Here is a 144179-nt window from a genome sequence, read left to right on the forward strand (position 1 = left end):
TCTGGTGAATTGGCTTGTGAAAACAAATGGAAGGAATATTTTTCACATTGTTAAACACATACTGAGTCTATTTATCATCATGACAAGGACGTGCCTCTGTTCACATGAGTGCCAAGAAAACCACGTGCAGGGCTAAGCAACAACACAATACATGCTTAGCAAAAGAGCTGTTTAACATAATTTATTTTGTATTTTCAACACTAAACCTGGCATTAATGAAGACGGATTCAGAAAGCATTTAAATAGCAGCATTAAGTTTGCATTAAGCTGCCTCTTCATGTGTCAGCTTTTTGAGTAAAAATAGCAGCAAAAACGGCCCTGTCCACAGCCTGTAATTTTACATCTGATTGTTTACCAGGGGATGTTACATTGAGAGCCATGTATTTTGAAAATGATTGCTCTCTTCCCACAATCACTGATATCTTTCATTGAAGCATCATGAGTATTGACTTTAATTTTCTTTCAAGAGCTTAGTATCGATCACAGAGAATATGTGCCTACTTTTCCAATGATTCACTTCTTATAGAACTGTCCTTACTCAGCCCATAACATTTGCAGATTCAAGGCAAATCTAAAGTTCTTATTGGATTTAGAGATGAACATTTAATCTCATAAATTCAGACGTCCACAGGGCAATTGTTTATAATTATTAGATATTTTTTTTAAAGAAAGTATTTTCAATTAGATGCATTTTTTTGCTTCAAGTCTTTAGAGTGCTTACTGTGGGGATATGTCCATGCCTAAATCCACATTGAGCCCAGACAGTGATTATAATAATATTAAGTATATTTTTGTATATAATGCTGGCAGTTGTGCATCTGCTCTACTTGCAGCCAAATCCCTTTTCATGAGAACTCATAAGGGGTGCTGACTCATAAGGGGTGCTGACGGGTATGTTTTGAAGATGTTTATATACAGTACCAGTCAAAAGTTTGGACACACCTACTCATTCAAGGGTTTTTCTTTATTTTGACTATTTTCTACATTGTAGAATAATAGTGAAGACTTCAAAACTATTAAATAACACATATGGAGTAACCAAAAAAGTGTTAGAAAAATGTGCCTTGATGACAGCATTGCACACTCTTGGCATTCTCTCAACCAGCTTCATGAGGAATGCTTTTCCAACATATGCTGAGCACTTGTTGGCTGCTTTTCCATCACTCTGCGGTCCAACTCATCCCAAAACCATCTTAATTGGGTTGAGGTCGGGTGACTGTGGAGGCCAGGTCATCTGATGCAGGACTCCATCACACTCCTTCTTGGTCAAATATCCCTTACACAGCCTGGAGCTGTGTTTTGGGTCATTTTCCTATTGAAAAACAAATTATTGTCCCAATATGCGCAACCAAGATAGGATGGCCTATCACTGCAGAATGCTGTGGTAGCCATGCTGGTTAAATGTGCCTTGAATTCTAAGTAAATCACAGACAGTGTCACCACCAAAGCACCCACACACCATCACACCTCCTCCTCCATGCTTTACAGTGGGAAGCACACAAATGCAGAGATCATCCGTTCACCTACTCTACGTCTCACAAAGACACAGCGGTTGAAACCAAAAATCTAAAATATGGACTCATCAAAGGACATATTTCCACAGGTCTAATGTCCATTGCTCATGTTTATTGGCCTAAGCAAGTCTCTTCTTATTATTGGTGTCCTTTAGTAGTGGTTTCTTTGCAGCAATTAGACCATGAAGGCGTGATTCACGCAATCTCCTCCGAACAGTTGATGTTGAGATGCGTCTGTTACGTGAACTCTGTGAAGTATTTATTTGGGCTGCAATTTCTGAGGCTGGTAACTCTAATAAACTCCTCCTCTGCATCAGATGTATCTCTGGGTCTTCCTTTCCTGTGGCGGTTCTCATGAGAGCCAGTTTCTTCGTAGAGCTTGATGGTTTTGAAGAAACTTTCAAAGTTCTTGAAATGTTCCGCATGGACTGACCTCTGTCATCATGAAGTGCTTTGAGACTACAGTAGTCAATGATCATATCACCTCTACCTTACCTGCCACCCTAGACCCACTCCAATTTCCTTACCGCCCCAATAGATCCACAGACGATGCAATTGCCATCACTCCGCACACTGCCCTATCCCATCTGGACAAGAGGAATACCTATGTAAGAATGCTGTTTATTGACTATAGCTCAGCATTCAACACCATAGTACCCTCCAAGCTCATCATTAAGCTTGAGGCCTTTAGTCTGAACCCCGCCCTGTGCAACAGGGTCCTGGACTTCCTGACGTGCCACCCCCAGGTGGTGAAGGTAGGAAACAACACCTCCACTTTGCTGATCCTCAACACTGGGGCCCTACAAGGATGCGTGTTCAGCCCCCTCCTGTACTCCCTGTTCACCCATGAATGCGTTTCCAGGCACACCCCCAACTCAATCATCAAATTTGCAGATGACACAACAGTTGTAGGCCTGATTACCAACAATGACGAGATAGTCTACAGGGAGGAGGTGAAGGCCCTGGGAGTGTGGTTCCAGGGAAAAAAACTCAACCAACATCAACAAAACAAAGGAACTGATCGGAAACAGCAGAGGGAGCACCCCCTATCCAAAATTGACGGGACTGGAGTGGAGAAGTTTGAAAGCTTCGAGTTCCTCGGCGTACACATCACTGATGGTGGTGAAGACAGCGCCTCTTTAAACTCCGGAGGCTGAAGCAATTTGCTTGGCACCTAAAACCCTCACAAACATTTACAGATGCACAATTCTCCAGATGGTGGTGCGGTCTGCCCAACGCATCACCGGGGGCAAACTACCTGCCCTCCAGGAAACCTACTGTACCCGATGTCACAGGAAGGCCAAACAGATCATCAAGGACAACAACCACTTGAGCCACTGCCTGTTCACCCCGCTAACATCCAGAAGGCGAGGCCAGTACAGGTGCATCAAAGCTGGAACCGAGAGACAGCTTCTATCTCAAGGCCATCAGACTGTTAAATAGCCATCACTTGCCGGCTTCCACCCTGCACTTTAGAGGCTGCTGCCCTTTATACATAGACTTGGAATCACTGGCCAATTTAATAATGGAACACTAGTCACCTTAATAATGCTTAACATTATTAACATACTGCTTTACTCATCTCATATATATATATATTGCGTTTTTCCTATTTTGTTGCATATATATACAGTGCCTTGCGAAAGTATTCACCCCATTTGCGTTTTTCCTATTTTGTTGCAATACAACCGGGAATTTAAATAGATTTTTATTTGGATTTCATGTAATGGACTTACACAAAAGTCCAAATTGGTGAAGTGAAATGAAAAAAAAGAACTAAATGAAGCTCTTAATAAAATCTGGTGCAACCAATTACCTTCAGAAGTCACATAGTTAGTTTAATAAAGTCCATCTGTGTGCAATCTAAGTGTCACATGATCTGTCACATGATCTCAGTTCTGAAAAGCCCCAAGGTCTGCAACACCACTAAGCAAGGGGCACCACCAAGCAAGTAGCACTATTAAGACCAAGGAGCTCTCCAAATAGGTCAGGGACAAAGTTGTGGAGAAGTACAGATCAGGGTTGGGTTATAAAAAAATATCAGAAACTTTGAACATCCCACGGAGCACCATTAAATCCATTATTAAAAATGGAAAGAATATGGCAACACAACAAACCTGCCAAGAGAGGGCCACCCATCAAAAGTCACAGACCAGGCAAGGAGGGTATTAATCAGAGAGGCAACAAAGAGACCAAAGATAACCCTGAAGGAGCTGCAAAGCTCCACAGCGGAGAATGGAGTATCTGTCCATAGTATCTGTCCACCACCTGTACACTCCACAGAGCTGGGCTTTACGGAAGAGTGTCCAGAAAAAAATAAGCAAACATGTTTGGTGTTCACTCAAAGGCATGTGGGAGATGAGACATGTGGGAGATGAGACTAAAAATGGTTGGCCATCAAGGAAAACAATATGTCTTGCACAGACTCTACACCTCCCATCACCCCGAGAACACCATCCCCACAGTGAAGCATGGTGGTGGCAGCATCATGCTGTGAGGATATTTTTCCATTGGCAGGCACTGGGAAACTGGTCAGAATTGAAGGAATGATGGATGGCACTAAATACAGGGAAATTCTTGAGGGAAACCTGTTTCAGTCTTCCAGAAATTTGAGACTGGGATGGAGGTTCACCTTCCAGCATACTGCTAAAGCAACATTTGAGTGGTTTAAGGGGAAACATTTAAATGTCTTGGACTGTCTTATACTGTATCTTCAACGTGGTACTTCCACAAGCCACTGTATTACCTTCATTTAACTAGGCAATTCAGTTAAGAACAAATTCTTAATTTACAATGACGGCATACCATGACCAAACCCTACCCTAACCCGAACGACGCTGGGCCAATTGTCACCCACCCTATGGGACTCCTGATCAACACCGGTTGTGATACAGCCCGGGATCGAGTCTATGGTGATGCCTCTAGCACTGAGATGCAGTGCCTTAGACCGCTGTGCACTCGGGAGCCCAAAAGTATATACTGTATTCTATTCAACTGTATTTATTATTTTACTTTTAGATTTGTGTGTATTGTTGTGAATTGTTAGATACTACTGCACGAGCTAGGAACACAAGGATTTCGCTACACCCACAATAACATCTGCTAAATATGTGTATGTGACCAATACGATTTGATTTGTACTTTGCTCCGTTCATCTTTCCCTCGATCCTGACTAGTTTCCCAGTCCCTGCCGCTGAAAAACATCCCCACAGCATGATGTTGCCACTACCATGTTTCACCATAGGGATGGTGCCAGGTTTCCTCCAGATGTGACGCTTGGCATTCATCAGACCAGAGCATCTTGTTTCTCATGGTCTGAGTCCTTTAGGTGCCTTTTGGCAAACTCCAAGTGGGCTGTCATGTGCATTTTACCGAGGAGTGACTTCCGTCTGGCGAATCTACCATTAAGGCCTAATTGGTGGAGTGCTGCAGAGATGGTTGTCCTTCTGGAAGTTCCTCCCATCTCCACAGAGGAACTCTGGAGCTCTGTCAGGGTGACCATCAGGTTCTTGGTCATCTCCCTGACCAAGGCCAATCTCCCCTGATTGCCCAGTTTGGCCAGGGAGCCGAGTCTAGGAAGAGTCTTGGTGGTTCCAAACTTCTTCCATTTAAGAATGATGGAGGCCACTGTGTTCTTGGGGACCATCAATGCTGCAGAAATGTTTTGGTACCCTTCCCCAGATCTGTGCCTCAACACAATCATGCCTCAGAGCTCTACGGACAATTCCTTCCACATCATGGCTTGGTTATTGCTCTGACATGAATTAGAATCATAAAACACGGGACGAGATGTTAAAAACTGTCCATTGTGCCAATAGATGGAATGCACTCACATGAGATTTGCCGTGATGTTGATAGAGTGGCATGGGAGGTTTATTTCTTAGACTGGGTTAAGATGTCAATTTTGGGACACATCCTCAGTAGTGTGCCTTCAAATCAGTGGGTGTTTCGGCCTTTAATCACTAAACACCCTCATCAAAGGTGGCCAGCTAAAGGGTGATCAAGCCTTAGCTTGTGTCCCATGCCCAATTAAGATGTCCCACGGGACTATGCAAGGCAGGGGCGTCCTCTTCCCTGAGCCAGCCCTACAGCTGACCGCATACCTCATATGCCCTCCTCAAGTTGGAGGGATCTGAATTGGGTTCTCAGGTGGGGGTGGGGGGTCATGAAGTTATAGCCCAGCAAGGGTCCTTCCGTTTGATCCAGATCCACTGGCTGCCTCTTTCAGCTGCTTGAGAAACTGCTCTGACGGTCTGCCGCAGAGCCTGTCCATGGATTCCAAGTTCTTTCAGCAACCTGATGGTGGAAGAAGCCACAAATCCTCTGCATCCCACTTCAACTGGCCAGACTTTTGCATTCCAGCCACGCTGAGTTGCGTCTGCTGCCAACTCTGTGTAACGCAGTTTCTTACGCTCGTAGGCCTCTTCAACAGAGTTTTCCCACGGGACTGTGAGCTCTATGATGTACACAACCTTTCGTGAAGGGGACCAGAGTACCATGTCTGGCCTAAGGTTGGTATGCTCTGACATGTACAGTACTTTCAACTGTTGGACCTTATATAGACAGGTATCTTTCCAAATCATGTCCAATCAATTGAATTTATCACAGGTGGACTCAAATCAAGTTGTTGTAGAAACATCTTAATGATGATCAATGGAACCAGGATGACCCTGAGCTCAATTTCAGGTCTCATAGCAAAGGGTCTGATAAGTTATAAGGTGTTTCTGTTTTATAATTTTAATAAATTTGCTAAAATTTCTAAAAATCTGTTTTTGCTTTGTCATTATGAGGTATTATTTTTGTTTTGTTTTAATCCATTTGATAAGGCTGTAGTGTAGCACAATATGGAAAAAGGATGTGTTCTCTTTTGAGAAAGACTGCAGCTCTATGTTTCCTCAGCCTTCAGCAAGGGCAATGAGGCGGGATCTGCGCCATACTTTACATAGGCATTATACGCCACTCCTGACACATACATTTCATCAGTCAGCTTTGCTAATTTCACATAGATCATGCTACAGTTCATTTACAGTACAAATCTCAAATTATGAAATAGTGTGGCTTTTTGGGGGCAGTTCTATGACCTGACAACATGTCCTGTTTATATCCCCTTATTTTATCGTCCAAACTGCCCATGAGTGTGTGGTGAGGCAACTCTGAGGACGTGAGGCTGTAATTCAGAATAAGAACTCTGTCGTGGGCTTGCCTTGAGCTGCTACTCTTTTAATGGTGCAGAAAAAAACTAATTTAGAACCTCCAGTCTTGCTGAGCACACAATCTAACTTAGAGTTGCCTAAGGAGGATGCTTGTCGTCAACAGAGGTACAAAAAAACTAATTTAGGTACAAAATAACTAATTTAGAACCTCCAGTCTTGCTGAGCACACAATCTAACTTACAATTGCCTAAGGAGGATGCTTGTCATCAACAGAGGAACAATATCCAATACCTGCTAAAAAAGCGTTTGATTAAACAATCTCTTCCCCCCCCCCTAAGTTTGAATCCTTCAATTTATTTTGCTTTTTTTTAACCTTCATTTAACTAGGTGTAGTAACTTGACAAGGAATGCCCACAATCATTTCTATATTACTTTCCTTCTTTTTTTAGTTAAACCTAAGAAATGAAAGGTGTACAACCATGTACAAACAGTACCAATACAGAAAAACAATACAGTCCACTCAACATGTGATAGTTGCCTTGTACAGATCCGACTCTGGGTGATAACCTCATCAAAGGGGAAAGGTCACCGTCAATGAGAATGCCAATAATAACCATGCACACATGAATAGCAATAATACTATACTACAGGTAAGTACAATACATATTCAATGTGTTAGGTTCTTATTTTTTCTGAGTAAATAACCCACCGACACTAGAGAACTTTAACCAAGTTTATTCTTCCCAAAGGTTCTGTACAGCTGAAAACAGAGATTTCAGACTTCACAGTTTATATGCATCCTACTTAAGACACTCCCCTTTCTCTCCAATCCTTACATTTTATGGCTCTACAGGAAGCTAATAAAGAGGGTAACAGGATTCCAAACATTTATTACTCTCTTAAAAGAATCTGTCTTTCATCTAATACACAGATGTCCATCTGTCTCCCCTGTATCAACACATCATTCTCCTCTCCTCCATCAAACACATTCCAAAGCCGCCTTCTTTCGTCTGAGAACCATTAACTTCGAACATAACCCAGTCTCTTTCATTTCCTATCATTCATTTAATATCTCAATGTTCAAAGTTTAGCACATTCCAACAAATGTAATTATTTAAATAGTGTCCACACTATGACACTTCTCCCCCTTAATTTCAATCCCCCATGTAAGGAAAGAACACACGGTTAACCAGTCAACCACATCAGTGTTTTCTTTTCTCTTCTTCACAACACTTGAGAACTTCTGCTATTGTTACTGTAAATGTAAACAAAAACAAAAAATATGACAATCCTTATTTCTATTCAACTAGGTCTGCTGCTCCAAACAAACACTAACACCACAAGACTCTCAGTCTCAACGGCAGAGCTAGTCTTTCAGGAGGCTTGTGACTAGACTAATCTGCGCAGTACTCCTCATGTGCCACAAGACACAGGTAAGGCGTGTCCCGGTGGAGCTGCGTCTGAGGGCATAGGAGCGAGAAATTCCATAACCCTTTGCAGGAACCACTGAATGCCCCTGTTCCTCAGATACTGTTTCCTGTGGGGTTTCAACTTGTATACTAACCACACGCAGCTGTTCCGTCTGAAAACATGCTATTTTCTTCGTCATAGCACAGGCAAATGTGGTCCTGGTGTCTGCGCATGACTCGACCATCAGTCAGTTTGACCATAAAGGAGGCCACTCTGACTCAGAATGTTACCTGGCAACCAGCGCTGGCTGCTTGTGAAGTTGCGGATGTAGACGGCGTCATTGGGTTTTAACTGACTCTCCCTCACGTGGTGGTCATGTCTCTCTTATTGTTTCTCCTGCTTCCGTTCCACTAGTGCTTTGATGTCCGGACGCAGTAGATCCATGTGAGATCCATGTGAGCTTTAGGCTTTCTGCCCATCAACATCTCAACTGGAAAAAGAACCGAGAGAGCTTATTTGTGATGGTTCCCCAGTCATCCTTTTGAGCTCCTCATTCATTGTCTGCACAGCCCGCTCCGCTAAACGTTTGAGGCCGGGTTAAACGGCACACTGCGGACATAGCGAATCACGTTTCTCCGCATTAATTCTTGGAACAAGTCACAGGTAAAGGTTGTTGCGTTGTCAGACACAACATAGTTAGGCAGACCATGGGTTGCAAACACCTACCGAAGCTTTTTGATGGTTGTGGTCGCTGTGATGTTGCTCATGATGTGAGCCTCCACCATGTGGGCGTCCACCATGACAAGGAACATGTGGCCCACAAAAGGGCCAGCAAAGTCTATGTGCAGCCTGGCCCATGGGCGGTCAGGCCACTCCCACAGATGTAGTGGTGTGGGTGGCGCCATCTTCTGTTTGATCTGGCACTCAGAACATGATTTCACTTTGTTTTCTACATCCTGATCCATGTTAACCCAACATATGTAAGATCTGGCTAAACTCTTCATCTGGGAGGCACCCGGGTGAGCCTCATGGTCCTCATCCATGACTTGTGAACGGCCAGGGGACGGAACAACCACTCTGGACCCCTAGAGTATGCAGCCATCCTGAACACTCAGCTCAGATTTGCACTTTGCATAAGGTCTCAGTCCATCATCCTCTATGACAGGAGGCCAACCCTGCATGAGGAATCTTTTCACTTGGGCCAGGATAGGATCCCGGTCTGTCCACTGTTTGATCTGTTTGGCATTCACAGGTGAGTTTAACAATCTCTCCATTAGGAAAATTGTCTTGGGAGGCATTGTGGCGGGGATCTCTGGTAGCGGGAGACGGCTGAGTGTGTCTGAATTTGCATTGTCCTTCCCCTCTCTGTACACAATAGTTTACTGGTAAGCTGACAGTGTGAGGGACCAGCACTGTATCCTTGCTTAAGCCATGGGAGGAATGCATCTTCATTCACTGAAAAGGCTCATCAGTGGTTTGTGGTCAGTGCATATGGTGAATGATGACCGTAGAGGTGCTTGGAATGTGCACTTCCTACGCTTCAGGCGCAGCCCTGCCTCAGAGAATCTCTTTTACATCCGGTACAAATGGTGGAGGTGCTCCTCCTCCGTCTCCCTTGTAACCAGGCTGTCGTCCAAGTACACTGCTACATAAGGCTGGACTGAATGCCACTCCAAAAACCAAGCGGTTGTACCTGAACAAGACTTTGTGCGTGTTGACTGGGACATACTCTTTTGAGTCTTCGTCCAGGAGGAGCTGTTGCTAGACGTGACTCAAGTCAAGCTTTGAGAACATCTTGCCCCCTGCAAGCATCGCAAACCGGTCCTGCGCGTCCAGCTTAGAGGCTCTGTTGATGGTGAGTTTGTAGTCCCCGCATGTACACACAGTTCTGTCACTTTTCATAACAAGAATGATTTGAGCTGTCCAGCGGGAGATCTGAATGGGAGTAATGATGTTACTTGCAGCCGCTCCAACTCATCCTCCACTTTCTTTTTCATGCCGTAAGGCACTCTCCTGGGCTTGAAAAAGCAAGGCTCGGCCTGAGGATCCACAAACAGCTTAACTGCAGTGCCCTGCAGTGTTCCCAGTTCATCTTTGAAAATCTCAGGGTACTTTTGAATGGCATCCTCAGTCACTCGTGTGTGTGATTTATCTCACCCCAGTTCAGTTGTATTTTGGTGAGCCAATCATGCCCTAGTAAACTAGGCCCATTCATTTTCACCACCAGGAGCCATGTTGTATGCAATGTCCACCTCTAGAGCACCCAGCAATGGTATGCTCTCCCTGCTGTATGTACCCAGTCTGATCCCTGCCGGTGTGAAGGCGGAAGCCTGTTTTGAGCCTCACATTTGTTTGTAGGTCTCCTCACTGATAACAGAGTCAGAAGCCCCGTGTCCATCTCCATCCTCAACTTTTTTCCACCTACCTCCACTGTAGCATAGATAGGCTCTGCGTGGGGCTCACTCATATTAAACATGTTGTAGGAACAATGCTCTTCCTCCTCTTCTGTGCTCTCTAGGTAATGTGCTGCTGACAGTGACTTCTTTGCTGTGAACTTTCCCTGTCCAGTCTGCCCACCCTCTGGCTTGCTCCCAGGACCCCTGCATTTTTTAGCTGTGTCCCTTTTTCTTGCAATTGTGACAGACCGTATCCGGGTACTTGCAGTTTGCGTAATGTGTTCCCCCACATCTGAAACATTCCACTGCTTTTCCACTGCCCCCTCTTTTGTCACCTGATGCACTGTACCACTTCCACTGTTGGGGTTATGTCCTCTAACATAGCCCCAAACTCACAATGTTTCGAGAGTTCACGTAATTCAGCAACAACGTTAGCAACAGACTGACCTGTTTTCCAAAAATGGCAGTTAAACTTGAACCTCTGGACAATCACTGAAGGCTTTGGATTGTGGCGAGTCTGAACGAGAGCAACTAGATCCACAAAAGGAATTTCTCTCCGTCTCCGTGGTGTAGCCAAATTCCTCATTAGATTTGAGGTTTTAGCCCCACACACACTCAAAAGAATAGAGCCCTGCTTAGACTCATCTGTAATTCCATTTGCCAAAGAAAAATGTCCCAACCTTTCCACATATCCTGTCCAGTCCTCGTTCTCTTCCACAAAGTCAGTGATAGTCCCAAACATTGCCATTATAACGTCAACTTGTTCTTGGTCCTCGTTAGTGATTTTCACTTGCTGCTGATTGTCACTGTCAGCGTTTCCCTCCAGCGGTGGCTGCTCTCAGTTGCTCATTAAGCCAGCTAGCTAACTGACTACCTCCGTTTCTTAGCTAGCGAGTGCATCGCCATGTAGATTTATACGTTTTATCCTCATTGCCAAAAAGATGTAGTAACTTGACAAGGAATGCCCACAAGCATTTTTATATTACTTTCCTTTATTTTCAACCTAAAAAATAAAAGGTGTACAACCATGTACAAACGGTACCAATACAGCAAAACGATACAGCCCACTCAACATATGATAAGAGTCGCCTTGTACAGATCCAACTCTGGATGATGACCTCATCAAAGGGGAAGGTCACCGTCAATGCCAATAATTACCATGCACACATGAATAGCAATCATACTATACTTCAGGTAAGTACAATACATATTCAATGTAATTATGTATATAGTGTCCACGCTATAACACTAGGCAGGTCAGCTAAGAACAAATTATTATGTACAATGACGGCCTACCAAAAGGCAAAAGACCTGCGGGGATGTGGGCTGGGATTTTTTTTTATTAATAAAATATAGGACAAAACGCACATCATGACAAGAGAGACACCACAACACTACATATAAAGAGAGGCCGAAGACAACAAAGACATCACCCAAACAGTCAACAAATAGACATGCTCCATCATTAGAAATGAGTCAGTGCCACGGTACACATGATATTTCCACTGTGTGAAAATTGAACAATATGGGGGGAAACAAGGGACAGGCAGTAAAAAATAGAATCAATGATCTTATCTGCTCTTTCATTGTTACACGTCTTCTCATACTGCTATTTTGCTTTGCTTTGAGATTCCATCATTTACAGTTCTTCATTGAACACTGATTCGGTGTATGATATGAGGAATCACCTCATTCTTAGCCTTTGTAGAGAATAAGATTGAATATATAAAACCATGGGATGATGTAGCTTACCCTTGACCCTGCAAACCAAGGCCAAGGCAGAGGACTGCTTTAGAGAAAAAAACACCACCTGCTGAGAGGATAGAGGAGTTTAAAAATAAACTGGGTGCAGGACAGACGCCATACTGGGTTTGCTCTGTCTGGAATGGCAAAGGTAATCTGAAAGTGTTGGCATAGCAGTCCCAAAACATCCCAAGGGAAATCAGGAGCTTTCACAGCTGCCCTGCCAGCCTGCTTGAAGTCTTAACACAACTCCAAGATGACAATACCCAGTACACAGGAACAAAGAAAGGGCAAAGAAAAACTGAAGACCACTGTACTGAAGCACTACTTCATCTGTTACTGCTACGTCATCTAATCTCTTTATTTCTAAGATGTTAGTTATGTCATTTGCATGATACAAAGGACAAACAAGATAAAGGGGATTAAAAATCACAGATGCCACAACTGTAATTCTAAGAAGCACAAGATAAGTAGGCTACTGCAGAGATATACTGGATGGGAATGTGTGTCTTATAATGTAGGCCATGCAACTAAATGTACCTTCTGTTCTGAGAAAAAAATATTTATTCAAAAATTGTGTAGGATTTTAAATTGCTTAAGAGGAAACAGAGTGTTGGCCTAGATTTCAGATTCTATGTACATTCATGCTGACATGTTTCTAAAATGTTAAACACTTCCACAGGCCTTGTACAAATCTGATCATCTGTGCAAGCCTGCACAAAATGTGTCTATGAATGCATCCTTAATATTATGCTTTGAATCACCTGTATTGGAGGTCACTCTTGGTTAGTGCACCATTTAAATGTAAAACCTTTTTGTCCCTTTTTCAAAAGGTTCAAGGCCTATTCTTCACCATCAGGAGACAGGGTTCTCAGAGATGCCTCTCACACCACTGGACAATTTTCCCGAAGCAGAAACAGAAGAAAAGGACGTAAGTCCAAATGATAAAAAGCGCTGTGTGGCCTGGCTTACTTTTAATAGCTCTTAGGAGGAAGTAAAAAAAAACAACCTTCCAAGAAGATAAAAAATCAGGGTGAAGAATCTGCCTGGTCTCATAGACTAGACGTAACATAGTAAATATAAATCCAGGACACTCAAATTAGTATGATATGTTACATTTGGTATGGTTACATAATACAGAAGGTTACTTAAAGCAAGAAAGAAAATAGGGTGGTTGGTCGAGGTGGATGGTCAGAAGTATAACACGAACGTCTAGCAACCCAAAGATTGCGACTTCAAATCTCATCATCGACAACTTTAGAAATTGACCTAATTAGCAACTACTTAGCATGTCAGCTAACCCTTCCCCAAGCTCTTTAACCTAGCTCCTAAACTTAACCCTATCCTTAACACTAACCCGTAGTCTAGCCACCTAGCTAACATTAGGATTTCATACATTTAGCAAATTTGTAACATATTGTATGAATTGCAGTTAGTAAAATATTGTACAAATTGTAATTCATAGCATATCATATGAATTGTAATTTGTAACATACATTCGAAATGGATGATGGACATCCAAAAATGGATACATACCATAAGAAACGTAACATATCATACTAATTGGAGTGTCATGATTTTACGGTTACTAAGTTACTGTAAGTCTACCCTTGAGTCCAGGTAGGAAAAATAACCAACTTTTCTTGCTATTGCAGCAAACTTTTCACTTCTAAAAATTAGGTCCACAGTCAGAAAATAGAGCAAATTGAAAATGATTAAGTCTCAGAAAGAAGACAAAGACTGTTATTCTTGCATAGTCGAGAACAAAGACAAACCAGGATGTGGCAGCCTTGAAGAAAGTATTTCAGCCGAATTTAAGACTGAGAGAATCTCATTCTTCTCTCTTGATGATAGCGGTTATGCACTGTCAATGAATATTTCACTGGGATGGGAATAACTCAGAGGGTGAAGAATAATTGGGAAATAAATGTTCTATGTATGCTATCCTGAGCATGCCACCGGATTGAGCTCAATCAGTGTATTTGATTGCTTTATAAAGTCAATAAATCCTCTTCAATACACTTTGCTTTTCATTATCTGAGTTTGAGTATGATGTGGAAAGTAGTCTCCTTCCTCACCATGCACACGAAAATCTCACAATTTACAAAAGCAAACGATACTGTTTAAAGATGTGACAATTAGGTAAATGGTGTTGCATCAGTTAATAATGACTTTACTTTGTTTAAATTATTCATACATTTTTCAGATCAGTGATGCTTTGATGCAGAACATAAAAATTTAAAAAAGTTATCATTCAGCACTGTATTACTTGTGGTCAAGATTATCCCAAAACACCACACTCTCAGACATGATAAGCAGTGTAATTTCATGGTATGAAAATAAAAATTAAATCTCAGTAAATACATGTTAAAAGTAATTTTAATGTTCACAGGAATTTTTTCTTCAATGAGCATAAAAAACATTTGGTCAGAAAATCTATTGAAATATAATTTTATCGTGTGACGACAGTTCAAGCTGATATTTTATATGGTTTAATTAACAGAAATCAGGATAACATCTTCTTCAAACAGCAAGCCAATATTGCAAGTCCTCGACTTCACAAAATGTCAGTCACACTCTCATACCCAGCCTGCAAACCCAAATCAGGGCATGTTCATCTGAACTTCAGATAAGGCTCCTCCTCTTCATGGGCAAATGGCCGTGTTCATGAAGCAGCCGAGACACTTTATTTGATACCTATTCATAGTATTGAACAAGTTCATTGGGTTTTTGTTATTACATATGTCCTTGAAGTGGAGTATGAGTATGAGCTCCTTGATGAAAACTGTAACAGTCACAGTAGACATTGGGGAAAAGGGATACAAAGATCGAATGCGTCACAGCTGGGGAGAGCAGACAGGCATCAATATTAGACAGTCTGGGTTAAGCTGTTACAACAGTTATCTCCACTATGAGTGAATTCACTGCTGATCTCTAGGTGAATGTCATTATCTGAGGTCACAAAGTCAATTAATGGTCACACTAAAATGCTTCCCTTTAAGTAACTACACATGGTATGTGAGAGACAATCCTACAATTAGATTGACGATTGACGTGACATAAATATAAAATAAATTGTCATTACATTAATCATGAAAATGCAATGATGATCATGATGAACAAATCCATATCAACACAATAACAAATATGTATTTCTGACAAGATATGTCAGCTGTAGGCTACACTTCACATGAAAACAATTAGTCTATTACGCATCAACGTTTTACTTTTCATCTTGGAAACAAAAATAATAATAATAATTGCATTATAGTAAAATTAACATAAAAATCACCAAAATAATAAAAATATTCATTAATGTACTTCTGGAAAAGAAATGTAATCTGTACACTTGACATGAAAACGGTGTGCCCATCACTTACCAAGTTTGCCCTTGTCGTTGTGGGTCATTTCATTTGAGTGGCTCACTTCTTGAAATGAAATAGCTACGGAGACTGGAAAATCTGTAAGGCCTCTGACTGGCAGCATTATTAGAAAAAGCAGCATAAAACCTTTCAGCTCTGTTAGTCTTTAATTTGTTCTGCTATTCCATTGCTCACCCTACTGTTTCCCCAGATCTATTATTGCATTTTGTAGATAATTACTTACCTAAAACAGTGAAGGTGCCGAAACTGTGAGCAGCAGAGTCAATAAGTTCAATAAGAGTAATGAATCATGTCATTTTTTATATTTCTCCCCATGATGCTGGAGAACATTTTAGAAGCAGAAGGAATGTGATACTGCAACTGGACTATATTCAATTATAATGGACATCAAAGGGGCAGCTATCATGTAATATACTGTAACAGTACACTGCAATTTCCATTAATGAATATTTTCATTTTCATTAGTCAAGGTATATTCAGTGTTAGATAAATGTATTCTCTCCATTAATAACAGATTCTCCAGTCAGAATGTTCTTCCTCAGTGCAGATTTGTATCTGTTTCACTCATTATCTGCTGCGGTATACAGTACTGTAACAACACCATGCTCAGTAGCCTAGATGGAGAGGGGAGCACTGGTCTGGTCTCCCCATCTGCACAGGTCACAAGTCACTGTTAGAGGGAATGGGGGTCCGTGCGTATGAGCAAGGTGGTGGGTGTAGAGGGGAGACCAGCTGTATGACCTGTACTGCAGCCCGGTGGCCTCAGACAGCCCTGTGCCTGGGAGGGGGGCTCAAAGCCCATGTTGAGGTGCAGCGCCCCTTGGGCCTGGCAGTAATCCACTACGGGCTGCTCATACCTGTTCAACGTCAGGGCACTCAACTGCTGTGGTACCTGAGAAAACAAAGGAAAAGTAGAGGGGGACGGAGAGAGAGTAAGATAAAAAAAAAGAGTGGTTTAAACATTTTCCCTCTCAACTAGAGGATTTCTTTTTACGTTAGGGTGCAAAGTGAAATAGGCTGAAGATTTACAGATATATTGCATGCAAAAATCTGGTCTCAATTTATTTGGATAGTCCATCTGTAGCAAGGATAAGGGTTAATGTTAGGGTTAGTAGATAGTTTGTTGACATGTTAGTCTAGATTTCTGAGGGATGTTAGTCTGTATTTGAGGGACAGGAATGGTTTTGCGCCAACATGTGTGAGAGGAACAGTATGCAGTGTGTGTCAGTTGTATCTTCTAGTGATTGAATTAGGGATGTTGAAATGAACATCTGGCTTTATAAATATGATCATTGCATGCAATAGTTGTGGTATAATGCATGAAATACATTTAGATCACTGAGCTCATTTGTGAAAGGTAATAACTGAATTATCTCAATCTAAACACCAAAATGACATATGTATGTGCCACATTGCATGCAGGACCAAAAACTTGCATCAATAGTAAGAGAGTACCCACTCAGCTTAACTCAATTATATACAAGATTAAAGCCTTAAGCAAGAGTGCATACATACTTGCTTTTACTCTTTTAAATGGAATCTTGACTCCATTAAGCAGAGGGCTCTTGTTACATTACAAGCGCTTGCTGATTCAAAGGCCTCTCTCTATGGTCTACAGTGCTTTGAACTATGTACAATTACACAACGGGTGGGTCTAATCCTGAATGCTGATTGGTTAAAACCGCACTCCAGCCGGTGTCTATTCCACAAACTACCACCGGCTAAATCTATAACGTTAAAATGCCTATTTACTCTGTTCCATCTGACTGCGCAATCCACTGTCTCATCAGCCCAGACAGGCAATTTATAAACTTGATCCACTATAAAAAGCATCTAGACATTATCTCACATATCTTTTACACTAACATTTCGTCTGGACAGACAGATAGGCAGGCAGTGTTTCTCAGTCTGTCGAAATCATGAATCAGGTGGTATCATTTTTACAAATATATACAAAGAAATTGAAATAAAGTCAAATTAAATGAAGTGCAGCTAGTTTGCAGTCTTTCCAGCTTCAATTTAAAGCGATTGTGTTAGCTGTGTTGTTGGCTAGCTCCTCTGAACAACAGTGTCCTGACGTCAGAAAGAGTACATTTTCTCTGTCAGGTGAAATCGCGCATCATTAGCTCATTGTTATGGATGTATCCAAATAAATGTCAATAGAAAAAAGCTTAAACAAACAAAATGTAGCTACTGTTGTTATTTTGGCTGCACTGTTTTACGTGACTGTCAGTTAGCCGTAGTTGGCTAGCTAGCAAGCAAGGGATAATAACGTTGCCAGCCAGTATGGCAATAGAACATTTAGAACAAACGACTGGGTCGCTCACGTCCATAGATACAGAACAAAAAGTTTGAACAACTGGATCGCGTCTCTGGCAACCAAACCGAACGAACGACCAGCCGGCTTGGGTAGCAACCCTATATTTGTGTCCGGACTATATCTTGTCGAAGGATGAAATTGTATGAATTAATGAATGAATTAAATAACAAATGTCATGAAAATATGTCAACCATTATTGGAATATGTTGCTACCCCTTTGTATAAAAGTAATAATGCCCTCGAAGCAAGTGTATGGAGGATATATTGGCACGGTTTGCCGGGCCTCGACTTTGTCTCATGCCTAACAACACCTGTGCCAATATATTCTCCAAACACTAGCTTCTCGGGCATTATCACTTCATTAAAACAGATCAAATTATATTAATGTGACATTAAATATTGAAACTAATATCACAATATTTAACTGATTCTGTTAGTAGTACATACACACATGCATCAGCACGCATGCACACACAAATAGACACACACACTCAAATCAAACTTTATTTGTCACATGCGCCGAATACAAGTGTAGACCTTACCGTGAAATGCTTACTTACAAGCCCTTAACCAACAGTGCAGTTCAAGAAGAGTTAAGAAAATATTTAACAACTAAACTAAAGTAAAAAATTATAAAAAGTAACACAATAACATAACAATAATGAGGATATATACAGGGGGTACCGTTACCGAGTCTGCAGGGGTACAGGTTAGAGGTAATTTGTACATGTAGGTAGGGGTGAAGTGACTATTCACAGATAATAAACAGCAAATAGCTGCAGTGGACAAAAAAAATGAAGGGGGGAGGGGGGTCAATGTAATAGTCCGGTGGCCATTTGATTTCACACTGGAAGCACTAACAGGGACTAAACAAAATATGTTAATCATTCGAAGCAACTATTGTACACTGCTTTTTTTTCTTATTTTTACTTCGGAGGTGGTCAGCCTTCCTTTTTAAAGACGCAATCCAGTAGAACTGAGCAGTCTCACAAGGGCCCCACAACTGAATGAATCACATTATTATAGCATTGATTATCTCTTCTACAGCTAAGCTCTCAAAACCATTTCTTTAAAAATCATACACAATTGTAAATCTGGATGTCTGGGTACTGAATATAAATACAATATCGTCTCGATTTTGAATATTTCATTGGATTGAGATATCTGTACTCAGAATTAGGTTATGTTGATTAAGCCGCACCTTCTTCAACTAGAAATAAAAGGCCTAAGATATACAGATATACAGTTGAGGTCGGAAGTTTACATACACTTAGGTTGGAGTCATTAAAACCTGTTTTTCAACCACTCCACAAATTGCTTGTTAACAAACTACAGTTGTGGAAAGTCGGTTAGGACATCTACTTTGTGCATGACACAAGTCATTTTTCCAACAATTGTTTACAGACAGATTATTTCACTTATAATTCACTGTATCACAATTCCAGTGGGTCAGAGGTTTACATACCCTATGTTGACTGTGCCTTTGAAGAGCTTGGAAAATTCCAGAAAAGGATATCATAGCCTTATAAGCTTCTGATAGGCTAATTTACATAATTTGAGTCAATTGGAGGTGTACCTGTGGATGTATTTCAAGGCTTACCTTCAAACTCAGTGCCTCTTTGCTTGACATCATTGGAAAATCAAAAGAAATCAGCCAAGACCTCAGGAAAACAATTGTAGACCTCCACAAGTCTGGTTGATCCTTGGGAGCAATTTCCGACCGCCTGAAGGTACCACGTTCATCTGAACAAACAATAGTATGCAAGTATAAACACCATGGGTCCACGCAGCCGTCATACCGCTCAGGAAGGAGATACATTCTGTCTCCTAGAGATAAACATACTTTAGTGTGAAAAGTGCAAATCAATGTCAGAACAACAGCAAAGGACCTTGTGAAGATGCTGAAGGAAATGGGTACAAAAGTATTGATATCCACAGTAAAAATGAGTCCTATATCGACATAACCTGAAAGGACGCTCAACAAGGAAGAAGCTCCAAAATTGCTCCAAAATTGCTATAAAAAAGCCAGACTACGGTTTGCAACTGCACATTGGGACAAAGATTGTACTGTTTGGAGAAATGTCCTCTGATCTGATGAAACAAAAATAGAACTGTTTGGCCATAATGACCATCGTTATGTTTGGAGGAAAAAGGGGGAGGCTTGCAAGCCGAAGATCATCATCCCAACCGTGAAGCACGCAGGTGGCAGCATCATGTTGTGGGGGTGCTTTGCTGCAGGAGGGCGGGTGCACTTCACAAAATAGATGGCATCATGTGGAAGAAAAATGATGTGGATATTTTGAAGCAACATCTCAAGACATCAGTCAGGAAGTTAAAGCTTGGTCGCAAATGGGTCTTCCAAATGGACAATGACCCCAAGCATACTTCCAAAGTTGTGGCAAAATGGCTTAAGGACAACAAAGTTAAGGTATTGGAGTGACCATCACAAAGCCCTGACCTCAATCCTATAGAACATTTCTGGGCAGAACTGATAAAGTGTGTGCGAACAAGGAGGCCCACAAACCTGACTCAGTTACACCAGCTCTGTCAGCAGGAATGGGCCAAAATTCACCCAACTTATTGTGGGAAGCTTGTGGAAGGCTACCCGAAACGTTTGACCCAAGTGAAACAATTTAAAGGAAATGCCACCAAATACTAACTGAGTGTAAACTTCTGACCTACTATTATTCTGACATTTCACATTCTTAAAATAAAGTGGTGATCCTAACTGACCTAAGACAGGGAATTTTACTAGGATTAAATGTCAGGAATTGTGAAAAACTGAATTCAAATCTATTTGGCTAAGGTGTATGTAAACTTCCAACTTCAACTGTATACTTTACAATGTTGCTGTGGGTGTCAGGACATTTATTTATCATTTCATAGCCTCCTAAATCATGTGTTTACTTTGTTTCCAGTCTTCAAGTTCCTGAACCTAGCTTGATCTTTGGGGAACGTAATATTCAGAATACCCAGAATGATAATGTGTTCAGTAGGGGGTCTGTATCTATGACTTCACACAAATTGTCAGCAGAATGACTCGTTTTAGGACAAAGTTTCCTAATTAGTGAAATTGGAGGAGGCAAATGTCTATGTGGAAACCTTTAAATTAGCTTATGGCCCTATTGTATTGAGCAAATTGCCCCTTCTCTCTGTTAACAACAGCACTAAACAAAGTGGGGGCCATAGCTTAAAACAGCTCTTTGATGGTCTCCTGTTATTTTCTAGTTTCTAATACGATTGTATTCTAGCAAGTCAGCACCTGGGATTTCCCAACAGGACTGTGCACTTTTTAAGAGTGTTGAAAGACCTGCCAATGTTTGTGCTCCTTTGTGAGAATAGATACATTACTTCATACTGTAACAGTTTGGACGCAACTACCATGGAGGGCTAGTGAACATACTTTGCTATCAGTTTGGCGACAAGGGCTTAAACTTGTTGCGATTGACCTAACTGATCAGAAGTCCTACATGTGTTTTGTGTCAAACTCAGTTTACAACCATAATCTGCACTCTAATCTCTATGCAGTAATGGTAAAGAACATTTTGAAACAGCATTTAGCTAAATGGGATTTAAGTTAAACCACATGACTCCTGTCCTCAAACACAACAACATTGGGACCTCTGCTCTAGGATCTATTCGAGCAATAACCAAGACAACACTGACCAGACAGTCTTTTTTTTATTTTACTTTGTAATAGAGTGAGTGATTTGATGTTGTCTTATGAAAACATCATCCAGTGTACTCAGTTTGAATATCCCCTTCCCTGCACCCCTTTCTGAAATAGCATTAAATCCAGGTCTGAGTGACGAATATTTAACAAATAAAAGGCTTTTTGGCTTCCTGGTTTGATTGTCCATCCAGGTTTAATCGGGAATATTGTGAATAGCTGGCTATTATGGTGGGGGCTTTTAAAGGCATGACTCATAGGGTTAGCGTAGCCTGGGCAACAGCCAACACCGTGCATTAAAGGCTGAATGTTGCAGACAGAGGAGTTTGCTTCAGGCCTCCTTGACATCTTCCCTCAACAGAACGTGGTCTTCTCCTATTCACATTTTAACACTGCAAAAACATAAATAGGCCTACTCACTCTGGAAAACTCTAAATAGAACACCCTCGAAAATACTCTCTATCTCTATTAATAGCTTTGAATATCACAGCCTGCCTCTCCTTTTTATATATCAATTTAAGACATTTCATTTCAAAGTTATTTGAGCGGGGTACCGCACATTTGTCTCCTTACATTGGCCAATAGGCTACTCTAGTCCCCTAGTACACCGAATACTATTTACACTGGGCTTATTAATATCTGTCCTATGTTATCATTACAAACAATATCAAATATCTAAACCCAAACACTGGGGTGGCAGGTAGCCTAGAGGTTAGAGTGTTGGGCCAGTAACCGAAAGGTTGCTGGATCAAATCCCTGAGCTGACAAGGGAAAATATATGTTGTTCTCCCCCTGAACGAGGCAGTTAAACCACTGTTCCCTGGTAGGCTGTCATTGTAAGTAAGAATTTGTTCTTAACTGACTTGCCTAGTTAAAAATAATAATAACTACAAGTTGCATATTGTAGATAGGCTATAACAAGATTTGTTCACCAAAACTCAAACATTTTGCAAATAATCTGGAAGAAGAAAAGTTTGAAGACTTATATGGCCCATATCCACAAAGTATCTTGGAGTAGGAGTACTGATCTAGGATCAGGTCCCCACCTGTCCATATAATCTTATCCATTATCCTCAACTGATCCTAGATCAGCACTCCTACTGGGATCCTTTGAGGATTTGGACCTGGGATTTCTTCACAATTCAAAGTAATAACAGTTGATCATTATATAAGAAGGAAATCATATTTCTGTAGCTCCATCTTATATGGACTTATACAAAAACCTGTCACTCATTCCCCCTTTCCCTAGTTGAAATGACAGATGTTAGAAGACAAGTGCTGAGGATACCAAAGAGAACAGGCTATAAACACTTATGTCCCTGCGCACCGCAATTAATTCCATTTTCCAAGCTATTAGGTTTGGAATGCTTATCAAAGCATTCACTCAAGTCATTCCGTCTTTGCGCTGCTCTGAATTGGGGTCAGGCTGCAAAATAATGATTTCCCATTAGGAGACAGACAGCTGCAGCGTGCCAGCATGGCACAGCCTCAATCTCAGCCAGCCATGGGTAGCATGATCCCACATTGGCATATTAACAACATCCTCAGGCTGGGCTTCTCCCTATCAGCTGGATAATTCACTCAGTGGTGTATGTGGCCTGAACACTGCAGAGAGCATGGCCAGGCTGCTATTATCATCTCTGGCCATTACATGGGCACTTAATGGCATACTAATGACCCAAGGGCCTTTTCTCCACTGCTTGCTTTCCATAGAAAGAGAGTATAATGAAATTAAGGTGGTCTAATTAGAAAGATGATAAAGCTTGACTCGGCGTAGGACAAGAATGACCACAGAGGTTGGAACTTCACTAATTATCCCAGAATATCATGGGTCTGCTAACAATTCAGATTATAGTTGATAAGATGATAATCAGTAGGGCTGCATCCTATGAATCGAACTCAAATGATCTGCACTAATACATGCATTGACAACAATGCATGGTTTATATTCAAGTCTAAGATACACACAACCCATCTCAAGTAAGGATTATCAATTCACTACTTCAAAATTATTGATAAACATTCTATTATACATAAATATCTATAACTAAATACTATAATTGCTTTTGTCTGCCATCTATCCAGTAGTTAAACTGTTTTGCAAGGAAAAATAGAAGCAGAGACAAATCAGCACAGCAACTTTTACATTGCAATTTTTGGACTTGAAATTCACCATGTAATTACATTTTTTTTAAAGCGTTTTACGGTTGTCAAAAAAGCCATAATCCTTCAGATGTAGGGATGTATCTTCCCCTAATGCTGCTCATCCCATTTTCAGCTCATCAATGTTGGCAATGCATGCTCAGATGATCTGGAGCTGACCATCGATGCTATTTACTGGTTCATTATGGGAATTTTTCTGATGTCTGAAGCCAGACATGCCAAGAGAGATAAACAAGCTGATTTAATCCATGTATGTTGCATGCTTCTTGCATAGGTACATACAAATTATGCACACACCGACCACCGACCCCCTGAACATATGCAGGCACGCATGCACTCACAAATACCCACACACTCTCAATACATATACTGTCGTTTTATCAATTGGTAATTAAAATAGCCTTAATCCTCAAAACCCTGATAAATAATTTATTAAGCAAGTCATGGCAGCTATCATTGATAGTGTAAAAGGGTCCCAGTGAAATCATTCCAAATGGGGTTATGTGGGAATGAACGCTCCCTAACGCTGCTCATCCCATTTCCAGCTCATCAATGTTGAAGCTGACGATGGCTGGATGGATGTCTTGGCTACATTATGTATACTTTTCTGATGTCTGTCATCAATATACTGTATAGTAGGGGAGAGCGAGGTATGTTGTCACACTTTTCACGCTGTCTAACATTTACTGCGCACAATACATCACAATGGTATAAATGTCATACCAAATGAAAGAAGGAGGTCTTGGGCACATATTTTGCATTCATTACATCGTCATATCTTATTTCAGTACGGAGTTGTAGACCGTTAAATAGAGAGTGTGCACTTGGGACAATTTTCCCCATCAGCGGGTAAATTGTCACACTACATCGGGTAAGTTGTCACATAGGATTATCAACAAATATGAACACAACTAATTAATGGTGAATATTGATTTTAATTTCAAATTCAAAACCAAATTCAACTTCATTAAAGAACTCAAAATAAAAACAATCATGCCTAGTGTCATGACGTTGCCCTCTTTGGGTATAGCAAGCCCCACCCCCCTCTCCCTGCCTCCCCCTTGCCTCCTTCAACTAGGCTGCAGTGGTCAGAGAGAGGTCATAAATTCTTGAGGAGAAGACCCTGCCACATGGCCACACAGTATAAGAGGCAGAGTGAATTTTCATAGAGAACAAAGGAATTTCTTCCACCTCACAGAACTTGAAGTACGAACAAAGTTCATGTTCCGGAGAAAGTATAAAAGATCAGTGAAGAATCCAGCTACGAACTGGTCCGTTTGTTACAACTTGGGGAAGCTCATGGGAAACGGTGTGGCCACATTACCATAACGCTGTTTATATAATAGCCTCAGATATGAGGTTTTACATGTAATTGTTGTATAAGGATGAACGAGTGAGTATGATACTGTTTGTAAAATTGTGTAATATGATTTTGGACTGTTTAATGAAGGAAAATCCAATTCCCTTTTGATTTGAACTAAATCAGAGGACCGCCCCTGAGCCCAGTTAGGGTCAGGCATCCTGGGACAGCCCTTTTCTGCAATTCCGAATAAAACCCAACTTTGAGAAATTATCACCAGACCATGTTTCTCTCATTCACTGGAGTACAAAGGTTGTAGACCATTGCTGAATATTTTAACCATACCACGTGGTTAAACTCTTAGACTATCGATACCGACAGAATAATAACAAGTCTTTGATATGAATTACTAGTCTGCAGCTAGGAATTCGGTATCACTGAACGCGAAGAACGACAACCGCCGAAACATCCATTCTATCACAAATGAATGAATGTCACTCTGAACTATCCCTTCTAACCAAGACAGAGAGAGAGAGAGAGAGAGAGAGAGAGAGAGAGAGAGATAGAGAGAGAGAGAGAGAGAGAGAGAGAGAGAGAGGACAAAACTCTCCAACAGAAACAAACTTTTCAACAAAGATCCCGACGACACACTGAGCGTAAATATATATATTGATTGCAATTGTTCCCAAATGAGTGAGCATTCATGTGCAAAGGATTAGCATTTTAATTGTTATACTTATCAACTTTGTAGTGTCTCATCTCAGTTGACCCCCACTTCCCCTTTTGTATAACAAGCCGCGATGTCGGTTTAGCCCACTAGGGCACATTCTCCTATCATTTCTTGTAACCATGTTTACTGTTTGCTTATGCATTTCTGTGAATTACTTAGTTAGTAATAAATAAATGATTTAATACAATTGATGTATGGATGACTCATAGTGAAGACTGGGTTCGTGCAGATAACCAACAATTTACGACGTTTGGAATGAGACTAACGTGAGGTAAAGTAAATAATTCCTTAATCAGAAGACTATTGATCAGATATGAAAATATCTGAAAGGTTATATTGGGCAATTATAACCTTGTAATCTGAATATTTTTCCTTGGTGCCCCGACTTCCTAGTTAATTACAGTTACATGATTAATCAGTTGATCGCATAATACTAATTACAGAGAATCTTTGATAAAAACTATAAGTCTTCAGTTTAATGATAGTAAAGACACGACACTAGAGACTCTGGCAAATCATGCCTTTCAATCAAAACAATAATGATGGCAGAGCACACATGAATTAAGTGGCACAACCACTTTACTTTGAACTTTGAAATCGAACGTTCTCTGGCGTGTACATAGATCCACGGTAATTGTTGGAATCGGAATGGAATGTAATGCTGCAGATAACTTGCTTAAATGTTTAAAGTCTTAACAAAACAGACGTGGTGTTTAAACACACTAACGCACTAATGCTTTGTAACAGCCTTTACGACGTACATCCATATCTGGACTAATCAGACTCATCTTCAGAGTCACAGGTCTGGCACACATAAATTGCCTGGTCTGAGGTGCAAGCATCATGGGCCCATTTGTTGCATCTCACACACTTCACCCAAGTCTCCTTTGGAAGGCTGTTTGAAAATGGCTCCACACAGACGAGGAAGAAGCATTCCTCTTCATCTGATGAATACTCTTACATGATTTTTCTGTCTTTAGCTACCTTCTTGTTCTTTGCAGATCCAGATTTTGACTCCTCCCCCCTCCTTGCTTCCCTTTCTTCAGAAACAGCCTTTTGCTAGATTGTGCCTTATTAGTTTCAATTTCTAGTGCCTGCTTCACTGGTGTGTCAGTTAGAATTGCTGTTTTGCACCATTTCTCCTTTGCAAGCTGGTTTTTGGGGGCCAGCTTTTGGACATGGCCGGATATCGTCTGGAGTTGGTAGTCCACTGTCAGCAATGGCATTTCTGTGCAAGGGTGAGCTGGTGCAAGCATAAGATCTGGGCAGTGTCTGAGCTCGTGCTAGGCAAGGCTGGAATGGTGCTGGGGCCAAGCAGGTTGGTGCTGGGGCCTGGCAGGGCTGGAATAGTGCTGGGGCCTGGTAGGTTGGTGCTGGGACCTGGCTGGGCTGGAATGTTGCTGGTGCCTGGCAGGGCAGGGTTGGTGCTGGGGCCTGGTAGGTTTTGGTTCTGAATGGGGCGATCTGTAACGTAGGATGGCACAAACTCGGTTTCCAGAAATACATCCATGTTGTAAGGTTGTACCCCAGCCACCCTAAAGCCAGCCTGAATGTGCAAGGGGGTAGCAGCCAAAGGATGGGTGATTGCCACAATCCCAGGAATGTCATAAATTGACATTGTCTTCCCAGGATTATTCCTCATCCAGGCATCACATGCGGTGTTGATGTGCCTCTTTAACAGCCCGTAGACAGACCTGTCTAAGGGTTGAAGCCGATGAGTGCAATGGGGTGGGAATGACAGCATAATCATGCCATTTTGTTTGGCATAATTGAGTCCATCAATGGACAGATGAGACTCGTGGATGTCCAAAAGGAGTAAATGGGGCTTCTCCTTTGAGCACTTCGTATGCTCAACGAAATGTTTCAGGAAGTCAACAAAGTGCACATCTTTTATCCACACAGACGGATTTGCCCCTCCTTTGCTGCCAGGTGGCCCGTTAATCAGGAAATGATCACAGAAGTTTACATAGGGGAATATAAAATATGGATGTATACTATTCCCTGTGGCTGAGACAGCACAGGCCAGTCTGACAAGGGTTCCCCTTTCAGCGGAGGTCAGTGACCTTACTTGTTAGAATCCACGTCTGCCCACCACTTTGTCAGGTTTATGTACAGTGGTCACCCCAGTTTCATCTACATTCCATATGTCTCCTGGTCCAAATTGATATCTCTGTAGCACTTCTGCTACATTGTCGAAGAAAGCATTAACATTTTCTCTGTTGAAGCTACTTGCCCTGGCAAGGCTAGTTGCCTCTGGCTTTCTCAGCAACAGCGTTGGGTGCCGCTTTAAGAAGCCTAAAAACCACTCCGAGCTGGCCGTTTCTTTTTCTGCCCACATTGGTGCGAACTTCAGCTGGTGTGCCACAGCAAACTGGTAGGCAAGTCTTCTGACCTCACTTGGTTGACAGACTAAAATAAATGTCAGCCGACCTAGTAATATACTGAACAAGCTGCATCTCCAAATCAGGTGAAAAAAACGGCCGTAGCTTTGTATAGCTGTTGTTGGCATGGCTGTCTGACTTTCAACTTCTTCTCTGGTAATCTTTTGACAATACTGGGTCAGAGTACGGTAATTTATGTCAAAATCCTTTGCTGTACTCCTGATTGATTTGTTCTGCAACTTCACCTGCCTCACTGCCTTTAACATTACGCCAGGTGGTGTGCTGCCATTCTCTGTCTTTCTTTTATCATTTCTAACCATCTTTCCTTCCTTTCTTCTTTCCTTCAAAAACACATTTCCTCATTGCAATTGCATATTCATTACAGGCTTATTACACCCACCTCCCTGTCTACTATCCTTGTTGCCTCTGTATGAAGTAGTGTGTGTATATACTGTCTCATACAGTAGGCATGTAGTGTGTTAGTAGACACACACACACACACACACACACCAGAGCCTGTCTTGTGTTGTCCAGGGATATGTCTACACCTCTAAACTACATGTATATATAATAATACATTTACAATAACATTTAATACTATTATCAGAGCTGATTACACAATATCACAATGTTATTTGAATATGTTCTATGTGTCTATGTATACTGGTGTAACGGTTTTCTTGCGGTGAAGGAGAGTCGGACCAAAATGCAGCGTGGTATTCTTGATACATGTTTAATAACGAATAAACACGAACAATACAAAAACAACAAATGTAACGTTAAAACCTATACAGCCTATCTGGTGCAAACAAACACAGAGACAGGAACAATCACCCATGAAACACTCAAAGAATATGGCTGCCTAAATATGGTTCCCAATCAGAGACAACGATAAACACCTGCCTCTGATTGAGAACCACTTCAAGCAACCATAGACTTACCTAGAAAACCCCACTAAGCCACAATCCCAATACGTACGAAAAAACCCCAAGACAAAACACACCACATAAAAAACCCATGTCACACCCTGGCCTAACCAAAATAATAAAGAAAACACAGAATACTAAGACCAGGGCGTGACAACTGGGGCAAGTTGTCACATGTGAAGACTTGCCCCAAAGTCATTGAGACAACTTACCCCAGACTGACATGTGTGCTAATATTGGCTAAATCTCAAGGTTAACTCAACATAGGACAGTATAGTGATGCTGCGTTGGGTAGGTGTGGGCAGCGATCGGTTGAAGAGCATTAATTTAGTTTTGCTTGCATTTAAGAGCAGTTGGAGGCCACGGAAGGAGAGTTGTATGGCATTGAAGCTCGTTTGGAGGTTTGTTAACACAGTGTCCAAAGAAGGGCCAGAAGTATACAGAATGGTGTCGTCTGCGCAGAGGTGGATCAGAGAATCACCAACAGCAAGAGCGACATCATTGATGTGTACAGAGAAAAGAGTCGGCCTGAGAATTGTACCCTCTGGCACCCCCATAGAGACTGCCAGAGGTCCGGAAAACAGGCCCTCCGATTTGACACACTGAACTCTGTCAGAGAAGTAGTTGGTGAAGAAGTGAGGTGAGGAAGTCATTTGAGAAACCAAGGCTGTTGAGTCTGCCGATAAGAATGTGGTGATTGGCCAGGTCGATGAATACAGCTGCACAGTATTGTATCTTATTGATGGTGGTTATGATTTCGTTTAGGACCTTGAGCATGGCTGAGGTGTACCCGTGACCAGCTCGGAAACTAGATTTTATAGCGAAGAAGGTACGGAGGGATTCAAAATGGTCGGTGATCTGTTTGTTAACTTGGCTTTCAAAGACCTTAGAAAAGCGGAATAGGATAGATATATGTCTGTAGCAGTTTGGTTCTAGAGTGTCTCCTCCTTTCAAGAGGGGGATGACCGCGGCAGCTTTCCAATCTTTGGGGATCTCAGAAGATACGAAAGAGAGGTTGAACAAGCTAGTAATAGGGGTTGCAACAATTTCGGTGGATAATTTTAGGAAGGGTCCAGATTGTCTAGTCCTGCTGATTTGTGTGGGTCCAGATTTTCCAGCTCTTTCAGAACATCAGCTATCTGAATTTGGGTGGAGAAATGGTGGAGGCTTGGGCAAGTTGCAGTGAAGTGTGCTGGGCTGTTGACCGGGGTCGGGGTAGCCAGGTGGAAAGCATGGCCAGTAGTAGAAAAAGGCTTATTGAAATTCACAATTATCGCGGATTTATCGGTGGTGACAGTGTTTCCTAGCCTCAGCCCAGTGGGCAGCTGGGAGGAGGTGCTATTATTCTACATGGACTTTACAGTGTCCCAGAACCTTTTGGAGTTAGTGTTACAGGATGCTAATTTCTGTTTGAAAAAGCTAGCCTTGCTTTCCTAACTGACTGAGTATCTTGGTTCCTACCTTCCATGAAAATTTGCATATCGCGGGGGCTATTTGATGCTAATGTAGTACACCACAGGATGTTATTGTGCTGGTCAAGGGCAGTCAGGTCTGGAGTGAATCAAGGGCTATATCTGATCCTGGTTCTCATTTTTTTGAATGGGGCATGCTTATTTAAGATGGTGCGGTACGCACTTTTAAAGAACAACCAGGTGTCCTCTACTGACGGAATGAGGTCAATATCCTTCCAGGATACCCGGGCTAAGTCAATTAGAAAGGCCTGCTCGCTGAAGTGTTTTAGGGAGCGTTTGACAGTGATGAGGGGTGGTCGCTTGACCGCAGACCCATTACAGATGCAGGCAATGAGGCAGTGATCGCTGAGATCTTGGTTGAAGACAGCAAGGTTGTATTTGGAGGGCAGGTTGGTTAGGATGATATCTATAAGGGTGCCCATTTTTACAGATTTGGAGTTGTACCTGGTGGGTTTATTGATAATTTGTGTGAGATTGAGAGCATCAAGCTTAGATTGGCCGGGGTGTTAAGGATGGCCGGGGTGTTAAGCATGTCCCAGTTTAGGTCACCTAGAAGCACAAGCTCTGAAAATAAATGGGGGGCAATCAATTCGCCAATGGTGTCCAGGGCACAGCTGGGGGCAGAACGTGGTCTATAGCAAGCGGCAATGGTAAGAGACTTTTTTCTGGAGAGGTGGATTTTTAAAAGTAAAAGGCTAATGTTAACATGCATGAAACCAAGGCTTTTATGGTTACAGAAGTCAACAAATGAGAGCGCCTGTAGAATGGGAGCTATGCACTGCAGGGCCTGAATTAACCTCCACATCTCCAGAGGAACAGAGGAGGGGTAGGATAAGGGTACGACTAAAGGCTAAAAGAACTGGACGTCTAGTACGTTCAGAACAGAGAGTAAAAGGAGAAGATTTCTGGGCACGGTTTCTGGGCAAGGCATAATATACAGACAAGAGTATGGTAGGATGTGAATACAGTGGGGTTGAACCTGTGCATAGAGTGACGATGAAAGAGATATTGTCTCTAGAAATATAATTTAAACTAGGTGATGTCACCGCATGTGTGGGAGGTGGAACTAAAGTACTAAGGGGTATTGAGCAGCGCTAGAGGCTCTACAGTGAAATAAGGCAATAATTACAAACCAAAACAGCAATGGACAAGGCATATTGATGTCAGGGAGAGGCATGCGTAGCCGAGTGATCATAGGAGTCCAGCAAGTGGCTTCAGGCAGCTAGCGGGCCGGGGCTAGAAATCTAGCAGAAGGGCCTTTGAGGGACGTCGCGACAGAAGAAAGTCTGTTGTGGTCCCCTTGTGCAGTTACGTCGGCAGACGGATCAGCAGGGCTCTGTGTGGTAAACCAAGCCAGTTGGCAAAATAGGTATAGTGGCCAAAACATTTGTCCGATGGGCCTCTTAAGCTAACAGTTCGATGTGCTCTAGACAGCTAGTGGCCCGCGGCAAGCAGGCTAGCGGATGGGCATTCAGGTGACGTCGCGACGGAGGAGCCAGTTGAGACCCCCTAGGGCGAATCACGTCGGTAGTCCAGTCGTGATGGGTCGGTGGGGGTCCAGGCCAGTCGGCAAAACAGATATCAAATAATAAAGTCAGTATCTTCCAAAAAAGAGATTTGTGAGATTTGTGGAAGCTGTTACATTTCTAGATCCATTGGATATTTAAGGGTTGGGTTTTGATTCCGATCATACCCACTTGCCCACTAACACAGGATGGTAACACCTAGGGAGAATTGTTATGCATAGAGAAACAGCTGCGCTGATTGCGCTCTATCCAATCTTACGGCAGAACCTACAGATAGTGAGACAGACCACTGCGCCTCAGACTTGTTTACATAAGACAACACTTCGCCAATGTTATGTTGAAAGAACACTTGGCTCTTAAGCCCTTTATCGAGTGGACTCTTGCTGATGTGTTTCATAGTGATCACTCAAATCTGCCACTGTTTTGGGCAAAATGGGAATTGAGACGATGCACACTTGCATCCCAACTGACACTTGTCAATATAACATTTTCAAAATCCATTCGCAAGCACCGAGCGACCTGTTTTGTAATATGATTCTGTAATCGGTCTGGGTGTAGCTGGTGCGGAGGAGTCAGGCGCAGGACAACAGAGATGAGTAATACACATACATTTACTCAAAACTTTCAAATACAAGTCGATAATACCGAGCCCACATTACGGACCGTATATACAACAAACAAACACTCACAAAAACCATGGGGAAAACAGAGGGTTAAATAATGAACATGTAATTGGGGAATTGAAACCAGGTGTGTAAAACAAAGACAAAACAAATGGAAAATGAAAAGTGGATCGGCGATGGCTAGAAGGCCGGTGACGTCGACCGCTGAACGCCGCCCGAACAAGGAGAGGGACCGACTTCGGCGGAAGTTGTGACAGATTCGCTATGAAACACTGTAAGATAGACACACACTTCGATAATAGATAGTCAAAAAGTTGTAAAAACAAAACGGCACCGAAGCACTTTGCCACTCGCCAGTGACTTGATAAGCTGATTTAGCTAACGTGGCCTGCCTGCTCAATGTGCCTGCTAGCTTCTAGCTAGCTTAACTGACAAACACAGAGATGGAACTAGATAGTGATTTTGAGCAGTGATAAACACCGTGTTGCTTGTGCTTTATTTACAATAGTTTGACAGCTTGCTGATGATCTCTCTCTCTCTCTCTCTCTCTCTCTCTCTCTCTCTCTCTCTCTCTCTCTCTCTCTCTCTCTCTCTCTCTCTCTCTCTCTCTCTCTCTCTCTCTCTCTCTCTCTCTCTCTCTCTCTCTCTCTTGCACATGCTACTAGAAATCCAATGCAAGTTTATTTTTAGCAAATGGTAATTAAAATAGTTGTATTCCTCAAAACCCTGATAAATATGTTATTAAGCAGGTTGTGTTGGCAATTGTTATGGTGCAACAATAATTCAGAAGGGTGTCAATGAGTATTCTGGGAATTACATTTTGGAAGGATTGCAACTGGAAGGAAGATTGCCACTGATTAATATAGTGGAGAATGGGAACTAAAAACCAATTCAAACTAGGGCAATATATCAAGTAGACTAAGCTTTCAACAAGTGCATTTCACACCTTCCTAATCACCTTTCAGAAGTAGAATCTACATTTGAGACAGTTTGTTATAGCAGGAAAATGTGAATTATTATGTGGATTATAATTAATGGACATTTTTGTAGGGAAATCAAGCTTGAAATTTCAGAGTGGAAATTAAAAACTATTTTTAACTTCAAATACACAACAAATGTTTAATGTCTCCTGCAACAGGGTGATCAAATTAAGATTCTACATCTGTATGCATTATTAAAACTTACAACAAATATTCAATTAAGAAAGCTGGTAGATCCCTGTGGACAACAATTTCAGTACTATTTAGCCAATACAGTATAGCGAGTATAAAGCTATTTTCCATTATTCAAACATGATGCACCATGTGTTGTAGGATTAAATGTGTTGTAGGATTAAGCTGTGGACAGTGATGATAACAGAATATATACTCAGTAGTACTGTGAAGTGAATGCCCATAGAAGCGTTCTTACAAATTTACAAGCCTTGTTGCAATTCCAACAAGCGTTGACAAAATGAATTAAATTTCCACTCAAAGAATGTTTAATGTCCAAACATAGAACAGAGACCTTGTACAGCACCCTACATGCTATTCCTGCCCCTACCCTCTCACTGTCTGAAATTGAGAACTAACAGAGTACAAGAGAAATCACAGTGTGCCATAGAAAAAATTACGCAAGGACATGCTGTTAATTTCTTCTTGGCTTATTGCTGTAACAGCATGAGCCAATCTGTCTTTAGTTAAGTGTTTGTTTTCATATTACACAATGTTGAAAGACATTATTATTCATGTTATTAATTGTATTCATATGCTGAATAGACAGTGATATTTTAGTACATTATACCAAAGAGAAACACAATGACATGATACAAAAGATTTGAAATAAGTTCAAAGAGACAGTCATATTACAGTACATGGTTAGAGAACACCTTCGTTTTTCATTCTCTAGAAATTGTACTCCTCCCTCTCTCACTAAGAAATATAGCCAGTTTCAATACCTGTGTACATATGGATAGAGACCCACTGTGCATGGGACAGACCATTTAATTCCCTAATGTATTTATTTGGTTTATCAGGCTGGCTGTCTCTGGATGGGATATCAAGCTAATGTTGCAAAACAGAGATACTTTAGTAAGTGCAAAATGATAAGAAAATAACCAGTAGAAACATTAACTTCTAATGAAAATAATAATGCAATCACCCCAGATCTGACTGAAAGGGCACTGGTTGTGGTTGACTGTACAGTACTTGTTCACAGAAATAAGGCAATATCTCTCATATGATAAAACCTTCTCTAAAACAGTATACAGATATCAGCCAGATCTCCAGTTCCTCACTGATAAAAGACGTGCTGTTTAAACAGCACAGTCAAGCACCCTCTGGATAAACCTTAAAGGCTCTATGTTGGTCAGCAGGCAAGGTTTATGAACTTGTATAAACACATGGGTCAGATTATCTTGGGAAAATCCATGAACATCAATGTGTTCTGAAACAAAGGAAAGGCTGCTGATTGAAAATAGAGAAAGGTGAACAGATAAGATTGACTACAAATATAACAGTTCTTCCCTGCAGGCCAGACAAGCTGAACGTTGAGAGCTAGAAAATAGCAGCATTAAGAGCACAATATCTGTGGATCGGTGTGTAATTGAATGGTGGTACTGGAGATGTTCTATTTTGTCTCAATCATCACTTTCATTTAATTGGAATACACGTCTGGCCGCAGTTACCACGTCTAATCAAAATGTTTTCAAAAACAGTGGTGCCCACACACGCCTCCTTTGAAATAATTCCTTAAACAGAGTCACCAGCTCTTAACATACCAGTTAACAACGCTACACAACCAGTACTCTCACAGTGTGACACACTCAGACAATTCCTCAGCCTAGTAACAGGTATTATTTACAGAGCATAGGGGTACTGTATGCAAACTAAACTTTTATGCTCTGATTTATATAGGATAAGGCATGCACTCCCCCCAAAAATATCCACTACCAACTAATTATCATATTGTAGATACTGCGTGAAACCGATCTTGTTTCCATTTTCTTGCAAAGTGATATCTACATTATTTAATCATTGCAAACTTGTTTAACAGATTAAATAAAACAAACAATTTCAGGGGCCTCCTGAGTGGCGCAGTGGTCTAAGGCACTGCATCGCAGTGCCAGCTGTGCCACTAGAGAGCCTGGTTCGAGTCCAGGCTCTGTCGCAGCCGGCCGCAATCGGGAGACCCATGGAGCGGCGCACAATTGGCCCAGCGTCGTCTGGGTTGGGCGAGGGTTTGGCCGGCAGAGATGTTCTTGTTACATTACACTCTAGTGACTCCTGTGGCGGGCTGGGTGCAATACACAGTTGCCAGGTGTACAATGTTTCTGGGTCCTGGGGCCCACCCTGGGTGCACATTTTGTTTCCTGCCCTAGCACTACACAGCTGATTCAAAAACCAACTCTTAATCAAGCTTTAATTATTTGAGCCAGCTGTGTAGTGCTAGGGCAAAAGTCAAAATGTGCACCCAGGGGGGTCCCCAGGACCAATTTTAAGAAACCCTGCTCTAGTCGACTAGAGTCTAGTAGAGTACATACATCTAGCCTGCGTGTCACTATGTTGAAGGTCTAGAGTTCTCGTAGAGTGAGCAACACAACTGTAGAGAACAAATAATACAATATTTGGGGAGAGTTGGGAGAAAAGTTTGTGTTCAAGAAATCCCTCTTTCATCTACATGTGTCTTTGGTCTAAGCCCCAGCATGTTGTGATGCCATTGTCAGCTCCCCCACACCAGCAGGCCTTTCACTATGCTTCAGTTTCCATGGTGATAACAATACAGGACTAGTCTAACTCTGAGGCTATGGGCAATTATATTGTTGTGTGACAGGGGATGAGGGTAAAACATATTCGTAGATTCTCCTCAACTTTTAAACTCAGATGAACTGACCTTCACCTAAAAGATTCAGAAATTATTATGGTTCTTTGGGAAATTGCCATAATTTGCTGTGTAAAACATGCTGCTGGTTCACATTGTAGGATATTTTCTGTTATCTCATACATAATAACATTTGCAGCAGACAACGTAAAAATGAATCACTCAGTAAGATCAGATTTAGATGATCCTGAGGCGACTTTTTTGTGCAAGTGTCTTATAGAAGGAGCAGGAGGCTTACCAGCTGTGTAAGTGATATAAGATGGGCCCTGAACTTGAGCGCACTCTCTCAATATTGATGTGGTTGGAAATGTGAGCCGACAAGGAGATGAGGCAGCCAGATGTTGGCCTTATATGAACTTACCACAGAATACTGAGAAGAATGGTCTGACACTTTGAAATTAGTTACCAGCCATACTACTGTGGAAACTCAATTGAAAACAGTATAAGGACAACACCTAAATAATTGGCTACAAACCCGCAATAAGGTTTTGAAGTTTGCATCTGCTTGAAGAACTGTGGTTTCAGTGTAACTTCAAACACCTGACAAATCAGTATTCTGGCACACAGTGTGGGGGTTCAAAACATTTTATTTTTAGAGTGTAGAATAAGCTACGCTAGATGAAAACACAGCCAGCAGTTTGTCAACAGGTAGATCATCACACGGTTCAGTGTTGGTGTACTGCTGAGAACAGAGATCTCATATCATTGAATAAATCCCCATGGGCCTGCCATTATACAAACCTCCTGTGAAGGTGTGGCCTTTCACCTTCATCTCTTTGCATTGTTCTACTCCACTAACAACTCTGAACCACCACTACAGTTTTAGATGGAACCAGATTATTAAAATGAATGAACCTTGCCCGTGTGACTAGCCCCCGAGTAACGCTGTATGTCAGTGATCGACATGTCATTTCTGTGGAGAATTATCCCTTGTTCTTCAGGCATGAGCAGGAAGCCAACTGTCACCTAGCTAGGGTAGAGTTGAAAGGATCTCCCCAGAGGTTCTACAGGCACTGAGTTGACAAAGCCAACCGCTCCAGAGTGCTTGTAACAGTCCCTGCACTGTAAAAAAAAGTTTTGCTATTAAGTCAACTAAATATGCAGAATGTGTTGATTTGGCAAATCACGTTAAGTTAACTTCAACTCAACAAAAGCTGTAAACTTAAAACATCAAGTTCAGTTAGCAAAGAACAATTTGCTCAGTCAACTTTCAAATCAGAACTAATAAGTTAACTAAACTAAAACAAGATCCTAGTTGTGTTGACGAAAAATGTCAAGTTATAATAACGACAAGTCATTACATTGTCTTAACTTGTTGAATCAGCTATGAATTGTGTTCCCTCAACTTTCAAATTAGATCCAATAAGTCAAATGAACTAAACGAAGTCAACAGTTGTCTTGACTTTAAATGTCAAGTCAGGATAACTACAAATCTGTACATTAACTTAACTTACAAGTTAAATTGGTTTCGACCTATGTGTTCATTTAACATTCAAGTCAGAACCAAGAAGTCAAATCAGTGGTCTGTGCAACTGCCTCCGGTGCACATGTACTGTTGTGTGGGTTTGAACGTTTTAATTATTGCCCTAATAGTGTACCTATCATTGTTTAATTAATAGTGGAAACCATTTTTCTTTTTACATTTTTGAGTGTTTTTGCCTTTCCACATTGTCATTGATGAAAAATGCATATTCCGTGTGTGTTAACCTTATCTTTAGGCCCAGTTAAAGGGAGCAATGCAAGGCCACAATACAGTTCCTTTTTTCATAAGTAAGAATCCCTATGGGGTGCCAACAATTGTCACAATTGTCATTTTGTTGATCGGTTTGTTTTAAATGGAATTTGATTGGTGCAACTTTGCTGGAGTGACTTCCCCCATATTCCTTGCAGCCCAAAAAAAACATTTTTTGTCTGTGAGGGCAAAGGTCACATGCAATCTCTCTTTTTTCTCATTTGTGACACCAATGCATCACATGTTAAAGACTATGGAGCCACACAGCATGAACTGTGTCAATTTTATGGGCTATGGGTTCATATTGTGTTAGCTGAGGGTTACAGGTTTTTATGGCATGAAAGTCTACACATGTGTAACTAAGGCCAAGCTGCTTGCTTAGCAAGTAGGCCTATTGCTTATTCCTGTAAGACTAACTGTAAGTCGCTCTGGATAAGAGTGTCTGCTAACTGAGTAAACTGTAAGAGAATGATTTACAAATACTATTTCTCTATGCATGCACATATATTAGTGATCCTAATATTGGGCCGAAGCTAGCCATCTAACAATTTGTGTTTGGTGAGGCCAATGTAGTGAAATTAATATGTGTAATGTTACAATTGATTATAAAACAGATTAACTACAAAAAAAACGTGCACGTTTATCCTTGGTGGGATGACGTGTAGGCACTTCCTGTCTTGGGGTGCACCCAGGAAATTATGAAAGTGAAAAAAATGGCCGATGATTTCAAGACTTGCTGCTATCGAATACAGATCGCCCTGTGATCAATTTTATCGATTATTAACGTTTATTAATACCTAAAGTTGGTTTACAAAAGTAGTTTGAAGTGATTTGTAAAAGTTTATAGGCAACTTTGTTAATTTTAAAAAGTGACGTTGCGTCATGTAAAGGTGCATTTTCCTTGGATCAGACGGCCTTCATAAATGGCATACTTTGACGGATTTAATCGGGAAAAAGACCCAATTGTGATGTTTATGGGACATATAGGAGTGCCAACAAAGAAGCTCGTCAAAGGTAATGAATGTTTTATATTTTATTTCTGCGTTTTGTGTAGCGCCGGCTACCGCAAAATCTTTTGTTTAGGTCTCGTTCAGGTATTTTGGGGGGGTGCATGATATCAGATAATAGCTTCTCATGCTTTTGCCAAAAAGCATGTTACAAATCTGACATGTTGGCTAGATTCACAACGAGTGTAGCTTTAATTGAGTATCTTGCATGTGTGTTTTAATGAAAGTTTGAGATTTATCGAGTACTATACTATAGTACTATAGGTGGCGCTCTGAAATTTCCGCTGATGTGTTCCTGTGCAGGAACCACGTCCATAAGAAGATATCAGTTTAAATCGGATTACTTGTGCAATTCTGCTACGTGTACTGTAGTATAATTGTAGCTTAGCATGGCCACAGCAGTCATGGGTGAACAGGGAGTACAGGAGAGGGCTCAGAACGCACCCTTGTGGGGCTCCAGTACATGTGCCTAATCTTAGCCTAATCTTGCAAGTAGTAATGTTAGTATATATTTTGTTATTTTACAATTGTTAGTTTGGGTGTAATGAGATGTTATGTTAAAGAAACCATGCTATAAAAATGTATGTTGCACTGTCCCCAGGTGGTGAGGTTAGGTAACAACCTCTCCACCCCGCTGATCCTCAACACTGGGGCCCCACAAGGGAGCCCTCTCCTGTACTCCCTGTTCACCCATGACTGCTGTGGTCATGCACACCTCCAACTCAATCATCAAGTTTGCAGACGACACTACAGTGGTAGGCTTGATTACCAACAACGACGAGACGGCCTACAGGGAGGAGGTGAGGGCCCTCAGAGTGTGGTGTCAGGAAAATAACCTCACACTCAACGTCAACAAAACAAAGGAGATGATTGTGGACTTCAGGAAACAGCAGGGAGCACCCCCCTATCCACATCGACGGGACAGTTGTGGAGAGGGTAGAAAGTTTTAAGTTCCTCGGCGTACACATCACGGACAAACTGAATTGGTCCACCCCCACAGACAGCGTGGTGAAGAAGGCGCAGCAACACCTCTTCAACCTCAGGAGGCTGAAGAAATTTGGCTTGTCACCAAAAGCACTCACAAATTTTTACAGATGTACAATCGAGAGTATCCTGTCGGTCTGTATCACCGCCTGGTACAGCATCTGCTCCGTCCACAACCATAAGGCTCTCCAGAGGGTAGTGAGGTCTGCACAACGCATCACCGGGGGCAAACTACCTGCCCTCCAGGACACCTACACCACCCGATGTCACAGGAAGGCCATACAGATCATCAAGGACAACAACCACCCGAGCCACTGCCTGTTCACCCCGCTATCATCCAGAAGGCGAGGTCAGTACAGGTGCATCAAAGCAGGGACTGAGAAGCTGTTTTTCAGTTTCTATCTCAAGGCCATCAGACTGTTAAACAGCCACCCCTAACATTGAGTGGCTGTTGCCATACATGTAAAAAATGTATCACTAGCTACTTTAAACAATGCCACTTAATATGATGTTTGCATAACCTACATTACTCATCTCATATGTATATACTGTACTCTATACCATCTACTGCATCTTGCCATCTTTATGTAATACATGTATCACTAGCCACTTTAAACAATGTCACTTAATATAATGTTTACATACCCTACATTATTCATCTCATATGTATATACTGTACTCGATACCATCTACTGCATCTTGCCTATGCCGTTCTGTACCATCACTCATTCATATATCTTTATGTACATATTCTTCATCCCTTTACATTTGTGTGTGTATAAAGGTAGCTGTTGTGAAATTGTTAGGTTAGATTACTCGTTGGTTATTACTACATTGTTGAAACTAGAAACACAAGCATTTCGCTACACTCGCATTAACATCTGCTAACCATGTGTATGTGACAAATTAAATTTGATTTGATTTAGTAAACAGGATTACCTAGACAGCACTTATATCTTGAATTCCTAATCAATTTCAGAATAATTAGTTAATAATTAACATATTAACTAAAGTGAATACATTTTTTTTATTGAAACATCCTTTTTTAGATTCTTGGATCTCCAAAAGCATTATTCCTTCAATGGATGAAGTGCAACTGTAAGTATGTAAGTACTGCAGATTTGACACATCAAATCAACGCATCCTTATTAGACATTACAAATTCAAGAGATGCAAGAACATGTCCATTACCATGTATCTATCAAGAGTGTCCGTGCACCTTTCAAACAGAAATAGCACTCAAGAAGCATTTGACTCAACACCGAAGAAATGTTCATGAAACAGTTACTGCTTGTATAAAATGTGACCTCTAATTTTTCTGAGCCCGGTAATGTTAAGCAGTACTTTTCTCATTTGAGAAGTCATTTCAATAATAAGGAAACAGTCCGATGCCTTTTTCAAGATTGCAGCTTTAAATCTGTTGTGCACACCTCTTTCAAGTCACACAGAAGTAGGAAACATTGTTTCAGTACGCCAGAACATTGTCGACTTTAAAACAAATCACACTGCACATGTTTGTGCCAGTATTGAGGATACAGAAACTGAGGACATATTCGATCTTGACGTTTCCATATCAAACTGCGAGAATGGAGGTGATGAAGATTTAGAGGAGTCACTGAAACACAAACTAGCATCATTGTTTCTTCGAATGCAAACTATTTTGCATGTCTTCAAGGCAGCAACCCAGAAAATAGTTGAGGAACTTCATAGTATTGTCTCAGCTTCCAGCGAACTTACCAAAAAGGCAATTCAAACCGTATTAGTACAGAATAACTGTACTTTAGAGGACTCTCTCATTACAGCCATAACATTTCAGACTACAAATCCTTTGGCCACCCTATCAAAGGTGGGTCTTCTTAGTACCAACTACATTAGAAAATATTTTTACAATAATAATTTACCATAATTGCGCCAGTGGAGTATGTTCTTGATGAAGCTCTAAAGAGAACCTATACTTATGGCCCAGTTTTGAAACTTAACAGAGCTCTTGAATCGGAATGATGTCCTAGACAAAATCCTACAGACAGAGGAAGTTGAAACAAGAAGGCAAAATGGTCTGTTTGAAACATACAGAGATAGACAATATTATAAAGATAACCAATTACCATCTTCAGAAGAACTAAGCATTGCTCTTGGATTATACATAGACAATTTTGAAGTGTGCAACCCATTGGGTACGTCTAGGAAAAATCATAAAGTGTGTGCCATATACTGGGTCATCGCAAATTTACCTGTAAGATTTAGGTCATTTTTGCAATCCATCTATCTTGCTATTTCAAATCAAATCAAATCAAATCAAATTTTATTTGTCACATACACATGGTTAGCAGATGTTAATGCGAGTGTAGCGAAATGCTTGTGCTTCTAGTTCCGACAATGCAGTAATAACAAGTAATCTAACTAACAATTCCAAAACTACTGTCTTGTACACAGTGTAAGGGGATAAAGAATATGTACATAAGGATATATGAATGAGTGATGGTACAGAGCAGCATAGGCAAGATACAGTAGATGGTATCGAGTACAGTATGTACAAATGAGATGAGTATGTAAACAAAGTGGCATAGTTTAAAGTGGCTAGTGATACATGTATTACATAAGGATACAGTCGATGATATAGAGTACAGTATATGCATATGAGATGAATAATGTAGGGTAAGTAACATTATATAAGGTAGCATTGTTTAAAGTGGCTAGTGATATATTTACATCATTTCCCATCAATTCCCATTATTAAAGTGGCTGGAGTTGAGTCAGTGTCAGTGTGTTGGCAGCAGCCACTCAGTGTTAGTGGTGGCTGTTTAACAGTCTGATGGCCTTGAGATAGAAGCTGTTTTTCAGTCTCTCGGTCCCAGCTTTGATGCACCTGTACTGACCTCGCCTTCTGGATGATAGCGGGGTGAACAGGCAGTGGCTCGGGTGGTTGATGTCCTTGATGATCTTTATGGCCTTCCTGTGACATCGGGTGGTGTAGGTGTCCTGGAGGGCAGGTAGTTTGCCCCCGGTGATGCATTGTGCAGACCTCACTACCCTCTGGAGAGCCTTACGGTTGAGGGCGGTGCAGTTACCATACCAGGCGGTGATACAGCCCGCCAGGATGCTCTCGATTGTGCATCTGTAGAAGTTTGTGAGTGCTTTTGGTGACAAGCCGAATTTCTTCAGCCTCCTGCGGTTGAAGAGGCGCTGCTGCGCCTTCTTCACGATGCTGTCTGTGTGAGTGGACCAATTCAGTTTGTCTGTGATGTGTATGCCGAGGAACTTAAAACTTGCTACCCTCTCCACTACTGTTCCATCGATGTGGATAGGGGGGTGTTCCCTCTGCTGTTTCCTGAAGTCCACAATCATCTCCTTAGTTTTGTTGACGTTGAGTGTGAGGTTATTTTCCTGACAACACACTCCGAGGGCCCTCACCTCCTCCCTGTAGGCCGTCTCGTCGTTGTTGGTAATCAAGCCTACCACTGTTGTGTCGTCCGCAAACTTGATGATTGAGTTGGAGGCGTGCGTGGCCACGCAGTCGTGGGTGAACAGGGAGTACAGGAGAGGGCTCAGAACGCACCCTTGTGGGGCCCCAGTGTTGAGGATCAGCGGGGAGGAGATGTTGTTGCCTACCCTCACCACCTGGGGGCGGCCCGTCAGGAAGTCCAGTACCCAGTTGCACAGGGCGGGGTCGAGACCCAGGGTCTCGAGCTTGATGACGAGCTTGGAGGGTACTATGGTGTTGAATGCCGAGCTGTAGTCGATGAACAGCATTCTCACATAGGTATTCCTCTTGTCCAGATGGGTTAGGGCAGTGTGCAGTGTGGTTGAGATTGCATCGTCTGTGGACCTATTTGGGCGGTAAGCAAATTGGAGTGGGTCTAGGGTGTCAGGTAGGGTGGAGGTGATATGGTCCTTGACTAGTCTCTCAAAGCACTTCATGATGACGGAAGTGAGTGCTACGGGGCGGTAGTCGTTTAGCTCAGTTACCTTAGCTTTCTTGGGAACAGGAACAATGGTGGCTCTCTTGAAGCATGTGGGAACAGCAGACTGGTATAGGGATTGATTGAATATGTCCGTAAACACACCGGCCAGCTGGTCTGCGCATGCTCTGAGGGCGCGGCTGGGGATGCCGTCTGGGCCTGCAGCCTTGCGAGGGTTAACACGTTTAAATGTCTTACTCACCTCGGCTGCAGTGAAGGAGAGGCCGCATGTTTTCGTTGCAGGCCGTGTCAGTGGCACTGTATTGTCCTCAAAGCGGGCAAAAAAGTTATTTAGTCTGCCTGGGAGCAAGACATCCTGGTCCGTGACTGGGCTGGATTTCTTCCTGTAGTCCGTGATTGACTGTAGACCCTGCCACATGCCTCTTGTGTCTGAGCCGTTGAATTGAGATTCTACTTTGTCTCTGTACTGGCGCTTAGCTTGTTTGATAGCCTTGCGGAGGGAATAGCTGCACTGTTTGTATTCGGTCATGTTACCAGACACCTTGCCCTGATTAAAAGCAGTGGTTCGCGCTTTCAGTTTCACACGAATGCTGCCATCAATCCACGGTTTCTGGTTAGGGAATGTTTTAATCGTTGCTATGGGAACGACATCTTCAACGCACGTTCTAATGAACTCGCACACCGAATCAGCGTATTCGTCAATGTTGTTATCTGACGCAATACGAAACATCTCCCAGTCCACGTGATGGAAGCAGTCTTGGAGTGTGGAGTCAGCTTGGTCGGACCAGCGTTGGACAGACCTCAGCGTGGGAGCCTCTTGTTTAAGTTTCTGTCTGTAGGCAGGGATCAACAAAATGGAGTCGTGGTCAGCTTTTCCGAAAGGGGGGCGGGGCAGGGCCTTATATGCGTCGCGGAAGTTGGAGTAACAATGATCCAAGGTCTTTCCACCCCTGGTTGCGCAATCGATATGCTGATAAAATTTAGGGAGTCTTGTTTTCAGATTAGCCTTGTTAAAATCCCCAGCTACAATGAATGCAGCCTCCGGATAAATCGTTTCCAGTTTGCAGTGAGTTAAATAAAGTTTGTTCAGAGCCATCGATGTGTCTGCTTGGGGGGGGATATATACGGCTGTGATTATAATCGAAGAGAATTCTCTTGGTAGATAATGCGGTCTACATTTGATTGTGAGGAATTCTAAATCAGGTGAATAGAAGGATTTGAGTTCCTGTATGTTTCTTTCATCACACCATGTCACGTTGGACATGAGGCATACGCCCCCGCCCCTCTTCTTACCAGAAAGATGTTTGTTTCTGTCTGCGCGATGCGTGGAGAAACCCGTTGGCTGCACCGCTTCGGATAGAGTCTCTCCAGTGAGCCATGTTTCAGTGAAGCAAAGGACGTTACAGTCTCTGATGTCCCTCTGGAATGCTACCCTTGCTGGGATTTCATCAACCTTGTTGTCAAGAGACTGGACATTGGCAAGAAGAATGCTAGGGAGTGGTGCAAGGTGTGCCCGTCTCCGGAGTCTGACCAGAAGACCGCCTCGTTTCCCTCTCTTTCGGAGTCGTTTTTTTGGGTCGCTGCATGGAATCCACTCCGTTGTCCTGTTTGTAAGGCAGAACACAGGATCCGCGTCGCGAAAAACATATTCTTGGTCGTACTGATGGTGAGTTGACGCTGATCTTATATTCAGTAGTTCTTCTCGACTGTATGTAATGAAACCTAAGATGACCTGGGGTATTAATGTAAGAAATAACACGTAAAAAAACAAAAAAACTGCATAGTTTCCTAGGAACGCGAAGCGAGGCGGCCATCTCTGTCGGCGCCGGAAGTTTATTTTGTGTAAGAGCAATGATTTGAAAACATATGGTTATGATACAATTTTAAAACCACTACTAAAAGACATTGAAGTTCTTGAACAACAAGGGCTATTCGTGCAACAAATTGGGAGTAAGTGTTAAAGGGACTGTGCTATATGTGACGGCAGATCTTTTAGGTGCCCACTCCCTCTCTGGCTTTCAGGAAAGCTTTACTATTGACAAGTTCTGTAGGTTTTGTTTAGCAAGTTGGGTAGAGATACAAACTCGGGAAGTGAGAGAGGGACTCTTTCCACATCAAACAGTTGAGTCACATAAGAAAACCGTCTTCGAACTTCAGAGAAATTAAGATTTGCACACATTGAATGGAGTGAAGTGTGACTGTGTAATCGGGCTTGTACATTTTACCACCATTAAAGGAATTCCTCCTGATTCCCACCACAACCTTTTTGAAGGCATTGTACTAGTAGATATACGTTTGTGCCTAAGGAGATTGATATCGAAACATTCTTTTAGTTTTGAGGAGTTAAATGCTGCAATTCATTATTTTTTCATACACATTCTCAGATAAAACGAACAAACCAAAGGTAATTATAAAGTATTTTCAGTTAAAGGGGTCAATCGGAAGCGATAGTCATGAGAACTGGACTCTTTTGAGATTACTGCTCCTAAAAATTGGTGACAAGATTCCTGAAAATTAGAAATATTTGGAAATATTATTAGACTTGAAGGATATTGCTGATATTCTGGCTTCAACCCACTTTACTACTGAAACCTTGTTACCTCGAGTCAAAAAATATCTGACCATAGGAACGTGTTGAAAGAGGAATTCTCAGACTACAAACTTTGTCCCAAACACCATTTTCTTGAGCATTATGCTCAATTGATTCACAGCTTTGGCCCATTGATAGATTTTTGGACCATACGTTTTGAGGCAAAGCACAGTTTTTTAAAGAATGTTGGATGACCATGGGCCTTTGTGGCGCTATAGTGGACAATCAATAGTTTTTTTGCAAATAGGAAAAGAACAGACATGTTTTACCTCAACTAAGAAAGCATTCTATCCAGACCTGGGAGCAAACATGGTTGACTGACGTGCTTAAGGACCATGCTTGTTTACTGGTGCAACACTCTTGACCACTAGGCTACCTGCCACCCCACTTGCCTGCATCAATATGCAACAGTACATTTGCAGACAGCTTCACAGAAAGATTGTATTGGAGGATGTTTTGTAGGACAAATCTTTGCCTATTTTTGTTCTGTTTTTCAGAAGACAACTGATTCTGAGGAAGTGACATGCGGAGTGAAAATCGGTATCCTTGACATTGTGGATGGAGCTGTAGCAGATGGCCCAATTCCAGCTGACAATGTGGACGTTGCCCTTGTGATAGAAAAGCAGGTGATCATACATGAGCTTCACAATGTCCCAAATGCCTTTGCCACTTTGATTGGACTTCTTTATTGTCTGAACATGGATTACCCAAAATGTTTGAGGTATACTTTTTAGGTACACTACCGTTCAAAAGTTTGGGGTCACTTAGAAATGTCCATTATCCATTAAAATAACATAAAATTGATCAGAAATACAGTGTAGACATTGTTAATGTTGTAAATGACTATAGTAGCTGGAAACAACTGATTTTTTGTGAAATATCTACATAGGCGTACAGAGGCCCATTATCAGCAACCATCACACTTGTGTTCCAATGGCACGTTGTGTTAGCTAATCCAAGTTAATAATTTTAAAAGGCTAATTGATCATTAGAAAACCCTTTTGCAATTATGTTAGCACAGCTGAAAACTGTTGTCCTGATTAAAGAAGCAATAAAACTGGCCTTCTTTAGACTAGTTTAGTATCTGGAGCATCAGCATTTGTGGGTGTGATTACTACTCCCCTCACAGAACAGCAACTGATTTAAATGGTGGAAGTCAACCTCCAGTGAAAATTGGTATTCTAGTTGTAGTGGAGGGCAGTTGAGCAGACAACCCATTGCCATCTGGAATTGTAAACATGTCTCTTGTGATAAAGCATGTGATCATACATGAGGTCAAGAACACACCAAACGGCTTGCTCTGCACTGACGTAATGAGCATTTAGGACATGTTTATTAATACATGGTTACAATAACTAAATTGAAAGTTGACTTGACAAAATGTGAAATTAATTCAACTATAAATGGTTGGTTATAGTGACATGATTTTTTAACATTTGTCAACATAAATGTTGCTTTAGCTATGCTAACTCAACATTTATTGTTGATGTAATAAATGTTTAAGTTGATTCAAATGAGAATAGTAAGTTATACTGAAAAATGAATCAGTGGACTTAACTGTCTTTCATTTGTCAACAATAATATAGCTTTAGTTATTAGAACTCCACATTTCTTGTTAGGTTGACTTAGGTTTATTTGATTAGTTAAGATTAGTTAACATTTGACATTACAAAACTGGAAATGGATTAAACTCAAAATAGTTACAACGACAAACGTTAAAGTTGACTTAACTTAATTGTATTTTTTAACCTACATTTTGCTTCATTTAAAATAACTAAACTTTCCAAATGTTTTTATGGAATAATATATCAAATTAAGTGTCTATTGTTAGTCGAAATAAATGTAATAAAAGCTAGGATAATGTTAAATGTGAAGTACTCTGAGCTTGAAAAAGGCCACGCAACTAGATGACTGGAAATAATAAGTTGAAACAACAAATTATTTTTTTACAGTGTGTCACTGTGATAACACTGACAGACTAAGACAAACAATGTACTTTAGGAAGGTGCAGAATAATGAGAAAACAATCATTTGATGCATTTCATTATGTCTCAAATGACTGTATATTGTTTATGTGTGTAGCTTCCTTTCCAGAAGAATATTTGTGAAACATGATGGCTAATACCATTTTGTTATTAATTGTTAATAATATATGCCATTTAGTAGACGCATTTATCCAAAGCGATTTACAGTCATGCATGCATACATTTTACGTATGGGTGGCCAGGAGAATTGAACCCACTACCCTGGAGTATAATGCCAGAGGAACAGTCTATTGACAGAGCAGTGGAGGAGGAAGAAGCAATAGAATAGGAAAACACATATCAACAGGGGAAACAACTGTATACCTGCCAGCGGACTACAGCCCAATAGACAGCTCAACAAAGACCGATCCTAGAGCGTTGTCTGTTGTAACCACTGACGAGGAGGAAGGGGAGGATCATCCTCCTCAGTCAATTTCATAAAAATAAAATGTTTAAAATATTTAAAAAGTTATCCTTTTTAGATAGTTTTATCTTAAATATATTCACGTCTCTGCTAGCGTACGTCCTCCTCTGGGTACATTGACTTCAATACAAAAGGATCAGAGAATGAATCTAGTACTGAAAGCATAAGCTACAGCTAGCTAGCACTGCAGTACATGTGGTGAGTAGTTGACTCAAAGAGAGAAAGACAACAGTTTTGAACAAATCATTTTTAAATGGAGAAGCAAGAGAGATTTCATATATTTTTTTAACCTTTCAGTTTCACTTAATTACTGTAGCTAACAAATGCAGCTAGCTAGTTTAGCCTATTCAAACACCCTGCTCAAACAGAGGGATGCTATTTTAGCTAGCTGGCTATGACTATCCAACACAACACTGGAACTCTTCCAAGTCAAGGTAAGCTCTTGGTTTTACTAATTTATTGCCACCGGCGCCCGCTGGTGTAACTGCTAAACTGCTTACTGACTATACACTAACATTACTGCATGATTGTAGCTAATATCGTGACAACAATATAGGCTGTGTGTAGCAGTTATGATATGGTTTGACTTGGAAAGTTTTTTTTGCCTGGTCACATACAGCTAATGTGTTGTGAATTTAAGATGAGGAAAGCATATAGATGCAAAAAGGAATACAATGTGGCTGCTATGAAAGGGAACTGTGTTTATGCGTGATCAGGGGTGTATTCATTCCACCGATTCTGTTGAAAATGTTTCTTAGACGGAAGCAAACGGAACGAAACAGGGATAAACATACCTGAATTTGTCCAATAGAAACTCTCGTTTGCAACTGTCGGACTAAAGAGTAGCCCTAGATCAGCTAGATGCAGGCAAGAGTGTGCAAGGCGGTATTGAATGGGTCACTGTCTGTCTGTCACCTCAAAATTCTCTCTCGTCCTGTGTGCACTGCTCCATGTTCTTTCCAACCGCTCCATGTTCTTTCCAACCGCTCCACTAAAAACTGCTCCGCACTTACAGGAAAAAACTACCACTCCAAATTTGCTCCATTCATTAAAATGACAATTTAACCAACATCCATCTATTTTTGTGACTACCAGGACCTACCAATTGGTTTTTAAGTATTGAAACCAAAACATATAGATTTGAATGAAAACTATTTGAGTAAACATGAAAAGGTGAATGTAAGAAGCGAACATGATTTCAAATAGGCTACATGTCATATTAAACATCATATAAACACTCTAAATAGGTCAGGAGCCAGACAGGAGCCTAAGAAGGAACAAAAATGAATTATTTAGGCAATATTATTTCAAGGCTATAGCCTACAAATAAATACATTGTGAAGTATTTGCGAGTGCGACACAATAGCCTGGTAGGGATGCCATACAACTCTCCTTCCGTGGCCTCCAACTTCTCTTAAATGCAAGTAAAACTAAATGCATGCTCTTCAACCAATTGTTGCCCGCATCTGCCCGCCCATCCAGCATCACTACTCTGGACGGTTCTGACATAGAATATGTGGACAACTACAAATACCTAGGTGTCTGGTTAGACTGTAAACTCTCCTTCCAGACTCACATTAAGCATCTCCAATCCAAAATTAAATCTAGAATTGGCTTCCTATTTCACAACAAAGCATCCTTCACTCATGCTGCCAAACATACCCTCAAAACTGACTATCCTGCCGATCTTTGACTTCGGCGATGTCATTTACAAAATAGCCTCCAACATTCTACTCAGCAAATTGGATGTAGTCTATCATAGTACCATCCGTTTTGTCACCAAAGCCCCACATACTACCCACCACTGCAACCTGTATGCTCTCGTTGGCTGGCCCTCGCTTCATATTTGTCGCCAAACCCTCTGGCTCCAGGTCATCTATAAGTCTTTGCTAGGTAAAGCCTCACCTTATCTCAGCTCACTGATCACCATAGCAGCACCCACCAGCAGCATACGCTCCAGCAAGTATATTTCACTGGTCACCTCCAAAGCCAATTCCTCTTTGGCCGCCTTTCCTTCCAGTTCTCTGCTGACAATGACTGGACGAACTGCAAAAGTCACTGAAGCTGGAGACTCATATCTCCCTCACTAGCTTTAAGCACCAGCTATCAGACCAGCTCACAGATCACTGCACCTGTACATAGCCCATCTATAAATTGCCCATCCAACTACCTCATCCCCATACTGTTATTTATTTTTATTTTTTGCTCCTTTGCACCCCAGTATCTCTACTTGTACATTCATCTTCTGCACATCTATCACTCCAGTGTTTAATTGCTCAATTGTAATTATTTCGCCACTATGGCCTATTTATTGCCTTACCTCATTTGCACACACTGTATATAGACTTTTTCTATAGTGTTATTGACTGTATGTTTGTTTATTCCATGTGTAACTCTGTGTTGCTGTTTGTGTCGCACTGCTTTGCTTTATCTTGGCTAAGTCGCAGTTGTTAATGAGAACATGTTCTCAACTAGCCTACCTGGTTGAGTAAAGGTGAAATAATTTTTTTTAAAGGGACTTAAAGCGCTCAGCATTGTCACGACTTCTCCCGAAGTCGTTGCCTCTCCTTGTTCGGGCGGTGCTCGGGCCTTTTAGCCATCATTGATCCATTTTAAATTTTCCATTGGTTTTGTCTTGTCTTCCCACACACCTGTTTTCAAACCCATTCATTACCTGTTGTGTATTTAACCCTCTGTTTCCCCTCATTTCTTTGTCGTCAGAGATTGTTTTATGTCAAGGGTTGTTTTTTGTTGTATAGCTGCGCGACGGGTCCTCGTACCCATGTTCGTTTATGTATGTACGTATTTAGTGTTTGGAGCATGTTAAGTGGACTTATATTAAAAGACTCCATTTACACTCCGTTTGACTCTCCTGCGCCTGACTTCCCTGCCACCTATACACACGGCTCTGACAAGCATTTAAACAACCTTTCATTGTATTAGATCATTGTAGTCTATTAATTGCGTATGCATGCTTTGACTCACTTAGAATTAAATACAAATGAAACAAAACAGTACTGTCTTTTATCGATGATGATTATGATATCGTTTAGGACCTTGAGCATGGCTGAGGTGCACCCATGACCAGCTCGGAAACCAGATTGCAAAGTGGAGAAGGTACGGTGGAATTCGAAATGGTCGGTGATCTGTTTATTAAAACCTGTTAAGTCTATAGGGGCGCTATTTCATTATTGGATAAAAAAACGTGCCCGTTTTAAGCGCAATATTTTGTCACGAAAAGATGCTCGACTATGCATATAATTGACAGCTTTGGAAAGAAAACAGTCTAACGTTTCCAAAACTGCAAAGATATTATCTGTGAGTGCCACAGAACTCATTCTACAGGCGAAACCAAGATGAAACTTCGAACAGGAAATGAGCAGAAATCCTGAAGCTCTGTTTTCAAATGTCTCCTTATATGGCTGTGACTGCAGCAGGAACGAGACTGCCCTTTCTGTCGTTTCTTCAAGATGTCTGCAGCATTGTGACGTATTTGTAGGCATATCATTGGAAGATTGGCCATAAGAGACTACATTTTCCAGGGGTCCGCCTGGTGGCCTTTGTGTAAATTCGTGCGTAATCTTCAATTGCAGTCATTTTCTCCTGGGATTCAGAACAGAAAGCACACTTCCACGAAGGATATATCATGGAAGAGATATGTGAAAAACACCTTGAGGATTGGTTCTAAACAACGTTTGCCATGTTTCAGTCGATATTATGGAGTTAATTTGGAAAAAAGTTTGGCGTATTGATGACTGGATTTTCGTTTTTTTTTGGTAGCAAAACGTGACGCACCAAACGGAGCGATTTCTCCTAAACAAATAATCTTTCAGGAAAAACTGAACATTTGCTATCTAACAGAGTCTCCTCATTGAAAACATCTGAAGTTCTTCAAAGGTAAATGATTTTATTTGAATGCTTTTCTGGTTTTTGTGAAAATGTTGCCTGCTAAATGCTAACGATAATGCTAATGCTAAATGCTACGCTAGCTAGCTACTGTTACACAAATGATTGTTTTCCAATGGTTGAGAAGCATATTTTGAAAATCTGAGATGACAGTGTTGTTAACAAAAGGCTAAGTTTGAGAGCTAGCATATTTATTTCATTTCATTTGCGATTTTCATGAATAGTTAACGTTGCGTAATGGTAATGAGCTTGAATCTGTATTCACGATCCCGGATCCGGGATGGGTAGATCAGAGAGGTTAAATTTACTTTCGAAGATTTTAGAAAGGCAGGGCAGGATGGATATAGGTCTATAACAGTTTGGGTCTAGTGTCTCCCCCTTTGAAGAGGGGGATGACCGCGGCAGTTTTCCAATCTTTGGGGATCTCAGACGATACGAAAGAGATGCTGAATAGGCTAGTAATAGGGGTTGTGACAATTCCGGCAGATAATTTTAGAAAGAGAGGGTCCAGATTGTCTAGCCCAGTTGATTTGTAGGGATAAAGATTTGGCAGTTCTTTCAGAGCATCAGCTGTCTGGTTTTGGGTGAAGGAGAAGCGGGAGGGTTGGGCAAGTTGCTGCAGGTGGTGCTGAGATGCTTGCCGGGGTAGGGGTAGCCAGCCAGGTGTAAAGCATGGCCAGCCGTGGAAAAATGCTTATTGAAATGATCGATTATCGTACACTTATTGGTGGTGGCAGTGTTTCCTATCCTCAGTGCAGTGGGCAGCCGGGAGGAGGTGCTCTTATTCTCCATGGACTTTACAGTGTCCCAAAACTTTTTGGAATTAGTGCTACAGGAAGCAAAATTTCTGTTTGAAAAAGCTAGCCTTAGCTTTCCTAACTGACTGAGTATATTGGTTCCTGACTTCCCTGAAAAGTTGCATTTCGCGGGGCCTATTTGATGCTAATGCAGAACGCCACAGGATGTTTTTGTGCTGGTCAAGGGAAGTCAAGTCCGGGGTGAACCAAGGGCTATATCTGTTCCTAGTCCTACATTTTTTGAATGGGGCATGCATATTTAAGATGGCGAAGAAAGCACTTTTGAAGAGCAATCAGGCATCCTCTACTGACGGGATGAGGTCAATATCCTTCCAGGATACCCAGGCCAGGTCGATTAGCAAGGCCTGCTCGCTGAAGTGTTTTAGGGAGCGTTTGACAGTGATGAGGGGTGGCTGTTTGAAGTTGAAGACAGCAGAGGTGTATTTAGAGGGTAGGTTGGTCAGGATGATATCTAAGAGGGTGCCCATGGTTACGGATTTAGGGTTTACCTGGTAGGTTCCTTGATGATTTGTGTGAGATTGAGGGCATCTAGCTTAGATTGTAGGATGGCCGGGCTGTTAAGCATGTCCCAGTTTAGGTCACCTAACAGTACGAACTCTGAAGATAGATGGGGGCGATCAATTCATATATGGTGTCCAGGGTACAACTGGGGGCCTAGGGGGGTCTATAACAAGCTGCAACGGTGAGAGACTTGTTCCTGGAAAGGTGGATTTTTAAAAGTACAAGTTCGTATTGTTTGGGCACAGACCTGGCTAGTGTGACTGAACTCTGGATGCTCTGCAGTAGATTGCAACTCCACCCCCTTTGGCAGTTCTATCTTGTCGGAAAATGTTATAGTTAGGTATGGAAATGTCAGAATTTTTGGTGGCCTTCCTAAGCCAGGATTCAGACACGGCTAGGACATCCGGGATGGCGGAGTGTTCTAAAGCACTGATTAAAACCAACTTAGGGAGGAGGCTTCTAATGTTAACATGCATGAAACCAATGCTTTTACGGTTACAGAAGTCAACAAATGAGAGCGCCTGGGGAATGGGAGTGATGCTGTGGGCTGCAGGGCCTGGGTTAACCTCTACATCACCAGAGGAACAAAGGAGGAGTAGGATAAGAGTACAGCTAAAGGCTAAAATAACTGGTTGTCTATTGCGTTCAGAACAGAGAGTAAAAGGAGCAGGTTTCTGGGCGCGGAAAAATAGATTTAAGGCATAATGTACAGACAAGGTTATGGTAGGATGTGAGTACAGTGGAGTTAAGCCTAGGCATTGAGTGATGATGAGAGAGGTTTTGTCTCTAGAGGCACCATTTAAGCCATGTGTGGGGGGGTGGAACATAAGAGCCAGCTAAGGCATATTGTGCAGGGCTGGAGGATCTACAGTGAAATAAGACAAAAATTACTAACCAAAACAGCAATAGACAAGGTAATTGACATTAGGGAGAGGTATGTGTAGCCAAGTGATCATAGGGTCCAGTGAATAGATAGGTGAGGTGGAGGCACAGCGATTCAGACAGCTAGCAGGCCAGGGCTAGCAGCAGGCTAGCAGATGTGCCTCAGGGGGACGTCGCAATGGAAGAGCTTGTTGAAACCCCCTAAGACGGTTACGTCGGTAGACCAGTCGTGATGGATCGCGGGGCTCCGTGTCGGCAGCAAAGGGTCCAGGCCAATTGGCAAAAGAGGAAATTGAAGCCCAGGGATTGCTTGATGGATCTCTTCGGATAGCCAGGAGCCTAGTTCGAGGCTAGCTCCAGGCTAACTGGTGTTTGCTTTGGGACAGAGAAGTTAGACAGGAGTAGCCACCCGGATAGCAGCTAGCTAGCTACGATGATCCGAGTAAAGGTTCAGAGCTTGCGGTAGGAATCCGGAGATGTGGTAGAGAAAAGCAGTCCGATATGCTCTGGGTAGATATCACATTGTGCAGGCTGGCAGGAGTTGCCCGGGCTGAGGCTGGCAGTCCGAGTTAACGGTGATGACCGCTAGCAGTGGCTAACTGTAGACTAGCTCGTAGCTAGTTAGCTGGCTAGCCTATGAAAGGGGTTCCGGTTCAAAAGTGTAAAAATAGCAGATCCATAACACATTGGGTGAGGCATGTTGCAGGAGAGTATTTTCAGTCCATAGATGGAAAATGAGATTTAAAACAATAAAAATATTTATGAAGAAAAACGATATATACAAGGAACGGGACAAGACAGTCAAAACAGACCTCCCACTGCTACGCCATCTTGGATTTGTTTTGTTTTTAAGATAGCTTCATACGGTCCACCACCTAACATTGGGTATTACTATTGGCCTTTTTTATCATTTGAATAATCCTCAGCATGCTTTGCAATTGTTAATATTTACAAATACATTTACATTTAGTTCATTTAGCAGACGCTCTTATCACACCATAGTGCTTCTTCTGATAGCAATACAGGGTGAAAGGGGGCCACAAAATTGTGGACAGATGTGATTTCTTTATAGAAAAGTATTTAGTATTTTGAAAATACAAATGATAGCTCTCGAAGGTATCTTGTTACAAAATACATTGGAGTATAGTTCAGTCACTTGTAATAAAAAAAATGCTAAATAATCAGGAGTAATTTAAATACATATTTCAAATACATGTAACAGAAATAGTGCCCATCTCTGCTCCTGACCAGACCTGGTCTGGTTATCAATAATCTATAGGAGTTATAAGGGAAGGATGAAAATAGCTATCTTGTGAACAAGTAATTTCCTATTGCATGTATAATTTAGCTGTGAAATAGGAAGGGATAGAGAGGAATTCACAGCCACCAATAAATCAGATGACAAAGGGGGGGCTTTATGGCTTTATGGCGAGGAGAGATATAGAGAAGAGGAGCACCCGGTAATCATCTTCATAAAGCTCTCTTTGAAAATGCTGATTCAGGAGTTGTGTATTCTGATGTGGCAGTACTGGTGAGGCTCAGGATGCTGACAGGAGTTTGGGTGAAATACTAGCCTACATCTGTTCTTTCAGCCATGCAGGATTGAGGGCACTACATGTAATTGATTATAAGGTTTAATGGATCCATTTTGCCACAGTTTGATTATCCAACAGGGCTCTCTTCAGAAATAAATAACACAAGCAGATTAGGGTTTAACCATTAATCTCCTCAGATGGACCACTCCTCTATCACTCCCACACACACTGAAGTCCCCGTCACAAACGACATGTGTGGTTTTAATGTCATTATCCTAGCCTATATAGACAAATAAATATCCCCCCATTATACTGTCATTTCAAAAAGGTTAGGAATGCCTCTCCATGACATCCTTATTGGTTGTTATTGTTGTGTCCATGCTGTAGAAATGGCTCTATTGAAGAGATTGCTACCAATGAATCCATTTCAACATATCATATCTAAGCAAAAAATCATTCCAAAGTAGCCTCCCCCAAGCAGTAGTCAGCCACTTAATTTTGTATTTATTGCTCCATGACAACTGACGTCAGACAATCTGAGACATATCCTACTGTACATATAATACATATTACACCTAATATACCACCCCCTGTGCAGTCCTTTCAATTGATGCATAGAAGGGTTTTGACCGTCTTGAATGGTCCTACCTCTGGTATACTACAGGAGGCAAAGCCGTGAGATGTGGTTTGGGGGTGCTGCGACTACTTCCCACAGCTAATATGGAATGTATGGGATTTGGCAAAATGTTTATGACTATGTTAAAAACACTGTCTAGTAACCCCTCTGCGATGGTCTTGATGGGTCACCAATGCTCCTCACAGTTCGCCATCAAATGGGGAACTTGCCAAGGCTGTCCAGCATCCAGCCTCCTATTTGCCCTATCACTGGAGACTAGCTAAAAAAAAAATATGTAAATCCCAAGGTATAGGGCAAATATCAGTTAAGGGCACATGCCACCAAATCGCATTGTATGCAGATGGCATATTATTGTACCTTGACTATGTACCACAATCCCTCCCTAATTCCCTAATGTATTAAGTATATTCAGACAATTCAGCAGTATATCAAGTGTTAAGATCAACTTCACTAAATCATGTCTGCTCCCACTTAACAAAGCAATGTTAAATCTCAATATAGAATTGAAGATACCAATTGTGACCCATTTGAAATATCTGGGCATTGACATTTTTCCCTCTCTAAATAAAATTGTTTTGGAGAACTACAAAATGTCACAACTGCAATTATAGCAGATCTCGCCAGATGGTTTAAACGAACATTAACTTCATCAGGACGAATTTCAAAAGTCAAAATGAATGTCTTTTCTTGTCTTGACAATTTCTTTGTTAGCATGCTTCCTTTGTCCTCGCTATTAGGATACTGGGAAAAGATCCAAAGTTTAGTCTTGAATTTTATATGGAAATGGAAACATCACAGAATTAAAATGAGTACACTCCAGCAACCCAAAGGTTTTGGGGGTCTAGGTTTACCCAACTTGATCAAGATAAAATTTCTTCCTTGGTTGGAAACAGAGGAAAATATAGTGTCACCATTTACATTGAAAGATGTACAATTCTCTGCCTTAACTCCTATATTTTGCCGTACTCAGTTTGGACCAATCATCACCCACTCAATACAGACCTGGCAACAAATTGAGAAACTGGGTAATTGGGAAGTGCAATGGCATAACCAAACAACAATATTTAGGAATAACTCCCTACCTTTGGGAGGGAAACCTACTTTTTTAAAACAATGGTCTGAACAAGAAATTAAACTTCTGGACATAATGAATGATGAAGGTTTATTAACCTTTCATGACCTAAAAAATATGTCTAATTTATCGTTCATCATTTAGATATTTTTTTTTTGCAGTTAAGAGCCGCTATGCACACTTATAGAGTCAACCACTCCCATTCCATCCACTCGCTGAGATTTTAGTCAGTCAAAACAGAAGTGGAGGTTTTGTATCCAATCTATATAAAAAAAACTACTAGAAGCCCTCTGTAAACCAATATGAATAGTTATGGTATGGAATAGAGATATTAAAGATTACAAACAAAATACAGATTGGAAAAGAGTCTAAAACAATATCTCAATGTCCTCCTGGAATTTGAATCATCAACTAATACACTACAAATTAATTCACAGATGTTATTTTACTCCGGAAACACTGTCAATTTAAACTTGCTTCTATTCCAAATTGTCTGTTGTGTTCTCAAAAAATATTGGAGCCTACATGCACATGATGTGGGACTGCCCCAGTGTGAAGACCTTTTGGTCACAAGTTGCCAGGTCTGTGTCGAGTATAGTTGGTGCTGCCATTCCCTATCTCAACCAATATATTATTGTTGAAGTATGACTCTTCACTGACTCTCATAGTACCACAGAAACGAGTATGGTTGTCTGGACTGACTGCGGCAAAAATAATGTTAGTGACCAGATGGAAGCCTCCACATAAACTCAGCATAACTCGAGGGGTACACAACTTCCTTGACATTCTTTCACTAGAGCACTCCATAGCTCTTTTGAACAGCGCCAAGGAAACAATATTAGATACATTCAGTAGAGGAATCGAAAAGGTCAAAAGCTTATTATGAGTTCATGTAATGTAATCATGTTTGAACGTATCAATTGTATTTTTAATATCTGTATTGAATATCGATGTATGCAGGCTGATTCTATTCATGTGTGCCTTGGTCCCACAAATAATTATACAAACATAAGATGAGTTGCCCATGACGCTTTGTTTCATGCATAGATATGTCCACAACATGAGCCAGTGGGGGGAGAGAGGGAGGGAGGGAGGTGGGAATAGGAATGGGTCACACCTACTGAGAACGGGGGGAGGAGATGGGACAGACAGGACAAATAATGTTTGTTTTTTTAATCTACTGTTTTTTGTTTCTTTATATATGTACAATTTGAATAGTATTGCCTGTCTGGGATCTGAACCCCTCACAAAAAAATACTAAATAAATAAAAGTTGGTCAAACAAAAAAAAGAAGGGATGGAGAGGACGTCACAGCCATCAACAAATCAGATGACAAAGGCGGGGCTTTATGGCGAGGAGAGTTACAGAGAAGACGAGCATCTGGTAATCATCTTCATAAAGCTCCCTTTGAAAATGCTGATTCGGTAGCTGTGTATTCTGATGTGGCAGTACTGGTGAGGCTCAGGATGCTGACAGGAGTTGAAATACTAGCCTACATCTGTTCTTTCAGCCATGCAGGATTGAGGGCACTAAATGTAATTGATTACAAGGTTTAATGGATCCATTTTGCCACAGTTTGATTATCCAACAGGGCTCTCTTCAGAAATAAATAACACAAGCAGATTAGGGTTTAACCATTAATCTCCTCAGATGGACCACTCCTCTATCACTCCCACACACACTGAAGTCCCCGTCACAAACGGCATGTGTGGTTTTAATGTCATTATCCTAGCCTATATAGACAAATAAATATCCCCCCATTATACTGTCATTTCAAAAGGGTTAGGAATGCCTCTCCATGACATCCTTATTGGTTGTTACTGTTGTGTCCATGCTGTAGAAGTGGCTCTATTGAAGAGATCATTACCAATGAATCTATTTCAACATTTCAAGTGAAAAATCCTTCCAGTTAATGCCAAACCTGAGACTTCCCCCTCCTCGTCGTCCAGATTCAGACAGAAATGACATTAGTATTCTGAAGCGGCCTCCCCCTAGCAGTAGCTGGTGCCAGCCACTTCATTTGTCATGTATTGCTCCATGACAACTGAAGTAACTGAACCTCTACCCAATGGAACATCTCTGCCAGCCTGGTGGCCTTTTTCCTCATTGTGGCCGAGGCAGTGTCGAGAGGACCTTGGTGGAAATAAGGGCACAAATACAATTTTGTGGGGCAATGAGTTGGTTAGTAGGAACTCTGGCCACTAATCCTTCTGAGCTGTTTATTGTATGCACTCCCATGAAGGCTGGCTGAGCTTAGGGGGAGATGGGAGAAGGGGGAGGAAAGAGGGGAGAGGAAATAAGAGAAGAAAGCAGAGGGAAGAAGAGAGGGTGGTTTTTCCTCACTAAAAACTACATCAGACCCCCATTGAGGACAGATGTACAACTGCTATACGAGCATTCATGTTGTCAAAATAACCAAGCCAATGCAATACAAAGTAAATTCAAGCGAATGAAATTGGCCAAAACAACTAAAAGAGTCCTAAAAAACACATTGTAGGTTTGTATTCAGATGCTGATTCATTGCAGTCTTGTTTGAGAGGCAACAGTGACATGGGGGTCCAAACATCAAATATCAGTGCAAGTGCTTTTGAAGTGTGTAAAAAAAAAATGAAAACAAATGTGGCCTTCTAAGTCAGGCTCACACAAACACAATCCAATGTCAAAAAGCACAGTGTTTTCTCAGATTTCAGCCTGTTTGAACTCCCTCTGCTTGTCTGACACATAATATTTGTGCGCCCCAGTGTAAGACATGAACTCAGCATCTCTCCAGAGCCAGCTACAGGCCCCTGTTTGTAGAGCTGCTCTCTGGGTGCTGTCTGCTGATTCACAAGGCATGACCTTCAGAGGGACTGGGCCACAGCGCAATGTCTGTGTCACCAGCAAATGATTAATGAGAGGCAGAGATAGGAAGGTGAGAGGGAGAGAGCGAGAGAGAGGAAGGTGAGAGAGGGATAGGAGAGAGAGAGAGGGGGAAGGTGATAGAGAGAGAGCTATAACTCAGTTGTTCGAAAACCAGGCAGGTTGTCAGTGCCCTTAAATCTTGACACTACCTTACCAATATTTACCTCCCCATCTTTCCACCATAATATGTACTGCAGGCTTCAGATTTAGACCCTCAGATTTCTGTAATGGCTGTATAATGGGTGCTAGCTGATGAGTATTCAGTAATGCATACACATAATTCTGTAATACAACAACAGGCCTACAATTAGTCTGTGAGAAATGGGGTTTTATCAACATATGTTTGAGGTGCTTTAATTCAGCTATAGTCAACCTGACGTCTCCAACTACAGTTTGTTTTGATCAAAAGAGTTGAGAACAAGGTTGCCATGAGCAGTGCGAGTGTGATGAAATCAATTGAACTTACGAGGGCGGTATACCCAAAAAGTCAAAAGTCAATCAGTCTCATGGTATCTGACAGCTTTTTGAGCAGCATATTGTATCTAACTTCTCCCAAAGCAATTCTGTATAAACTTCCAGGCTACCCCCTGTCTCATGAGCCATTACCCATCTTCATCTCACCTCAGACACTGCTAATTTGGCATGTCTAGACAACCTTGACATCAATCACTGGATAACGACCAATTAACCTTTTAGCCTGGGCTCTCACAGGGTTCCATTACATATCTGGGTTGGCAGCTCTGCCAATTTGTTACAATACATTTCATTCAAATAGTTTCTAAGAATATCAAAACAATGCTCACTCAACATATGTTCAAGGATTGGCCTTCAATTGTGAATGAAACCAGACTCAATGTTAAGATGACACAATAAAGACTTTTCCATATGCAGAGCCTTGATTCAATACACAACCATAAATATGTGTCAAATTCAGTTAATTCTCTAAGCATGCACACACACACACACCAGTTTGTGTCTTGCTCATCATATTCTTGGTCGTTAGTACACAGATGGTCACATTGTATTTTATAAACGCCTGTTTATTTGGGTACAAATGCATTTATTTAAACAACTTAACTTCTGTCACTCATGTAAACACTGGATAGTACCATTCTCTTGCTAAGCATGCCCTCCAGTATACTCTCTGGACGTTGGGCTTCAATCACTACAGAAAGAGATTGACTGAGATCGAGAAGAATTGCCATAAACGGGAGGATTCAATAATGTCAAACATGCATGGGGAGGGAGATTGATACACACTCCTGATCTCCAATTGATGAAATGCTTCTGTTCTCCGGTCAAAGGATAATCTCACCCACTGATTTATCTGTGATGAGAATGTTTTACAGAACATTGATCCCTCTCCCTTTCCTCCCAATCCACTTCCATCCACTCACTCTCTCTGTCACACAAAATGTAATGTAACAACAAAACAAAATGGAGCACATGACAACGACATGGATGCAGCGCAGAACAGAACAGCAATAACCTCACATGAGGTACTTGAGCTTTTTTTTTAAAGCTGAAGATGTCAGCACCACTGATATGGACAAAACCTTATCAAACTAAATCATAATGGATCTGATTATGATTTTTCCATAGAAAAAGAGTTGGAAATATCATGTTTTCCATTGACAAACGTTCCATCTATTGATATACTATAGGCTACAAGAAGCTGTAGCAGAGATGATAAATGAGGTAAGAATGGTATAAAACCATAGGAACCTGTAAACAATTATCAGTCAAATATATTTCCATTCAGAAAATGGAAGGAAAATTGATCAGTATAAAGGACTGGGTCATGGCATCTCCATTCCAATTAAAAGATTCATCTGAATAATGGTTTCATGAACTAGCCATTGAGTACTGTTGAGGAATATTGGGGGGGATGCTGTCCACTTGTTTAACCAAGGACATTACACTATGTCTGATTGAGCCATACTCATATCTAATTTCTATAAATCAAATCAACCTATACAGAAACTCTTTCCTTGATTTCAAAAGAAAGGGAGTGATACTTGAAACATAAACAGACCAGGGGAGCCATAGAGGAAGGAGAGATTCTGGGCTTTACTATATCATTACATCTCCCTCTGTACTGAATGACTCACAGACATGCAGCCTGGTCTCATAGAATATATGTAACATAGAAAATGTAAATATGGGCCACTCAAATTAGTATGATATGTTACGTTTGATATGGTTACATACACAGAAGGTTACTTAAGGCAAAAAGGAAAGTAGGGTGGTTGGTTGGGGTGGATAAGTAGCCGTATAACACAAACGACTAGCAACCCAAAGGTTGTGTGTTTGAACCTCATCACAGACAACTTTAGCATTTTAGCTAATTAGCAACCTTTCAACTACTTACTACTTTTTAGCTACTTTAATTAGCATGTTAGCTAACCCTTCCCCTCAACCTAACCTTAACTCTTTTAGCTAACCCTTCCTCTAACTCTAACCTTAACCCTTTAACCTAACTCTTAGCCTTAACCCTAACCTTATCCATAAACCCTAGCCTAGCTGATGTTAGCCAGCTATTCAAATTTGTAACATATTGTACATTTTGCAAATTTGTAACATTGTGTACGTTTTTCAAATTCGTAACATATCATACGAAATGGATGATGGACATCCACAAATTAATACATACCATACGAAACGTAACATATCATACTAAATGGTGTGTCTCGGATTTACTGTACAAGTCAAAAGTTTGGACACACCTACTCATTCAAGGGTTTTTCTTTATTTTGACTATTGTCTACATTGTATAATAATAGTTAAGACATCAACACAATGAAACAACACATGGAATCATGTAGTAACCAAAAAAGTCTATATATTTTATATTTGAGATTCTTCAAAGTAGCCACCCTTTGCCTTGATGACAGCTTTGCACACTCTTGGCATCTATATTTTGATTTGTTTAACACTTTTTAGGTTACTACATGATTCCATATGTGTTACTTCCTATTTTTGACACAATGAAGAAAATAGTTAAAAATAAAGAAAAACCCTTGAATGAGTAGGTGTGGTTAAACTTTAGGCTGGTACTGTACATACAAAATAATACAAAATTCTCTGAGACCAGGTTGTAACATGAGATCACAGCTTGAAAACACAAACTAACAGCTTTTACATTACAAAGCAAGAGGGAGGGCAAAATTAGATTGTAGAGACAAGAAAGTAGGGCTATTGGGGCTTGAAATGTTTCCACCTGAAAATGAAATGTGACCAAAAATGTAATTCAAATGTTAATTGTCTTATATTCAGAGGACATGTTTAAGCTTGCTCTGCATTCTGATGTTTGGCATAAAAGAGAACTACAGAAATCCTATTACACTTCCAACTGCTCTGACTGCCCATTGAGGAAGAGAGGACAAGGGATAATAGAGATGAGGAAAACCTCTGCTCTTTTCATCTGCAAGGCTATTAGTTATTCTGCCAACAGAAAACAGATTAAGTATTCCATTTAGTGCTCTCATATACCACATTGGACAAATCCAAGCCAGGACAGCCCAAAAATATTTTTGGGATCTCCGATTGTTCTGGAAATTGTCACATAGATACTTCATTGGGAGGACTGACCAGGTAAAAGCTATGATCCCTTATTGGTGTCACCTGTTAAATCCACTTCAAATCGGTGTAAATGAAGGGGAGGAGACAGATTAAAGAAGGATTTTTAAGCCTTGAGACAATTGAGACATGGATTGTGTATGTGTGCCATTCAGAGTGTGAATGGGAAAGACAAAAAATGGAAGTGCCTTTGAACGGGGTATGGTAGAAGGTGCCAGATTACACCGGTTTGAAAATATTTTTTCCTTACAACATGTCTAGAAATTAACAAAATCAAAAGGAGTACATTGAGATAATATAATACCTTAAAGCACACTGTAAGGACTATAATGACACCAATATTTGTCTGTATCATGTGCGGTTCACGGATCACAGGATTTTACAGGATGCAAGGGTACTTTTGAAATATTAATATAAATATGTTTGATGTTGGATAAATTAATGTAACATTTTGTGAGCATAAATATACCAAGATGTTGTTTGTATCAGGTACGTTTCACGGACAATAGGGTCTTACAGGAAGCATGTATAGGTCTAAAAAGGGCCTAAAATGACAACTTTCATCTTGCTTGGCTACCCAAACTTTTTTTGTATAACACCCCTTGTGCCCATCATCACCACAAATGACTTCAATGATGGCAGTCTCAGATTAAAGTATGCAGCAAACGATAGAGCAGCAGAAGGATTTTATTATTATTTTTATTTAACCATCATTTAAGTAGGCTAGCCAGTTAAGAACAGATTCTTAACGTTCATCATGATTTTCTAAAAACAAATTGTGACACAAATATAAAAAGCATGTCAAACATCCTCCCTCCCTATTACGTTTCTATGTGAGAATTGCCATGACAATTTCAGATACCCAAAATATTTTTGGGCTGTCCTGGTTTGGAATCGCCTCATTCTCATATAAGAGCAAGATAGACACACTGCCTCAGTTCTTCTCACCTCAGCTTTCTCCTGCAGACTGTGGTTGAGAAATGTTCTGCAGAGGACGTCCTCCTGACTAGAAACTGTTCTGCACCTGTGCACTTAATAATGGATGACATTACTGAGAACATGCATCTAAAATACATTTGTGCTTTCGCCTTCGGTGTGTTATGTGGGATTTGAGATACTTGAGGAGGAAATGAAGAAAAACATACTATAACGAGGCAAAGCACTGGTAAGTGGTGCTAAAACATTATAGGAAATAGAAACTACCTTCTATAATATTGGTGCAATTCATGAGCAACCTTTCTCCACTCCAATGTGTATGGGCCTTTTGGCTACCAAAGGGAACACTGAGTCAGAGAGAAAGGTGCAGACTTAAGTGGCCCTGCTATATCTCCCTAAGCAAAGCATGCCCTGTTAATCATTATCTACTATTCTGCCAAAGGCCAACCAGCAGCAATACAGGGAAAGGCAGATACATGGCATCAGGGAAAGAGGGCACACGCAAAAGTGCCTAATTAAGCATGGGCAAATCAATAAGTATTTCTGTGCGACTTCCTCCCTCAACACCTTAGCATCTGTCTGTGGCCCTGAGAAATGGTCATGTAAAAAGAAGCTATGCAGCATGAATTTCCATCTTCAGTGGTCAAAATATGAATGCCATTGCTTTACTTTTGATAAGTATTATTTCAATGTATGGTATACTGTAATACTGCAGTTGTAAGGTAAAATGTGCGAAATAGACTGGCTTAATCTGATTAGATGGCTTGTAATTAAGGGGGCCAGAGGGCCATAATATCAGTTCACATTATTGTTATGCTCAATTTGTAAAGCTTAACAGTATGAGATCTGCTGGGGCTCCCTGTGTTTTTTTCATCTGGTGGCGCAATTACGCAATGTCCCCTCTCTTTCCAATAATTATTTTGGCTGGGAAACAAATCAATGAACTGATGACCATAAATCCGCTTAATCTTTATCAAATGAGGCTTTGAGAGACATCAGAGGAAACACAGGTGGTTGGATAAAATAGTTGTGATATGTTAAAGGGTAAAAGTAGTAAAGGGAAAACCTTTCTAGTCCATGAACCTTGTTTCCACTTTCCTTCTCTGCCTTTCCCTTCTACCTCTACCTCAGTAGTGTCCAACCTTTTTCGGTTATTGTACCACAAACTGAATATTGCTCTGCCCGGAGTACCCCTGAAGTACCATGTGCATCTTACCAGTAGTCCTATGGTCTCATGAGTCATCTCAAGTACCCCCTGTAGTAACCCTGGTTGGGAAACACTGCTTTACAGTATACATTCCTCTGTTACTCAGTTCTAAACCACTCAGTGTCAGATCTCCAATGCAGACTTCCAATGTCCTGTTTATAAACTGTAAGAAAACAGCCTGATTGCAGTCTTACAACATCAAGGGCATCTGCTTACTGTGGTACTACATTGTCAACAAAAACCTGCCTGGTTTTGCACCTCTTTGGCTAGAACCAGAAACATCTAATGAAAGAGGCATAGAGAGAGAGAGGCCAGGTTTGAGATAATACTTTAGATCGAACTTATCCTCTACTGAGGATCTCCTGTACTTGATAATTCAATACCTTTACTGAGCTTTAATGTCATGTAATATACAAGCCATTACACCCGAGAGGTGATAAAGGTATAGCCTCTGTCAATTTATCACAATCAAGATAGTAAGTAAGAGAGTGAGAGGGTTCAAATAAGACAATAGTGACATTTTACCACATAAAAAAGCCATCGGCAATGTTTGCTGTTGTAGCGAATATACACGATAGGCAAAGACTCACTGCACAGTGACTTGATATGGTATGTAAAAAAAAAAAAAAAATCATTCTATTTTGCCTACAGTAAGATATATATTCAAACAGGAGTGCAGGAAAGCTCAAGCTTCACTCTCTCTTAATCAATTCATGATGCTTATTTTTTGACTGAAAGAGGCATACTGTACTTTACAACATGATCTGGGTTTACAAATGGATCTGAACTAGCCTGGCATGTTATGACTCAAGTCACAATGCATTGACTCATATTTCCTATCCAACAAACAAACAGAGCAAGAGGATAATGTAAAATATATTTTTATCCCCAAAATCACTGAGAAATTTACCTCTGGTGCCCCGCAGTGGAAATGGATCATACCTCACATTCTCTGGAGCCTGAGATTGTGTATGTGTAGGGTCCAGTCCCATTAACCAGCACATCCATAGTTGCAGAGTTTGCAGGTTTGTAGTCCACATAATACTCTTGCAGAGGTGAGCTGAGAGTGCTTTCTGTTTCCCGCACATTCTTTTGCTGCTTTTTGACCATGGAGCGCTGCTGGAGCTGCTTAATGCTGTTGGGGTAGCGCTTCCAGGACACATAAATAACCAGGAGAATTATAGCCACCGACAGGAAAAGTGCCACACAGCCAGCAATAATCTTATGGAGAGACACATACTCAAAGTCTTGCTCTGGGGTGGTAGGGGAGACCCCTGAAGGAGACGGAATGGTCGTAGCACTGCGAGTCAACTCCTCTTCAACCCGAGACAACGTGGGAAGGGGCAGGAGCTCAGGCTGAGATGGGATGTTGAGGGAGGCTGTGGTTGAGACAAAAGGGGTGGTGGGAGTGACCTTACAGATACTAAATGTCTCTACTGCATCGATCACTTTCTCTCCTTGGGCCTCCTTAGGCCCAGCACAAATCATAGTGGTCTCCTTGTTCCCCTTGAAGTTCCTCAGCCAGGCCACTAAGGGGCAGATGGTAGGGCTACAGTACCACACATTACCAGCTAGGCTGATGGTGGTGAGGGAGATCCAGGCATCCACTGTCTCCTGGGACATGTTGCGAAGCTTATTGGAGTCCAAGTTCAGGGTCTGTAGGTTGGGGAGACATTGGTACGTACTGGCATCCACAACTTGCAGTTCATTTCCAGAAAGGTCCAGTTTTTGCAAGGACGTCCACGTCCAGGTTAGACCCTGGTTTATTGACTTAATTCGGTTCCATTGCAAATAGAGTGCCCGCAGGTTGGTGAGGCGGGGAAAGTGAGAGAAGTTGATCTTTGAGAATTGATTGTGTTCCAAATGAAGCTCGATCAACTTGAGCAGCCCAGCAAAAGCATTTCGAGTCAGGCTTCGCAATCGATTGTAGCCTAGATCGAGGAACTCCAAATTGCGCAAATCCTGAAAAACACGCATTGGGACAGTTTTCAGGGAGTTAGACCGCAAGTGGAGACTAAGCAACTTCCGCATGCCCTGAAATTGACTGGGCTGGAGGGCCTGCAGCTTGTTGTAAGAAAGGTCAAGATTGCGTAAGTTAGGGACAGTATGGAAAGTGTTGTTTTGTAGCTGTGTGATCTTGTTAGAGCTGAGAATCAACTCCTTGAGCCTCCGTACCCCATGGAAGGCTTGGCTGTCCACTGTGTTAATGTAGTTGTGGTCGAGATAAAGCCAAACAAGCTGACTGAGGCCTGCGAACTGACTAGCTCTGAGATTCACTAAACTGTTGTAGCGCAGAGAGAGGCCCTGGCATCCCACAGACACATTGTTTGGCACATCCCGGAAGGCATTGGACTCACAGTATACTATTTTCCCATCACATCTACAGCTTTGAGGACAGGCTCGCTCACTGATTGGAGACGCTAGCAGCCAGCCCTGCACCAACAATGGGATCATGAACCATCTACGTCGCATCAGGGATCCTGCAGACATGGGGAAAAAAGATAAGGACACTCAAAAAGTGTATATGTTTATGTCAGTATCTGTTTTAAATGATCATGCTGAGAATAAACATGTTGACACTATGAATGAAGTGGGAGGGAAAATGTTATCAAATTTTCTGCACTATTTTCTTAAACAAGCTTTATCAACTTGTTTTAGGGGACCAGCAGGCTATAGTCCTTCCCGCTTCTAGAACCGCTTACATTCAAACTAGCACTTGAGATGAGAATAAATCGGTTTCATCCCAGGGACCAGTGCCTATCCACGGTCAGAGGTTGAGAAACACTGATCTGAATGAAAGCCCCGTACCTAGGGGTTGTTTAGGGGAATAGTGGAGAGTGGTACTGTGTGGTAAAACATCTAACTTACACTGAACAAAAATATAAACGCAACATGTACAGTGTTGGTCCCATGTTTCATGAGCTGAAATAAAAGATCCCAGAAATATTCCATACTCACAAAAAGCTTATTTCTCTCAAATCTTCTGAACAAATTTGTTAACATCCCTGTCAGCGAGCATTTCTCCTTTGGCAAGATAATCCATCCATCTGACAGGTGTGGCATATCAAGAAGCTGATGAAACAGCATGATCATTACACAGGTGCACCTTGCGCTGGGGGCAATTAAAGGCCACTCTAAAATGTGCATTTTTGTCACACAAGTGTCACACAAGTGTTCAATTGGCATGCTGACTGCAGGAATGTCCACCAGAGCTGTTGTCAGAGGATATAATGTTAAAGTCTCTACCATAAGCTGCTTCCAACCTGCTTCAGAGAATTTTGTAGTACGTTCAACCGGCCTCACAACCGCAGACCACGTGTATGGTGTCAAGTGGGTGAGCGGTTTGCTGATGTCAACGTTGTGAACAGAGTGCCCCATGGTGACGGTGGGGTTAAGGTATGGGCAGGCATAAACTAGGGACAGAGAACACAATTGCATTTATCGATGGCAATATGAATGCACAGAGATACCGTGACAAGATCCCGAGGCCCATTGTCGTGCCATTCATCCGCCACATCACCTCATGTTTCGGCCCATGTCGTAAGGATCTGTACACAATTCCTGGAAGCTGAAAATGTCCCAGTTCTTCCATGGCCTGCATACTTTCCAGCCATGTCACCCATTGAGCAAGTTTGGGATGATCTGGATAGACAGGTACGACAGCATTCTCCAGTTCCTGCCAATATCCGACAACTTCACACAGCCATTCAGGAGGAGTGAGACAACATTCCACATGCCACAATCAACAGCCTGATCAACTCTACGCGAGGATGTGAAGGATGTGTCCCGCTTCATGAGGCAAATGGTGGTCACGACAGATGCTGACTGGTTTTCTGATCCACACCCCTACCTATTTAAAAAGGTATATGTGACCAACAGATGCATATCTGTATTTCCAGTCATGTGAAATTCATAGATTAGGGCCTAATGAATTTATTTAAATTGACTGATTTCCTTTTATGAACAGTAACTCAGCAAAATCTTTGAAATTGCTGCATGTTGAGTTTATATTTTTGTTCAGTATAAATACAAAAGCTGCATGCTGCAATAGTTCAGCTGCTGGTGTGCTTTTATAGATTAATTAGCAATCACATCCATCAATGTTGTATTCCTGTGGGTGATATTGAGAGTAATGTGAGGTAATATTGAAGGTTAGTAGTTCAAGAGGTCTAGCAGCTATAAAGGAATCATGCTCTTGAGTTTTTTTTGGAATGAACTACTATTAAAATGGCCAAGCAGTAATATTTGTAAATTAAAAGAGAATTGATGGGGATTTGTAATTTGAGAAAATCTATTAGTGACCCATGCATGTGAGCTCAAGCCACAAGAAGTCTATGTGGCATAAAAGCTGTTATAAAAGTGGTGAACTTCCGTCTCACATATCATAATACTTTCATTGCAGTAATTGGACATTTAGTGGAGTACTATATCATGGGGCAAGAGAGGTATCTGAAAAACAATTGGGCAGCCCAGTTGTGGGACTGTGAACGATGTATGCATAAATGCAAATAAAAACTGAGACAGAAAAAGACTAAAGAGTCAGTGGTAGGCTAGGCTATGTTTCTGGTTGGCAATTCTACAGAAAAAGACTAAAGAGTCAGTGGTAGGCTAGGCTATGTTTCTGGTTGGCAATTCTACAGAAAAAGCCATAAGAATCAGCCCATGATTCTCTTGCCCCGTTCATTTCTCTGTCTCTATGTAACACAATGCCCTGGATTTTTTTTTACCCACAACGTTCCCTTTAGAGTCTAATTTGGTCATGAACTAACGTTTTCATAGAAATGTTCCTGTGATGTTTCCAAGAGACCAATGTCTCTTAATGTCAAATATAACTTACCAAGAACGTGGTTACCATGTTCTCAGAACATAAGATATTCATGTTCTACACAAGTTTCATGGGAACGTTGCAAAAACATTTGTGTCCAGTTTTCTGAGGGTTAGGAGAATATTCCGTCAATATCCCACCAAACATACACAGAACATGGTTGCCATGTTCTCAGAACATAAGATATTCATGTTCTAGACAAGTTTCATGGGAACGTTGCAAAAATGTGTCCAAAAAAGATCATTATACATCATGTCATGTTACCAAGCCCATCAAGGCCCTGATTGGTGAACCACTCATAGTTCTTTGTCTCTTGGCAATGTTAGGGATACTCACACACAATGCTTTTAAGATACAGTGTTTTCAATTGACATATTTGACACACATGATAACATTGTGCGCGTTCAATTAATCCGAAATTATTATTCAACATGTCCTCACCTGGAATTTGAACTCACAACCTCTCGGTTCACATTACTTCGATCTTCCTGAGTCCTGCTATACCACCATGCCTGTGTAAGGTACTGTATAAATTACTCTGATTATTCTCACTTCAATGATTTTATTTACTTATTTCAGCTATTTAAAAGCTTTCTATATTGTTGTCTGATGTCGGTGGGGCATGTTAACCTGTTTTAATGATACTCATGAATAAAATATTTTCTTGAGTGTACTTTTAACAGAGCTGAGATTTACTCAGCACATTCACCCTATTGCTTACACCTATCAAGTTGTTTCAGATATACACAAGTGCCTATGGGAGGAGGGGTTAGGGCAGCGGTTCCCAAACTAGGAGTCGCGATCCCATGTGGGGTCACCTGATATTAAAATGGGATTGCGGGAGCATTTCCAAAATCCTGGTTAAAAATCTTTACTTTAAAAAAATAATATGGTCTTTGTCTCTCAAAATCATTGTAATGTGGTTAACCTTAAAAATCTAAATTATTCAAATCTGGCTGCTTTTCCTTCACTCTGCGGTCCAACTCATCCCAAACCATCTCAAATAGGTTGAGGTCGGGTGATTGTGGCGGCCAGGGTGGCAGTTAGCCTAGTGGTTAGAGCGTTGGGCCAGTAACCGAAAGGTTTCTTGATCGAATCCCTGAGCTGACAAGGTAAAAATCTGTCGTTCTGCCCCTAAACAAGGCAGTTAACCCACTGTTCATAGGCTGTCATTGTAAATAACAATTTGTTCTTAACTGACAAGCCTAATAAGTTAAAATTCAACCAGAGAATGCCCTTAGATTGTGGGAAAAGGCTGCACTTCAATCATTTGGTGAATGACTAAGCTATGAAACCACACACTATTACAGAGACTTTGATATTATCAGCTGCAATTGATATTATGAAAACAATGTATGGGGAGGTAGAGGCACAGGAACTCACATCAAAACCTTTGTCAGATAACCCTGTGAAACTAAGAATTGATGCTATAGCTAGTAATCAAAAGGCAACTGACTGAACGACTCAAAAACTCCATCTATCACGGGACGGCTGGCAGTCCTCTGCACTCTAGTTATGAATGTGTCTCCCTCTGCCATATGGACGCATGTATGTATGTATGTTACACCCACTTATCTATAATGGATACACCGAGAGAAACGGGTGGAAAAAGAGCTGAGTGCAAAACTCTGAGATATTCAGAACGTAACTTTGATTGTAAACTACATTGCACACGCCTGTTCGCAAAACTATGTGGAGATATGGGATCAGATGTTCTATTTTCACACCGAGAGGGGGAGTGTTGGAAATATTTTTCAAATTGAGAGGAGCTGTTGTCATCCGCAATGGATGTAAAAAAAACAGTCTTAGTAGACTTTCTGTGTAATGAAAAGAAATGTGTCTCCTTGCCTAGGTAACAGACATATTTGGGAAACTCAACAAACTGAACCCAAGCATGCAGGGGAAATACCAACACATTCTACAGATGAGTGACCGAATCAGCTAAATCCACCTGACTGGAATCCTGGCTCAGTTGACATGCTGGTAAGTGAAATCGAACAGCTGATCGAGCTGTCATGTGACTGAATGCTGCAGACAACCCATTCACGGGTCACTACGGAACAGCTTTGGTTCCTGACTCAAAGAGAATACTGTGCCGTTTCCCTCCAAGCATTAAAACTTATGGAATGCTCATTCAGTGCTCTCGTCTGCATAAAAAATAAATATAGATCCAGGTTGAATGTCGACCACGCCTCCTGACTTTGAGAAGCTCCGACGCAACATGCATCAAGCACACCCATCTCATTAGTGGTGGTAAGATAAGATAAATATGTCAGACTAATTTGCAATTGATTGTCATAGCCCCACATTAAAAGTATATGATGGTGAGTTCAGAATACAATCAGAAATACTGTTTTGCAATTGACTGCGATAGCCCCAATTAAAAAAGTAAACATTGGCTGTTAATAACATGGTTGGGGTCGCAAGAATTTTCAAATATCGTTTGCGAACACCTGCGTTAGGGTTTCCTCTGGACAGGGCCTAACTATACTAGCCCAATAAGCACATGCACTAGAGATATCCCTTATTGGGAGAGTGGTTAGGGAGCTCGTCATTGGTGCTGATAGCCTGGGATTGAGATCCGGTAGGGGAATCCTCTTAATGTCACATTCTTAGCAATTTATATTAATGTCATTATTTGGCAACAGTTACAACACACTCATCTGATCTATTTCAAATGAGTGTCTCGTTGAAAGATTGGAATATGTAGGATTACCCCTTGAGCACGAATTATGACCACATTTCCACTACCTTTCATGAATGATCAATATTTATTAATTCTATATAGCTGAGCATCTTTCCATTGTCTTCTTGACATCCACACCACATACCATCTATATCATGCATTTACAAGTTCAAGAATGGATGTTCAACTGCAGATTGCCCCCTTTAACATATTGTGATGTCTGTGATTTGTCCCAAGTGCATAAAACATATTGCATTGAACAAACAGTTACATGACCTACAGCATGGTCAAGCAAGGTAATGTTTCCAACATTTTCAGACAACTAAACAACTATTTATTTAGAACCACGGAGAGTTACCGCAAGTTGCAAAGAAAACAGGAGCTGCCTCCACTATTTCAGCACCATTGCAACATCATCTAATCACCTATGCTTAGTCTAAAACAGCGACAACTAAAAGATACCAAAAACAATTTAGTGTCCAATCAACGTAAGATAAATACACTGCTCAAAAAAATAAAGGGAACACTTAAACAACACAATGTCACTCCAAGTCAATCACACTTCTGTGAAATCAAACTGTCCACTTAGGAAGCAACACTGATTGACAATAAATGTCACATGCTGTTGTGCAAATGGAATAGACAACAAGTGGAAATTATAGGCAATTAGCAAGACACCCCCAATAAAGGAGTGGTTCTCAGTTCCTATGCTTCCTGGCTGATGTTTTGGTCACTTTTGAATGCTGGCGGTGCTTTCACTCTAGTGGTAGCTTGAGACGGAGTCTACAACCCACACAAGTGGCTCAGGTAGTGCAGCTCATCCAGGATGGCACATCAATGCGAGCTGTGGCAAGAAGGTTTGCTCTGTCTGTCAGCGTAGTGTCCAGAGCATGGAGGCGCTACCAGGAGACAGGCCAGTACATCAGGAGATGTGGAGGAGGCCGTAGGAGGGCAACAACCCAGCAGCAGGACCGCTACCTCCGCCTTTGTGCAAGGAGGAGCAGGAGGAGCACTGCCAGAGCCCTGCAAAATGACCTCCAGCAGGCCACAAATGTGCATGTGTCTGCTCAAACGGTCAGAAACAGACTCCATGAGGGTGGTATGAGGCCCCGGCGTCCACAGGTGGGGGTTGTGCTTACAGCCCAACACCGTGCAGGACGTTTGGCATTTGCCAGAGAACACCAAGATTGGCAAATTCGCCACTGGCACCCTGTGCTCTTCACAGATGAAAGCAGGTTCACACTGAGCACATGTGACAGACGTGACAGAGTCTGGAGACGCCGTGGAGAACGTTCTGCTGCCTGCAACATCCTCCAGCATGACCGGTTTGGCGGTGGGTCAGTCATGGTGTGGGGTGGCATTTCTTTGGGGGGCCTCCATGTGCTCGCCAGAGGTAGCCTGACTGCCATTAGGTACCGAGATGAGATCCTCAGAACCCTTGTGAGACCATATGTGGCTGGAGTGTGTCAGCAGTCCCTGCAAGAGGAAGGCATTGATGCTATGGACTGGCCCGCCCGTTCCCCAGACCTGAATCCAATTGAGCACAGCTGGGACATCATGTCTCGCTCCATCCACCAACAGACTGTCGCACCAACAGACTGTTGCACCACAGACTGTCCAGGAGTTGGCGGATGCTTTAGTCCAGGTCTGGGAGGAGATCCCTCAGGAGACCATCCGCCACCTCATCAGGAGCATGCCCAGGTGTTGTAGTGAGGTCATACAGGCACGTGGAGGCCACACACACTACTGAGCCTCATTTTGACTTCTTTTAAGGACATTACATCAAAGTTGGATCAGCCTGTAGTGTGGTTTTCCACTTTAATTTTGAGCGTGACTCCAAATCCAGACCTCCATGGGTTGATACATTTGATTTCCATTGATAATTTGTGTGATTTTGTTGTCAGCACATTCAACTATGTAAAGAAAAAAGTATTTAATAAGAATATTTCATTCATTCAGATCTAGGATGTGTTATTTTAGTGTTCCCTTTATTTTTTTGAGCAGTGTATGATGTTGGCTGTCCATGGTACTGATTTCTGTGTGTGTGTGTGCCTGCATGTGCGTGTGTGTAGAAAAAACATGTTGACTCTCCCTACTTGTAGAAAAACGCCGATGCCATCCTCTTCTTTCATTTTGTCTAAATGGTTTTATATTTTGTATTACTATTATTATTATTATTTTTGGGGCCTTTCAAAGTAAAAAAAAGTACCTTGTTTGAACATTCTACACACATTTACATACTGTACATGTTTTTTTATATATTTTTTTACAGTAGTTACATAGCAAGAATAAAGTAATTTGATTTTTTGATATACATTACATCTGGATAGATAGTACTTATACAATATACATCATGTTTTCAGCCATAACTATTATACAACATGAACTTTTAAACACACCCCTCAGCTACTCTCAGTCCATCCCGCCTATCTCCATAAACCGCCTGTTTATGATTTCCATGTGCCATATTTTTCAACTGTTCTGTGATGTTTCACATACATTCTGAACTGGTCTAGTTACATAGTATCAACAGATTCTAGGTTAAAGATATATTTTTACTAAAAGTACAGTTTTTTGGTTGATTGATTGACTATGGCTCACAACAGTGCTATTTGTAGGGTTCATTGTAGATACATTTGGTGATTTTTTTTCAGCCATTCCTGAACCTGTGACCGGAAACAAGCTATAGTACACAATTCTAGTTTTATGTTGTCCTAGGCTACCTAGCTAAAATGCTTGTTTGCTAGCCTAACTTCCTTTCATGGGCAATGATACCCCAGGCCATCTAATTAACATTAGCATACTACATCTAGCTACATGTCGAATTTATAGTTGGATCAGAATCGTAATTATAATAATTGCTCAGACTAAATCCCTATCTCCATCCATGGCTGACTTAGGAAAGAGACAATTTTAGCTAGCTAGCTAGCCACCGGAGGACAACAACACCACGAGATGTAACAATTCAAATTTTTGTTCTGTCAATGACGTTTGGCTTTTGATGTGATTGGTCTGAAGCCAAATACAAACTGTCTTTCCTTGACACTTGTTTTGGTGCACCAGGACCATTCACAGCTGAGCTCACCCAGTTTATCTCAACACTGATTGGCTATTATTATTTTTATTTTTTATCAAGGGAGGCCAAATGGTCGCTGGCTTCCCTTGCAGTCAATGCTACTCGCGGCAATAATGGCATTCTCTTTTTGACCAAACAGCATCAGATACATACGCTACACATACTGAGACAGAGGGGGGCTGTTTCATTTGCTCAGATGCTTTCTCTGGTGAGATACATTCAGCCACTTGTGAATTGAAGGAAATTTATGAAACACAGAGAGACTAAATAATAAATCAGTTTGTTCATTTTTTTCTTGGTACATTTTTGGGGGAAGCCTGGCTTCCCTTGGCATCCATTAATACATGCCACTGGAAATGCAATGAGGAGAGCTGATGTGATTCCTAATGAGAGACACGCGTTAGTTCTACATAGTATGTGTGGTGTGGATTTCAAAAAGAAGATAGAGTTCTCTTTGAGATGCTCAGCTATCTAGAATTCTACCGATTCCCATCTTTCAATGAGAAACAAATTTGAATTAGATCAGATAAGTGTGTTGTAACTGTTGCCAAATAATGACATTATTAGCATATATTGCTAAGAATCTGAGTGTAGGGTGACTCCCCTAGCAGGTCTTGAACCCAGGCCACCAGCACCAATGACAAACACCCTAACAACTGTCTCAATAAGGGATATCTCTAGGGTATGTGCTTATTGGACCCGTATAGTTAGACCCTAACCAGAATAAACCCTAACCCCTACTCCCTAAGCACTTGTGTAGATGTGAAACAACTTGATATGTGTAAATAATAGAATTAAGTAAATCTCAGCTCTGTTAAAAGTAAATCTCAGCTCTGTTAAAAGTACCCTCAAGAAAACTTGTATTGATCATAGTGATTGAGGAGTATCATTAAATCAGCTTAATGTTCCCCACCAACAATAGATAACAATACAGAAAGCGCTTAATTGTTGAAATAAGTCAATCAAATCAATGATGAGAGAGTATAGTCAAATTAACTGATAAATGACATAGACATAGTAGCGTAGCAGGAAGATCTGAATGCTGTAAACCAAGAGATTGTGAGTTCAAATCCTAGGTGACAACATGTAGAATAATATTTGCTCTATAAATGATCATGCACAATGTAATTGTGTGTCAAATATCTAAGTTGAAAACACTATGTTAAAAGCACTGTGTGTGAGTATCCCTAACCTTGCCAACAGACAAAACGAGCTATGAATGGATCAGTGATTCACCAATCATGGCCTTGGCAACAGTAACAATGCATGATATGTATGGGGTGGTCATTTATTTGGGACCATTAGGCTACTTCCTATCGACTGATGCAACGTTCCTATGAAACGTGTTGAGAACATTTAAATTGTACATTCTGAGAACATGACAACCATGTTTGGTGGGACATTGATAGACTATTCTCCCAACCCTCAGAAAACTGGACACATGAATGTTCTTCCAACTTCCCAAGAAACGTGTCTAGAAAATGTATATCTTATATTCTGGGAACATGGCAACCATGGTCTGTGTATGTTTGGTTGGTGAAATGTTCTAAATTTAATAGCAAAACATGCAACAACAAAAAATGTCAGGTTTTTGCTAACATAGATAGAATGTTCCTCTAACAGGAACACTGGACACTCATACATTAAGGGAACCAACCAAAACAATCTCAGAAGGTTTTTGCTAACATAGATAGAATGTTCCCCTAACTAAAAGGAAAACTGGACACTCATGCATTAGAGGAACATTATGGGTAACATTACAAAAACGATATATCTTCCTAGATTTGTTAGCTGGGGCATTATGCTCAGGAGAACAGTGTCAAAACATCATCCAATGAAGGCAGACACTGATAAAACCAAAAACATAGCAAACCTGTTGATCAAAGTGAAAACGATTTATCTAGGGTATTATATATAAAAGCTGTATTATGTGTAGTGACCATAGTCTGTCCTCGCTCTGGTTACCATCTCGAGACAAGGAATAAAGTTATAAAAGCTATAACTTAATAGCAAGACATTTGAGATACAAGATCGTTTCTAACCTGCTGTCTGCCTGGTAGGCTAATTTCATAAAGGCTGCTACCCTAGCCTACCCCAGAGGCACATTCGTATTGGCATGCGGCAGATTGATAATGGTGTTCCGTTCAATGTGTGAGGGTCTGCATGGCATTATGCCTCTAGGGATTTTCTCTATTTTGTGAAGAAATTATAGGCCTATCAATATATTCCAGTAGCATAGGAAATACATAACACATGGGTTATGACACAATCATGTAATCAATGACGTGATTCCTTCGTCTCTGAGCTGTTGTCTTGCCTAACATGAGCACAATGTATATGGGCAAATGGAACACATTCTTTCATATTGTCTTCAACATACCCATGTCTGCGTGCTGTCGGCTTCTTTCCACAGGTTAGAGCCTTCTGATGCTTGACTCCAAAGCCCGCATGTCACGCGCAGTCCTCATTTGGTTGGACAAATAACCAACACTGCTCAACTAACCAATGCAACGAAGTCAGTGCAGCCAATTTGCTCCACAGCCAAAGGCACTGCACTGTGCACACCTGCCGCTGTGATCAAAAGTCTTGTAAGTATGGAGTAGCCTTATTTAGCGCTCGTATCCTTATAGCAGTTGCATACCACGACTCCAATTACATAAGCAAAGCAAAGCGTTGTACTCTAACAGATGATGATGTAAAAAGCCCATAAACAGAATTCCACCCATGGAAAAATACACTTTGAAAATAAGTTTAGGCCTATGTGTGACTTAACTCAAGAAACGCCAAATTAATAGCCTATCAACTAACAAAATACGCTGATATTCCGAGCAGCAAGCGTGTAATCCAGTCAGCAAGCGCCAGTTAAAGCTTTTGTTGGTGGGATTTAGCCAAGCAGATCACTGGCAAAGGTTTTCGCTCCATAGTCTAGTCGCAACTGGTCCTGATGAGAGAAATACATACAATTATACAGTTCTGTCGACTGCCAGTGCGCTCAGCCTCGCCAGACAAGGCTATTAAGGATGCCCTCTCCTGGCCATAACGCGTGCCAGCAGTTGCCATCAAATGGATGGATGAATATACACAAAATGAATAGACCATGTTTTATGTCTGAACAATGAACTGTAAGGCTACTTACTACACAATAACATAACGTTGCTGATTATTTATTGATTTCAGCAAGTATATAAGGTTGCAGGCTTAAACTTAAAGCCAAGGCTAAAAGCATCTAGCCCATATATCAAGAAATAAAGGCATCAGGTGTAGGCTACACTAGTAATTTCAGTAGAAATTCTCTTCATATGCAATATGTTCTGCCGTTTATTCCGTTCCATTCATCATTTAAACCATGCAGGAAATAAAAGGCATAGAGGCACAGTAAAGATACACTACATGACCAAAAGTATGCGGACACCTTCTTGTCTAACATCTCATTCCAAAATCAATGGCATTAATATGGAGTTGGGCCGCCCTTTGCTGCGATAACAGCCTCCACTCTTCTGGGAAGGCTTTCCACTAGATGCTGGAACATTGCTGTGGGGCCTTGCTTCCATTCAGCCAGAAGAGCATTCGTGAGGTTGCGCACTGATGTTGGGCGATTAGGCCTGGCTCGCAGCCGGTGTTCCAATTCATCCCAAAGGTGTTCGATGGGGTTGAGGTTAGGGCTCTGTGCAGGCCAGTCAAGTTCTTCCACACCAATCTTGACAAACCATTTCTGTATGGGTCTCGCGTTGTGCATGGGGCATTGTCATGATGAAAAAGAAAAGGGCCTTCCCTAAGCTGTGGCCACAAAGTTGGAAGCACAAAATCATCTAGAATGTCATTGTATGCTGTAGCGTTAAGATTTCCCTTCACTGGAACACAAGGGGCCTAGCCCAAACCATGAAAAACAGCTCCAGACCATTACTTCTCCTCCACCAAGGTTTACAGTTGGCACAATGCATTGGGGAAGGTAGCTTTCTCCTGCCAGCCGCCAAACCCAGATTCGTCTGTCAGACTGCCAGATGGTGAAGCGTGATTGATCACTCCAGAGACCACGTTTCCACTGCTTCTGAGTCCAACGTCGGAGGGAGCGTTACACTACTCCAGCCGACGCTTGTCGTTGCGCATGGTGATCTTAGGCTTGTGTGCGGCTGCTCGGCCGTGGAAACCCATTTCATGGGTTTGAAAGTGCCATAAGACTGGTAGACTTGCAATGTCAGCACAACGAACAGTTGTTGTGCTGACATTGCTTTCAGAGGCAGTTTGGAACACGGTAGTGAGTGTTGCAACTGAGATGATTTTTACATGCTTCAGTACTCAGCAGTCCCGTTCTGTGAGCTTGTATGGCCTACCACTTTGTGACTGAGCCATTGTTGCTCCTAGATGTTTCCACTTCACAATAACAGCACTTACAGTTGACCGGGGCAGCTCTAGCTGAGATTGCATGGCTGTGTGATCGATTTCATACACCTGTCAGTCAGCAAGTGTGGCTGAAATAGCCACATCTACCAATTTGAAGGGGGTCCACATACTTTTGGCCACTACTCAGCCATTGTTGCACTTTGCACTTACTCACTTAAATGTGTCATGAATAAACAAACGCTGCCTCATGACCTCTTAATGGGACTTTGACTCAAGCTCAGTCATTTCTGGTGTGGCCCTTTTAGTGACCACACTAACTACAAAAATGTACACTTTAGCTCACATCACTAATACACTGCAGTTGGCACCAATCAAGCCAATTCAGTCATTAGGCAGGCAGCACAGCCCAAGGGATAACACTGTGATGCCATCATGCGTTTTATGAATGCAGAAAGTAAGTTATAGACTGTTGACCAAAGAGAGTTGTTACATTGGAGGATTAACCAGGAATGGAGTTCCATCACAATGCAATGTCCAAAATCCACATTTTACACCTGCATATAACCACATTCGGAACATTAAATACTTACTTACGTAATAAAAATTTAAGGGACAAATAACCAACACATTTTAGTTCATTTAGTTTATTTTGGTAAACAGGGTTTTAAAAAGTCTAATTCAGCTCATGTATTCACATCTTATTCTGGGAATGGAGCCCAGAGCAAATGGAATATTTATACCCTGACAATTGGAAATTAAAACACTGCAAGTAGTCATGCTACCAGTGTGAGTTGGCGCTAAGAATAGAGCAAGCCTAAAATCCTTAAAATAGCCACTGACGTGAAAACATGCCTTAAAGGAACAATATCAAGACCTATTGTAGGAGTAAATGTGAATAAACATATTCAGACTTGACTTTTATTCAGACTTTAATAGAGAAGAAAATGTAGTATGATGGTCCTCCTACAAAACATTTTCAAACATCTTTAACAGTGAATTCATGAGAGAAACTGGCCTGCCCAGGACTGCCTGTCATGCACTGTCCCTGGCCTGTGCATGTTTGAATATTGCTGTTGCAATTCTACTGAACAACTTAACTGTCCTTGATTGAGAAAGAATGTCATTTTTACTTCCTTTCCCATCTCGGTAAGATTTCTGTCAGCAATTTAGAGCACTGCGTTTTATTTGTAAAATATTTGTAATCTCTAAAAACAAATTTTTATTTAGAAGATTCAGATATTTTCCAACCTAATCTTTACCAGCAAAGTATTACAGTAAGCTGCTGTTGTGTATGTATTATCCCATGTCAAGCCACATACACTCAAAGTTTTAATTACCTCCCTAAAAAAATCTTACATGACCCATTTTCTACTCAAGGATATTTATGTGGGCATGTGATTTTGCTGTTAAGAGGATTCAAGGCATGCAGAATGATCAAAGTAATATGTTTGTAATATTAGTATTTCCCAAAACAAGTGTTATTTCTAAGTGTGCATGTTACCTCTTAGTTTTTAAGCACTGGCAAGAATACATTTCTAAATCTGACAATTATAAGGAAACAAACTTTTTGGAGCATCTATTTGTGTGCATCAGTATTAAATGTTGTCTTGAGAACTCCTGACTATTTTGTGGATGTGTTCCTCAGTCTCATACAGCAAATTAGTTAACTTAAAAAACTTGCTATATTTGAGAAGAACTTTGAGTGACATACCTAATCAAATACATTTGGTCACCATACAATTCCACCTTTTAGTTTCTGGGTCAATAATAGTCCACAAATGTAATTATGAATTTCATTTTACCTCTGTCACAAGTTCACAACATGCACTTCCAAAGGCAGAGAGGGCTTTTTGTTTTCTAAAGCAACCAGCACTGCCTCCAAATTGCCTCCCATGAAACTTTAATGACTGTCTGTGACTGAGCCCTGAATAATTGAACAAGGGAAAGACCTGTCCTGGATGATTCCCACTGTAACACATTATGGAAATATACAAATAATACTATTAGATGAAACAAGCCACCTCAGCAATTAGGTGGGCTGCCGGGAGAGGTTCAAACTTTGACACTTTTGCTTACTTTAATTGCAATGAGGGCTACTCCGACAACTTGTGCTTGAGGAATGACTGGTTCAGTATTGAGACTGTAATTCCCTTTTAAGAAGGTCTCCCTTTATTCTTGAACTTCTTCACAAGGACTTTGTTCTTTTTCTGACCAATTGTGTTCCATCTTCTTCTTGTATTGCCTACATAAGAAAAGCCCTGTAGAAAACTGGCAAACCTATTTACCATCAATATTGTGATATCCTTGGAACAAAAGTATCAAAAGATACCAAGTCTTAATAATACTATTAATGAGTTAGGTGTCCAAGAGAAGCTTGGGGAAAGTGTATTTTGTTGATAATCTGAGTGCAGACTTCAGCTCTTCCATTTCCAGATTTGACAGTTACTGTATGTTGATATTTGTGAAATAATGAAAACCACTACTCCTCTCCGGCTAGAGGTTTTGGTAAATAAAGTATTTCAGCCTCGATGGCATCACAATGTTTAATGAAAATAACTTTTGGAGCACATGTGTACTGAATAATCTTGCCTGAACCTGTTAACTCTCAAAGATAATGCAGAGACTTCAGCTCAGAAGTCTACCAGTCTTGTGGCACTTTCATACCCAATCGGTCGTGTCTTTTTAGCTGGTGCAGTCATTAGGTTACAGAAAACTACTGCATGATAAGTATGCAGGGCTCAGTCACTGGAATGTCTTGGAGTACAAATTAAGTAATGCATTCCGTGTATCTTAAGATCTGTCTTCTTTACTTTGTCAGGCAGTCAGAAAACATCACTTAATTCCCTTCCATTTGGGAACCTGTGATCAAATTACCTTTGATGATGTGCTACAGAACTCTAAAGGTTATTTACCATGGTGCCAGTACTCCTTCTGAAGGCTTAGTACCATTCTTACAGTAATCCCAACAGAGAGAACAGGAAGAATGTGGTTTCTGCACCCTCTTAAATGAAATGTGAAGCCATGCAGAGGAAGCGACCAAGAGAATGTAGCTGTGGGGCAGCTACTGAGACCCAAGTCTAAGTGGACCGAGTCAGGCCTCCTGTTTACCTGCACAACATACAGGCAAATACAGTTATTTAGAATAATTCTGAGTTTAATTCTGCCATATAGCTAAATTACCCTAGTGATGTTCCATCTTCAAAAATGTAACAGATATCCCTTTAGACAACTCCAAACTCTGAAATTAGGAAGCACTTCCAATGGAGCCATGAATGTACAATATCCTCAAAAACGGCAATCTACAGTTAAAAATGTAAAAGCATTAGTCTGAAAATTATTAATGGGAGAAACTGAACATCAAGACCACTTTGCATAGACACCAAGTTTAAAATCCTCCATCATTGTCAAAATAAAACATTCTCAAACTAAATGGTGTAAGCATGCCATCTGCTGTCAGAACAACTGAAAGTCCTATTACATAGAGAGCAGGTAAAGTTGAGTCTTATTAAAATAAACTGCTCTTTATTTTAAAATATAAGGCTATCAAATACAATATGAAAACAAACACTTTGAATATTGAAAAATAGATAAACAATGAATGATAAGTGCAATTTAGGTAAATCATTTACTGCTGTTTGCATAGATCAGCTTGCTTTGGTGACAGGCCACCATTCCTCCTTTTTAATCCACAGTTGCATCTGAAAAGAGTAAAAATAGAAGACCAAATGAGCCAAAACAAAACCAAAGCAAACAAACCACCATGCAAAACCAAAGCAAGCCTTGTATGGCAGTGTTTCCTCTATGTTCATTTTTGTCACCGCCACCAAATATTGTTTGTAATATATGCCAAAACCGCATGCTTAGACATAAGTGGTATCCATGAGTTTACGGATTCCATAAACTGGGTAAGTAGAAAAAGTGCTTAATTGCCAAAATCTCGCACTGTCCCTTTAAGATCAGCGTGACAAGTTATAACAAAGTACCTGTCAAAAGTTGACACCTACTCATTCAAGGGTTTTTCTTTAATTTGACTATTTTCTACATTTGTAGAATAATAGTGAAGACATCAAAACTATGAAATAACACATATGGAAACATGTAGTTACCAAAAAAACTTACCACTAAGGGTGGTATACAGTAGACAGCCCTATTTGGTAAAAGTCCATATTATGGCAAGAATAGCGCAAATAAGCAAAGAGAAATGACAGTCCATCATTAATTTAAGACATGAAGGTCAATCAATCTGGAAAATTTCAAGAACTTTGAAAGATTCTTCAAGTGCAGTCGCAAAAATCATCAAGCGCTATGATGAAACTGGCTCAAGAGGACCACCACAGGAAAGGAAGTCCCAGAGTTACCTCTGCTGCAGAGAATAAGTTCACTAGAGAGTTACTAGACTCAGAAATTGTAGCCCAAATACATGCTTCAGAGTTCCTGTAACAGACACATCTCAACAACTGTTCAGGAGACTGCGTGAATCAGGCCATCATTGTCGAATTGTTGCAAAGAAATCACTACTAAATGACACCAATAATAAGAAGAGACTTGCTTGGGACAAGAAACACAATGGACATTAGACCGGTGGAAATCTGTCCTTTGGTGTGATGAGTCCAAATGTGAGATTTTTGGCCCCAACCGCCATGTCTTTGAGACGCAGAGTAGGTGAACGGATGATCTCTGCATTAGAGGTCGACCGATAATCGGAATGGCCGATTTCAAGTTTTCATAACAATCGGAAATCGGTATTTTTGGGCGCAGATTTTTTTATACCTTTATTTTATACCTTTATTTAACTAGGCAAGTCAGTTAAGAACACACATTCTTATTTTCAATAACGGCCTAGGAACGGTGGGTTTAACTGCCTTGTTCAGGGGCAGAACGACAGATTTTCACCGTGTCAGCTCGGGGAATGCAGTAGAAGCCAAGTTAAGTTGCTAGCTAGCATTAAACTTACCTTATTAAAAAAAAAATCAATCAGTAGTTGTAACTACACATGATTGATGATATTACTTGTTTATCTAGCGTGTCCTGCATTGCATATAATTGATGCAACGCTGGGGGATGATTTAACAGAAGCGCATTTGCGAAAAAAGCACAATCGTTGGACGACTGTACCTAACCATAAACACCAATGCCTTTCTTATAATCAATACACATAAGTACATATTTTTAAACATGCATATTTAGCTAAAAGAAATCCAGGTTAGCAGGCAATATTAACCAGGTGAAATTGTGTCATTTCTCTTGCGTTCATTGCACGCAGAGTCAGGGTATATGCAACAGTTTGGGCAGCCTGGCTCATTGCGAACTAATTTGCCAGAATTTTATGTAATTATGACATAACATTGCACAACCTTCAATGTAACAAGAATATTTAGACTTAGGGATCGTATTTCACTGAAATAAACTTTTTCTTTTCAAAATTATAGTTTCTGGATTCGACCATATTAATGACCAAAGGCTCGTATTTCTGTGTTTTATTATGATATAATTAAGTCTATGATTTGATAGAGCAGTCTGACTGAGCGATGGTAGGCAGCAGCAGGCTCGTAAGCATTCATTCAAACAGTACTTTTGTGCGTTTTGCCAGCAGCTCTTCGCAAGCACAGCGCTGTTTATGACCGATGTGCTTGAGAAGAGCTGCTGGCAAAACGCACAAAAGCACTTTTGAATGCTGGCGGTGCTTTCACTCTAGTGGTAGCATGAGACGGAGTCTACAACCCACACAAGTGGCTCAGGTAGTGCAGCTCATCCAGGATGGCACATCAATGCGAGCTGTGGCAAGAAGGTTTGCTGTGTCTGTCAGCGTAGTGTCAAGAGCATGGAGGCGCTACCAGGAGACAGGCCAGTACATCAGGAGACGTGAAGGAGGCCGTAGGAGGGCAACAACCCAGCAGCAGGACCGCTACCTCCGCCTTTGTGCAAGGAGGAGCAGGAGGAGCACTGCCAGAGCCCTGCAAAATGACCTCCAGCAGGCCACAAATGTGCATTTGTCTGCTCAAACGGTCAGAAACAGACTCCATGAGGGTGGTATGAGGGCCGACGTCCACAGGTGGGGGTTGTGCTTACAGCCCAACACCGTGCAGGACGTTTGGCATTTGCCAGAGAACACCAAGATTGGCAAATTCGCCACTGGCGCCCTGTGCTCTTCACAGATGAAAGCAGATTCACACTGAGCACATGTGACAGACGTGACAGAGTCTGGAGACGCCGTGGAGAACGTTCTGTTGCCTGCAACATCCTCCAGCATGACCGGTTTGGTGGTGGGTCAGTCATGGTGTGGGGTGGCATTTCTTTGGGGGGCCGCACAGCCATCCATGTGCTCGCCAGAGGTAGCCTGACTGCCATTAGGTACCGAGATGAGATCCTCAGACCCCTTGTCAGACCATATGCTGGTGCGGTTGGCCCTGGGTTCCTCCTAATGCAAGGCCTCATGTGGCTGGAGTGTGTCAGCAGTCCCTGCAAGAGGAAGGCATTGATGCTATGGACTGGCCCGCCCGTTCCCCAGACCTGAATCCAATTGAGCACATCTGGGACATCATGTTTTGCTCCATCCACCAACGCCACGTTGCACCACAGACTGTCCAGGAGTTGGCGGATGCTTTAGTCCAGGTCTGGGAGGAGATCACTCAGGAGACCATCCGCCACCTCATCCGGAGCATGCCCAGGCATTGTAGGGAGGTCATACAGGTACGTGGAGGCCACACACACTACTGAGCCTCATTTTGACTTGTTTTAAGGACATTACATCAAAGTTGGATCAGCCTGTAGTGTAGTTTTCCACTTTAATTTTGAGTGTCACTCCAAATCCAGACCTCCATGGGTTGATAAATTTGATTTCCATTGATCATTTTTGTGTGATTTTGTTGTCAGCACATTCAACTATGTAAAGAAAAAAGTATTTAATAAAAATATTTAATTCATTCAGATCTAGGATGTGTTATTTTAGTGTTCCCTTTATTTTTTTGAGCAGTGTATATAGTAAAAAAATAATGTAGGGAGTTACTTCGTTATTTCATAGTTGATGTCTTCACTATTATTCTACAATGTAGAAAATAGTACAAATAAAGAAAAACCCTTTAAATCAGTATGTGTCCAAACGTTTGACTGGTACTGTATATTTGGAGCCAACGAGCGCATAGCCACCAATTGCTCCTCATCTCCCTACAGTGCGGTGGCACGCATCAGTAAATTTTTATGCATTTTGGAGTAAACTATCTTTCTTTAAAGTCACCAGAAGTGACCTTCTCAGTCATTCCAAATATCCCAGGGGGCTTGAGCCCAGACTAGTGCAGTGAAGAGACCCACACCCGATACCTTTGCTTAACAAAAATTCCAAAGGAAACACTGGGTATAGGTTACAACTCCAAAGATGGAGGAAATGTTAGAGAGAAATCAGTGATTAAGTGTTATCCAACTTTTGTTACCAACCCCTATGATACAGTACCTTACTCAATTAAACCAGTACGTGACAAGTGACATTAACTGCCAGAAGAGAAGTTTTTTGTGCTCCAATTAATAATAACACCACCATTTTATCACAAACACAGGGGATAACATTACACCAATTACCCGCTTTTGCACTTCCAGCAGCCTCCATATGTGATGTTATGGGAATACACACCACTTCTGGTCAAATGTAACTTCATTAAGGCCAACTGCTGTTTGGTGACTGGATACAAACTTTAAATATAAGGTAAACTCAGGTAAATTTGACTGTAATTACCTTGAACGGTTCCAAGGTTGGAGTTATCAAAAAACTGATTGGGACAGTTAATTGACATTCAGAGCCTGGACGGACATCAAAGAACTTTCTCTTGGGCGAGTCGAGGAACTTCTTGGGAGAGTTGAGGTCCTCAGAAGTCATGGGAAGGCGTCGTTTTGTATGAGTACATGCAGATGGAGGCGTTTCAACCACGTCCCTCCTCTCCTTCAGCTTAACTGCTCAAGCCTTCCACTTGAAAATATCTCCTTGCTGAGTGGAAACACGGCTGTGAAAACAGAGAGAAATGGCAGAATGTCAGTGATACGATATCTCAAGGAACTTCGAAACATTACAGTAATCTTAGATTCATCTTTACCTCACCAATTCAGAAATTCTCTTTTGTAGCCGTTTCACTTCCTCAAGTTTGTTCTTTTCAAGGAGAATGTTGCTTTGGACCGTACGTCCTCTGGTGGTTGTCAGTCTGGCATGCAGATCCTCTCCCCCCATGACTGCAATAACAAACATCTCAATTAGGGCTCATAACTATTCACTTGTTTTGTGGTCATTTCAAATTCTATTCTTAATATTGTCTGGGGCAGACTTACATAACTGTTCTCCCTCCTGCTGTGATCTTCTCAGAGTCTCCTTCAGCGTCCTCAGAGCGTCCTCCTTGTGGTTCAGGAGCGTGGTCATCCTCAGTAACCTTGGGAAAACAAATGCAGAACGTCATAAACATGCATCTTCTCCAATGATGACTCATGGAGAGATACTTTAAACAAGCCCTGCTCAAATTCAGTAGTGGTACAAACCTGATGGAACCAAAGGAAGAATACACATTTAAAATGACATTGAAGCTCATGATTAAAACAAATTAAGCCTTACTCTTCTTGGTGTTTAGAGGACAATGAAGTCATCTCCATCTTCACAACTTTAGCATTCAGCTTTTCAAGCTCAAGACACTAGGCGATGCTCTTCTCTTGGCCAGAACCTACAAACAAGAGAAGAAAAAAAAACAGTATTGTAAAGTTTATACAGTATTGAACACATCCCACACAAAATACAAAAACGCGTAGGGGTGAAATTCCACCTTGTTCCAACTCCTACGTCAGTCTCTCTTTGAGGATTTGGATAGAGCCCTCCCTATCCTTGACTTGTGCACAAGCATCCTGAAGCTCAGTTCGTAGGAGCTGGGTGGCTTGTTTGTGGTTTGAGACCCTATTAGCAGCTTTAATCTGGTGCTCAACTCTCATTTGCATTTCCTGCAAACACAAAATATACATTGTAAACTAGTCATGGGTTCAGATAGAAGAACAATGGAAATTATCCATGAGATTGAAAACAGGTTAAAATGGTACCTTGATTTCTCCCTCCAACTGCTGACATTACATGGCAAGATGCTGGTTGTCCCTCAGCTGGTCAGCTTCAGTCTTGACTGGGTCATTCTCCAGTATCTGCAGTAGAGTAAAGGTCTTACTCCGCTCTTCTTTCAGCTGACTGTCAGCCTGTGCTCGGACCACACCTAGCTCTTTCAGCAGACCACGGTGCTCATCTCACAATTCCTGTAAGACAAGAGGAAAAACACTGACGCACAAATCATGATCGAACCCTGTGAAGCAATTGACATTCTGTATGTGCTAACTAAGACTGGAGATGATTGGTGGGGTTAACTACCTGGAGAGCCCGTGTGTTGGCCTGTGCCACGGCAGAGCGCCGGGCCAGCTCTGCCGCGGGAAGCTCTCCACAGCTGACGAGCCAGGAAGCTCTCCACAGCTGACGAGCCAGGTGAGTGGACCATGCATAGAGCACTCAGCCTCCTCATTGCTCCTCTCTCACACCCTCAGCTCCTCTGACACCACTGCTGAGTGAGTGGACAGGCACTCCTTAAGCTTATCCAAAACATTATTATTTTGATAACCCATGAACACAATTAGTTTCACAACATACAGTATAAATGCATTTTCTGGCATTTCATTTTAAAGACAAAACGGTGCAGTAATGTGAGGCCTACCCACCTGGAGGTAATCGACTCTTGTCCAGCAGCTCAGCTTCTGGTCCCAGACTCCAAGAAATTTGTTCTCAGCCACCTTGACTGAGTGACTGGGTGCCTAGGCTCTACAGATGAGCAGGTGCTGCAGTCTCTTCTCCTCAAATACAGCCAAGTCATTCAGGACCAGGGCTTCAAAGTGTGTTTTGTAATCCTTGGCATACAAGGATTAGCCTGGCATACATCTGGAGCAAATTCCCTCTGCTTCGCTAGTGGTAAAACACTTCGCGCTCCATGTTATTGAACTGTTCTGTCAATATGGAGATGGTTGCATTTGCATCACTGAGCATCTGGAATGGGGGCAAAAGTTAATTAGAAAAATGCCACAGCAACTTCAGACACACCAGAAGGAAACAGACTGTCCTTCTTTGAAGCCCTGCAATTCTTCTTTCAACTGCTTCATTAGAGGGCAATGCAAAGGAACCATTTAATGCAATTTAAGCCAAAACCACTTGTACCAAAACATTCTGATCTTGGTTCTCTCACATTATGACTGCTTCTCTAAGTTCAGAACAGTCACAGACTCTCACCATGTCCATACTGTCCTGAATGTTGCTATTCACCTGGCTCCTATCATCTTTCACCGTCTTCAACTGCTCTTCAAGAAGCTGGACCTGCAAAACAACATTCAAGGAAATAAAATATATTTCCCCTAATGGCCTAACACCACCAGCTTTGTACTGGTATATGGTTTAACTACGACTTACTTGTTGTTTAAGTAGGGCCTCTTGTTGTTCTCTCTCAGCCTGCTGTTCTGTGTTCAGATGTTGCTGCTGTTCTAATGTCCTCTGGACCTGTATGACCTGGGGAGACATTTCACTTTAGACCACATCAAAATAATAATTAATATATAAAAATTCATATTTTAAAACTAACAAAGGCTTCACCATGTCCATATTTTCCAGAAGATCTCTGAAGCTGGGCTCTCTCATCTTTCATGTGTGCGTGTTCCTCCTCTAGCTACTGTATCTGAACAAGGTGAAACAACATGCAATGATCGAAACTGTCAACAAGAAACTAGGAGACACCATCACCTGGATGAGTTGAAGCTATTACTGACTTGTTGCTGAAGTTGAGTTGTTTGTTGTTCTGTCTCAGCCTGCTGCTCAGAGTTGAGATGTTGCTGCTGTTTCAGCTCCTCCTCGACTTTGATGGACTGGTTCAAAGACTTCAAATTATATTCATGGACAAAATAAATCATAATGATGGTTTCTGAACAATGTGATTAGAGAATGTTTAACTTCAACTCACCATCTCCACATTCTCCTCCAGTTCTCGCTTGAGCTGGTTCCTCTCCTCTCTTGACTCCACCCAGAATCTCCTGGAGCTGGTCTCTCTCTTCAGTCAGTGATGTTACAGTGGAGAGCAGCGTCTCCAACTCCTCTGCATGATTCTGAGGGCTGTCTGTCTTCTCAGACAGGAGACGCTCGCTCTCAGCTCGCACCGACTCAAGCTCCTCATTCAGCTGAACAGTGCGGTTAGCATTTATATTAGAATCTATATCTCAATTGATGTGACAATCAAATCAAATTGTATTAGTCACATGCGCCGAAAACAGGTGTAGACCTTACAGTGAAATGCTTACTTAAGAAATTAAAGTAACAAGTAATTAAAGAGCAGCAGTAAAATAACAATAATGAGATTATATACAGGGGGGGGGTACTAGTCCCATGGTCCTTAGCTTATTGGTGAGCTTTGAAGACACTATGGTGTTGAATGCTAGTGTAGTCAATGAATAGCATTCTCACATACAGTGCCTTGCAAAAGTATTCGGCCCCCTTGAACTTTGCGACCTTTTGCCACATTTCAGGCTTCAAACATAAAGATATAAAACTGTATTTTTTTTGTGAAGAATCAACAACAAGTGGGACACAATCATGAAGTGGAATGACATTTATTGGATATTTCAAACTTTTTTGACAAATCAAAAACTGAAAAATTGGGCGTGCAAAATTATTCAGCCCCCTTAAGTTAATACTTTGTAGCGCCACCTTTTGCTGCGATTACAGCTGTAAGTCGCTTGGGGTATGTCTATCAGTTTTGCACATCGAGAGACTGAAATGTTTTCCCATTCCTCCTTGCAAAACAGCTCGAGCTCAGTGAGGTTGGATGGAGAGCATTTGTGACAGCAGTTTTCAGTTCTTTTCACAGATTCTCGATTGGATTCAGGTCTGGACTTTGACTTGGCCATTCTAACACCTGGATATGTTTATTTATGAACCATTCCATTGTAGATTTTGCTTTATGTTTTGGATCATTGTCTTGTTGGAAGACAAATCTCCGTCCCAGTCTCAGGTCTTTTGCAGACTACATCAGGTTTTCTTCCAGAATGGTCCTGTATTTGGCTCCATCCATCTTCCCATCAATTTGAACCATCTTCCCTGTCCCTGCTGAAGAAAAGCAGGCCCAAACCATGATGCTGCCACCACCATGTTTGACAGTGGGGATGGTGTGTTCAGCTGTGTTGCTTTTACGCCAAACATAATGTTTTGCATTGTTGCCAAAAAGTTCAATTTTGGTTTCATCTGACCAGAGCACCTTCTTCCACATGTTTGGTGTGTCTCCCAGGTGGCTTGTGGCAAACTTTAAACAACACTTTTTATGGATATCTTTAAGAAATGGCTTTCTTCTTGCCACTCTTACATAAAGGCCAGATTTGTGCAATATACGACTGATTGTTGTCCTATGGACAGAGTCTCCCACCTCAGCTGTAGATCTCTGCAGTTCATCCAGAGTGATCATGGGCCTCTTGGCTGCATCTCTGATCAGTCTTCTCCTTGTATGAGCTGAAAGTTTAGAGGGACGGCCAGGTCTTGGTAGATTTGCAGTGGTCTGATACTCCTTCCATTTCAATATTATCGCTTGCACAGTGCTCCTTGGGATGTTTAAAGCTTGGGAAATATTTTTGTATCCAAATCCGGCTTTAAACTTCTTCACAACAGTATCTCGGACCTGCCTGGTGTGTTCCTTGTTTTTCATGATGCTCTCTGCGCTTTTAACGGACCTCTGAGACTATCACAGTGCAGGTGCATTTATACGGAGACTTGATTACACACAGGTGGATTGTATTTATCATCATTAGTCATTTAGGTCAACATTGGATCATTCAGAGATCCTCACTGAACTTCTGGAGAGAGTTTGCTGCACTGAAAGTAAAGGGGCTGAATAATTTTGCACGCCCAATTTTTCAGTTTTTGATTGTTAAAAAAGTTTAAAATATCCAATAAATGTCGTTCCACTTCATGATTGTGTCCCACTTGTTGTTGATTCTTCACAATAAAATACAGTTTTATATCTTTATGTTTGAAGCCTGAAATGTGGCAAAAGGTCGCAAAGTTCAAGGGGGCCGAAAACTTTCGCAAGGCACTGTAGGTGTTCCTTTTGTCCAGGTAGGAAAGGGCAGTGTGGAGTGCAATAGAGATTGCATTATCTGTGGATCTGTTGGGGCGGTATGCAAATTGGAGTGGGTCTAGGGTTTCTGGGATAATGGTGTTGATGTGAGCCATGACCAGCCTTTCATAGCACTTCATGGCTACAGACGTGAGTGCTACAGGTCGGTAGTCATTTAGTCAGGTTACCTTAGTGTTCTTGGGCACAGGCACTATGGTGGTCTGCTTAAAACATGTTAGTATTACAGACTCGGTCAGTGACAGGTTGAAAATGTCAGTGAAGACACTTGCCAGTTGGTTAACGCATGCTTGTACTACACGTTCTGGTAATCCATCTGGCCCCGCGGCCTTGTCTGGTACGCTCGTGCCACTGGCAGCTCTCGGCTGTTCTTCCCTTTTGCCGGATACCCTCATCCTACTCCTTCTCTGTTCCTTGGGTGATGTAGAGGTTAACCCAGGCGCTCTCATTTGTTGACTTCTGTAACCATAAAAGCCTTGGTTTCATGCATGTTAACATCAGAAGCCTCCTCCCTAAGTTTGTTTTACTCACTGCAGTGTATCAGTACATAATTTGCGTCGGGCTCATCAGACTCGTTAAAGGAAAAAAAGGATTCTGCCAGTCCATGGTGAGTAATCGCAGTCCTGATGTCCAGAAGTTATTTTCGGTCATAAGAGACAGTAGCGGCAACATTATGTACAAAATAAGTTTTAAAAATAAGTTAAACACAAATAAATGAACAAAAAACACAATCGGTTGGGGACACAAAACGTCAGCCTTCTTCTCCAGCGCCATTGTTGTTGTCAATTAATTTCAGTCGTTAAGTAAAAGCACATTTTACCTGACTTTGCAGTTCAACTAGATGTAACAGATGTGCAGTATCCATATGTTTAATATTTTCCTCTTGATGGTGAATCAGCTCCTCCTGGTTTTCAAATAATCTGCAAAATGATGAAAGGTACATTAGTAGAATTTAAAAAAGCTTATTTTGATTGCAATTATCAATGCATGCATTTTCTAAATATTGTAATTAAAATCGATGAAATCACTCACCATCTCCACATTCTACTCAGGGTCCCTCTTGAGCTGGTTTCTCTCCTCTGTGACTCCCCCCAGCATCTCCTGGAGCTGGTCTCTCTCTTCAGTCAGTGAGGTCACAGTGGAGAGCAGCTTCTCCAACTAATTTGTATGATTCTGAGGGCTATCGGTCTTCTCAGACAGGAGATGCTCTCTCTCAGCTTGCAATGATTCAACCTCCTCTCTCAGCTGCTTAGCTTTTATCAGGGGGGAAACCGGTGAAATGTTTCATCAATATGCATGTGATCTGAAGAGGCTACAGTGTCAAAAAGTAAGGAAGAGTAGGCTATTAACCTGCAGTTCTAGAATAGACTCCTTCTGTAAACTTTGCCTCTCAAGGTCAGAGTTCAGTTGGCTCTGTTGTCAGAGCTCCTCCATTCCATCCAAGGGAAGTCCCTGGGTTTCTTCAGCCTAGAATAAAAAATAATGTGTTACACTTGTAGCAGTAGAAGCATTATGGTGCTCACAGTGAACACTTCAAAGTCACTGAGGGTTGTTGAACTAGAAAACATTTGGCCACGGCCTCACCATCTCCATATTTTTCCTGCAGGTCACCCTTCAACTGACGCCTCTCCTCTGTCATGGTTTCCTGTTCCTCTCCTAGCTGCTGTATCTGAACAAAACAAAAAATAAGAAATGTATCCAGTGTTTCAACAATGTTCTAATGTAACCTGAATGTAAAAGGGTTGACAGATACTAACTTGTTGCTGAAGTTGAGCTTCTTGATGTTCTGAGGGGGAAAAGTAGATTCCTTTTACATCCCCATTTACAGCTTGATGCTCCAATCTATTTCTTAAACAAAATGGCCTTCCTAAGGGTACAACTCACCATTTCTACATTCTCCTCCAAGTCTCTCTTGAGCTGGTTCCTCTCCTCTCTGACTTCCCCCAGTATCTCCAGGACCTGGTCTCTCTCTTCAGTTAGTGAGGTCACAGTAGAGAGCAGCTTCTCCAACTCCTCTGCATGATTCTGAGGGCTGTCTGTATTCTCAGACAGAAGACACTCTCGCTCAGCTCACACAGACTCAAGCTCCTCACTCAGCTGCTTCTCCTATAAGGAGAAAAAAGATATGATCTAATTGTATTATTACTAAACAATTGAAGAAAAATCAAACCGTCCAAGAAATTAACTTGCTGTTCTAGGAGAGACTCCTTCTATAAACTTTGGTTATCGAGGTCAGAGTTCAGTTGTCTCTGTTGTCTGAGCTTTTCTTGGATGGAACAGAGACGCCCACGAGTCTGCAGCCTAGAGAGGAGAATAATATCACAATATAACCAGTGCTTGACTTGGGCAGTAGCTCACCGGAGCTGAATACCGGCACCACCAATTTTCTACTATTTGAACTCTTGTTCTTCTAATAGAATATTAGCTCAAAGGTATTGTGGAGCTCTTGCATTTAAATATAAACAGTACCAGCCCCCAAAACTAGTACCCAAACCTGTTTCAGACCAAGTCAAGCACTGAATAAAACTGACACTGATGTTTTTGTTGACAGTTAGCTACACCAAAGTCCAGCTGTTGGAAGACCAAAAAACACTTGGACATGTCCTCACCATCTACATATTTTGCTGTAGGTCACTGTTCGACTACTTTCCTCGTTCATGGTCTCCAATGCAGCCTCTAGTTCCTGAACAAACTGGAAATATCACAAGTGAAATCTTCCATTTAAAAAGGATCCCAGAAAGTAACTTACGTATAAAAGACACTGGCACTGACTTGTTGCTGAAGTTGATCATCTTGTTGGCCACGTCTGCTGTTCTGAGTTCAGATGTTGCCGTTTTAGCTCTGCCTGGACCTGTATTATGTGAAAATGGCATATTCCTCTTACATCCCCGTTCACAGCTTGATGCTCCAATTTTTTCTCAAACAAAATGACCTTCCTAAGGATACAACAGTTACTAATCACCATCTCCACATTCTCCTCCAGGTCTCTCTTCAGCTGGTTCCTCTCCTCTCTGACTCCACCCAGTATCTCCTGGAGCTGGTCTCTCTCTTCAGTCAGGGAGGTCACAGTAGAGAGCACCAACTCCTCTGCATGATTCTGAGGACTGTCTGTCTTCTCAGACAGGAGATTATCTCACTCAGATCGCAGACTCAAGCTCCTCACAGTTGCCTTATCTGAAGGACAAATTAACAAAATGAATTACCTACTGTAGAGAGACAGCTGAAGTTAGTTGTTTTGAGAGGCACTGCACCTGATCTTGGTGTTCTTGGGATAGATTGTCATTTTGGTCCTTGAATTATTCACTGTCAGCAAGCTTCTCAATCAAGTCTTTCATGACTTCTTGCATTCCACACAATGTACACTGCTCAAAAAAATAAAGGGAATACTAAAAAATAACACATCCTAGATCTGAATGAATGAAATATTCTTATTAAATACTTTTTTCTTTACATAGTTGAATGTGCTGACAACAAAATCACACAAAAATTATCAATGGAAATCAAATTTATCAACCCATGGATGTCTGGATTTGGAGTCACACTCAACATTAAAGTGGAAAACCACACTACAGGTCTAGCATTGTCTTGCATTAGGGGAACCCAGGGCCAACCGCACCAGCATATGGTCTCACAAGGGGTCTGAGGATCTCATCTCGGTACCTAATGGCAGTCAGGCTACCTCTGGCAAGCACATGGAGGGCTGTGCGGCCCCCCAAAGAAATGCCACCCCACACCATGACTGACCCACCGCCAAACCGGTCATGCTGGAGGATGTTGCAGGCAGAACGTTCTCCACGGCGTCTCCAGACTCTGTCACGTCTGTCACATGTGCTCAGTGTGAACCTGCTTTCATCTGTGAAGAGCACAGGGCGCCAGTGGCGAATTTGCCAATCTTGGTGTTCTCTGGCAAATGCCAAATGTCCTGCACAGTGTTGGGCTGTAAGCACAACCCCCACCTGTGGACGTCGGGCCCTCATACCACCCTCATGGAGTCTGTTTCTGACCGTTTGAGCAGACACATGCACATTTGTGGCCTGCTGGAGGTCATTTTACAGGGCTCTGGCAGTGCTCCTCCTGCTCCTCCTTGCACATCAGCCAGGAAGCATAGGAACTGAGAAGTGGTCTGTGGTCACCACCTGCAGAACCACTCCTTTATTGGGGGTGTCTTGCTAATTGCCTATAATTTCCACCTGTTGTCTATCCCATTTGCACAACAGCATGTGAAATTTATTGTCAATCAGTGTTGCTTCCTAAGTGGACAGTTTGATTTCACAGAAGTGTGATTGACTTGGAGTTACATTGTGTTGTTTAAGTGTTCCCTTTATTTTTTTGAGCAGTGTATTTTCAATTGATGCTCGACGCTCTTCATTCTCCTTCAGCTAAATCAAAAATACATTGTTGGTGGACAGCCTTACAAAAAATTCAACAACAAAAAAACAATTGAAGGTCATGTGATTTGACAAGAACCAACTTACTTTCAGGCTGGACTCTTCCACAGTAGTAAGAAGCTGACTGTTCTCCACAGACGAGCACACCAAGTCCTTACGGAGAGTCTCCAGTTGTTCAGTGATGTCGATTTACTGATGGGTTAGGTCGTTTTCCCTCAACTTTGCTTCACTCAGGTCATCTAGCAGTTTGACTTGCTGCTCCTGGGAGCTCTGGAAATGTTCTGAGTTGCTGAGCTTCCTCCTTAGCAGACACCCAGGCTCTCCCTCGCTATTTGGACTGCACACAACTCCTCATTGAGGACATATACCTGAACAGCCAGAGAAGAGGGGATTCATTAAAAGTAACTTCTCTTAAAAGACAAGTCTCTATTGCTTTACATTACAACAATGGGGTTACCTGCTTCATCAAACTGTCCACTTTATCTGGAAGATCCTGCAGTGGACTCAAATCCTTGATCTTAGCTTGTAGGGTTTTCTCATCTTCATGAGACTTCTCCAGCTCTTTCTTCAGGTCAGTAACTTTTTTTCTCAAGTTCAATGCTGTCTATGAGATCTAAGCAAAAAGAGACCGCATGATAGCAAATAAACAAGAGGTTGGGGAAGAGAGGAAATTTTATACAAAAGACAACCAACACTAACTACATACTTTTCGGAGCTTTTCCATCCAGGAGAGTAGTAAGCTTGGTGTTCTCCTCAAAGGCTCCCTGTAACTCCCTCTGAAGGTCAACCTGCATCTTTTTGAAGCGTGATTTTTCTGTCTCCAACTGATAGCTAAGGCCATTCCCCTCAGCTTCCATCCTCTCATAGCCAGCAGTTAGTGTGACATGAAAGCTAGGCCAAGGCATAGAGTTAAAGCTAATGCAACACGATAATGGTCAATCCATTGAGCGCAGTTTGCATTTAAATACAGGCTGCAAACTGACACTGAGGTTGAAGACACATCCCTCTCTTTGAGTGAGATATTTTCACTGCGCAGGTGGGCCCACTCCTTCTTAGTGTCACAGCTCAGTCCCTCAGCATCGTCCAGAGTGCGTCGCAGCTGCTTCATTTGTTGGACCAAGTCAATGTCACTCTGAAAGAGAAAAGTATGATGGCTATGTTACACCAGTGTGGTGAACACGTTTGGCACAAATCAATGAGCTAAAATGATTTTAAATGAATGTACCGATCTTTGTAGTTCCTCTGCCCAGTCATCTTTCTTTTTCAGCTCCTCTGACATTGCCACCAGATTAGCCTAGGGATGGACCGTAATTGGCAAATCAATCAAAAGCCATGCAGCCCAGCACTCATTGACATACAATACATCTCGTTAGCCTCGCTTCTTGCTCCTGCCTAAACATTTTGTAGTCTCACCTCAAGCTCTTGAGATTTGCATCTAGATGCCTCCACAGCCTTCTTTAAGGACATTTCATTCAGTAGTTCTTTCTGTAGTTATACAAAAGGTTACAAGCACAAACCATCTTAATGACTTATAGTAAGTCCCTATGACATTCATGGAATTGCAATTGTCTTATGCCATACATAGTACATTCCAATTTGCTTAACTACTACATTGAAATAGATTGGTTTTATAACTTTTGACAAATCTACGCAATCTTTGCAGCAGTCTGTATTACCTCGTTCTCTTTTGCTCTCCTCTTCCAGAAAATTGAACTCATCCATCTCTTTCTTCTCCTCCATCTCCTGAAGAAGTGCAGCCTTTTCTTCAAGTTTTTAGTCCATCCCATTAGAATGTTGAGCTCCTGCTTGAGATAATCACACTCAGCAGCAGCCATTTCCTGTTGACAGACCACATGGTGAGTTGAGAATTCAATACAAAAATAACCGAAAAACAAATTATAGCTAGATACCTTCTCAGACACCAACGTCTCAGAGTTGAATTGTCTCCTCAAATCCCCTTTTCATCTGTAAAGAATGACAGTTGGACCATTTTTGCATTTAGATTAAATGATTTCTGACATTCTGCACGATAAACCAGTGAGAAGGCATTGGTGATAGCCAACCTGCTCCTGTGAGTCAGTGGAAATCTAGCATCTTCTGCAGTTCAGCAACCCTCCTCTCAAAAGTCACCACCTTCACCATGGCCTCCTGCGCATCAGCAGGCATTTGTGACTTTTCTTCTATCCGCTTCTCTAGTTCAGCAACCCTGCTCTCAAAAACCACCCCTTTCTCCATGGCCTCCTGGTTCTGCTGAACTTCGTTTTCCAGCTGTGCATCAGTGGGCATTTGCAACTTCTCTAACTGCATCTCCAGTTCGGCAACCCTCCTCTCGAAAGTCTCCACTTTCTCCATGGCCTCCTGCTTCTGCCGAGCCTCATTTTACAGCTGGATCTCCAGACGGGACACCTTCTCAGACAATTTGTTCAACTCGTTTGGAGATAAAATGGCAAGGAGATTGAGGTTGTTACCTCATAAATATATTGGGATTTTAATTGATGACGGCCTCTCTTTTAAATTGCATATTCAACAACTTACAAAAAAATTGAAGCTGAAATTGAGATTTTATTTTAGGAATAAGGCCTGTTTTTCTTTTGAAGCCAGGAGGAGGCTAGTATCAGCTACATGTATGCCTTTACTAGACTATGGGGATATTTTATATATGAATGCTTCCGCTCAGTGTTTGAGATCAATTGACACCCTTTACCATGGCACTTTGAGATTTATTTTAAACTGCAAAACCCTTACGCACCACTGCACTTTGTATAACAGGGTTGGCTGGCCTTCTCTAGTCACTCATAGGCTCAGTCACTGATATACTTTTATTTACAAAGCCATTTTGGGTTTACTACCTTCTTATTTGGTCATTTTTATTGTTCAGAAATGTGGTGGGTACTCTTCGTTCGCTGGACTTTATCCTGCTAACTGTTCCAAACGTCCGTACTGAATTTGGTAAAAGGGCTTTTATGTACTTTGCGCCATTGTCTTGGAAGAACTTGTCCCGATTGGTATTTTTAAATCACTGATGAATGATCTTGAGACTGATTCCCTGACCTGACAATGATTTTAATTAGCTGTTTTTGATTTTGTTATACTCTTGTGAATTCTATATTTTTTTTACTAGATTACTTGTAGTTTTTCATGTTGTTTGTCTGTAATATTTGTAATGACTTGGTGCTGCCTATGTTGGCCAGGATTTTAAATCTGAATGAGCCCTTCTGGTTAAATAAATAAAAATTCACTAGAACAGAAGAGAACGCAGGAACATGAGAATGAAGGACAACAAGAAGGTAATGCAGCGTTACGATAAGATGGCAATAGTCCATGTTCACCTTTCTGATAAACTACGCAGTCACACTGCTCTGGTTCATCTCCATGTCAAAGGTAGAAGAATCTAACTCATCGCCATCTGTGAATACACAAACAGAAAAAAAGCTAATCAACATGATTTATGCGCCAGTATGGCAAAATATAGCATACCGTATTGCAGAATAAAAGCTACCACTGACATTTAGTTTATTTTTCCTATGGTTATTACCCTCATTATGCTCTGTCAAGACAGACATATCAGCATTTCTCTTTTTGAGAAAAGGCTCAGCAAAGCTTAGGTCAGACTCTCCAGCATGGTGGAAGGCTGGTGATGGCAGTTTTCCACCGCACGTAACCCTCCATTTTGGCATCTTTACAAATATAAAGACATGGTAAAACAAAGTAAAAATAACCTAAAAGTACAACTGTTAAGGAATTAAGCATCCAATACATATCTGTAAGGGACAAAAAGTTAACCTTTTTGATGGAAACAAAGTCTGAGGAGGTGACTAGAAGTTTGGTAAAATTCTTAATCCTGTCTTCTTGTTCTCTTTGGAGCTGATCCTTCTCTTGCAAAATCTGGGACAGAGTCTCCTTCTGTCGCAGTTGTTTGAGTGACTGAGGAGACCTAAGACAGTGCACAAAAATAAAGGTTGAAATTGCAGTTGTAAAAAGGGTAAATTCTTTGAAAGGAAAGCCGGCAACATTTCTAAAGAACCCCAATAGCCAGTACAGCTAGATTTGCCTCATGAAGTCTGTGCTTGAGGTCCACAATTTCATTTCTGTATCTTCTAAGAAGGGCTCCGTCATCAGAAACCTCTGACATTCTTCATGTTCTTTGCTGCACTAGAAAACTACATTGTAGAGCTGGGCAGATACTTGATTTAAAAATAAATGTTACATTTGTCTGATATTAATCATTTAAAATAAGGATTTAAGATGGACAAATATTTCACCCACTTGAAGAGTGCTAAGCGTTTCTTCCACCGTAACTGGGGTGATTGTGCGGATGACAGTTTTTACAATTTCCACCCAAGGAATTTTGGAGGATACGGGTGAGTTTACTGTCCCTGTAGTTAGTAAAACCCCTGAATATATGGATAAAATCACATTAATGAACATTAAACAAATTGCATAAGTTACACAAATGCTGTGGAAAAAGGTAAGTAACCAAACACCTACTTCTGGGTTTCATCAGACAGTTTCTTGGTCACTTGAGCGAGGGTGAACAGGCTGCGATTTATATTACATCCTACTTTGAAACGTGTACCTACAATATCAGATGTCAAAAATCCCAAAATGCAACTGAACTCAACCACCAAAGGAAGGTTGTTCAGATATTTCACACTATTGTTACATTAGCACAAATATCAAACCACTTACCTTCAGCGCCTGTTTGACTTGCTCTCTCAGCCCCAGCCAGGTTAACCAAATTCTACATGAACATGAGACTGGTAAGAAAATACAAAATGGAGGACACATCTGAGTTCACCAAACACACTTCCCTGTGGCAGCTTACCAAATGGAACACAATAATGGCGCTGTCTGAATTTTCACCAGATGCAGGGTCACCCCTGTCACGACTCTCCAAGATCTGAGAAAAAACACCAGCATTATCTCCAGCACACAGCTAACCAGATATGCATGGTCTATTGTGATGTATAATAAAGTGTCTTACCATGCGGAAAATTGTATGGGAACAAATGCGTCGCTGGTTCATTTTTGACTTTCAATAATGGCGATTCTCTAGGGCATACATTTAACATTGAATAGTGTCAGTATGTTAAAGTCAATTCATGTATTGTATTTAATCTAACATGATGGTTTAAATAAGGACTAAGAGCATTTTACGTTCTCCTTTTCTAACCCACACAAGGGCTTGCTCAGTAGATGTCACCAGTTCCTCAGTAAGGTCAGCTACATAGACATTTCACCATTTAAAAACACCCGTCATATCTTGGTTATTGTAGTTCAACAGTTCTATTGTTTTACAATGTTTCCATCAAACTTACATTGTTCCCCTCTCGGATTTCTAGAGGCTTCCTTTTCCAACTGTCAGAGCAAATCTGTCACCGTTTCATTGTAGATCTCCAAGTATGACACCCTCAGAAGGAACTCCTTTTTTGGACACTGAAGTAAAAAATTACAACACATCTTACACATGCATATGGCTGTTTATTTTCTAACTACTCATGTTTTTTATAGTCTGGAAGACATCCTCCATGGCAAAGGGTATATCTCCTGGGGTAAGAGAACTCCCAATCATAGCGAATGTCTTCCCAGATGCAGTTTGTCCATAAGCAAATATTGTTCCTGAGAAAATGTTTGCCATTTAATATAGCTATGTCAATAAACAAGTCAAATACAATTTGTTTAAATAGTGTTACTAAGTGTTCAAAATATATTTATATTAATTAATTATATTAATTAATTAATTTATATGGTCAACATACTATAATCTCTACAGAACAAAAATATAAACTCAACAATTTCAAAGATTTTACATAATTACAGTTCATATAAAGAAATCAGTCAATTGAAAAATGCATTAGGCCCAAATCTATGGATTTCACATGACTAGGGAAAAAAAAGTAGGGGTGTGAAGTATCTGGTGTGACCACCATTTGCCTTATGCAGCACGACACAACTACTTCACAGAGTTGATCAGGCGGTTGATTGTGGAATGTTGTTCCACTCCTCTTCAATGGCTGTGTAAAGTTTCTGGATATTGGCAGGAACTGGAACACGATGTCGTACATGTCAATCCAGAGCATCCCAAACATGCTCAATGGGTGATATGTCAGGTGAGTACGCAGGCCATGGAAGAACTGGGACATTTTCAGCTTCTAGGAATTATGTACAGATCCTTGCGACATGGGCCGTGCATCATCATGCTGAAACATGAGGTGATGGTGGCGAATGAATGGCACAACAATGGACCTCAGGATCTTTTCACGGTATCTCTGTGCATTCAAATTGCCATCGATAAAATGTAATTGTGTTAGTTGTCTGTAGCTTATGTCTGCCCATACCATAACCCCACAGCCACCATGGGGCACTCTGTTCAAAACGTTGATGTCAGCAAACCCCTCGCCCACGCGACACCATACACGTGGTCTGCGGTTGTGAGGCCGGTTGGAAATACTGCCAAATTCTCTAAAACTACATTGGAGGCGGTGTATGGTAGAGAAATTAGCATTCAATTATCTGGCAACAGCTCTGGTGGACATTCCTGCAGTCAACATGTCAATTGCACGCTCCCTCAAAATTTTAGACATCTGTGGCGTTGTGTTGTGTGACAAAACTGCACTTTTTAGAGTGGTCTTTTATTGTCCCCAGCACAAGGTGCATCTGTGTAATGATGATGCTGTTAATCTGCTTCTTGATATGCCACAACAGTCAGGTGGATTGATTATCTTGGCAAAAGAGAAATGCGCACTAACAGGGTTTTAAACAAATTTGTGCTCGAAATTTGCGAGAAATAACATTTTTGTGCATATGTATAATTTTGGGGATATTTTATTTTAACATGGGACCAACACTTTAAATGTTGTGTTTATATTTTTGTTCAGTGTACATGACGAGGCTAGAATGAAATGTGATGTTCCTCTGGTCTTCTCTGTCTGAATGTTTCCCTCTCCTACACAGGTGGCAGTCCATGTTTCCTCTGCGTCAGTTCAGGAAGCTCCCAGAGGAAGTCATTAAGATTGAAAAGAACTTCCCATTCGAGCGCCTCTATGACCTCAACCACAATGAGATTGGTAAGTCTGCTCTGCATTGCAACCCAAATGTCCCACTTCGATCTGGACCCACTAACATGACATGCTCATTGATTCATCCCCGGTTGTTGAAGTTGTCACTGCCTCTAGCAACTTACCCTGAAAATTAGTTGGGAATACTGTTCACAATCCCTTACCATTATAACCTTGAACAGTGGAGACAGGAGACTTTGCAAGTTCCTGGTACAGCTGTAGAGTTGTTTCTTCAACACTAAATACACGGTCTGTAAGGAAACAAATCATACAAACAAGTAATTCACGTTATTGCCTGCATTTCCGTCCAACATTGATACTCACCGAAACTGAAGTTCTTGGTAAAATGTCCATCATCAACCTGATGAATTGTCTGCTTATCAGCTTTCCAATACAACTTGACCGGCTCGGCGCTTTCTGCAGCAGTTTCCTCCCTACGACGACAACATTAGAGCTCCACCACAGATAAAGCTACTGTAGGTAGTTAGCAAGCCAATGTCTCAACTAACCCTAACCCAGTTTACAGTTATTATACAATCATTAGTTGGTACAAATTAGATCTGTTGGCTTGCTATATTAATTAGTTACCTACTAACTTACTGTAACTAGAACTAAGTCAGCGCAAACTAACGTTAGCTAACTTTAATCAAAATTGTTAACGGTACTTGTTCAGTAAACTAACTAGCTATATTTTAAGGTGAGAAAACAGCCTCACCGTTCTATGAGAGGTCGAACACGTACACAGACTTTGACAGCAGATTCTTCTGCCATTGTGAAAAAGTCGTCAATTTCCCTGTCAGTTAGCGATACCCTTCACTTGATGAATAACGTTAGCTTTCTGGCTAGCCTCAAAAGCTGACTGAAAATTAGCGCAGTCTTTTTTTTTTGTGTGATAAAAAAAAGAAAAAAGATTATGCTTTATTGATACAACGCACTGCAGAAAAACATTTTGGGGATATATTTAGTATCCTATTTAGGCAAGAGTACACACGTACGTAGCACTATGCATTTTGGAGACGGCACAACTTTAGAAAGCAATATACAAAACGTTCTTAATAAGTGTAAGTGCATATAATATTGAGATGGCTGCAGTTTTCCTTCACAAGAAGACCATGTGAGGACCATGTCCAAATTCTTGTAGGACCATTCAAACAAAGTGAGCAATTTATCAGCATTTCTATCAAAGTCAGCCCAATAAAATGTAGACCAAAGTAAGCCAAACAAAAGTTATCTAAAGTAGAATGTACTTACTACCAAGTCGAATTTAAAATACTTACAGATATTTTAGGACAGACTGTCTCAGTGTCTAATAAGGCTAGATTTCAAAACCCTAAGAAAAGAAAAAAAACATTGAAATCTATGCCTCTATAGGGAGTTAGTTTCTGCAAAAATGATTTGTCTAGAAAATGTTGGTTCTTCCCCATATATTCTTAGTCTAGTTGCCGATGTTACATTGACGTCATTAATCAAGTTTTAGCTAAAAATACGTTAGAAATGCAGCCTAAATGAGACTGCAACTGCCACAAATCATTTCAAGACAAACTGAAACAAACCTTAAAAAATAACATTTAACACTATACAAGGTATCACGTTTCTCTAAGTAACCATTAAATTAGATATTAAAACTGTCAATGATGCAGTGGAAACAAACATTGAATGAAAACGTATTATCCAAATCCTTGCATTTGCTTGCTACGCACACTCGATACCATACATCCAGTTGTCCTGCTCTCAAATCATTAAAAAACAAAAAAACTACAGAAAATGTAAAATAAAAACATTTAAGGAAATTACTTTGGAGAGTTAAGTGAGTTATAAATGGCAACCCTCTACCAGAGACTGTTCAGTATCTTCCATATGGATGCTCTCCGTAGGCCCCCCTCTTATCCTGCCTCGCTGGAGGGGTTTTGCCTCCAGTGGAGGACCATTAACCCTCCCAATCATCCTGGGCATAGGGTTCATAAGTCTCCTGAGCCTCACCATGTCCGTAGTCATAGTACTCTGTGTCCGCTTGTGGAGGTTGTTGACTGTAAAAGTTGTCATAACCTTCATATGCAGGCTCAGCGTAGCTTTCTTCATAGACAGGATATTCATTGTAGGCCTCAGCCTTGGGTGGTGGTGCTGCTGGTGGGAGTGGGCTGGGGATGGTAGCATCCTTGGTGTCCCTGGGGTGGGTGGTCTGGAACGGGGTGTAGTGCCTCCTCTAGCAGGTGGAGAGGGGGGTCCACCCCGACCAGCTGGAGCCCCTCTGGCCGACACACCCCTGGGAGGTCCTCATTGGGAAGCGGCACCACTTTGAGTGCCTCCACGAGGTAGCATTCCTCTGCCCCTGGCTCCTACTGAGTTGGGTGGGGGTGCTCCCTTGCCCCTGTCTGGAGGGCCCCCTCGTCCCCTGGATTGTGAATCTTGACCGCCATTCAGGTAGCCAATCTCCATGAACTGATCCTGGCATATACCATCCATGGTGTTCTGAGGGATGAGGAACTTCTTGACCTTGTCCATGGCGTGAGCCATGCGCAGGTATGCCTCAGGTATAGGAGCAAACACCTCTATGAAGACCTGCAGTTCCATGCCCAGATGAGCATATTTGGGCTCACCACCCTTTCTCAGCTCTTGCTCCTTCACCTTGTCCCTCATGGAACCTTTGCCCAATACTGAGATCTTTGCTCCAGTTTCCTCCTGGAGGCGCTTGATTGTGTTCCCCTGGGGTCCCAAAATCTTACCAACAAAGTTGAACCTTGGGTACTGTTTGACTGGAATGAGTACACGTTCCTTGACCTTGATGTTCTTTGTGGTAAACAGGCCCAGGTTAGTTTCTCTTTCTGTCTCTTTATTTGTCTCTCCTTTCTATCTCTGTAGATATAAGTTTTATTGCATGTGTGAATAAAGAATCCAGACGGTCTTTTTCTGACAGAAGCTCAGGGAGATACTTGCTTTCATTCTCCATTTAGGCTTGTTTAGGCTCGGGCTTAGCGTCAGAACTCATGTGGCTCACGTTCTGTAACGTTTTCGTTTACTTGGTTTCCAGTCGGTCGGGAGCGTCCCAAAACAACCTACTTTATAAAGTTGACCCGCTTGATGTTCTCAGCTATGTTTCCGAACGTAATATTCTCCGGTAACTAGCTACACGTTATCCGTATTTCACCGCTAAAAGAGAGCGCGTTGTGGATGATTACGGCTTGTAGAATCAAATTAGCGCAGTCTCATCCTTTGATTTTCTTTGGACTGCGTCATCATTTGGAAGGCTGCACGTTACAGGGTGGAAGGGGTCTTAAAGAAAAGGCTGCTTGTTTTATAACGCGTTCAATGCATTTTTGAAATATATAAATATTGTTATCACTAAGCAAAATATGAACAATATATCTATTAACAAAGAGGATAATTAGAATAGCTTTACTTACTCACAAGATAGGAAGAAAACATTTCCCTTTATATTTTTTAAGTGGTCAAGCCTTCTGTTTTCGCATCAAAAAGCGACCAACATCGTTTTAAAGCGTCTGTCAACAGGAAAATACATGTGTGTAAATGCAGAGAGAACTGTGGCTAATATCTTTGGTAAAAGCAAAGCAAACGCTGAGATCTAAATTGTATCGACTCATAATAGTTGACATAGTGAACTGTTTGAAAAATGCATTGTGATATTGTAGACTCCTGACTTAATTTCCAGCTAGCCATCCGTGGATAGGCTAATAGAGCTACATGAAGTTTGCCCACATATTTTTGTTGTAGCCCGTTTCAACATTTGAACAATAGCTATGTTACTTATTAATATGTATGTTCACTGTTTGTGTTTGTTGTGTGATGGCTAGCAACCTCCTGGATTAATGTAGTAATACGTGTGTTTATAAAGTGTACAGTAACGTTAAATAAAGTAAGGACCTAAAACGAACTACAATGACATACATTATGCTTTTCATAGATATCTTGGAGATGAGGAAAGTGATGGCTCTAGCAACGAGTCTCGATCCAAAGTATTGTTGGCTAAGCTTCAGAGGAAGGCCAAAGTCGAGGAGCAACAGAGCTTGGCATGTCAAGGGGAACACAAGTCAAAAACAATAGTTCAGAATGACAGGGACACCTCTGCGAAGAAGAAAATAAAAAACAACGGAGACAACCTTGAGGAGACAAAACACCCAAAGAAGAGGAAAGAGCAAGTAAACCAACATGTCTCCACCTGACCCTGAAGAACTTTCCAAAGGTGACAATGCATGCAAAGAAGAAAAATGCTACAAAAAATATACAACTAACAGAAGACAAAGGTCTGTATCTATCATTTTGTCACACATTTACATTTGAAATAGTATAACATTCATAAGAATACATTTTTATATTTGTATCCCTTATTTTGTCTTTGCTTCTCTCCTTGGTCTTAGATGGGATGATTTTGAGAAAAAGATTATTCAAAAGGTACCGTATTTTGGTTAAGTGCACTATCACATTGATATAACTTGTAGTGGAAATTGTCCTAGAGATGTGCATCTCTCCTTACAAGCACAATTCGATACGCATCTAGATACATGGGCTACGATACAATACTTTTAGTTTGAAACGATTCGGTGCAATTCGATTTGTGGAACAAAATGGTAATAAAAGTGCATTTGTTATACCTGTTATTCAGGTATGAATTAAACCATCAGCCATACATTTTTTATGGAAGGTGTGTTTTCTTTCATTAGATAGAAAGTTTGATGTTCTCATGTCGTCTTAGGCACTGATGGAGCGAGGTTTATGTGACATCCGGGTTTTGACAGTGTTGCCCACCAAAGAGCTTGCACAGCAGGTAACTAGGGTCAAACCTTCAATCTCCATGATGGAGATAACTTGTGATTGTTTTTGGTTAGCTCACATCCACTGAAAATCGTTGAATGTTTTTCCTCAAACAGGTTTGCAAAGTATTCAGTTCATATGCGGAGGGCACCAGCTTGAAAGTGGTTATAATCGCTGGTCAAAAGTTTTTTGCCAAAGAGCAGGCATCGCTCTCTGAAACCCAGTCAAGACACATCAAGGTCTTTCTTCCTGGGTAGATATTAAATTATTCTATTTGTTTAAGCTTAGAGTTTCCTTTCACTCAAAATAGTCCTTTGTGCATAAATGGCACTGTCACGGTTTTCTTGATGAGAAGGAGAGTCGGACCAAAATGCAGCGTGTAGATTGCGATCCATGTTTTAATGAACAAACGTAAAACACGAATCAATGCAAACACTACAAAATAAAGAACGTGATGAACGTAACGAAAAACCTAAAACAGCCTATCTGGTGAAAAACACATAGACAGGAACAATCACCCACAAACACACAGTGAAACCCAGGCTACCTAAATATGGTTCCCAATCAGAGACAATGACGAACACCTGCCTCTGACTGAGAACCATATCAGGCTGAACATAGAAATAGACAAACAAGACATGAAACATAGAATACCCACTCAGATCACACCCTGACCAATCAAAACATAGAAAATACAAAGTAAACTATGGTCAGGGCGTGACAGTACCCCCCCCCAAGGTGCGGACTCCGGCCGCAAAACCTGAACCTATAGGGGAGGGTCTGGGTGGGCATCTGTCCGCGGTGGCGGCTCTGGCACTGGACGTGGACCCCACTCCATGACAGTTTTAATCCCCCTCCTAAACGTCCCTAAATAGGTTACCCACCACAATGATAACATGGGACAGAGGGACAGCTCGGGACAGAGGTAACTCGGGACAGATGGGTAGCTCAGCACTGAGAGGAAGCTCAGCACTGAGAAGAAGCTCAGCACTGAGAAGAAGCCCAGGCAGGTAGTAGAAACTACCAGAACCTGGCTGGCTGGCGGTTTCAGCAGATCCTGGTCGACTAGCAGATCTGGAAGAATCTGGTCGACTGGCGGATCTGGGAGAATCTGTTCGACTGGCGGATCTGGGAGAATCTGGTCGACTGGCGGATCTGGGAGAATCTGGTCGACTGGCGGATCTGGGAGAATCTGGTCGACTGGCGGATCTGGGAGAATCTGGTCGACTGGCGGATCTGGAAGAATCTGGTCGACTGGCGGATCTGGGAGAATCTGGTCGACTGGCGGATCTGGGAGAATCTGGTCGACTGGCGGATCTGGGAGAATCTGGTCGACTGGCGGATCTGGGAGAATCTGGTCGACTGGCGGATCTGGGAGAATCTGGTCGACTGGCGGATCTGGGAGAATCTGGTCGACTGGCGGATCTGGGAGAATCTGGTCGACTGGCGGATCTGGGAGAATCTGGTCGACTGGCGGATCTGGGAGAATCTGGTCGACTGGCGGATCTGGGAGAATCTGGTCGACTGGCGGATCTGGGAGAATCTGGTCGACTGGCGGATCTGGGAGAATCTGGTCGACTGGCGGATCTGGGAGAATCTGGTCGACTGGCGGATCTGGGAGAATCTGGTCGACTGGCGGATCTGGGAGAATCTGGTCGACTGGCGGATCTGGGAGAGTCTGGACGACTGGCGGATCTGAGAGAGTCTGGACGACTGGCGGATCTGGAAGAGTCTGGTCGACTGGCAGATCTGGAAGAGTCTGGTCGACTGGCAGATCTGGAAAAGTCTGGTCGACTGTCAGATCTGGAAGAGTCTGGTCGACTGTCAGATCTGGAAGAGTCTGGACGACTGTCAGATCTGGAAGAGTCTGGACGACTGTCAGATCTGGAAGAGTCTGGACGACTGTCAGATCTGGAAGAGTCTGGACGACTGTCAGATCTGGAAGAGTCTGGACGACGGGCAGATCTGGAAGAGTCTGGACGACGGGCAGATCTGGAAGAGTCTGGACGACGGGCAGATCTGGAAGAGTCTGGACGACGGGCAGATCTGGAAGAGTCTGGTCGACTGGCAGATCTGGAAGAGTCTGGACGACGGGCAGATCTGGAAGAGTCTGGACGACGGGCAGATCTGGAAGAGTCTGGACGACGGGCAGATCTGGAAGAGTCTGGTCGACTGACAACTCTGGAAGAGTCTGGTCGACCGGCAGCTCTGGAAGAGTCTGGTCGACCGGCAGATCTGGGAGAGTCTGGTCGACCGGCAGATCTGGGAGAGTCTGGTCGACCGGCAGATCTGGGAGAGTCTGGTCGACCGGCAGATCTGGCTGCTCCATGCTGACTGGCTGCTCAATACTGACTGGCAGCTCTGGCTGCTCCATGCTGACTGGCAGCTCTGGCTGCTCCATGCTGACTGGCTGCTCCATGCTGACTGGCGGCTCTGGCTGCTCCATACTGACTGGCAGCTCCATGCCGACTGGCAGCTCCAGCTGCTCCATGCTGACTGGCTGCTCAATGCTGACTGGCGGCCCTGGCTGCTCCATGCTAACTGGCAGCTCTGGCGGCTCCTTGCAGACTGGCAGCTCTGGCGGCTCCTTGCAGACTGGCAGCTCTGGCGGCTCCTTGCAGACTGGCAGCTTTTGCGGCATCCTGCAGACAGGCAGCTCTGGCGGCTCCTTGGAGACTGGCAGCTCCATGCAGACTGACAGCTCCTTGCAGGCTGGCAGCTCCTTGCAGGCTGGCAGCTCCTTGCAGACTGGCAGCTCTTTGCAGACTGGCAGCTCCTTGCAGACTGGCAGCTCCTTGCCGACTGGCAGCTCCTTGCAGACTGGCAGCTCTGGCTGCTTCATGTAGACTGACAGCTCTGGCTGCTCCTTGCAAACTGACAGCTCGGGCTGCTTCATGCAGACTGACAGCTCCTTGCAGGCTGGCAGCTCCTTGCAGACTGGCAGCTCCTTGCAGACTGGCAGCTCCTTGCAGGCTGGCAGCTCCTTGCAGGCTGGCAGCTCCTTGCAGGCTGGCAGCTCTGGCGGCTCCTTGCAGACAGGCAGCTCTGGCGGCTCCTTGCAGACAGGCAGCTCTGGCGGCTCCTTGCAGACTGGCAGCTCCTTGCAGACTGGCAGCTCCTTGCAGGCTGGCAGCTCCTTGCAGACTGGCAGCTCCTTGCAGACTGGCAGCTCCTTGCAGACTGGCAGCTCTGGCTGCTTCATGTAGACTGACAGTTCTGGCTGCTCCTTGCAAACTGACAGCTCAGGCTGCTCCATGCAGACGGACAGCTCCTTGCAGACTGGCAGCTCCTTGCAGACTGGCAGCTCATTGCAGACTGGCAGCTCGGGCTGCTTCATGCAGACTGGCAGTTCTGGCTGCGCTGAACAGGCGGGAGACTCCGACAGCGCAGGAGAGGAGAGAGGCTCCGGCTGCGCTGAACAGGCGGGAGATTCCGGCAGCGCAGGAGAGCAGAAAGGCTCTGGCTGCGCTGAACAGGCGGGAGACTCCGGCAGCGCAGGAGAGTAGAAAGGCTCTGGCTGCGCTGAACAGTCGGGAGACTCCGATAGCGCAGTAGAGAAGAGAGGCTCTGGCTGCGCTGAACAGGCGGGAGACTCCGGCAGCGCAGGAGAGGAGAGAGGCTCTAGCTGCGCTGAACAGGCGGAAGACTCCGATAGCGCATGAGATGAGAGAGGCTCTGGCTGCGCTGAACAGGCGAGGCGCACTGTAGGCCTGATGCATAGTGCTGGCACAGGACGTGCAAGGCTAGGGATGGGCACAGGAGGCCTGATGCGTGAGACTGGAACCAACTTCACCAGCCGACTAAAACGGACCTCAGGACGAGTATGGAGCGCTAACCCAGGTGCCATCAAATCCCTGACACGTTCCGTCAGGCGAATTCTATGCAAAATGCACCAACACAGCAACTCCCTCATTTCTCTCTCCTCCAATTTCCCCATTAACTCCTTCACAGTCTCTGTTTCACTCACCTCCAACACCGGCTCTGGTTCTGCTCTCCTTGGCTCCTCACGATAAACAGGGAGAGTTGGCTCAGGTCTGGCTCCTGACTCTGCCACACTCTCCCTGAGCCCCCCCCCAAGAATTTTTTTGGGCTGACTATGGGGCCTCCGTCCGCGCCGCCTTGCTTGCTTCGCAAACTCCATTCTCCTATATCCTTCCGCGCACTGCTCCATCGAATCCCAGGCGGGCTCCGGCACTCTCCCTGGGTCGGCCGCCCACCTGTCGATCTCCTCCCAAGTCGTATACTCCATACTGCACTCCTCTTTGGGCTGCTCCTGTTGTTTCTTCTCCCGCTGCACCTTTGGGTGGCTACACTCCCCTGGTTTAGCCCAGGGTCCTCTCCCGTCGAGGATTTCCTCCCATGTCCAGAAATCCTTATTGCGCATCTCCTCGCGCTGCTCCTGCCTGTTGACACGCTGCTTGGTCCTTTTGTGGTGGGTGATTCTGTCACGGTTTTCTTGATGAGAAGGAGAGTCGGACCAAAATGCAGCGTGTAGATTGCGATCCATGTTTTAATGAACAAACGTAAAACACGAATCAATGCAAACACTACAAAATAAAGAACGTGATGAACGTAACGAAAAACCTAAAACAGCCTATCTGGTGAAAAACACATAGACAGGAACAATCACCCACAAACACACAGTGAAACCCAGGCTACCTAAATATGGTTCCCAATCAGAGACAATGACGAACACCTGCCTCTGACTGAGAACCATATCAGGCTGAACATAGAAATAGACAAACAAGACATGAAACATAGAATACCCACTCAGATCACACCCTGACCAATCAAAACATAGAAAATACAAAGTAAACTATGGTCAGGGCGTGACAGTACCCCCCCCCAAGGTGCGGACTCCGGCCGCAAAACCTGAACCTATAGGGGAGGGTCTGGGTGGGCATCTGTCCGCGGTGGCGGCTCTGGCACTGGACGTGGACCCCACTCCATGACAGTTTTAATCCCCCTCCTAAACGTCCCTAAATAGGTTACCCACCACAATGATAACATGGGACAGAGGGACAGCTCGGGACAGAGGTAACTCGGGACAGATGGGTAGCTCAGCACTGAGAGGAAGCTCAGCACTGAGAAGAAGCTCAGCACTGAGAAGAAGCCCAGGCAGGTAGTAGAAACTACCAGAACCTGGCTGGCTGGCGGTTTCAGCAGATCCTGGTCGACTAGCAGATCTGGAAGAATCTGGTCGACTGGCGGATCTGGGAGAATCTGTTCGACTGGCGGATCTGGGAGAATCTGGTCGACTGGCGGATCTGGGAGAATCTGGTCGACTGGCGGATCTGGGAGAATCTGGTCGACTGGCGGATCTGGGAGAATCTGGTCGACTGGCGGATCTGGAAGAATCTGGTCGACTGGCGGATCTGGGAGAATCTGGTCGACTGGCGGATCTGGGAGAATCTGGTCGACTGGCGGATCTGGGAGAATCTGGTCGACTGGCGGATCTGGGAGAATCTGGTCGACTGGCGGATCTGGGAGAATCTGGTCGACTGGCGGATCTGGGAGAATCTGGTCGACTGGCGGATCTGGGAGAATCTGGTCGACTGGCGGATCTGGGAGAATCTGGTCGACTGGCGGATCTGGGAGAATCTGGTCGACTGGCGGATCTGGGAGAATCTGGTCGACTGGCGGATCTGGGAGAATCTGGTCGACTGGCGGATCTGGGAGAATCTGGTCGACTGGCGGATCTGGGAGAATCTGGTCGACTGGCGGATCTGGGAGAATCTGGTCGACTGGCGGATCTGGGAGAATCTGGTCGACTGGCGGATCTGGGAGAGTCTGGACGACTGGCGGATCTGAGAGAGTCTGGACGACTGGCGGATCTGGAAGAGTCTGGTCGACTGGCAGATCTGGAAGAGTCTGGTCGACTGGCAGATCTGGAAAAGTCTGGTCGACTGTCAGATCTGGAAGAGTCTGGTCGACTGTCAGATCTGGAAGAGTCTGGACGACTGTCAGATCTGGAAGAGTCTGGACGACTGTCAGATCTGGAAGAGTCTGGACGACTGTCAGATCTGGAAGAGTCTGGACGACTGTCAGATCTGGAAGAGTCTGGACGACGGGCAGATCTGGAAGAGTCTGGACGACGGGCAGATCTGGAAGAGTCTGGACGACGGGCAGATCTGGAAGAGTCTGGACGACGGGCAGATCTGGAAGAGTCTGGTCGACTGGCAGATCTGGAAGAGTCTGGACGACGGGCAGATCTGGAAGAGTCTGGACGACGGGCAGATCTGGAAGAGTCTGGACGACGGGCAGATCTGGAAGAGTCTGGTCGACTGACAACTCTGGAAGAGTCTGGTCGACCGGCAGCTCTGGAAGAGTCTGGTCGACCGGCAGATCTGGGAGAGTCTGGTCGACCGGCAGATCTGGGAGAGTCTGGTCGACCGGCAGATCTGGGAGAGTCTGGTCGACCGGCAGATCTGGCTGCTCCATGCTGACTGGCTGCTCAATACTGACTGGCAGCTCTGGCTGCTCCATGCTGACTGGCAGCTCTGGCTGCTCCATGCTGACTGGCTGCTCCATGCTGACTGGCGGCTCTGGCTGCTCCATACTGACTGGCAGCTCCATGCCGACTGGCAGCTCCAGCTGCTCCATGCTGACTGGCTGCTCAATGCTGACTGGCGGCCCTGGCTGCTCCATGCTAACTGGCAGCTCTGGCGGCTCCTTGCAGACTGGCAGCTCTGGCGGCTCCTTGCAGACTGGCAGCTCTGGCGGCTCCTTGCAGACTGGCAGCTTTTGCGGCATCCTGCAGACAGGCAGCTCTGGCGGCTCCTTGGAGACTGGCAGCTCCATGCAGACTGACAGCTCCTTGCAGGCTGGCAGCTCCTTGCAGGCTGGCAGCTCCTTGCAGACTGGCAGCTCTTTGCAGACTGGCAGCTCCTTGCAGACTGGCAGCTCCTTGCCGACTGGCAGCTCCTTGCAGACTGGCAGCTCTGGCTGCTTCATGTAGACTGACAGCTCTGGCTGCTCCTTGCAAACTGACAGCTCGGGCTGCTTCATGCAGACTGACAGCTCCTTGCAGGCTGGCAGCTCCTTGCAGACTGGCAGCTCCTTGCAGACTGGCAGCTCCTTGCAGGCTGGCAGCTCCTTGCAGGCTGGCAGCTCCTTGCAGGCTGGCAGCTCTGGCGGCTCCTTGCAGACAGGCAGCTCTGGCGGCTCCTTGCAGACAGGCAGCTCTGGCGGCTCCTTGCAGACTGGCAGCTCCTTGCAGACTGGCAGCTCCTTGCAGGCTGGCAGCTCCTTGCAGACTGGCAGCTCCTTGCAGACTGGCAGCTCCTTGCAGACTGGCAGCTCTGGCTGCTTCATGTAGACTGACAGTTCTGGCTGCTCCTTGCAAACTGACAGCTCAGGCTGCTCCATGCAGACGGACAGCTCCTTGCAGACTGGCAGCTCCTTGCAGACTGGCAGCTCATTGCAGACTGGCAGCTCGGGCTGCTTCATGCAGACTGGCAGTTCTGGCTGCGCTGAACAGGCGGGAGACTCCGACAGCGCAGGAGAGGAGAGAGGCTCCGGCTGCGCTGAACAGGCGGGAGATTCCGGCAGCGCAGGAGAGCAGAAAGGCTCTGGCTGCGCTGAACAGGCGGGAGACTCCGGCAGCGCAGGAGAGTAGAAAGGCTCTGGCTGCGCTGAACAGTCGGGAGACTCCGATAGCGCAGTAGAGAAGAGAGGCTCTGGCTGCGCTGAACAGGCGGGAGACTCCGGCAGCGCAGGAGAGGAGAGAGGCTCTAGCTGCGCTGAACAGGCGGAAGACTCCGATAGCGCATGAGATGAGAGAGGCTCTGGCTGCGCTGAACAGGCGAGGCGCACTGTAGGCCTGATGCATAGTGCTGGCACAGGACGTGCAAGGCTAGGGATGGGCACAGGAGGCCTGATGCGTGAGACTGGAACCAACTTCACCAGCCGACTAAAACGGACCTCAGGACGAGTATGGAGCGCTAACCCAGGTGCCATCAAATCCCTGACACGTTCCGTCAGGCGAATTCTATGCAAAATGCACCAACACAGCAACTCCCTCATTTCTCTCTCCTCCAATTTCCCCATTAACTCCTTCACAGTCTCTGTTTCACTCACCTCCAACACCGGCTCTGGTTCTGCTCTCCTTGGCTCCTCACGATAAACAGGGAGAGTTGGCTCAGGTCTGGCTCCTGACTCTGCCACACTCTCCCTGAGCCCCCCCCCAAGAATTTTTTTGGGCTGACTATGGGGCCTCCGTCCGCGCCGCCTTGCTTGCTTCGCAAACTCCATTCTCCTATATCCTTCCGCGCACTGCTCCATCGAATCCCAGGCGGGCTCCGGCACTCTCCCTGGGTCGGCCGCCCACCTGTCGATCTCCTCCCAAGTCGTATACTCCATACTGCACTCCTCTTTGGGCTGCTCCTGTTGTTTCTTCTCCCGCTGCACCTTTGGGTGGCTACACTCCCCTGGTTTAGCCCAGGGTCCTCTCCCGTCGAGGATTTCCTCCCATGTCCAGAAATCCTTATTGCGCATCTCCTCGCGCTGCTCCTGCCTGTTGACACGCTGCTTGGTCCTTTTGTGGTGGGTGATTCTGTCACGGTTTTCTTGATGAGAAGGAGAGTCGGACCAAAATGCAGCGTGTAGATTGCGATCCATGTTTTAATGAACAAACGTAAAACACGAATCAATGCAAACACTACAAAATAAAGAACGTGATGAACGTAACGAAAAACCTAAAACAGCCTATCTGGTGAAAAACACATAGACAGGAACAATCACCCACAAACACACAGTGAAACCCAGGCTACCTAAATATGGTTCCCAATCAGAGACAATGACGAACACCTGCCTCTGACTGAGAACCATATCAGGCTGAACATAGAAATAGACAAACAAGACATGAAACATAGAATACCCACTCAGATCACACCCTGACCAATCAAAACATAGAAAATACAAAGTAAACTATGGTCAGGGCGTGACAGGCACCATGATTTTAAAGAGAATCAGTCTGAAAGAGATACCTTTTGCTATTTTTACAGAGGTGGAACAAGCCACAGTTTGGCAGACATTGTTGTCGCAACCCCTGGGAGACTGGTTGATCACATCAATAAGATTTATGGTTTCAGTTTGGAACACCTCCGCTTCCTTGTGGGTCACTAATACAAGTACAGTGTCCATTTTATTTGCATGGATGTTATGACTAACAGTATTTAAATAAAGTATTCATAATTCATGATGTTCTCATTATAAATCCTTCTCTCAGATCATTGATGAGGCAGACCGGATGATTGACCGCATGCACCAGTCTTGGCTCAGTCAGGTGACCAAGGCAGTTTACAGATCCAAGAGGGGTTCTGAAGCAGTCTAGATCTTCAAGAGGACAGAGCCTGCACTTATCACTGCAGCGAGGGAAGACCTCACTTCTCAGGATTCTTTCAGACAGTACTGGAAATTCAGGACCGGCAACTATGTGGTTTGTTTGTTAGAGAATACAAACTGTACTACACCTATGGATTGTGTGCTTTCACACATTATTCTCGGATATATGCATTTCGGTGATTTAAACATTTCTGTTTTTTTATTTGTGTTCTTTACCAAAAAATTATTGCAATAGATTTTTTATTTCTCCTATATCCCAGAGCAATGTGTCACTGTGGTCTCTTTTTTTGGAGAGTACTATGTCAAATCAAATCAAATTTTATTTGTCACATACACATGGTTAGCAGATGTTAATGCGAGTGTAGCTGTCACACCCTGACCATAGTTTACTTTGTATGTTTCTATGTTTTGGTTGGTCAGGGTGTGATCTGAGTGGGCATTCTATGTTACATGTCTAGTTTGTCCAGTTCTATGTTCGGCCTGATATGGTACTCAATCAGAGGCAGGTGTTCGTCATTGTCTCTGATTGGGAACCATATTTAGGTAGCCTGGGTTTCACTGTGTGTTTGTGGGTGATTGTTTCTGTCTATGTGTTTTCACCAGATAGGGCTGTTTAGGTTTTCGTTACGTTCATCACGTTCTTTATTTTGTAGTGTTTGTATTGATTCGTGTTTTACGTTTGTTCATTAAAACATGGATCGCAATCTACACGCTGCATTTTGGTCCGACTCTCCTTCTCATACAGAAAACCGTTACAGTAGCGAAATGCTTGTGCTTCTAGTTCCGACAATGCAGTAATAACCAACAAGTAATCTAGCTAACAATTCCAAAAGTACTACCTTATACACACAAGTGTAAGGGGATAAAGAATATGTACATAAAGATATATGAGTGAGTGATGGTACAGAGCGGCATAGGCAAGATACAGTAGATGGTATTGAGTGCAGTATATACATATGAGATGAGTATGTAAACAAAGTGGCATAGTTAAAGTGGCTAGTGATACATGTATTACATAAAGATGCAGTAGATGATATAGAGTACAGTATATACATATGAGATGAATAATGTAGGGTATGTAAACATTATATTAGGTAGCATTGTTTAAAGTGGCTAGTGATATATTTTACATCATTTCCCATCAATTCCCATTATTAAAGTGGCTGGAGTTGAGTCAGTGTGTTGGCAGCAGCCACTCAATGTTAGTGGTGGCTGTTTAACAGTCTGATGGCCTTGAGATAGAAGCTGTTTTTCAGTCTCTCGGTCCCAGCTTTGATGCACCTGTACTGACCTCGCCTTCTGGATGATAGCGGGGTGAACAGGCAGTGGCTCGGGTGGTTGTTGTCCTTGATGATCTTTATGGCCTTCCTGTGACATCGGGTGGTGTAGGTGTCCTGGAAGGCAGGCAGTTTGCCCCCGGTGATGCGTTGTGCAGACCTCACTACCCTCTGGAGAGCCTTACGGTTGTGGGCGGAGCAGTTGCCGTACCAGGCGGTGATACAGCCCGACAGGATGCTCTCGATTGTGCATCTGTAGAAGTTTGTGAGTGCTTTTGGTGACAAGCCGAATTTCTTTAGCCTCCTGAGGTTGAAGAGGCGCTGCTGCGCCTTCTTCACGATGCTGTCTGTGTGGGTGGACCAATTCAGTTTGTCTGTGATGTGTACGCCGAGGAACTTAAAACTTACTACCCTCTCCACTACTGTTCCATCAATGTGGATAGGGGGGTGTTCCCTCTGCTGTTTCCTGAAGGTCATAATCATCTCCTTAGTTTTGTTGACGTTGAGTGTGAGGTTATTTTCCTGACACCACACTCCGAGGGCCCTCACCTCCTCCCTGTAGGCCGTCTCATCGTTGTTGGTAATCAAGCCTACCACTGTTGTGTCGTCCGCAAACTTGATGATTGAGTTGGAGGCGTGCGTGGCCACGCAGTCGTGGGTGAACAGGGAGTACAGGAGAGGGCTCAGAACGCACCCTTGTGGGGCCACAGTGTTGAGGATCAGCGGGGTGGAAATGTTGTTACCTACACTCACCACCTGGGGGCGGCCCGTCAGGAAGTCCAGTACCCAGTTGCACAGGGCGGGGTCGAGACCCAGGGTCTCGAGCTTGATGACGAGCTTGGAGGGCACTATGGTGTTAAATGCCGAGCTGTAGTCGATGAACAGCATTCTCACATAGGTATTCCTCTTGTCCAGATGGGTTAGGGCAGTGTGCAGTGTGGTTGAGATTGCATCGTCTGTGGACCTATTTGGGCGGTAAGCAAATTGGAGTGGGTCTAGGGTGTCAGGTAGGGTGGAGGTGATATGGTCCTTGACTAGTCTCTCAAAGCACTTCATGATGACGGAAGTGAGTGCTAGTCGTTTAGCTCAGTTACCTTAGCTTTCTTGGGAACAGGAACAATGGTGGCCCTCTTGAAGCATGTGGGAACAACAGACTGGGATAGGGATTGATTGAATATGTCCGTAAACACACCAGCCAGCTGGTCTGCGCATGCTCTGAGGGTGCGGCTGGGGATGCCGTCTGGGCCTGCAGCCTTGCGAGGGTTGACACGTTTAAATGTTTTCCTCACGTCGGCTGCAGTGAAGGAGAGTCCACATGTTTTAGTTGCGGGCCGTGTCAGTGGCACTGTATTGTCCTCAAAGCGGGCAAACAATGATTTAGTCTGCCTGGGAGCAAGACATCCTGGTCCGTGACTGGGCTGGTTTTCTTTTTGTAATCCGTGATTGACTGTAGACCCTGCCACATACCTCTTGTGTCTGAGCCGTTGAATTGAGATACTACTTTGTCTCTATACTGACGCTTAGCTTGTTTGATTGCCTTGCGGAGGGAATAGTTACACTGTTTGTATTCGGTCATGTTTCCGGTCACCTTGCCCTGATTTAAAGCAGTGGTTCGGGCTTTCAGTTTCACGTGAATGCTGCCATCAATCCACGGTTTCTGGTTTGGGAATGTTTTAATCGTTGTTATGGGAACGACATCTTCAACGCACGTTCTAATGAACTCGCTCACCGAATCAGCGTATTCGTCAATGTTGTTGTCTGACGCATTACGAAACATATCCCAGTCCACGTGATGGAAGCAGTCTTGGAGTGTGGAATCAGATTGGTCGGACCAGCGTTGAACAGATCTCAGCGCGGGAGCTTCTTGTTTTAGTTTCTGTCTGTAGGCAGGGATCAACAAAATGGAGTCGTGGTCAGCTTTTCAGAAAGGAGGGCGGGGCAGGGCCTTATATGCGTCGCGGAAGTTAGAATAGCAGTGATCCAAGGTTTTTCCACTCCTGGTTGCGCAATCGATATGCTGATAAAATTTAGGGAGTCTTGTTTTCAGATTAGCCTTGTTAAAATCCCCAGCTACAATGAATGCAGCCTCCGGATAAATGGATTCCAGTTTGCAAAGAGTCAAATAAAGTTCGTTCAGAGCCATCGATGTGTCTGCTTGGGGGGGAATATATACGGCTGTGATTATTTCTTACCAGAAAGATGTTTGTTTCTGTCTGCGCGATGCGTGGAGAAACCAGCTGGCTGCACCGATTCCGATAGCGTCTCTCCAGTGAGCCATGTTTCCGTGAAGCAAAGAACGTTACAGTCTCTGATGTCCCTCTGGAATGCTACCCTTGCTCGGATTTCATCAACCTTGTTGTCAAGAGACTGGACATTGGCGAGAAGAATGCTAGGGAGTGGTGCACGATGTGCCCGTCTCCGGAGTCTGACCAGAAGACTGCTCCGTTTCCCCCTTTTACGAAGTCGTTTTTTGGGGTCGCCGGCTGGGATCCATTCCGTTGTCCTGGGTGAAAGGCAGAACACAGGATCCACTTCGCGAAAGTCATATTCTTGGTCGTACTGATGGTGAGTTGACGCTGCTCTTATGTTCAGTAGTTCTTCTTGACTGTATGTAATGAAACCTAAGATGACCTGGGGTACTAATGTAAGAAATAACACGGGGAAAAAAACAAAAAACTGCATAGTTTCCTAGGAACGTGAAGCGAGGCGGCCATCGCGCCGGAATATGCCCTGCACTCTGAGTAAGAAGCCCCTCCTCATCCTCCATTTCATGCTGTGCCTGAAGTTTAGTCCCATTCTGTGCTTCACCAATTCCAGAGAATCCGCTCACAGGTTGGTGAATCTTCCCTTGCCTTCTCCTTAATGCATTATTTGATGATGTCCACAGCCATATGATTTGCTCTCTGTTCTCTCTAACAGACTGTGTCTGCTAGTGTAGCTTTTTAGTGGAGTGCAGGCAGTTGAGTTCTCCTCACGACTCCCAATGACAGGAGGAGAACCCTTAAGGAGTTTGAACAGGGAAAGATCCAACTGTGAGTATGAGTGTCTGTTTGAGGATAATTTAACGTTATATTTTCTCTGCCAAATATATAATAATATATATTTGTTCTGTTCAAGTTTGACCAGCACTGATGCTGCTGCCAGAGGCATTGTCATCAACGGGGTGAAATGTGTTGTGAACTACGATGCACCGCAGTTCTTCAGGACGTACATAGCCTGTAACTGCATTGGCTAAATTGTATTTGTTGTTGTAGCTTTTATATGCAATGAATGTTATTAGATGTTCTGCCTTCCTGTGACAGTATTTGTGTTGGAAAAGGGTTGGAAAGACTGCAAGAGCTGGAAAAGCTCTTACAAAACAAAATAGTACACAAAGAGCAATGGAGATGATGTGGATGTGTGGCCAAGGCTGAAATGAGATCACTGCAGAAAGCAATATTCTGTTAAAACAACACATTTCACTGCACCTATCTGGTGTATGTGACAATAAAACATATTTGATTAAATAATACACTGAAAAAACAAACGCAACATGTAAAGGGTTGGTCCAATGTTTCATGAGCTGAAATAAAAGATCCCAAAAATGTTCCATACTCACAAAAAGCTTCATTCTCTACAATCTTGTGCACAATTTTGTTAACATCCCTGTCATGTGAAATCCATAGATTAGGGCCTAATGAATGTATTTCAATTTACTGATTTCCTTTTATGACTAACTCAATCTTTGAAAATGTTGCATGTTGCATTTATATATAATTTTCTTCTGTGTAAATGCTTTAGTTAAAGATCAGAGTCCATAAGGTACATAATGGCACGCAGTCTCACTGGCAACAGACAGAACACAGGTATAAATACACTGGGGAAGATGGGCGACACCTGGAGGGGGGGGGGGGGGGGGAGACGGGTGTGACAGTTCATGATGAAATTATCAATTAAAAAACACTGCTGAGCATTGGTAGCAGAGTTCACATGACCCACTGTGTGAACAACGACCCATTACAAAATTATAGTGGCATCATGTCCGTCCTGACGTGTGGTGGCTAGAGATTTAAAAACTAAAATCCAATCTTATGTCTGATAAGAAATCGCAGAAGGCCAAAATGTCCTTTTATCCTGTCATCAGTATAAAAGGCACTGATTTCCCAAATGCATTGAGATATTAGGAGAGATTGTTCTCTCTGTTATTGCTGACCTGAACTGCACATGTTCTAGACACGCTTCATGGTTACGTTGTGAGAACATTCATGTTTTCAGTTTTCTGAGGGTAGAGGAGAAAATTCCATCAACATCCCACCAAACATCCACAAAACATGGTTGACATGTTCCCAAAATATAAGATATCAATGTTCTAGACGGTAACATTGCAAAAACTAATGTGTCCAGTTTTCTGTGTGTTAGAATAGTCCAACTTCACACTAAACATACACAGAACATGGTTGTCATAACATAAGATATTGTTTTAGACATGTTTCATGGGAACGTTGCAGGAAGATATGTGTATCAGTTGTCAGGATGTGGCGTGATGGTCCCAAAGAAACACTCTCACAAAAAATGGTTTCATAACACATCACGCTGTGACGGTTTTCTTCGTGAGAAGGAGAGTCGGACCAAAATGCAGCGTGTAGATTGCGATTCATGTTTAATGAAAAACCACACTAAACACAAACACTACAAAAACAATAAACGTAACGAAAACCTAAACAGCCTATCTGGTGAAAACACATAGACAGGAACAATCACCCACAAACACAGTGAACCCCAGGCTACCTAAATATGGTTCCCAATCAGAGACAATGACGAACACCTGCCTCTGACTGAGAACCATATCAGGCTGAACATAGAAATAGACAAACAAGACATGAAACATAGAATGCCCACTCAGATCACACCCTGACCAATCAAAACATAGAAAATACAAAGTAAACTATGGTCAGGGCGTGACAGTACCCCCCCCCCAAGGTGCGGACTCCGGCCGCAAAACCTGAACCTATAGGGGAGGGTCTGGGTGGGCATCTGTCCGCGGTGGCGGCTCTGGCGCTGGACGTGGACCCCACTCCATGACAGTTTTAATCCCCCTCCTAAACGTCCCTAAATAGGTTACCCACCACAATGATAACATGGGACAGAGGGACAGCTCGGGACAGAGGTAACTCGGGACAGATGGGTAGCTCAGCCCTGAGAGGAAGCTCAGCACTGAGAAGAAGCTCAGCACTGAGAAGAAGCTCAGGCAGGTGGTTAGATCCGGCAGATCCTGGCTGGCTGGCGGTTCTGGAAGATCCTGGCTGACTGGCGGATCCGGAAGATCCTGGCTGACTGGCGGATCCGGGAGAATCTGGACGACTGGCAGATCTGGGAGAATCTGGACGACTGGCAGATCTGGGAGAATCTGGACGACTGGCAGATCTGGGAGAGTCTGGACGACTGGCAGATCTGGGAGAGTCTGGTCGACTGGCAGATCTGGAAGAGTCTGGACGATTGGCAGATCTGGAAGAGTCTGGACGATTGGCAGATCTGGAAGAGTCTGGACGATTGGCAGATCTGGAAGAGTCTGGACGATTGGCAGATCTGGAAGAGTCTGGACGACTGGCAGATCTGGAAGAGACTGGTCGACACAGACTGGCTGCTCTATGCTGACTGACAGCTCTGGCTGCTCCATGCTGGCAGACTGCTCTGGCTGCTCCATGATGACTGGTAGCTCTGGCTGCTCCATGCTGACTGGCTGCTCCATGCTGACTGGCAGCTCTGGCTGCTCCATGCTGACTGGCTGCTCCATGCTGACTGGCAGCTCTGGCTGCTCCATGCTGACTGGCTGCTCTGGCTGCTCCATGCTGACTGGCTGCTCCATGCTGACTGGCTGCTCCATGCTGACTGGCGGCCCTGGCTGCTCCATGCTGACTGGCGGCCCTGGCTGCTCCATGCTGACTGGCGGCCCTGGCTGCTCCATGCTGACTGGCGGCCCTGGCGGCTCCATGCTAACTGGCAGCTCTGGCGGCTCCTTGCAGACTGGCAGCTCTGGCAGCTCCTTGCAGACTGGCAGCTTTGGCGGCATCCTGCAGACTGGCAGCTCTGGCGGCTCCTTGCAGACTGGCAGCTCCATGCAGACTGGCAGCTCTATGCAGACTGGCAGCTCCTTGCTAACTGGCAGCTCTATGCTAACTGGCAGCTCTATGCTAACTGGCAGCTCTATGCTAACTGGCAGCTCTATGCTAACTGGCAGCTCTATGCTAACTGGCAGCTCTTTGCAAACTGGCAGTTCTGAACAGGCGGGAGACTCCGGCAGCGCTGTAGAGAAGGAAGGCTCTAACAGCGCTAAACAGGCGGGAGACTCCGACAACGCTGAAGAGGAGGGCTCCGACAGCGCTGGACAGGCGAGGCGCACTGTAGGCCTGATGCGTGGTGCTGGCACTGGTGGTACTGGGCCGAGGACGCGCACAGGAAGCCTGGTGTGGGGAGCTGCTACCGGAGGGCTGGGGTGTGGAGGTGGTACTGGAAAAACCGGACCGTGCAGGCGCACTGGAGCTCTTGAGCACCGAGCCTGCCCAACCTTACCTGGTTGAATGCTCACGGTCGCCCTGCCAGTGCGGCGAGGTGGAATAGCCCGCACTGGGCTATGCAGGCGAACCGGAGACACCGAGCGCAAGGCTGGTGCCATGTAAGCCGGCCCAAGGAGACGCACTGGGGACCAGCTGCGTAGAGCCGGCTTCATGGCATTAGGCTCGACGCTCAATCTAGCCCGGCAGACACGCGGAGCTGGAATATACCGCACCGGGCTATGCACCCGCACTGGAGACACCGTGCGCACCACTGCATAACACGGTGTCTGTCCGGTCTCTCTAGCCCCCCGGTAAGCACAGGGAGTTTGCGCAGGTCTCCTACCTGGCGTAGCCATACTCCCTGTTAGCCCCCCCCCAAGAAATTTTTGGGGCTGCCTCTCGGGCTTCCTTGCCAGCCGTGTTCCCTCATATCGCCGGCTCCTCTCTCCGGCTGCCTCTGCTCTCCTAAGTGCCTCCACCTGTTCCCATGGGAGGCGATCTCTTCCAGCCAGTATCTCCTCCCAAGTGTAACAGCCCTTGCCATCTAAAACGTCCTCCCATGTCCATTCCTCTTTACGCTGCTGTTGCTGCCTGTTTACACGCTGCTTGGTCCGTTGGTGGTGGGTGATTCTGTGACGGTTTTCTTCGTGAGAAGGAGAGTCGGACCAAAATGCAGCGTGTAGATTGCGATTCATGTTTAATGAAAAACCACACTAAACACAAACACTACAAAAACAATAAACGTAACGAAAACCTAAACAGCCTATCTGGTGAAAACACATAGACAGGAACAATCACCCACAAACACACAGTGAACCCCAGGCTACCTAAATATGGTTCCCAATCAGAGACAATGACGAACACCTGCCTCTGACTGAGAACCATATCAGGCTGAACATAGAAATAGACAAACAAGACATGAAACATAGAATGCCCACTCAGATCACACCCTGACCAATCAAAACATAGAAAATACAAAGTAAACTATGGTCAGGGCGTGACACACGCCTTGTTACTGTTGCCGAGCCAATCAAGGCCTTAATTGGTGAACCACTGATCCAGTCACAGCTCTTTGTCTGCTGGCAAGGTTAGGGTGCACACAGTGATTTTAACATAGTGTTTTCAACTTACATACATACTTCGTTCTTCCCGCTACGCCACCATGTCCGTTTCCGGTATTGGTTAATCTGACTATTCTCATCATTGATTTGATAAATTTATTTCAGACATTTAAGGGCTTTCAGTATAGTTGTCTAATGTTGGTGGGGAACGTTAAACTGTTTTAATGATACTATTATCAATAAAAGTGTTTCTTGAGTGTACTTTTAACAGAGCTGAGATTGACTTCAAAGTGTGTTTACCCTATTGCTACCCCTATCAAGTTGTTTCAGATCTATACAAGTGCCTAGGGAGATGGGCGTAGGGTTATTTCTGGACAGGGTCTAACTGCACTGGCCCAATAACCATGTCCTAGAGATATCACTTATTGGGACAGTGGTTAAGGTGTTTGTTATTGTAGTATCATTAAAACAGGTTAACATGCACCACCAACATTAGACAACTATACAGAAAGCTCTCAAATTGTTGATGAGAATAGTCAGATTAACCAATGCCTGAGACGGACATGGTGGTATAGCAGATCGGTGTACAGTGAACCAAGAGGTTGTGAGTTCAAATCCCAGGTGAGGACTGTTGAATAATAATTACTGTATAAATGAACATGCACAGTGTAATCGTGTGTGTCAAATAAATTGAAAGCACTATGTGTGAGTGTCCCTTACCTTGCCAACTGACAAAGTGCTGTCAGTGGTTCACCAATCAGGGCCTTGATTGACACAGTAAAAGGGGGATACTTCTTTGGGACTATCAGGCTACAGCCTGACAACTGATACACTGAAATGTTCTTGTAACGTCCCCATGAAACATGTATAGAACAATATCTTATGTTATGACAACCATGTTCTGTGTATATTTGGTGGGAATTTGATGGAATATTCTCCTAACCCTCAGAGAACTGGACACATGAATGTTCTTGCAACTTCCCATGAAACATGTCTAGAACATTAATATTGTGTAGTATTTTATTGTGATGCTATTTATATATATACTGTGGGCAGTAGGCCTACTATACAACAGCGATATTAGTCTTTCGATTATTCACCCATGTTAGCTGGCAGATTGTGGAGACTACATTTCTTTCTCCTGAATTCCTCGTTAACAATGTAGCTTTTGTAAATACATAGATCTTTCATAATCGGAGTATGTTGAAGTACGTTGATATTTCAACATTCAATAAATAATGCACAGTATGGATTTATTTAATTAACTCGAATGTTACCGATTCTTTTACAGCGGAATTCTCTCTGTCTCTGTGTGTGTGTGTTAGCGAGTGTACGTGCATGTGTGCGTAGAGAGCGAGAGAGAGAGCAAGGTGTTGCATTTGCACTTGGTTGTGCAATCAGACACGCTCAAACGGAATTGTTTATTGCGCATAGCCAGTAATTCGCTTTTTTTCTGCGTCCAGGAGAAGACACTATACCAGTCCAACAGACTATTTGGGGAGGAGTGCATTATGCCTCGTCTCATTGATCCTCCGCGGATATATTGAACTGTTTGGAAGATTACTTACGCTATTTGTTGTCTTTTATTCTGATTTAAAATATGCCGTACTTATCATCAGTGATATACACTTGTGAGCATCTCTTGAAACTCGTGAGAGAATTCAGTCAATAATTTGAGTTTTCTAGTGGAAGAGCAGGCGTGTGTCAAATGAAAGGAGTTAAATGAATTATTTGGACAGTTCCCTGGTGCTGAAAGGATTGCCGCTATTTTACTAACGCCATGAGTAAGTGACCACCAATGAAACGAAATGAAATGACAAATTTATCTATTTCATTAAAGTTACATGGCGCTTGAAGATTTGTTACATGACATTCGTTGATGCTTGCTTTTCCTAGTCAATGTACAACCAGCAAATGTATTATATAGGGTTTTCTAATCCAGATGTAAAAACAATAATAATAGATTGGTCACTGATAAATATGCCTTTCCTTTTTTATATTCGGTACATTACATATAAATCAGCCATGTTCCATTTGTGTTAGATTTAAAGTGAAAACAATGTAATTATTTGGAGCTGATACGATGCGAAATGTGAAAGTTCTTCAGAGTCCGTTATCTACTGCTGTGCATTTCTGGCTTAGAAAGAAACACCCATCACCCATATTTTACCGGATTGTCACTTTACCGGATTGTCACCTGCCACTGCAAAAAAAAAATCGGTCTGAAAATCAATCCACTTTGTCATGGACATTGCACAGTGACATGGCACCATATTGAAATGGGGGGGGGGGGGGGGGGGTGTATGTGCTATGATAGCCCCATGCACTCAATCTCTTCTCTTCTACAGGTTCCCGAGTTTGGGACAGGAGGCTGTCATGTCTTTTTCTCCTGACGTCTTTTCTTCTGCTGCTCAGCAAGGGGGAGAGAATGTGCCCAGCAAGTTGTCGCTGCGAAGGAAAGATTGTTTATTGCGAGTCTGGCATTTTTCAAGACATTCCAGAAAACATCTCTACTGGATGCCAGGGTCTGTCCCTGCGCTTCAACCGCTTAGCGACTCTGCTGCCTTACCAATTCGCTCATCTCAACCAGCTCATCTGGCTCTACCTGGACCACAATTCCATCACCGCCATAGATAGCTTAGCCTTTCAGGGCGTGCGTAGGCTCAAAGAACTGATTCTTAGCTCCAACAAGATCACACTTTTACACAATAAGGCTCTCAATGCTGTACCAAACCTGCGCAATCTTGATTTTTCCTACAACCAGCTACACTCTTTGCAGCCAGGTCATTTCTATGGTCTGCGTAAGCTCCAAAACCTTCACCTACGGTCCAATGGTCTCAGCAGTATACCTGTACGGACTTTTCTGGAGTGTCGTAGCCTGGAGTTCCTGGACCTGGGTTACAATCACCTACGCACCCTATTCCGCACCACCTTCTTGGGGCTGTTCAAGTTGAAGGAGCTTCATCTGGAGCATAATCAATTTTCAAGGATTAATTTGTTTCTTTTCCCACGCCTTAGCAATCTACAGGTCCTCTACTTGCAATGGAACCGGATACGAGCCGTCAATCAGGGCCTGCCATGGATCTGGCATACACTGCAGAAATTAGACCTCTCAGGAAATGACATCCAGATCCTGGACCCAGCTGTTTTCCAGTGTATGCCAAACTTACAAATACTCCATCTTGAATCCAACAAGCTGAGCAACATGTCTCAGGATGTGGTTTCAGCCTGGGTCTCCCTCACCACCATCAGCCTGGTGGGTAATGCCTGGGACTGCAGCCCTACCATCTGCCCCCTGGTGACCTGGCTGAAGAACTTCAGAGGCTCAAAGGACATCAAAATTATATGCAGCAGCCCCAAGTCAGTTCAGGGAGACAGAGTAATGGACATAGTGAGGAACTACACAGTCTGTGTGAACATATCAGTTGAAGAGCAAACCACAGCTATGATCATGAGGCAAACCACAGCCTCAGTTGTGGACATCAAAAAGCCTACCACACCTCCTCCTTCCACGACCACAACAACCCAAGGTATATCTGCATCAACAGTACAAAGACTCACTCCACAACCTGTCTCTCCCATTGTGACAGAAAAAGACACAAGGGAGTCCATACTCATGACCTCAATCTCTCCAGAATCCTCATCATTTTTCCCAGAACTAGAGTTTGAGCATATGGCCTTCCATAAAATCATTGCAGGCAGTGTAGCCCTATTTCTCTCTGTGTCATTGATTCTGCTGGTAATTTATGTCTCATGGAAGCGCTACCCCAATAGCATGAGGCAGCTGCAGCAGCACTCAGTCAACCGCAAGCACAGAAAAAAGGCCCGGAAGCAGAAGCTTAACCTTAACTCTCAGTTACAAGAGTATTATTTGACTTATACAAACTCTCAGACCATGGATGCATTGGTAAATGAGACAAGGGCCTACACCTGCACAATCTCAGGATCCAGAGAATGTGAGGTATGATCCGCCAACTCCATCCTAAAAACACACTCTCCAGCTGCTTGGGAGTCAGGTAAATGTTTTCCACAGGGATGCACTGTAAACCTCTCTGAGCGAATGGAGACTGAGTTAAATATCCATCCTCTGTTTGACTCTGTTCTTACTGTTGTTTTAAATTAACGTTATCAATCCTAAAAACATACTGTACAGCTGCTTGGGAGTCAGAGGTCAATGTTTTCCATAGGGATGCACTGTAAACCTCTGAGTCAACGGAGACTGATTTCATCTTCCATCCTCTGTTTGACTGTTCTTACTGTTGTTTTAAATTAACGTTATCACATTAGAACAAAGTGATTGAATATATTAATCCTGTTTGTGAGTATAAACCTAATTTATATCTGCACATTTGTTACGGTTATTTGCTGTTGATTACAAATGACCCTGCTTTTCACTTTTGTTATTCTTGGATGATGTTGAGATCTTATTGTACTTGTATAAATGCAACTGATACATGTTATGTGTAGTTTTTTTTATTTTTATATTTAGCTTTTGTTCATTTTTATGAAATTATATGATCACCGTGTAATTTAATTGTCATTAAACTTGTGAATGGTAGTTACTAAATAATGGGTGTCAGAAACATAATTGCAAGATTATGTTCCTGTTTTTGATCTTCATACTATACCAATGCAGCAAAAAGTCCAACAGCATTAGTAGACTTTCTTTTGGGGCACTTCACCATGACGTGTAACAAGACAGCTTTCCATTTTATGACAAAATTACATTTCTATGAAAATTGCAATAAATAAATAAAAAATCTACATGATTATCCTGTCTGATCCAACACCTGGGACACATGTTTCGTGGCTGTGTGGGGTATAACACCCCACTAAGGCTATGAAAAATGCAGCCATGGTGATTTTGATCACATAGCATATAGGCTTCACAGGGCAGATTTCTATCTAGGCTCTACTATGGAAACGTACATTTCCATTTAGATTTTATTTACACTTCACATGACAGATTTTTGCCCTCTTTTTAGTTGCTTATTGTTTCCAGAGCACTATAGCATAGTCTACTGTATATGGCTCTGAATCTTACTCTGTCTAAATATCTGCTTAATTTTAAGAGGCTTTCCTTCCTGGTTTTTAAAAGTATGGGTTCCTTTGTTTGCTTCATGATGCAGAATCCCTTAATTGCATTCACTTGATCACCATATGCCTTTAACAGGTCTTATGTTTAAGGGAATATTTAAGTACCTCAACATTATTTATTTCCCAACAGATACAATAATTTATATCATACAAAGAAGTGATGTTTGACTAAAATAATCCTTATAAGCAAAACGCGTACTTCCATGAGGCAGCTTGATATTGTCTAAAAATGGGACAGCACTCTTTCAAAGTAGTACAGGCCAAATCAAGGCTAGCTATGGAAGTAGTTTCATCAATTGACTGGCTCATTATGATTTTTTGCCAATGCACTCAATTGATGTTGTACAGGAAATGGCTGTTTATTAATAGCATGTTTTTGAATCAGCTGAATAAAAACTCATAGGAAAGCAGGTGTGATTTTTGTGAAGATTGGATATGAATAACAGATTAGAGTTCTATAATTTTCACATGACTATCCATCATCCCTTGTATATTTACAGTAGTATGTTACATAGCTATACAAGTAGGGACATTGACATTATTAGATACTGTCAATATCCAAAACCAAGCGTAAATGGACATAGTGGTTGTCAACTGAAGTTGGCATTGTAGGACAGTACACTAATATGACTGACCATTCATATTGCAGATACTGTCCTCTGCACTGTATAAAGCAGCCGTAAGAGTGAGTAACTTGCCAAAATGCCCCCTCCCCCCATTACCATTCTGTGATTGTCCTCTTTTCTCTCCTACTGGCAGACACCTAATTCAGCTCCCTCCATGCTGTGTCTGCTTGTGTTGGTGTGGGAGGGTCATGTGTTCATGCTGTGTAACAGGCAAGGGAAAGAACAGGGGCGACAGCCACTCAGCAAACAGGTACTGTAAGGGTCAGGGCACTTTTCCTATTAGAAAAATGCCACCCGCCTCCATCTGTTTTCTCTTCTCCTCTCCTCCTCCCTCCCTTTGTCAGCTCCCGCAACGGAAAGGAAAATAAATGTAGGCAAGGAGGCATGTGTGAATGTGTTAAGTCAGGCAGGATTAGGGCAACTTGGTGCCAGCATTCAAAAACAATTTATATCGTAAGCTATCCTACGTAATCAAAAAGGGGTGGAATTCAGTCGCAGTCTTTCATTTGAGGACAATAATATCCTTCTACTGGTCCTGAACTAGAAACATGTCATTCCTCAGACTTGGAGACTCTCCTCCTGTGTGTTGTGTATAGGCTGGTATTAGCAGCTACTGGACAACTTGCTGGTTATTAACCACCAATAGTGTGTATAGATTTTAAAATTCATAATGATCACTGTTCATGAGGCCAATTGTGACAGTTATAAAGATCTAACCACAACTCACTCATACGGCATGTCTATACAGAAAAGTCGTATATTGAAATATGGCAGGAGGATGATGTATCCATGGCCATCATGTGACGTAAAGAGAGTGTGTACAAACATTGAGAATGGTTGATGTTCCTTTGATAGCAAAATGATTTATGTTTCCCATCACTCATTTCACTTTCTAAGTATGGCACGTTTTAATTTGTCTCCAGTAGAGGAGGTACTGCTGGCAGCAAGATTTATATACCTATGTTATGTATTATGCCTTCAGCTACATGCTGCAGTTATGATACATTCCTGTTTGGAATGCAAATGGTACCTTCCTATGTGAACAAAAGAGCATTGTTATGAAAATTATAAAAGTGGTAAATTGATCTCATTCCTTCCATACCTCTTCCATATCGTAGTTACAGTTGAAGTCAGAAGTTTACATACACTTAGGTCGGAGTCATTAAAACTAGTTTTTCAACCACTCCACAAATTTCTTGTTAATAAACTATAGTTTTGGCAAGTCGTTTAGGACATCTACTTTGTGCATGACACAAGTAATTTTTCCAACAATTGTTTACAGACAGATTATTTCACTTATAATTCACTGTATCACAATTCCGGTGGGACAGAAGTTTACATACACTATGTTGACTGTGCCTTTAAACAGTTTGGAAAATTCCAGAACATTATGCCATGGCTTTTGAAGCTTCTGATCGGCTAATTGACATCATTAGAGTCAATTGGAGTTGTACATGTGGATGTATTTCAAGGCCTACCTTCAAACTCAGTGCCTCTTGCTTGACATCATGGGAAAATCAAAAGAAATCAGCCAAAACCTCTGAAAAAAAATTGTAGACCTCCACACGTCTGGTTCATCATTGTGAGGAATTTCCAACCGCCTGAAGGTACCACGTTCGTCTGTACAAACAATAGTACACAAGTATAAACACCATGGGACCACGCAGCCGTCATACCGCTCAGGAAGGAGACGTGTTCTGTCTCCTAGAGATGAACGTACTTTGGTGCGAAAAGTGCAAATCAATCCCAGAACAACAGCAAAGGACCTTGTGAAGATGCTTGTCATGACTTCGGCTGAGGTCGGCTCCTCTCCTTGTTCGGGCGGCGTTCGGCGGTCGACGTCACCGGCTTTCTAGTCATCATCAATCCATGTTCCCTTTTTCCTTTTGTTTTGTCTTGATTACGCACACCTGATTTATATTCCCTTATTGTTATGTTCCTTATTTACCCTCTCGTCTCCCTTTCTGTTTTGTCCGTGATTGTTTTGTGTTACCGTGTGTGTTGGAGGGTTCTCTCTATACGTTATGTTTCCTTGTTGGAGATATTCCGGTTTTGAATTATTTTTAATAAAGACTTTTGTGTTTTCTCAAACCTGTGTCCTGTGCCTGACTCAGACTACGAACCCAGCATTTTATCACAATTCTGGAGGAAACAGGTACAAAAGTATCTATATCAACAGTAAAACGAGTCCAATATCGACATAACCTGAAAGGCCGCTCAGCAAGGAAGAAGTCACTGCTCCAAAACCGCCATAAAATGCCAGACTACGGTTTGCAACTGCACATACTCTTTGAAGAAATGTTCTCTGGTCTGATGAAAAACATGTATATATATAACTGTTTGGCCATAATGACCATCGTTATGTTTTGAGGAAAAAGAGGGATGCTTGCAAGCCGAAGAACACCATCCCAACTGTGAAGCACGGAGTTTGTTGAAGAACAGCCCTTAGCCGTGGTATATTGGCCATATGCCACACCTCATCTGCCTTATTGCTTAAATACAACATGGATAATTGAATTTTTAAAAAGGTGAAATTTGTATTTGCCAAGGCAGCAGCTACTCTTCCTGGGGTCCAGCAAATTTAAGGCAGTTTATACAATTTTAAAAACATTACAATACATTCACAGATTTCACAACACACTGTGTGCCCTGAGTAGGGTTGCACATTTTGGGGAATATTCAGTGGTGGAAACTTTCTGTGGGAATATATGGGAATTAACAGAAATATATGCAAATTAATATTAATACCATTTAAATGTAGATGTTTTTTGCATTGGATATATTTACCATATCATATGGAGACAGAAACATAAACCTTTTACCTTATCATAAGTAGACATATTTGCAAATGATTAAATCCTTACAATAGAAATGTAATTCTTTAGTTCTTTAGTTCTGAATTGAATTAAATGAGTTGACTCTTCACGTGGGATAATTTCACTGAACAACAAAAGAAAGGGAATATTGAATGATCCCCAATGATCCATCGCATCTCCCAGAAATGTTTTCAGCATACATCTGTAAAATGATGTCTTCTTCCTGGACCTCCTCAATGTCCATCTATTGAACATCAGACTATGAGGCCTCATCTTCACTGTCCGTTTCCAACCTTGTTGAGGATGGCTCGTTGTCAGTCTCAAAAATCCTCAAATTTGCCACCAATTTTTAACTCTTGTATTGGTCAGCCTGTTGCGTACTTTGGAGTGTGTGTTCCCAAACAAGGACCAGTTGCGCTCTGAGGTGGCTGATGTTGGTGGGATTTGGAGGATGATGGAGGCAACAGGGGAAAGAGCCTCAGATCCACAAAGTCCCTTCCACCAGTTTGCTGTTGAGGTATGTTGGCACGACTGCCATATTGCATCTCCATCCCAAAGCCCTTGCTTGGAAGTGCACTTCACCAGACTGCCAAGAACCTTGCCCTCATCCAGGCCAAGGTGGCAAGACACGGTAGTGATGACACCATTGTTGATCTCTTCACCAGACAGGATGCTCTTGCCAGCGTACTTGGGGTCCAACATGTATGCTGCGGCGTGTATGGGCTTCAGGCAGAAGTCTTCATGCTTTTTGATGTATTTCAGAACTGCAGTTTCTTCTGCTTGGAGCAACAGTGAAGTGGGCAGGGCAGTATGGATTTCTTCTCTTACATCTGCAAGCAGAGTCTGAACATCAGGCAGGATGGCATTGTCTCCCTCAATCCATGCAATGGCTACTGCTATAGGTTTCAGGAGTCACAGGCTACTCACCACTCTCTCCCAAAATACATCATCCAGGAGGATCCTCTTGATGGGGCTGTCCATATCGGCAGACTGTGGAGAGGCTCCTTCCCCTCCAGGAGACTGTCAAACATGATGACAACAACACCCCAATGGGTGTTGCTGGGCAGCTTCAATGTGGTGCTCTTATTCTTCTCACTTCGCTTGGTGAGGTAGATTGCTGCTAACTGGGGTGGCAGGTTGCCTAGTGGTTAGAGCGTTGGATTAGTAACCAAAATGTTGCGAGATCGTATCCCTGAGCTGACAAGGTAAAAAATATGTCGTTCTGCTCCTGAACAAGGCAGTTAACCCACTGTTCCTAGGCTGTCATTGAAAATAAGAATTTGTTCTTAACTGACTTGCCTAGTTAAAAAAACATTTTTAAACTTGATGACCCTTCACATACCTAACCATTTCCTTGGCTCTCTTGTAGAGTGTATCCATTGTTTTCAGTGCCATGATGTCCTTGAGGAGCAGATTCAATGGATGAGCAGCACCGCCAATGGGTGTGATGTGAGGGTAGGACTCCTCCACTTTAGACCAAGCAGCCTTCATGTTCACAGAATTGTCTGTCACCAGTGCAAATACCTTCTGTGGTCCAAGGTCATCGATGACTGCCTTCAGCTCATCTGCAATGTAGAGACTGGTGTGTCTGTTGTCCCTTGTGTCTGTGCTCTTGTAGAATACTGGTTGAGGGGTGGAGATGATGTAGTTAATTATTCATTGCCCACAAACATTCAACCACCCATCAGAGATGATGGCAATACAGTCTGCTTTCTCTATGATTTGCTTGACCTTCACTTGAAATCTGCATCCAGCAAATTAGTAGATAAAGCATGTCTGGTTGGAGGGGTGTATGCTGGGCGGAGAACATTCAGAAATCTCTTCCAATACACATTGCCTGTGAGCATCAGAGGTGAACCAGTTGCATACACAGCTTGAGCTGTTCATTCATCAGCATTTCTCTGACTACGTTCCTCCATTGAGTCAAAAACACTTCTGATTCCAGGAGGACCATGAGCTTTTGCTATCGATAAGGTGTCTGATTCTGACTTTTGTCAGAGGTTGCTTGTTCTGAGGGAACTTTATGCACTTGGCTAGATGATTCTGCATCTTTGTTGCATTCTTCACATATGATTTGGCTCAGTATTTGCAAATGTACACAGCTTTTCTTTCTACATTAGATGCAGTGAAATGTCTCCACACATCAGATAGTGCCCGTGGAATTTTCCTGTAAAGATTTGAAAATAATTAGTAAAAAAAACACAAATACAGATAAATAGTTAAGCAATTAGATTAAACAACTCCTTTGTAAGATAAATGTATGGAAACAGGTGAATTAACACTTCTCAGTTAGCATGCTCAAGCAAGCTAAAACCCACATGGTAGCAAAAACAAACTAGCAGAAATTGTTAACAAGGTAGAAATGATTTAAACACACTTTGCTGTAGGCTACTATTTACCAGTTAACAAAAAATCATGTATGTCACATAAAATATATTCACCACACCCAGTGTTGTAATCAGAACTTACCAGAAGCATGTAGTCCTTGGCTCAGACAGGGTAGTAAGTAGTGTGGGCTCATTAGCATCTAATTAGTGTGCAAGATATTGAGAATCTGCTGTACATGTGATGGAAGAGTGCACTGTGCATGCAGAGGGTTGCAATTCCATTGAATTGGGGATAATTCAACCAAAATATGCCACAAGACCTATAATTGCCTTATTTCTATCCCACAAAAAAAGGTTAACTGTTATACGTTAAATTTTCTGATGAATTTAAGCAAAATTCCCAAAATTTTCCCATGGAAAATTCTGGAAATTTACCGGAAAGTTTCTGACCCTTTCTAACCCTAGCCGTGAGCAAGAAAACTATTTGATTTCACAACGATTGAGTAAGATGAGCATTCCATTGCATGTTGTGGTATACTCTGGCTGATGTCTTTCCTTCCAGACCAACTCATACTGTAATGTACAAATTATTGCAGATGACAATAATTAGTATTTCATAATGCTTTTTGTAATTAATTTAATGTTGCGATAAAACACTATTTTAATTGAATCCTCCCTTCCTCTCAACGTGTTCTGTTGTGAAGCACTCAGTCTGCATCCATTTATTGAATGTATTCATGGTAATTTAGTGAATGTGCATCACTAACAGCCGCAAACTTGCTTTTTAATGCAATGCTCAGTATGAGTGTTGGGTGCTCCCCTGTAGTATGCTGTTCTATATTAATCGTTTTCCTGGAAAGTGGTCCAATGCCATTTATATTAGATATACCCTACACTCCACTAGTCCACGCGAGATCGACATTTGTTTTCTGCTTTTATCCAACCCCTCAATATACACATACCCACAAACACACATTTAATTGGGGAGGCTGGAGCAGAGGACATCCGCAGCCCAATGAACAGTTTAGGGGGTTAAGTTCCATAGTCAAGGGAACATCGGTGGTAGGTGGCACCTGAGATATTGATGCCAGCAACCGTCCGGTTGCCGGCTCACTCCCCGGCAGATATTCCCCAACGTCAGCACTGGGATTTGAACCAGCAACTGGCCCACTTCTCTAACCTCGAGGCTAGCCGCTGCCCCCTAAGTGACGCTAACCTATGTATTTGCATTAAAGCCAATGGTTCTAACACTATGTATATGGTAATTAATAGGAAGGTAAGATTTAAAATATATCATATTTTATGCATTGTAGGTGCTTACAACTGTTATACCAGTTGCACTCAGATTTTGTGATAATGAATTTATTTATACAAAACTTTTATAGAAATTTCTCATGTTAACATTTAATTGTTTTCTTATTCATTGCCTCACTTAGAAAGAATCCAAGACCTTTACCAGGAGCATGGCTTGGAGATTACCCAGAGTTCACTGACAAACCGCTCAGTGGCTAAACACTATATTCATTCCAGAGGACTCCAATGCCACCAGGAACCATTACAGGCCCAAACCAAACCTACTGTAACCTTCATTTTAGACTGTACTGCATACTGTAGATTCAAATGTCCTTGTAAAATCATAGGGCACAAAATCAGTCAACGTATCCAATGTTTCAAATTCTCAACTCTAGTTGGATCCCCATGGGATCTCTGGAGTTTGGAATTGTTTCCATTTATTTATTAACCTCTGTTTAATGGGGGTTTCATACTGTATGGAGCAGCACCATGCCTCCTGGTCACCTCTGTGGCATTGACCACTCCAGTGGTTAGAAAAGAACACTCTCTCCACTGACATTCTGTAATTGCAGCACAGAGGCCCTGGCTCTGGTCCAGTGAATCTTCATCTCCAGCACAGCTAATGTGTTTCTTTTTTGCATCAGGCCAAACATTTTTTTTTTTTACGTCTTAGTGGGATCTCAAGTGAACAGGACACACTGATTCCCCACTATCTTATGAACCCCTGGGATTTTTCCAGTTCTTTCCTCTGGTCAAAATAGTGACTCACATTTAATTGAGACTGCCTCCTTGATTTGAAGACAGACAGCAAGATTCAGTCCTACAGCCTCACCTCCTCTCCCCTCCCTTAATTAACTAGTTATTGTAGTGACTTGTTTATGTTCAAGGGGTGGAGACAGGGTTTCTATCACCAAGTCTGACAGTGTAACATTTAAGTAATTCCTCATTGGATGATGCAGGTGTTAGTACAGTCATTATGAGAGCAGCAAGCATTGAGCAAATTACCACATGAAAGGGTTGAACAATTATTGTTAGCGAACCATTGCTCTTGCAACATTACCACCCATATTTTTAATTTATTAAAGCACAATGTTTAATTTAATCAATTTGATTTCATTATGAATTCAATATACACCTACCATTCAGTGAATATAATTAATGGTCTGTATTTCTCTTAGTTGTTGTCAGACATACAGAGAAAATCACATTATATCCTGAGAGCAACAAAATTATGACTTTATGTATTTGTACCTACAGTATATAATCATTTTTATTTTACCATCATACAATTTGCTAATTTCCATCAAGTCTCTTCCTCTCTTCCTACCATACCTTGTCTGTACATTATGCCTTGAATCTATACTATCGTGCCCAGAAACCTGCTCCTTTTACTCTCTGTTCGAACGTGCTAGACGGCCAGTTCTTATAGCCTTTACCTGTACCCTAATCCTACTTCTCTGTTCCTCGGGTCATGTGGAGGTTAATCCCGGACCTGCACTGCCTAGCTCCACTCCTACTCCACAGGTGCTCTCATTTGTTGACTTCTGTAACCGTAAAAGCCTTGGTTTCATGCATGTTAACATCAGAAGCCTACTCCCTAAGTTTGCTTTATTCACTGCTTTAGCACATTCTGCCAACCCAGATGTCTTAGTGTCTGAATCCTGGCTTAGGAAAACCACCAAAACCCCTGAAATTTCCATCCCTAACTATAACATTTTCAGCCAAGATAGAACTGCCAAAGGGGCGGTGTTGCAATCTACTGCAGAGATAGCCTGCAGAGTTCTGTCTTACTACTATCCAGGTCTGTACCAAAACAATTTGAGCTTCTACTTCTAAAAATGTAGAAGTCTCTCGCCGTTGCCGCTTGCTATAGACCACCCTCTCCCCCCAGCTGTGCCCTGGACACCATATGTGAATTGATTGCCCCCCACCTATGTTCTGAGCTCGTGCTGATAGGTGACCTAAACTGGTACATGCTTAACACCCCGGCCATCCTACAATCTAAGCTTGATGCCCTCAATCTCACACAAGTTATCAATGAACCTACCAGGTACAACCCCAAATCCGTAAACACAGGCACCTTCATAGATATCAACCAAACTAACTCGCCCTTCAAATACACCTCTGCTGTTTTCAACCAAGATCTCAGCAATCACTGCCTCATTGCCTGCATCCGTAGTGGATCTGCATTCAAACAACCACGCCTCATCACTGTCAAACGCTCCCTAAAACACTTCAGCGAACAGGCCTTTCTAATTGAACTGGCCGGGGTATCCTGGAATG

General features: G+C 42.6%; 2 protein-coding genes and 3 pseudogenes across 3 annotated transcripts; 2 read left to right on the forward strand and 3 right to left on the reverse strand.

Moving 5' to 3' along the window:
• Positions 1 to 14577: 14577 nt before the first annotated feature.
• On the reverse strand, positions 14578 to 80778 carry LOC110525621 (leucine-rich repeat transmembrane neuronal protein 4-like). The gene is made up of 3 exons (XM_021605905.3): positions 80191 to 80778; positions 68134 to 69703; positions 14578 to 16491 (listed from the first exon to the last, which is right to left on the reverse strand). The coding sequence occupies exons 1-2, from the start codon at positions 80192 to 80194 to the stop codon at positions 68160 to 68162; spliced, it is 1548 nt and encodes a 515-aa protein (XP_021461580.1). The 5' UTR covers positions 80195 to 80778; the 3' UTR covers positions 14578 to 16491; positions 68134 to 68159.
• Positions 80779 to 85242: 4464 nt separating this feature from the next.
• On the reverse strand, positions 85243 to 107620 carry LOC110525623 (centromere-associated protein E-like; annotated as a pseudogene).
• Positions 107621 to 108454: 834 nt separating this feature from the next.
• On the reverse strand, positions 108455 to 109893 carry LOC110525624 (KH domain-containing, RNA-binding, signal transduction-associated protein 1 pseudogene; annotated as a pseudogene).
• A 93-nt stretch (positions 109894 to 109986) lies between these two features.
• LOC110526092 (ATP-dependent RNA helicase DDX51-like) lies at positions 109987 to 121579 on the forward strand. The gene is made up of 7 exons (XM_090237420.1): positions 109987 to 110309; positions 110674 to 111013; positions 111128 to 111161; positions 111463 to 111534; positions 111638 to 111774; positions 120527 to 120635; positions 120751 to 121579. Exons 2-7 carry the CDS (start codon positions 110919 to 110921, stop codon positions 120853 to 120855), a joined length of 552 nt encoding a protein of 183 aa, XP_090093546.1. The 5' UTR covers positions 109987 to 110309; positions 110674 to 110918; the 3' UTR covers positions 120856 to 121579.
• Positions 121580 to 132074: 10495 nt separating this feature from the next.
• On the forward strand, positions 132075 to 134304 carry LOC110525625 (leucine-rich repeat transmembrane neuronal protein 4 pseudogene; annotated as a pseudogene). Its single transcript, XR_016496578.1, has one exon. The product of XR_016496578.1 is annotated as a leucine-rich repeat transmembrane neuronal protein 4 pseudogene (transcript).
• The last annotated feature ends 9875 nt before the right edge of the window (positions 134305 to 144179 follow it).

This window comes from Oncorhynchus mykiss, chromosome 6 (assembly GCF_057628025.1).
Source record: "Oncorhynchus mykiss isolate SJ-2025 chromosome 6, ASM5762802v1, whole genome shotgun sequence".
Lineage (NCBI taxonomy): Eukaryota > Metazoa > Chordata > Actinopteri > Salmoniformes > Salmonidae > Oncorhynchus > Oncorhynchus mykiss.

What these genes read in the sequence shown, in the direction of transcription:
- LOC110526092 (XM_090237420.1), top strand. Translation starts at nt 110,919, where the DNA reads ATGTCTCCACCTGACCCTGAAGAACTTTCCAAAGGTGACAATGCATGC. An exon ending in CCAAAGAGCTTGCACAGCAG is followed by an intron (nt 111,535 to 111,637) that starts GTAACTAGGGTC and finishes TTCCTCAAACAG; the next exon opens with GTTTGCAAAGTATTCAGTTC. An exon ending in TGGAACACCTCCGCTTCCTT is followed by an intron (nt 120,636 to 120,750) that starts GTGGGTCACTAA and finishes TCCTTCTCTCAG; the next exon opens with ATCATTGATGAGGCAGACCG.